This window comes from Caloenas nicobarica, chromosome 5 (genome assembly GCF_036013445.1).
Source record: "Caloenas nicobarica isolate bCalNic1 chromosome 5, bCalNic1.hap1, whole genome shotgun sequence".
Classification (NCBI taxonomy): domain Eukaryota; kingdom Metazoa; phylum Chordata; class Aves; order Columbiformes; family Columbidae; genus Caloenas; species Caloenas nicobarica.
Window position 1 is genome coordinate 53069851 of NC_088249.1, and position 119330 is coordinate 53189180.

General features: G+C 40.7%; 1 protein-coding gene across 1 annotated transcript; it reads left to right on the forward strand.

Annotated features, from left to right (window-relative positions):
* Positions 1–37129: 37129 nt before the first annotated feature.
* Positions 37130–117629, forward strand: PTPN5 (protein tyrosine phosphatase non-receptor type 5). Its single transcript, XM_065636153.1, has 14 exons — positions 37130–37200; positions 56209–56319; positions 78763–78944; positions 79860–79979; positions 81809–81892; positions 88509–88747; positions 91754–91943; positions 94967–95051; positions 100419–100498; positions 100986–101123; positions 104434–104544; positions 109299–109459; positions 113308–113421; positions 117536–117629. Exons 2-14 carry the CDS (start codon positions 56310–56312, stop codon positions 117627–117629), a joined length of 1608 nt encoding a protein of 535 aa, XP_065492225.1. The 5' UTR covers positions 37130–37200; positions 56209–56309.
* Positions 117630–119330: the final 1701 nt, after the last annotated feature.

Consider the following 119330-nt stretch of genomic DNA (forward strand, 5'->3'; position numbering starts at 1 on the left):
GACGGGTCTCCTGAATCAGTTTAGATGGATTCAGGTTAGTAATCTAAACTAAAATACCTGGATTAGTTGAACAGTTTCTGTTGAGAACTGTTTTAGATTTGTTCTTAAACACAACAATTTGCATAGAAGTTTCCTTTAAAAGCTTCATTTTTAATTCAGCATTGTTTGTCATATTCTATATTCCTGTTCAAAAGGAGGGAGAAAAGGAAGAAAAATGGGGAGGCTGCGTAGAACTAACCTGCTGATCAGCACTATCAAATACAGCAACTTGTATCATATTGTGCCATTATTTTCTGCTATACAAAGTTTCCGTGGGGACAGAGGAGATTGGAAAGATTAACTATGAGTTGCAATACATCTCTGAGCAATGAACATAACAAAATGCGTGCAAGCGTGGAAGAGGGTGGCTTCCCTTCCTGTGGCTTCCCTAAGAAATGATAGTGATTGGTAGTGTGCAGCTATATTTCAGGTACTCCTCAGCTTCCATGTTTCGCCACTGCTCATCCAGAGGCCTGAGAGAAAGGAATACGCACTTATCCTATGAAAGTCACAGTGCCTCCCAGGAGAGGCTTTTGCTGCACTGTGTACAGCTGTACAGCTGTGCACTTCCCGCTTTGCCACATGTAGGCCAGAGCCTGTTAGCAGAGCACTTACTGGCTCTCACCGTGGTGCTGGGAAGTAAAAATTCAGAAATGATGGAGGCACGTATGATCGCTCCGTTACATTGATTTTCACTGACTTGCCTCAGAACTGAACTTGCCTCAGAACTGAACTTGCCTCAGTGGCCATAATGATTCTAACCTGTAATCGTGGGTTCTAAATTAAGTGTCAAAATATATTAAAAGCAGATGATCACAATGAAAACAAATTTAAATATGATGAAGAAAGACCAAAAAAGTTTTATGGAAATGGACTAGATTGCCTCTTGAATTATTATCTCTGCTTGAATTCACAGATACTTTCAATAAAAGCCTGTCTGTCTTAGAAAATCTTGCCTTGAAAATATTTGTGGTTCTTAAGAGGATGAAAAATATGGGAGGGATATCTTCTCACAACTACCTTATGCTGTAGAGTTATGGTATATTGAGAACGACAACCACAGTAACTAAAAAGGTATACATATAGCAGGTTTGTATGAAAAAATACATAAATGTTTGCAATATGGCCCAAGGTATTATCATTACTGCTTAGAGAAGTAAAATGTTTCACCAGGGAAAGCTACAGCAGCCAAAAAAATCAACTATTATGTAATAGGTTAAAAAAAAAAAGAGAGAGGGAGTAAGAGGGAGAGAAAAAAACCCCATTCTGCATCTCCTCATGGTCCCTGGGGTATCTATCCAGACCAGATGTTAGGAGGGAGGGATGTTTGTACAGCCTGCTGCACAACACATGACACAAGGACTATGCTCATTGCAATAGGGTAAGTAAAGAGGTGTCAGAAATGGTGAGGAACTCATGCTCAAGGCAATGGGGAGGAAGAAACTCCTGTGCTGAGTTGTAGGTCTCACCTTCAGAAGATGAGGGGCCAGTTCCTGGCTGTGACGTTTGGTAAATCAACTCATCTCTTTTTGTGCCTCAGACACTTGCACAATGGCTTAAGCCAAACAGAATTTTTTTATCATGCAGAGCCACATTAAAAAAACCGAATCATTAATTTAAAAATCAAATGGTCAGACTAATAGATATTAGTTATTATATGCTGCTATGTAATAATATAGTAGTTATACATTATATTTTTATCTGCTTCGAAGTTAAAACAGTGCATTTGGAAAACAGTTCTTCAACTACAAAAACTACACTAATAAAATGTATTCTCCTGCCTGCATAAGCTATACTGTTATAAGGCACTCACCACCCACGTAACTGTGGCCACATTCAGTAGAAGTCGTTTCTTTTTTTACTACCTCAGTAGAGTGAGTGCGGTGTGACTTCAGAGTGCAGAGAGAGCATAAAAAATGCTCTTTGGCTGTTAAACCCACACACCATTTTGCTGGGCCTGAGAAAAGGATGGACAAGTAGCAGGAGAGTTAATGTCAGGAAATAATAATAACACTAATACTTCACTAATTACTCTTTTCCTCTGCACTCGATCAAAAGTGAGATTAGGACTGCAGCTAACCAAAAAATAAACCCCCAAAATTTATGTTAAGAATAAGAGGATACATCTGTTTCCTGCCTTAGCCAGATCTGCTCACCCTTGTCATCAGAATAGCTGCATTGAGATGCAACGTTCTGAAGATTAAAGCTGAGGGTCACTATTTTTACTCAGAAGAGCTCAAGAATATGTGTAAGAGTAGTTCATTATGTCATCTCTGCCTGTGACAATGCAGAAGTATTGCCAAACAGGGAAGCTCCTAATTGTAAAAAGCTCATCTGAGTGAATGCAAGTAAGAGATTAAGGAAATATCTGGCCCAAAAGAGTTCTTTACTCCATTTCTGGAAGTCAAAACGACAAGCTTACCATGGATTTAACTAAGCACAGCATTGACATTTGGCTTTAAGAGGGCTTTGCCAGTATGTCCAACATGTCTCAGTTCCTACAGTGGAAAGTCCTTTACGTATTTTAGAGCTGGGAAAGAGATATTTTGAAAATTGAGTCTTTCATTTAATTTTTCTTCTACATACCCCCTAGATTGGGCCTATTGGCAGGGTTTTTTAAGAGATGAAATTTGCTACAAAAATTATCAGAGTGGGAATACCTAATCACACTGACAGCTTACCATCTGTTCACTGGTTACTCATGAGTGGTTGGAGTCCCCTTTGTGCTAAGCACTGCATGTATGCATAGCAAATGAGAAAGTGCCTGCCCCAAATAGCTCAGAATAGACAGAGCTAAGATTTGCAACACGTACATTGCAGAGCTGGGAAATGAGCCCAGGTTCTCTCATTTAAAATCCAATTCCAATTCATCTTTATTTCTGAAATGGATTGGAAACTGTCCTATATTTGGAGGGAAAAAAGGTCCATGTCACTGACTAATACACACAGGGTTTTAGTAGTCTCTGGCTAAATACAGGAGGATGTACAGATGCTGCGAATGGAAAGGGTAAATTATTATTTAAGCTGAATGCAGGTGGAGGCTCTGCTACACCCTGCACTGTTCAGAGTGATAGAAGCAGAAGTAGTCACTTGTTTCACACAGACTTCTCTCCCTGTGAAGCCTCCTGTCCTAGAGAAAATAATGGTTTGGTTTTTGCCATCCTTTTTCTCCCTTCCCTAATATAACCTCCAACTTATTGTCATTCTAGCAGCCTTCTATCTTCAAAATGCCTGAACCAGGTTTCTACAAATCTGAGATTTACAAAAGAAAAATACCTTTGGAACCCTTTTTCTTTGTCTTGTTTGTCTTTTTTTGTCCAGTATCTCAAGACCTGGCTGGGCGGTGGGGAGATTTGAGCAGGGAGGGAGAAAGGGAGAAAAGATCCCTGCTCAAATAAACAGCCTGCTCCTGCTTCTCACAAGTCCCTCACCCAAAAGAAATATGAATATCACAGAATCTATGTTGTAGAAGATTTTCATGACATCTTGAACCATTAACCTACAGAGCCTGGTGTTACTGCAGTATATGCCAAGGAGGTGCAGAAAGTCCAGAGAAGTAACGTGCAGGAATTGCACATATTGGTGCAGCTATTTCTTCTGTAGCAGGCACACAGCAAAAGTTGTTGTGTGCCCAAGGTCTGTCTTTGTCCTACTGATTTGCAATCAGATCTGTTTCTCAAAGTCCCTCCACAGAGGAACACATAGGAGGTCAAAGCTACTGTTGCAGGCCAGGAGCTGTGGTGATGACCATGCATTTGCTCTCTGCAATAACATGGTATCACCACTAATTCCCGAGCCAAGGAGGTCCTCACAAAGAGCACTTTTACCCTAGCAAAAGGCATTTAATTATAATGTAAATGAAGAAGTATGGAAGGTGGTGCTTAGGTATTTGACAGCATGATTCACAGTGGTTACTTTTGCCCTTTCAATGAAAGTGATGTAATTAAGAAAAGCACAGTCAGATGGAGTCTGCCTTGCAGAAGGAGACTACAGTGACTGAAGCACATAAAAGAATGATGGAAAATCAGCACTCCTCCACGGTTCATGCAGTGAAGCACTCACAGTGTCAGCTTTGAACTATTCTGTAGTGTCTTTTGAATAACACATTATTTATATGCCTGGAATAAAATATAGGAAACTTAACGCTACTTTGATTTGACTTTGTAAGTGGTTGACTCATAAATCCTCTTAATCAAACAAGTGCATCCAGGCTGAAGATTAAGGTTGGTTTTAGGAATTTTTTTTAAAAGTCACCACTGCCAAATTTCAATTGTAAGGGAAGGTGTTATCTGTGCAGTTTCTAATATTACTGCTCAGCATGCAATGAGATTATGGTATTGTTAAACTGAAGGAATTCCTGTTCCATGGTGTTGTTTTTGGCTGATCCAGTATTGTGGGTTAACTTCATGTGATGTATTTTCTTTAGAACAAATTTCCTACAATTCATCAGCAGAGGTTCAAGCTGCTCTGCTAAGAGTTTGTGATGGTTTTTTGGTAGTGGTTACAAATACACCAATGAAAAGTTAACAAATCCTTAGGAACACTCCGCTGGGTATGACATTTCTAATTTTTCTTTATTCCTTATATTTTGTTTGTTTATCCTCTTTTCCCTTTCAAGACTACATCTTCCCAGCCCAGCAAAACCGTTTGGAGCTGTCTACTTATGGCACAATCCTAGAGAGCTGCAGAAGAACCCAGACCAGGCAAGAACAATCTAATTATCCATTAGAATGCAGGCCGTGAGCAACAGAGATTCAAAAGCAAGCCTGCAGTTAGTGGCTACTGTAGGCTGTTCCTGGCTCTCTCACAGACTCACTGGATAACCATTGCCAATTGATTACAATCAGGTGTTTCAGACCCAGCCATAAAGATAAACACCAACAAATTATCAGTGGTGCAATTGGTGCAGAACAACCAGCAGGTCACCTGTGGAATTGTCTCTAAACATGCTCTTCCTGTGCTTCACAAAGGACAGCCCAAACACACGGTAAAACTGGAATGAGCTCTCTGACAGTCATCTGGATCATGACAAGAGTATGCCATTAAGTATTTAGCCAGTGGGAAGAGGCATGTGACTGTACGTAACATAGCTAAGTCATCGGTCTTGGTAATTACAGGTAAGAAAACAGTATACTCAGCCAAGCAGTGGAGAAAGATGGATTAAAATAATATGGTGTCAGTAGGAACAGGTAGGGACAAATTATTTTGCTTTCAAGCAAAAGAATGCTTGCTATTTATTTTCCTCTGAAGTTCTTTATATTTTATAGAAACAGAACGTTTTGAAAAATTCTGATTGGCTCACATAATACAAATGCCTGTCCAAGCCTCTTCAAATCCATTGAGAGATGCAGAGAGGACTATTAAGAAGAAAAAAGCAATGGAAACAGTCAATGAATGATCCTCATCATACATCCCTGTTCAAACATACACTTCCCTTAACAAGTGCAGTATACTGCAGCTTTGAATTGGATACAGAAAGAAATATTCCCCCCGAAAAGTTAGGTTTAGCTCAACCATGAAAGCTGTTCTCTTTAATGTGGCAACAACAGGAATACAAGAACTTCACATTCCCCTTTTATATGTTTAACCTTTGGCAAAAAGGTTAAACACTTTCCTCACAACTGACTCACATCAGGAAACACAAGAACTATACTCTCCAGATGAAGCCTGGCTAGCTGTAAAATGCAATATCAGCATCTGAAGCAGAGTAAAACAAGGATTCCTTGTGCAGTACCTGGTACTGCTACAGAGGCAGGAAGTGGATCAGCAAGACGGCCGTTTCCAGGCTGGAGAGAGCTGAAATGGTGACAGGAACAATAAGGAAGTTCCGAGCAGGGGGCGAATTGGCTCCTATTTCAAACGTCTCACTGAGATCTATTTTAAATGCATTAATGTATTAAAATCACCCTAGCAACATAGCAGGAAAGTTTACAAAACATTAAATTGAATGTCTATGAAAGCTTTCTGTGTTTTCCATTCTTTGCCTTACAGATATTTTAGGGCCAGATTCTCATCTGGTGTCAATACATCCAATTCCCTTCCCTTGGCTGATGAATGTACGCTCAGGTTTGGCTGGATGTGTTGGTTTATTCACTGGAAAACTGGTGGCCAAACTCCTGACCCGTAGCAGCTCCCAACAAACTCAATCAAATCTGCAAGTACTTAGTACCTCTGAAATTCAGGTCTGGGGACCATATAGTGCCACTGATTCTTACTTAGTACCCTAACTGGCTAGAGGTGTATTCCAGGTTAAACACAGGCCCTGTGAGCTGGAACAGAGTTACTTGTGGAATGATGAGGAATGAATGATGCAAGAAATGAAGAAGTGCTGAGCACTGACCTCTACCCAGGATAAAGCATAAAGAAATAATTAGAGGTGAGTCCAAGGGTGACTCCCCTCCTCAACTGAGTATTTGGAGGGGGCCACCTACACAGGTAAGAGTGCATCTGCAGGACCCAGCATAGGAAGTCCCAGGAGTACAGTTCTTCCATGTGGAGTGTCTTGGGGAATGGGAAAAGAAGAGAAATTGCTATGAAGATGGCAATCAGCACCAGGAAGTAAAGTCTGCCTGCATCTGTGGACAGAGCATGGCTGGTATGACAGCTGGGCAACACAAATCCTGAAAAGGTCTTGGTGGGGGTAGATGGTGCTACTCTCCTTCCCCATGGCATACTCTGTGAGGGCAAGGAGAATGTAGAATGTGAAGAATCAAGCCCTGTTTTCAGGAGCAGATCCTCTCTGAGCTGACCCTTGAGCACTGAACTTGTCAACTGCCCCAACTTAATCCCTCCGCTACAGTCCCCACTGCTGATCAACCTTCTTCCTGCTACATTTTGATTTGACTCATTCTTCTCTGACAGGAGAAAGCCCACTAGAAAAAGTCATATGGCTCTAGGACTTCCTGCTCTTCCAGGCTTCCTAGTTGCCCCACCTTTCCCTGCTGCCAGCAACCAACCCACCCCTTTGCCCTGCTCATACTTCCCATGACATCATATGGCCTCATGCTACCCATGCTTTTGGTGGTGGCAGCAGGAAGCAAGACACAGGGGAATGCTTCTCTTGCTGGAAGCATGCATTTTAGGGCAGAAGGGTGGGCTGGCGCCTCTGCTTGGCCCAGAACACAAAAGCTCTTGAAAACCACAGCACAGTGTAAGGAACTTAGGAAATGGTTGTGGTCAAGTTCCCAGTTCCCTTCTGCACAGGAAGCCAATTGCGAAACGGTAGCACAGCACAGCATGGGATAGTGTCTGGGTGTTGTCCAAAAGTATTCCCTTCAAGATAATGTGCAGAGAAGATGTGAGGAAGAGGCTGTTCCAGGACTCCCTTGACTCAGAAGGAAGAGAGCTGCTTGTCACAGCAGCACAGACTCCTTCAGCCAGGTTGGTGTGGGTGCAGGCTTCACAGCACATTAGGGTATGGAAATGGAGTCTTCTCTGTATTGAGCTTACAAAGAGGTGATCCTAAGCCATGAAATAAAATTATAGAATAAAATCAGATCTGTAGGTGTGATCTGTCCAGCGTATCTAGAGTGACAATGCTATACTACCTGCTCTCCTGAACGTCTATGTCCCGCTTCCTCCATTGTACGTGCAGTATAGCAAAGGGCAAATCCTCGCTCTGGAACTTTGTGGACTTCTCCCATGATCAAGAACAGATTGACTTTCATGGAGGCAGAAACTGGCTCTTAATTAGTGATTCAATTTCCCTCCGACACCAAAGCAAAATAAACAAACAGGAACTCTTCTGCAGTTGCAGAATATTCAAAAATCAGGAGTTTTCTTGGACACTAGGTGAAGAGGTACTGCCAGTGCACTGGCCTGCAGCACAGGTTGTAGTGCACAGTGGTAACAGGGGATGAAGTCACCAGCTCAGTGTCCCCCAGGAGACCCACCACTGCAGTAAACTACAAGGTTATACTGGGTTTACGAATGGCAGTGAGGACTCTGGCAACCAGCATATTCCAAAATCATCAGACACCCAGGCTCCAGCATTTTGATGTCAACCCGCCCCTCTCAAAAGAAACCTTTCAAGCCCAAACCCACAGTATTTGCTACAGGAATTGTCAAAGAAACACTGCATTTTCTGCAGCTTGGTGTACGATGCTAGCAGGCACCAGGTGGCGATGTAATTACAAGATTAACAGTGATGTCACAAAATCATGTTTTAGTAGAAGTGTTAAAATTATTACCTAGACACTTTCATATATCATTATCGATCTAAAATGAAAATTTTATCACTCTCTAGCAACTGCCTCATCTGATACACACTGACTTTCTGATCCTCTGTAATGGGATAGATTTGACCTTTGAAAGACTAAAAGTAAGGTTACCTCAGTGTGGGATAACTGACAGCTTTCAACAGGAGTTTTTGAGACAGATTCTGAGTGGATTTGCTCATGTTTTTGCATGTGCATGTGTGTTTCAAAGAGTAGGAATAACTTCTGAATGGGCAGAATGAACTCCTGCCCTGCTCATGGAAATGGCAGACACTGCATCACTGTACTTTGCAACAATTCTCCACTGGGGGAGAAGGGGAAAAAAGGAGTGGGTAGGACAGGTATGCAAGGGCTGACTCAGTGAACAAATGTTCACTTAGTGGAACAAACAGAAGAAAGTAGTAAGACAGTAACGAGCATCCCAGCTTGCTGACTGGAACAGCTGGCACCAAGTGCTCAGACCTGTAGCACTAATGGGCTCTCCAATTCAGGATCAGGAGCAAACAGACCTCAGGCCTGTTTCTCTTCTCATCAGAAGTAGCACAGTAAAGTCAGCAGAGCTATTCTGACATACATTCCCTTATCTGGATGACAGATGGTAAATAAGTAACACATTTTTAAGAGTGAGAGTGACTAACCATTGGAACAGACTAGCAGGGGAAGCAGTAGATTCTCAATTTTCTGAGCCCAAACTGGATGCCTGCTTTGTGCAGGCTGTGTTTTAGTGAGATACACAAAGCCGACTGCAAGGACAGCAGTCTATGGCCTGTGATTAGAGAACATACTATTCAATCTGGTTCTTAATTTTACTAATCTGTAACAGTCAGAGCAAATAAAGGGAGAATTGGGCCCTGCATGATTGTTTCTCAAGTTGGTACATGAACCAAGCTTTTGGTGTAAAATGCTTGCAATGCAGGATCCAAAGTTCATTTTTTTCATAATCATCTGCTGGTATAATCACATCATTTCAAATTCACAGTAGCTCATTTAAACTGGTTATAATACAAGTGAATTAATTTCCATTTTTGAATGAATACCTTTGCTCTGCATTGTTATTTTGGATAACCAAGATCAAGCCTAGTTTACAGGCAAAATCTGTGACCTCAACATTTTTGTTTTATTTTTGCATTTCTGCTGGTTAATCCCACTTAAGATTCCAGCCAGCTTGCAGGTGATGGACATAAATCATAAATCAACCATAAATCATCTGCCTCTCTCTGCAATAAAGTATGACCTTGGAAATTCAAAATAAATAATGGTCATATCAAAGATTCATTTGCACATAATCTCTTCCTACAAAACCTGTGAGCTAGTTTAAAATGATTTCTCATCAAAAAGACATATATTTCTCTCCAAACAAATAATGTAGTTTGTAAACGTTTGTTTATGTGTCCTCAGATAGACATGCTTACCTCTAATGAACTGCGGTACAAGAGTATCCAATGAAGATGGATCCATGCTACTGTAACTGGCGAATGGCAAAACTGATTCGGAAAACTTAATCAGCGAAGTTTTGTAACAAGTTCTAGATGAACTCATTTTGGATAAATGGGCTAGGTCACACCTGTATTTTCATTCCTTTTAAGCAACAATGAACATGCCACTAGCCATAAAGTTTTGCAGTGGTTCGATTAATTCTGATAGTCTAGTACATGGAAGAGCTAAGATATAATTTCTCTAAATGGTGACATTTTATTTGTGGTGTTTCATTATTATCCATTCAGTATTCATTGCAATACGTTTCATCTTGTTTAATGCAGTGGATATTCATGTGGATCTCCCTTCACTTCAATTAAAACTATGTTATAATTCATGATCGGTGTAACTAATTGAAATAATGCTTCCTTTTTCAATCACATAATCTGCACATTACAAAAGTATATAACAGTCTTTTTGTCTTCTCATTAGTAAGTTGCATAAAAAGAATAGACCAGAACTCTGTTTCTTGAGATAAGGGATATGAAAAGCTTATTTTCTTCTGCTGTTTAAATATGTAGATGGCTATGAATAATTTGTGATTTTTCTGTACACATATGTGCCTATCTCCATCTCCAAGCATCACTGCACATAAAAAAGGAAGTATCCAGTTCAGAAAGCAGTGGTCCAGTACAGTCCCAGGTCACCTCACTGGACTGTATGCAAGAGAACAGAGTGAACTACCTCTCTGTGGCTGCCCATCAACAAGCTCCATTTTCAGTCACTGTGTTGTTCTGCCCTCTGTGTCAAACCATTGAAACTATTTGGGATCTCTGCTGCCTTCCACCTTCAGAGCTCAGCACAAAAGACAACTTCTTTGCTGCTCCCAGGCAGAAAAGCCTGAATCCCCAAAAGGACTCACTGCAGTGGAGCAGGCCAAAAAGCTTTCCCTTGCCTCCACAGGGCCCAGCCTGTGAGTACTGGTGTTCAGGTAAAGCTGACTCCTTCCAAAACCTCAGCTTTGGGTCCCAAGGTATTTGTGTCTTTTCAAATATTCAGATCAGACATAAATCTACATAATAGATGTCTTTCAGGGATTAAGGCATGTGTCATGGTCAATATGGTGAATAAGCCTATTATTTTGGTCCCTATTTTATACAGTGCTGCAGGAAACGGACTCTTCTTCTATTCTCATAATTTCTAATCCTGCCTGCACATTTGCAGTCTCTTGTGTCATTGTCCCTTTTCTTGAACAGTGTGTTTTGTTCTGCATCAAACAATAAACCAAACTAAGCACTTCCTCAGAGTATTCTTCTAGTTTTTCATCTCCTTTCCATAGAGGGGGATTTTAAAACATTGTTTTGAACCCATTTTTGACACACTTGCCCCGCACCAAAGGTAAAGGGTACCTTCCCTGGGGTAGGCGGATACTTGTTCTCTCTTCAGTTAGAGGCACACTTTGTAAAGCACAAACAACAGCCAGGTATTTCAGCAGACCTAAGATTTAGCTGTGTTTTCCTGGAAAAAATATATTACCAAGCAGTAACAAACACAGCTGTTTGGTTTTTGTTTTATGTCAGGTGGTAGGAGATCTGAATTAATTCAGTCTCCAAGATAATATGAAAATCTACCACTTGGGAATGTATATGTTCATTTTTTCACTGCTTCTCTTTTAGGGGCAAATTCTACTTCCTATTACACCAATGTAAATTCACAGCAATAGCACTGACTTTGGTGGTCTTGCACTGAAATAAACCCTTGTATATCAAATCAGGGTACAGCCCTCCATCCAAAGGTGAAAGGCAGGGTATGACAAAGATGATCGCTTATTAACAGTGGAGTGCCTGCACTGTCATTACCAGCTGAGCCAATACGTATTTTCAAACTTTTGAGGATCATTTCCTAACAAAGCTTTTAAATATATTTTAAGATGCGAGTTTAAAAAATGGAAATCCTGAAAAAAGCATGCTTTTTTTTTTTAGTATTTCTCATGACTAGTCTTGAGAAATTTGCTCAAAATCCAAGAGAAAAGTACTGCCCCGCTCTGTATTCCCCCAGATGCACTACCATGGGCTAGCCAACTGTGTGATCTCACGGACAAACCACTGGCCTGAGGTTCCTAGCAGCCAGACCTCACTGCCTGCCCCATCATGACCTGCCCCTCTCCTAACCTCTGTCTCTGATTTCTCCATCCTCCTTCCTGTGCCTTACTTAAACTTGAAACTGGGAAAGTACCACTGTTCAGGGCAGTCTCGAAACTAAGTCTCAAGTAGGGATCAAATGAAGCCTGCATTGAAACGCTTTCCTGGGACCAATTACAGGAGGCAACAGACACCCAGTATCACCAAGTGGAGGTATGTGTGATGGGATAGTGGCACAGCCAATTCACAGTCACTCTCTGCAGTGCAGCTACAGCTGCTCCACTTGGGACTCAAACCTGAAATCTCTGGGGTGTTACTGTAGAGCATCCAAATTGAACAGTTAATTAAAAAGGCTGCATTGTGTTCCAAAAAGCTCACTTCAACAAGCAAACTCATTTGCTTGTTCTCTGTTCCCCTCCCACCTGTCCTATCTTCATAACTTTGGCTCCTTATATGAAGTTAGCAACTAAGTCATCCTCTGCGAGGAGGTAAGGGAGTCATTTTCCTTCTGTACTGTTGTTGGTTTTTGTTTGGTGGTTGGTGGTGTTTGTTTGTTTGTTTGTTTTTTCCCCTCTTTGGAACTGTCCTTGCCATTTTGCAGACAAGTTCCCAGCTAAAGAGAACAGTGCATGCCTGCTGTGGGTGTTATGTGAACGGAAATTATGTGGTTTGGATTTTTACATGAGAATTCCAGGAGAAGGGGAAATATTGCAAATAACCTCCATAAATCATTTTAAACAAAGCTCAGGAAATGCCATAATGATTTAGCTGGCAATATCTAAAAAGAAGTTCACACTGTTCTCTGACTTCTGGTAAGTAAGTATGTTTGCTTAAGATGTAATTGAAAAAGTACTATGTTACCATTTACATTTTCCATTTTGTATCTCCTGTCCAGGCACAGCTCACTGCTGGCAGCTCTTAATTTATACTATGCAGTATTTCATAATCCAAACAACAGTCCCTCTGGGGCTACAAAATAAATGGTTGGAGAGATAGGTACCAACCAGAAAACGGCTGGGGAAGGCTGGAGTGAAAGGCTGGTGACATCTATAGAGCTGCAGAGTTACTGCAGTTTCCTTTGCCCTTCACTTTCCTCAGTCATTCAGGCTGAGAAACAACTCTTTACGCAATGTGGGATTCCACACTTAAAACACCAGTCTGGCTATTTGTTGTCCTGTACTGCCTCACACATTTATTTATGTCACTGCAAAATCCTGCCTAATTAGTTTACTGTTTTTTAAGAAATTTTCTTTGCAGGTGAATAGACAGACAGTGAATAACCAGGCTTGCTTAGTCTAAATCAGTGATGAATATTGGTTGAGAAGGAGATATACTCTCTGCTGTAAAATATCAGTTTTAGTAAACAAGTTTAATGAAACAAAGGAATTATTACCAACCAGAAATGTAGTTTCAGGACAGCAGCAGATGTCTTGTTGCTATCAACCTTTGATATCCAAAGTCATGCTGGAATGAGCTATGGAAAGAAAAAGAACAAAATTTGGAGCATAATAGTAAAATCTGGGAGTTAGTGATCATTCTCTTTACCGATCTTCCACTAGGCTTAAAGACAGAACAGTGGATGAGCTGTTTTGAGACCATATGCAGTTATAAAATTCTCTCTTGCCTCATTGGTTTTATAGGAAAAAAGCACAGCTGTCTACAGTCAAATCTATTTACTTGCTTGTCTTTCAGGCAAGTTTTATGTTGTTCAATAAAAGCTCACCCGTCTTCATAAACAGATAAATCTTACTAATTTAGTATATAAAATCAATAACAGAACATCCCACATTAATTCCAAAGTGTTAGAAATCACTTATTTACCTACTTACTAGTATTTTTACTTCTATTTTTATTGCTTAGCTGCCCCAGGAGAGCTGGGGTTCAAATACATCTATTTAGTGAGAAATGGTCTCAGTCTGATACTCTGTTACAAGACAGAGTCCGAGAGAATATTATCATCGCTTTTTTTTTTTTTACCAGTAGGAACTGAGGCACATGGTAATTTGCTCACACGCTCCAAAAGTCTGTGTCAGAGCTGGAATTTTAATTTAGATCTCTTGAGTCTCTGTAGTGCCATTTCTATTGTCTCAGTGAAAGCTGACTTGAATTTCTGTCACATTTCTGAAGGCAGCCGGCCTCAGACAGGCCTCCTTTGGCTTCTATACATGACTGCAATGCCTCAGAGAGTTGATCTGAGTGACAGGAGGCACTTTCTTTCCCTGCTGGCAAGATAAGTGTGTTTATTATTTTCTCAACCTGTATTTTGGAAGGTTACTTATGCAGGCTTAGAAGTTCACGTGTGACTCTTCTGTGGCAGTCCTCAGTCATGGTCCCTGCTGCTGAATATTTGCAATGCTTTTTTGATCCACAGCTTTGAAGAGAGATCTATCAAAGAAGATGGGGGATTGCCACAGCTGTCTTTTCTATAAGTATTTATTTATACTTATAAAACCAGATGGGAAAGGTGCCCATCCCATGCCCTAGGCACTCTTGGTGATTATTTAAAAGCACAGCATAACAGAAAGACAAAACAAGCAGACACACACAGCAGCAACCTTTGCTTAGAGCCTACATCAAAAGTGAGAGAGTAATATGAAACGGGAAGAATATCCAGACATCCAGGGTAAAAACAAAACAAAACAAAAACCAAACCAAACCAAACAAAAAACCCCAGCAAAAACAAACAAACAAACCAAACAAGAAAACCCCCACAAAAACAAAGCCCCAACACTACGCACTAAGAAAGAGCCACGTTTCCAAAGCCCTAGAATTTGCCAACTACTAACTTGGGACTGAATCACAACAGACCAGAGAATTCTGCACAGAGACAGGGTAGAAGGACCCAGGTCAAGCGCTATGACCATCACAGAGCAGGTCCTTAGAACATCCAGAATGTGGATTATCTGTGCAAATAAAAAAATTAACAGTAATTTTCCTTGACCACTGAAGAGGTTCTCGGAAATTCTAACCTGGAAAGCCTAAGCGATTTGCACATTTTTGGTCACAAGTATCAACAACTGCATATAAAAACCCCTCTCTGGCTCCGCTCTCCTGCTCATGCTCCTAAAGGTACCAGGGATATGGAAACTTCATAGTCTCTGTTCTGACCCAATACAATGGTATTCGAACACAGGATGCAACCATTTACTTTAATATCATGCTGGGAAAAACAACAACAACACCACCACATTGACGAATGTCTTTACCCCCTCCCTCTCCTAATGAAGCTTTTCAAATCATCCAGTGCCATTCACTGGAGGATGTTGTTCTCTCCCAGGAGGTGACAGCTGCCTTGCAAGAGTATTCCTGAAGTACTTTAAGTGGCTTTCAGAGGAAACTGTGACATTTAGATGAAGACAGTACAAACCAGGAGGTTTAGAACACCCCACTGGCAGGGCAGCTGAGAGCTGAGCATGCACAGTGTGCCTCAGGACACAAGATTACAGCCCTTCTCAGATAGGAGGCAGGAACTGAGAACTCATTTTCAAATACATCCCAGTGAAATGCCAGCCACTCCGGTTGCAATTCTTTTCCTTCCTACAGCTGAGTTGGCAGTCAAAGTCTAAACCTTGTACTGCAAGAAAATACACTATTGTTTTCCTCAAGAATCATGTCCTAGTTCATATTCTCCTTAGTTTGTTTTCTTGGAGACCCAGAGTGTTTTCTGTAGGTTCTGTGTATTCTAAGCAAGCTTTTTGAAATGTTTCTGCATTTGACGTGTTGGAAAACATTGGGGCAGCATAAAGGTTCACTGAATTTACTCTTATTAGACCTATGTAAACATGTCTGAACTGATGACCAACTCCCCCTTAGGAGGATGGGGACAGTTTGCTAAATTCACTGATTTAGAGTTTGAAAGGCATTCTCCTGCTAAGAATACAAACTAGCTTCAGGCATCATGAACCACTTACACTATGGGTCTGTACCAAAGCCTGTGACAGAGTTGCAGCCTTCTGGAATTTTATGTTAACCATTCTTTCCCTCACAAGGCACAACCATTTCACCCCATCCAGGTTTCCAAACTCATATTAGCACTATTCTTTCATATTTTGCATTCTTTCGTTCTGCCATATGTTCTATTGGATTCCACCTGACATCACTAGCGTTTACATGAACGTGGTGGATAAAGGGATTGCTTCAGCCTTCTGATGCCACGTGCCCTGGCTTTTGCTCCTTCTCACCAGTAAACTTCAGGTTGGTAAACCAAACTGGAATGGTTCCAAGTCACATCAATGTTAATTTGCACACGTGTCTGCTGCTGTGGTGCCTCACGTGAACTGCAGTACAGCTGCCTTGTGCTTCTTTTCCCTTTGGTCCCAGCTATCTGAGGTTTCCTGTTGATACTGAATGGGCACAAGGTAAAGCAACTAACACAATATGCCCTGGGACTCACCGAACCATAGGTAATTTAGAGAAACCCAGCGGGTCGGCATGACATCCCAAATTATTTAGGTGACACAGAGACAAGTCAAACTGAATTCAACCCAAAATGTTCCTTTACTGTTCAGGAAACTGAATAAAACCACTCCACTATGGGACTACTGAAATATCTAAGGCCTCCATTTCCTAGCCAGCTTTTATTGTAACTTTTCAACCCATAGAAAGGAAAACATATCAATATTATCACGTTTGGCCCAATTCCTGATAAACACAAATTTTCACATAACAGAATTTCATGTGGGACAAAATGCTTACATTTATTTGCTCTTCTACTGCAGAGTGGGGAAGAATCCTAAGCATAAACATATCAACCTCCAGATTATTTCTGCTTTCAGATGAAAATATGGAGGCATAAAGAGACTGAACTCTGACTGATCCAAGGACAAAAAAAGAGTAAATCACCCAAATTACTCTCAGGAGCCAGGAATTCTGACTCTTTGTCCACTGCTGTAATGATTGAATGATGATGTCAGTCATGATAAAAACCACAAAACAGGAGAAGGTGGGCGTTAGAACACCTGTAATTGGCAACAACAAGGCTAATCATATATAGCCTGTGTAATTCAAATACTTTAAAAAAGACTTTTTCCAGCCCACACAGGAAAACTGTATCACTCCATACTCCTACAATACATTGTACTATATTTCTTCTTGTTAAAACAGTATCACAACAGTTTGTGTAACACTCTTACTAACACATTCTTAAGTTAGAAATAGGAAGTGAGTAATAACTCAAGCAAGAGCATCTCTTGTGTTACTTTTGTGTGTGTATGCAATGTATTAGTGGTATGTGCCACTACTCTGAATCAGCAAGAGAGATATTAGCTTGCTTGATTCCCAGGTGGCATTAAATTGAAACTGAAGGTCACCCTTCTGTTGCTCTCCTGCTCTCAGGGACACGGCATCAATAAATATGAACAGGACTTCCATGTTGTGTAGGAGTTAATGTCCAGAGAATTAACACTTAAGTGAATGGATTAAAATGCTGTCAGTTTAACAAGCAAAATGGATCTCAGGTAGAATTTACTTTGAAATATATTATAGATCTAGTCATGCCTCAGTACTGCTTTAGGTGAGTCTCTCATCATTACATTGAAATGAAAAATGGGGAGTTTTCAGTTGATACTTTAGCAAATAAACAAAAACTTTTTCTTAACTCTTATGTTTCCCAGCTGTTGAAATGTTCCAATAGCTACTTGAATTCAAACAGCTCTAGCCAGTCACACAAAGAACACAGAAAGGGAAAAGTCAAGCTTTAGGCCTTTTAAGATGTAGTCCACTCTGGATATAAGCAGACAGAACTCGAGTCAGCTTCAAAAAGAATTGCCCTGCCTTATGCCATGGACAAAGGTGACCTTGGAGCATATTTGTTTTATATACTAAGTCAAATATATGCAGGTATGAGCTCAGAATAGCACCTTTGAAGCTAGGGCCTGGAGGTAAGAGGTTAAGGAGACTGTAAAGCAGGCTTTGTCCATAGCCATACCATCTTAATAAATTATGAAATTTCAAAGTAAGCTCTGAAGAATTCAAGAAACTCCAATATTTAATAGTTTTGACCCACCAGTTACATTTAGAAGGGATTTTCCTATTACTTCAGCTGATGTATTTGCATCTTCAACGACACTAAAGCACAAAATGAAATCACACTTTCATCACACAATGCCCTATCTTGACTGTCCAGACCAGGAATGAGACAGAGTTTCCAGGTTATGAGGATATCTTTTTCCCAAATATACCATCCACTCCACAGAGAACTGATCTTGGTGCAAGCTGAAATCTCCTCATCAGGGACATCAGCACGATGACCGCATTCTAGCTGCTGCTTCCTTAGATGTTGTGCTTCACCACAACCCTCCACCATTCCTTCATTTGTTACACCCTGGCATTCACTGGTAGGCACTGCCCCAATAGGTATGGAAGCTCTGGAACTTTACTGAGAAGATGGAGGAACATTCCAAGAAAAAGAGCTATTTCCAGTTCCTTCACCACCTTGTTGTTAGACCTGAGAGGTTAAATGACTCTCTTAGATAGTCCAGAGCATGACCTAAGATCTGGAGAGAATGAATTGTGGGGAGGTGTTAACCACCATTTAGCCCTGGCAGCAGCCAAAACAGTAATCAGAAGCAATACTCAGCTGCTGGAACATGCACTCCCAGCACTGAATGCCAGAGGGACACTGCAAGCACAGCAAGTCCAGTAAAAACATAGACATCAGAATGGGTGTCAGAAGCAGGGACAGGAGCAAGAGCCATCCTGGGCAGTAGCCATTGAGGAAAGAGGGCAGTCCCCAGCAACTTCTCCCTTACATATCGAGCATGATGTTCATGGTATGGAATACTCCTGTTGGCCAGATCAGCTGTCCTGGATCTGCCCCTCCTTGGTGCTATTTTGCACCTGCAGCTGGGCAGTTGGAAAGTCCTTTGTCCACTTGGCAACACCAAGACATCAATGAATTCTTACATTCTTTTCATACCAAGTCCCAAACACTGGAAAGCTACTTGGAAAAAGCATTAACTGTATCCCAGAGTGAAAAGTTTCTAACTGCATCAAGAAAATGAATGCTATTTCAGTCAAACTAGCACAGGAGGCAAAAGAAAGACAATCTGTAAACATTCAGAGTAGGATGAATCTGGGTCATGCAGAACACAATACAAGGATACTGCAATACTTACAAAGTGCTGACACCTTGTCCTTTTCATACTGTTTTAAATCACATACATTTAGATTCAGGATACTTAATTCCCGTCATTTACAGTTGACTACCTCCTATACCTCCTCTTGCTTCTGCCATTACGCCTTACTCAGACTAGAGAAACCATGGGTAAATGCTGCTGTTTGTTAGAGCTGTGGAACCCTTCTGAAGTTAGCAGGATTGAAAGCATTCCATTAAAAGAAGAGTTAGCCCAACTTACGCTAATACAATGAGAGTCACATCTGATGTTTTATTTTTCTGTCCTATTTAAATTTTGGTCTCATGTTTCACTGTAACCAAGCAATCCAAAACCATGATAATGGCAGGAAAAAAAATCAAATCAAAACAAAACAAACAACCCCCCAAATATTTAAAATAATGAACGGCGGTTCTTTTTGTTCTTCTGGATTTTAGTCCCTTAAGACTTGGACCAGGAGAAAAAAATATTTTTACTTTAAAAGTTAAGATTCTTGTAATGTAGATATAGTTTAGCCATAACAGCACCAAATGCTTCCATACCTGCAGTAAAATTTTGCAGTTTCTTGACACTGCCTTTGAACTCCATCATATGACAAGTATTGACTCATGCAAATACCTCTCTCCCAGTCAGTTCCTGTAGGGCAACAACCTCCGCACAAAGATTCCTCTCACATCAACAGCTAATCAATGCAACACTTTTCTGAGGTAAAGCTTCACCACTATTCTGCAGATAAAATAATAATATGCTGAGAGATTAAGATTCAAGATCATTCCCCCTCTCCATGCTCCAGATGCAAACTTTGGCAATCTCCCAGCTCCAGGCTGAGTTGTTATTTGGGCAGGTGCTATTTTCTCACTGTCTTCTTTACCTGACAATCTGATTTATGTGGAGGAAAAAAGTAGGTAGTCAAGCTTGAAGAATGACAGAGGGGTTTCCAGTCAGGTCTCCTGTCTGGGGCCCTCTCTGATAAAGTCTGAGAGCACACTGAGTTATTAAGCACCCTTTGCTCTTTGTCTGAGTCTTCACAGGGATTTGGTGGCACTATGGTGTAGTCAAGCTATGTCTCCAGAGACAGAGTCTGCTAGATCTTCAGCTTCTCCCTTAGACAGCTCCAGTCAGAGGGAGACCTTTCTCAACAAGTAATAGCTTAGAGGTACAGTGCTGAAATGAATCCCTCCCTTTTCTCCTGCAGTACCAAGCTATCAGGTGGACATTAACGAGCCAGGTAAAACAAAAAAAACAATTTTCAACAGCCCATTTTCAATTAATCAGGCTCCATTTCCCTGACAAAGTAGCACTTTGCAATAGGCCCTAATGACCACTACTCACAGTTCTCAAGCTTGTTTATTCCTTTGTTCAGATTACATTATTTCATACAGGAAATAGATGGAAAGATGAAATGTAACTAGTATTGCCATTCAGGAACACAGCAACAGTCCAGTTTGCTCTGAATCCTGCCTCTGTATCTGTCTTATATAGAATGCTCAAAAAGAGGACATGAAAGAAAGGAGGGGGGAAAAAAAATAATCCACCTTCTTCGGTGCCATGGACTTAGCCACTTTTCTTAGAAAAGTCTTTACTTGACTCCACATGGTTGCGAGCCAGTACCATGAAACATAACGGCCAGCGTCATGGTTTAAATCCCAGCCAGCAATGAAGCCTCACACAGCCGCTTGCTCACTCCCCCGCGGTGGGATGCGGGAGAGAATCAGAAGAGTAAAAGTGAGAAAACACATGGGTTGAAACAAAGATAGTTTATGAGGTGAAGCAAATGCTGTGCAGGCAAGCAAAGCAAAATGAGGAATTCATTCACTGCTTCCCGTTGGTAGGCATGTGTTCAGCCATCTCCAGGAAAGCCTGGCTCTATCACACATCATGGTAACTTGGGAAGCCAAATGCCATCACTCTGAATATCCCTCCCTTCCTTCTTCCTCTCTCAGCTTTATGTGCTGAGCATGACATCATATGGTATGGAATATCCCTTTGGTCAGCTGGGGTCAGTTGTCTCAGCTGTGTCCCCTCTCAACTTCTCATGCACCCCCAACCTACTTGCTAGTGGGGTGGTGTGAGAAGCAGAAAAGACCTTGACTCTGTGTGAGCACTGCTCAGCAATAACAAAAACATCCCTGTAGTATCAACACTTTTTCCAGCACAAATCCAAAATACAGCCCCATACTAGCAACTGTGATGAAAGTTAACTCTATCCTAGCCAAAAGCAGCACAACTTGTAACTGTCAGAGCTGTATAACTTGGAGTAAGTGCACTTGCTTGCTTTAATAATACTTGTTTATTTCTTACCTCTTCTTCAGAAGGCCTGTGACAGTTCACCCTCCACTTCATTTTAAAAAGATACAGCAAAAGGGTAGGAAGATAGATGCAGAGTAGGGATATAGGTGTTATACCACTATATATAGTGATATAGCAGTTGGCCACAGGTAATTTTTTTTTCTTAAGATGAAGCTCACTTTCCAGTTTAAGTTTGGATGACTTCCCAGTTTCTCTTGATGAATTCTATACTTGAGTGCCATATGGATCCTATGTCAGCTACTCCTACTGTGAGTCTCATACACATCAACTGGTAAGTATTACCCAAGCACTAGATAATGGAAATTGCTTATTACTTTCTCAAATGGTTATTATATAAAATTAAAACTTTGTGTTTCTTGCAGTATATAAACTTTAACAGTGTTCATATTTTGCATGTAGAGAAGTACAAAATTACATGGCAGACAGTACTGTTAAGCAGTAGCAATAAGGCTTTTCAAAGACAGTTACTCCCAACTGTTTAGTTTTAGTAAAGGAGGGGCAAATCAAGTATTCTTGAAATTGTATATTTATACTCTCTTTTTTTTTTTTCCAACCAAAAGTAAGTCAGATTATATCATGGTTATTTGTGCAGAAATAGTTTGTGTAACAACAAAAACAGGCTAAGAATTAGAGATAAATGCATGCATTAAGAAGACTGGTGACATCAACAATGGGTTCCTGTACATATTCTGTAAACAGCATTCTAGAAAACCAGTTAGTTCCATCTACTGCAAAAGGATTATCTATGCAAGAATAATGCCAAAGTTGAATTAGAAAACTTTCGCTTAACATAGGCTATTACTATTCAGGGTTTTTTTGTTGTCATTCTTCATTATTAATATTTTTCAAATGGGGAAAACTTAAGTCATAAGATCCCATATGTCAGAACTTGCAGTAACTTTTGAGCACTGCCTGATGAACTAGGCTTTGTCAAAACAGGCAGAAAGAAAGGGCGCTGCTGCTGCTGGCAGTTCAGTCATGCTAAGTGACAACAAGAGTGGGAATGAATACCAACTAGAAGAATTCAAAGAAAAAGCTTGAAAACAGCTTCAGGTGCCAGACAAAGCAGTCTTGCAGAGCATATGCCAACTTCTGACGACTACATACAATATGCAGGTCCTTGGTTTCTTAATCAAGATATTTTCAGCAAAGGGATATTTATCTTGTTTTTACGTTACCTGCCATGACGTGTAAGTTAAAATTCTTAGCTGATTATATGACTTGAAACCTAATTAAACCAGAGACAAATCTTATCCTTTTCCAATATACTGAAAGCATTTTTTAAGATATCAAGATACTCTTAAAACCGAAAAAGTTATTATCTATGGTGGAAATCTCTTAGAAATACAATACCAAACTTAACTCTGCTCAACTTATTTATCATAAGGCCCTAATCAGTTTGGCTTCCCTGGTTTAGTATTTTGGTTTGCCATACGGTGATCCCTTGGGGCCACCATTATTCATATACATCACGTTCATATACATGTATCTGTACCGCCATAATTGCTGGTATATACTGGCAATGAATGAACTTCAGTAGCAAAGGATATTTATTTATCCCAGACACGTGGAAAGCTTAGGAAGTATCACTGAAATTATTCTTTACTGAATGAGTTATCTGAAATCTCACATTTTCAAATATTTCTGACCTTGGTGGGACTATTCCAAGTTAGAAGATACTTTGTATAAAACAGTCTTCTATGGGACTCTTGGACCAAATGTACATGCAGTCTCCTGCTACCGGTGCTTGTATTTCTGTTTTCAAGGCTGATTTTTGACATAAATTTTCGTCAACGTGGAGCAAGAGGAGTATTAAATCAGAAAGATAAACACGTAAAAATCTTTAGCCATACTCATACAGATGGACTTCAGCTATCTCAAGTGTCTATCAATTCTGCTTAGCAGCAATGCTTGCTCCAAAATGCATGTTTACTAATATTTGCAAGACTACAACAGATGTACAAAATCAGCTAGGCTACAGTGAACATTAAGAAAGGGCAGCTGAGTGCTTAATCTAGAGAGAGAATTTGTTAGAAACACTGCTAGCTGTTTGCTGGCATGGAAATTTTTATAGTCAAGAGGCAATCCTCTCTATAGTGAGAGACTTTCCTTTCAGATTTGTGCTTTTGGCCCCCTTTATTTCCCCTGAAATCATAGCAGCTGAAGCTAGACTATGGGTTTTTACGTATAGGGAGATCTGGCTCCTGATTGCTGTTGGTTTTGCCAAAACTTTTTTGATTTGACTATTTCTATGTAAAATATGCAACAGCAAGAATGCAAAACCATGCAGAGCCAATATTTTGAATTCCAGATGTGGACAGAAGGGATCCTGCAGAGGTCAAATGAATCCAGGGATAACTGAGGTACTTCAATGCTTTGGGAAGTTTGACGTGTACTAAAGGGCAACACTTTAGGGTCAACTGTATACATCTCACTGATTTATGTATGCTAGGTTTCCACAGCAGCCATTAGTCCTTTTTCTTGTTGGCTAATACAACAAATTTTCATGAGCCGTACGTATAGATATATGCAACATACTGTACTTCTCAATGGATTGCATTTCTGTTTGCAAAATAAGAAGTCTTTCAGCACCTAAAATGCGGCCTGTGTAGTTTCATGCTTTTATAAGAGTCTTACCTGCTTTGTTATGATTGAGCCCTGTTGAGTTGGTGTAGAAAACTACAACCCTGGCCTCAGGAATTTACTAACCAATTCAGGAAAAGATACTTTAATCAGTGATAACAAATATCAGGGGAAAATTAAGGAAGAACAATACAAGTGAATAAGATCAAGCAATTACAGAAGCTAACAAAATTTTTGTTTCTTCTCATGTTCATACACAAAATGGTCTAAAGCTCTTCCATTTCTCATTATCAGACCATTTTCAAAATTGTGTAATACAGTCTCACAATATCAGAGCATGAGTTCTCTCCTTCAGCAAAGGTACACTGCCATCAGGGTACTCTTTATCCTCAAACAAGGAATAGCAAGTTGTCTTTCTGATTTCCTCTGAGCCATATGCTTCAGCATCTTGAAAGCATCCAAGCCAAGACTTCTTTTGCTTTTCTAGAACCTCTAAAGTGAGAAAACCCCGTAGTCCCAATCTTAAAGTTTTGGATTTTTTACTTCTGACTTTTGTGCAAATTGTGGCTTTTACCTCAAGCAGAAATTATACTTCCAAAGTTTTAAATATGATCACATTAGCCTTCTGAAGTGTGCATTTATCAAAATAGCTGCTGGTGACACAAGCTGAGAGAGGGGAAACCCCAGGACATGCACCATATGGTGACAGGGACAGCAGCAGAAAGAGCAATTACTAATTAAAACAGATCTTCATGGTTTCAAAATGGCTTTTCCATTAAGTATTAACAACTACTGGTTAAACCTTCCTTATGACAACTTAATTCTGAATAAACGCATCTCTTTGTCAACTTTGGGAAAGTTGGGGGTTTTTTTCTCCTGCCTTTTTTAACATTTGAAATAAAAGGAGTGTTATAGTAACCATGGTATCCTGATGACATAATGGTTACCATGAGAACAAAGCTGAAATGGTGTCATCAGAGCCCATTCTCTCTGCTGTGTGTTGAGTTTTGTATCTAATAGAGATGGCCAGGCTGGGTGGCAGCAGTTCTATGCTGTCTTCACTTGGGTTTCAAAGCTTGTAAAAGCAAAGCTGCTCTGTGCTGCTGCCTTCCACCTTAGCACAGCTAGTTTTGCTTCAGGGCAGCAGTGCCACCAGCTTATAAGGTAAGTCTGCACAGCAGCCAGCTAAGAGGATAACTGTGTTGTAGCAGATTCCCCTAAGACAGTGGCATTTGTCATGTCCCTAGGACATACTGCAGTACAGCCTTTGGCCATGTTTAAAATAGCAGTTCTTGGTCTTTGCTTACCAGACAAACCAGATTTTAAATCATGTTTACTTAACTGTGCTAGAAGATATCTTTGCTAACCTATGCAGGGTCTCTCAATGCATGATTGTCTGTGGTCCAGTGCTGCAATAACCTTTGCCCCAAGAGTACTTTGTTCCCATGGAGGGATCCACTGGCTTCAGGGGGTACTAGCTAAGTGCTGAGATGCATCACACCCAGTCTGTTACAGGACAAGAGTGTTGAAACAGGTACCCAGACTCAAGACAACACTGTGACTCAATTTCACACGATTCATCTCTATGAGTGCTCCTGAGTGCTGGCAATTCAGATTTTAGTTCAGATTCACCGTTACCATCAGTCTGACTGCTGGGAACACCAAAGGCTACTCTCCCGTGGGGCCAGCACACTCCATTGCTACCGGGCAAAAAGGCACTGCCAAAATGTTGTACCCGGAGGGTAGCTCCAGCTTCAGACAAGCAAAAGCTATTCCCAGTTAGTTTCCTCAGAGAAGCTCCTCTTTCTTCTATTGCAAGAACCGCTGGACATGACTCACTGCATATTGTTTGTTCATTTTGCTATATATACTTCCCAAATGCTATTTTAAGTCGCATTTCTTCCTTGTGCTCCTACCAAGTTTACTGCATGAAAACAACCCTCTAATTTTAATTTCACATTTAACCAAAACAAATGTGGTGTGGCACTGTTCACTTTCATAAAGCTATCTTGATTTATATCATGCATACAGACATAAGAAAAGTGGTCAGTGGGGAAGACATGGAGGGTGCTACAAAAGAAAGTGGTCGACTAAGCAGGCAGCACTTCATACGAAGCTCTCTGCTTTATGCCTGTTTAACAAAATGTTTCCACACCAACCCAGGTGAGTTTCTGCAGATGGTTCGCATACATTTCCTTCCTCTTCTAACCAGAATCTACTGTATAGGCTCTTCCTAAAGCTTCTGCCCATAAAGTTTCTATTATAGCCCCTTTTTAGTACCTACTACCTGACTTTTACCCCACTGTTTCACACAGTTCTTCCTGTTTCCTTGCCTTAACCTTATACTTGCTTATTGGAAAATCAGGATACAGAATCATTGTCAAAGGCTAACTGCAAGGATTCCCTCTAAAAACATAGAACGATTCAGGCTGGAAGGGACCTCTGGAGGTCATCTGGTCCAATTCCTACTAAAAGCAGGACAAACTTGGAAATTAAATGAGGTTGCTCAAGGCGTTGTCCAGCTGAGTTCTGAGTACCACCAAGTATGGAGATACCACCATCTCTCTGGGCAGCTTGTGACAGTTTTTAATCATGCTCACTGTGAATTTAGTCACAATTTCCTTATACCTGGTCAGAACATAGCTCTTGCTACAGCTTAAGAGCACGTCTCTCCTGTTCTTTTGCTTTGTAGTCTGATTCTGTCTTTATTACTCACTGTTAGGCAGGTGAAGAACAGCACTGTGATCCTTCCTTTGCCTTCTCTTATCCAGGTTAAAAAAAAAAGTAACTTCAGTGCTTTCAACCCCTTTTTGCAGCAGCACACTCCTAACCATCTTAGGGACCCCTTCAGTAGACTCTCTCCAGTTAGTTAGTCTTTCTTCTGTACAGGGAGACTGAGAACTCCCGATGAAGCTTCATGAATACCTCACAGAGGTGAGAATTCATTTCCCTCAACTGCTGACTATGCTTTTGCTAATATAATCTGGTATGCAGTTGGCCTTCATTGCTGCAAGGACATGCTGCTGATTCAGCTTCAAATTGTCATACACTGGGACTCCCACATTCTTTCCTGCAAAGCTGCTCTCTGGCCAGATGGTATCCAGTTTGTACGGTCACGTGAGATTACTCCATCAATTAAAAAATACAGTACAAAAATACACAACTTCACACAAAAGCACAAAACTTTATATTTGCTTTACATCATGAAGCTTCTGTCATCCCATCCCTCAGCTTCTTGACATGCCTGTGAACGGAAGCTCCAATTTGCTTTCATTTGTGAAACAAGGGTATAGTCTTTCCCCTCATGTAGGTCTTTGATAATGATGTTAAACAGCAACAGCCCCAGAGGAACATCAAAACAAATTGCCAGATAAATTTTGAACTGTTGACCACTACCCTTCAAGCCCTGGGGCTCAGGCAATTTTTCACCTACCTTGCAAGCTCACCTGTCATTCCATACCTCCCCAATTGTCTACAAGGATGCTATAGGAGACTAAGTCAAAAGCCTTGCTAATGTCGAGGTAAACAACATTACTGCTTTCCTCTTGTTCCCTGAACTAAACTTTTCATCAAACAAGACAATCAGACTGGTTACATATGATTTGGCTTGGGTCAACCCATTCTTGATGTTCCCAATTACCATCTTCTCCTCCACTTGCCTAGAAATTGCTTCCAGGCAAATCTCCATAACCTCCCCAGGAACTGCAGTGGGACCAACTATCCTGCAGTAACATAAATCTTCCTCCTTGCCCTTTTTGAAGACGGAATTGCATTTGCCTTTCTCCAGTGACCAGGGACATCCCGTAGTTGCCACAACCTTTCAAAGATAGGAGAAAGCAGCTCTGTACTGATGTGAACAACTCACCATCTCAGTCCCATGGACATTTATTTATAGATATTTTTATATGAAAGGTAAACCTGTAAAAAATACAACAGACATAGTAGGGCACAGTTCAAAGTCAAAATAAACATAACTATATATGCCACAGTTCAGAATTTTTAGAATAACATTTTGTAGAAAAAAAAACCCAAAACAAAACAAGAAACAACTGACCCTTCATTCCTGAAGAACCTGCTCTTGGTAGTTTGAGGATACTTACACAGAGTAAGTCCATCTCCATCACTTCTTCCTTGCCTTGCCTCAGGATAGGGAAGAGATGGGGAGATGCCACTCGACTTTGAGGCCAAATATAAGCTGGCCCTAATATGGTGCGGAGGAGCCATAAGAAAATGTTCATTTTGTATGACCTTACCTATTTGATGCAAAACTAGGCTGGTAACATTTCTGCCATCAGTGTAAAACAGACTTCATCAGCACTCTCTGTCATCTCTGGTTAGCCTTCTGGCTCTTTTATTCCACCATTTCTGTTTGAGATCTGTCCTGTTTAAAAGAAGACATAGGCTGAAGTAACCATGAGAGGGAAAAGAAATAAAATCTTGCCACTGGACTCTTGCAACTGGAAGCAGGATTAATTCTTTCCTTACACTGCAAAGTGGAGAAAAAAGAGAAAAAAAAAAAAAAAAAAAAAAGGATGTGGCCTATATGTATCAACATAAATGCAGCAGGTCTGACTAATTTGATAGAACTGAGCCATTTGGGAGCAAGGCCCAGAGCTGTTGCATTATGTATTAACTGCTACTTTGCTACATTCCCTCAAGACAATGCAAGTCCACTAGGGACTGTGTTGTTTTATCTGCTATGTTGTCAATGGGACCGTCTTTCTCTTTTAAAAAGGAACAACTCACTTGCAACAAGAAGTGTGAGAGCTACAGCTGAACAGCTCATCATTCTTCTGAAGGCATCACCTTGGTCTTTGGAGAGGGCTTTTGCTGCAGAAAGCTGCTCCTACTCTCTCAAGCCACAGATCCTCAAAAAACCCCACAAAGATTACTCACAATGGTGCCTGTGATTCCACAAGGCTTGCTCTTACATCTAAGGAGAACCAGGCTGGTATTAAGTCATGGTTGCTAGGGTAGGTCAGCTGTTTTGCTGCAGATGAAATGCAGTGAAAGGAAGCAACCTCACTGGTGCACCCCAGATAACATTTTGACCTCAGCGTGTCCATCATGTCATGAAACTAAAACCTTCACTGACTTTTTACTTCCAGAAGGCTGATTTGCATTTATGAACCTGGGGTTTAAACATACATATATATATATATATCCCTGTATCAAAGGCAGCCCCAGAGCGCAGTCTCAGCCCACATCCCTCATCCACTAACATGAATTTCACCTAAGAAGCATGTTGTGAGGGCCTGACTGCTCCTCACTGTGAGCAGTCAAAAGGGAAATAAAACACAAAGTCATCTAAAAACCAGCTGGACTTGATTTTTAATGACTTCCTGAGCCACAAAATCAAATGGACATACAGCATTAACAAGGACACAAATATAGCAGTGCACCAACTTCAAATGTTACAAATTCCCAGCTATTCCTACCTTAACCCTTATCCAGGATCCTTTACCTCCTCCAACAGCTGCCTCAGACCCAGCTTAGTGTAAGTGCTTCGCTCCCAGCAAAAACAAACTTTAACCTCAATTTCAGCTTTAGCATTTGCTCCACGACCATATCAGTGGATGCTCCAAAATTTATGTAGCACCTTCGGAACACTATTTCAAACCTGGCTCATCAGCTGCTCTTCACCCAAAGTTCAACCCTGATCCCAGCTGTAACCCAAAGTAAGCAACCTCTGCCTGCCCAGGAGAAAGCTGCTGCCAGAGTCAAAACTGAAGTCCACAGCATAGCTGACAATAAACTCAGCCGAGTGGCCACTGAATATCTAACCTTCACCCTCAGCCTTATGTCTGACGTTAACCTCATCCCAGTCTCACACTTAAACCCTTCCGAATTGTGGTAGGCTAGTGATTTCTGCCTTCCCCCACACTGATCTCCACAGACTCAAGCCAGGCCCTAACCCTGCTAGACCCTGACTGGCAGGGTGACAAACACCAGAATAAACCCTAAAGCCAGACTGCAACCAACCTAAATTCTAGCTCATCATGCCCTCATGGCTCAGCCATATACCCAACTCTAAATGTTGGCCCCTTCTGACATAATTTTAACAAAGAGTAGCTGCTTGACTGATTCCAACATGTTCTCTGCAGTACGCAGTTGGCAGAGTACAGGGTACCCAAATTTTTCTATTCAAAATCAGTTGGGGCAGATTTAGGCTGTTCTGGGCACGTGTGGTTTTAACGTCATACCTCCTGCATTCTGGTAAGCGCAAGAAGCAAAATGCATTCTCACAGTAAAGCAGAGAAGCCCTGCTGCCTCTCAACTATGTACTGCTGCTGGCCCCATCCCCTTACGAAGCTACTGTGCACCCCACAGCAGTGAGCAGCAGATGGCTGGTACAGTAGTTAGGAGCATTTGGCACTGAGGAGAGCTAATTCCCTGGTCCGCTGCAGTCCTCCTGAACTCCAAGAGGAGTTCCCATCACAGGCTCCTTCCAGGTTGTCATGCCACTGACTTTTGGAAGGGAAGAGGATACTGAGCTAGTCCAGTAGTAACTGATGAGTCCAGCTTTGCCTCTTACATCAAACTCTGACTCACCCTGCACTGATACCAACTCGCAATTCTCTCTTAATTGGGGAAAGTCACTAGGATAGTACTCACTGACAGAATTCTGGGTCATAAAGTCATTCTCTGACTCAGAAGAAGGTTTACAACAGCTGTGGCAGTGATATGTACTGTAGGTGAGTCACGTTGAACTATCAGCACAAACATAAGAACCTTATAAAACAAATGCATAAGGAATTGCACTGACCTATCTAAAATATAATCTTACATTTGTTATTCTATAGCAAAGGACTTGATGATGTTTTATTGCACACTCAGTTTTCACGAATGCAAAATTTAAAAAATAAAGTTACTAAGACACTTTTCATCATATGAATCCCAAGCAGCTTTTTAAATTCAGAGGCTAAAATTTTAGCTGATATAAATCTTCTGGCAGGCATTAAATTTGTGGAGGCATACCGATTTAAAATGGCTCAATCTGATTCTAGATTCACTGGCTGAAAACCCGTGTTTATTGATTACGTAATTGCAAATGCAGATATGTCTCAAGTGCAGTATGCAATGTATCTAACAGCATATAACAAAATAGTCCATGCATATTCAGAAGTGGAAAATGCCTTCTTCAATATAAATTGTAGGAAACACTTAAACAGATAAATACTATTGGATTTTCCAGTCAAGCATTCAAATAAATAAAATTAAGAAAAAATACAAAATAATAAGTTACTCAAAGGAATTACTGACTTTCAGAGAACGGATACTGAAGCAATTTCACTGACTTAGTAGGACCCCATTACCTGAATATTTATTCCTTTGACTCTCCAGTAATTTAGGCTAGGAGAAGTATTATAACATCGCAAATCAAAATCAACAATGTTCATGCCAAAGCACTGGGAAAACCTCTGGTCTCCAGCCAGAGCTTGTAAAGTATGTGTTTTAACAAGTTAAACCTTTTTAGGGACAACCGCTCTGAGAAGCAAAAGGATCACAAGGCTACCCCACAGTAACAAGTAATCACTGGAAAAAAACAAGTAGGTTTAAAGCAATCTTTGAGATCCTTTCCTCCCTCTTCTGGACAAGAGTCCTAGAATTAAGTGATTAGGTGCCAGGTTTTAATCAATATAAATTGGGTTGCCTTTGGTGGAGCAAAGTAGGTTTATAGGAGATGCAGAATCAGCCATACTGCCTACATATAAGGCCATGGTCATGGCTCTGGTTTGAGAAGGCACCAACCTTCCACCTCCTGCCCCGAGTCTTTTCATCCAAACTCGAGCTGACAAGAGGCACGCTCCTCATCCACTTCATCACAGAGTCACACTAGCTAAAACATTTGCACTACGCAAATGTGCTTTAGCCACTGTTCAGATGTGGCCCCAGGAATTTGGGGGCCAAATGGCAGGAACAAACCCCTGAGGAGGGCTCACTGCACCCTGAAATGTCCTCTCGGCCCCCTCTGAGCAGACTGGAGGCGGTGGGGAGGAGTTGACAGTCTGCGGCTGTCGGCTCCCCTCACTCAGGGACCAGAAACTCACAGGGGAGGCTGGGGGCATGGAGGCCGGGCCGCAGGGATACCCACGGCACCCCGTCCTACACTCCTGGGCCTACTGGGGGGAGCCCCGCCGCCCCCTGGGGCCTCCCTGCGGCAGCGGCGGCTCCGGCTCTCCCGCGGGCCAGGGCCGGCCGCTCTCTGGCCGCCGCCGGGCGCTCCCGCCCGCTGCCTGGCTGTTTCATTCATGCTCTCTCCTTCGCCATCTCTCTCTCCGACTCGGGGGAAACGGGAGCGCGCGTGGGCGGCCGCTGGAAGGCTCCCTGTCAGTCAAGCGGCCGAGCTGCAAAGAAGGCGAGCGAGGGAGAAGGAGGGAGAACAGCCTTCTGAGGGGAGGGGGCGGCTGTTGTCGCTGTCAGCCTCCCAGCCCTTCCCGGCGGCATCTGCAGAGACCTTCCCGCCTCGGGAGGAAGCGGGGGGGCCGGCTCCTCTCCTGCCCGCTCAGCACCTGTCTCCCCTCCACACACACCTACTCAGCGGCGACGGGGTGGGGGGAACGGCGGCCGCTCTGTCTGGCGGGAGTGCCGAGCGGACGGGTGTGTGCCTCCGGCGCAGAGGAGGCAGGGCGCTGTGGCGGTCTTCGTGTACGTGTCTGCCGGGGACTGCGGGGGCCACGCGCGGGCGGAGGGGGCTGCCTGCCCCTGCTGCTCTCCGAGGGGCGCCCGGTGTGCGTGTCAATGGCGCGGGGTACGTGGGGTGGCGGGTCCTCCTCAGGTCTCCCTGGGGCTGGCGATCTTCCCGAGGCTAAGGGGCGCTTCCTAGTCCCGGCACCAACCGCACCACGGAGGCTGGGGCGAGGAGGTTTTGAGGAGAGACGTTGGGGCAAGTTGTAACGGTTTTAACGGTCGTAACGGTTTCGGGCGCGGGCGGGGGGCGGCTGGCCGGCGCGCGCGCCCCTCAGCGGGCTGAGGCGGGCAGGGCGCTGGGCGGCGGGGAGGGTGCGGGCGGCTGCCGGCGGCGGGAGCGCCGGTGCAGTGCGCAGCAGGGCTGGGGGCTCGGCGGGGGAGAGGCGCGGCTTGCGAGGGCCCGCTGCCCCCCGCCGCGCTTTTCCGCACCGCAGCGAGCGGCTCTGCCTTTGTGCTTCCTCCGCACCTGAGTGCGAGGCTGGGAGGGACGGCGCAGGTGGGGGCGGGCACGGTAGGCAGCGGCGGCAGATCCCCGGAGCCAGTGAGGGGAGGTAAGGCTGTGCCGTGCTGCGGTGGCCGCTCCCGGGGCTGCGGGGGGCGGCTGCGCCTTCGGCCGGAGGCGGGGGCGGCGGGCAGGGCAGGTCTCTTGCTTGGCTTTTCCTGCAGCCGCTTCTCATCTCATCCTACTGCACGGAGAGAGATGCAACAGCAGCTGCCCAGTCCCCCAGGGAAGGACGGTGCTCGAAGGTGGGCAAGCCGCTTGGGCCCGGCCGATGCGCGTAGGGACAGCCGGGCGAGGGGCTGGGGAGGGGAGAGGAGAGCAGCCGGCGGTGCGTGCCAGCTCCCGCGGGCTCCACGCAGCTGCCCGGGAACCTGCGAGCAGCGCAGAGGGCGGCCGGCAGCCCGGCTCCGCCGGCGCCGATAACACCCCCGAGGCGCCCGCTCCACTCCCCGCCCTCCCTCAGCCGGGCCCGGGGCGTGGTGGCGGCGTGCGCAGGGTTGGGTGGTCGCGATATGGATTTTCCCCGTTTTCCCCCGCCAAAGAATATGCCAAGACACGCGAAGTAGACGCTGGTGTATGCGCTTAGCGGATCTCGCTCGGGAAGGACCGGGGGATTTGGGGGAGGCTGCGTTCAGGCTGGCGTAGTCGGTAGTTAACTACTGGCTGCAGTTAAAATTTTAGTAGCAGCAACAGCTTTGCGATGCGTTCCGGGAATATTGCTGCCTTTGAGCTGATGTGACAGGCAGCCCATGGTGCACTGCCACTTTCTGCTAGATGGCAGTGCTGAGAGCAGGATAGTTGGCGTTGTAGGTAATAGTGTCGGGAAGCTGGAGACCTATGTGCAGCTGGATTTTGGTGGAATTATGGGCAGAAGAGGCTTCATATGTGCCCTGTAAGCTTATTTGCAATTAACAGGATTTTTTAAAACTTTACACATGGTTAGCTTGTTATGCAATTACGATTTAGTGGGACTGTGGTCGTATGTTATATTTGGAAAGGAAAACAAATTTAGTAAGTTAAGCCTTTGTATTACAGCCTTATTGACAAAGCTTCTGAGGTTTGGATCCACATAATTGGCAAATTTAGGCTGTCACCTAATTGGCAAAGATTTACAGCTGAGGATCAGACTCTGTACTTGCATTAGGGCAATAAATTACAGACTCAAAAGAAATGAAGTTGTGTGGTACATCACAGAGTGCTGAATTTTACTGTATGGAATATCTCAAGTCAAAATTTTTCTCTCCGCTTGCCCTATACTTGTTTTCCAATTTGTTCCTTTGGAGTACCACAGGGCAATGCATTTGCTAATGTTTTCATTGATGTGTTTGAATTAGGATTGTATATCTGAAGCCAGAGAGAGTTCAGGGACTCAGTATGTGCCCATTGAGGGAAAATTTAGCCTTTTGACTTGAATGTGAATAAAATGGACACTAGAACTCTTATTTTACATTTGTATATAATGAGTCCCAATGTTTTCAGTAGATACATGCAGGAAGGTAAGCACATCGTGTTACCTTGTATAATTAATTTTGTTATAATTGAATGGGCATTATTCTTTGTAGTGTTTCGTTGTTTGTTTGGGTTATTTATCTATTTTTACTTCTCACTTAGCCCTTGAACCACAACAGTAATGCTAAGCTTTAAAATGTTTGTCACTCCACTGCAGACAGAGTTGCCAACTGGATGTCATGCATGTGAAACTAGAACAAGAGCCTTTAAATAGCAAGACTATCAATTTAGTAACAATTTAATGTGATAAATGGTAGAACACCAACAAGAATGCAAGTCTGAATGATTATAGCATGCATCTTTTGATTTTAATATTGATAAGGTACAAAGCAGAAAAGCAATTAAACACATTCAACTTCTAAGTACCTAAACTGGTTTGAAATGGAAGAGCTGTTTTCTGTTATGCCCTTTATGCTTAAAAAGAAAAGGGGTGGAGGAGAGAGGGAAGAAAAGTTATTTACAAGCATTTATTTTATTTTCTGGATCTCAAAATTCCATTATGTAGCAGGATGCTTTCCAGTATCTGCTTTCTCAGTATCTGGAAAGGCAGATGTTGCTGCAGCAGCAGCAATTACACCGATTTGCAGCACAAGGGAAAAAAAAAAAACCCTGTACTGACGTTCTGCCTCTGCCTAAAAAGATCAGCCATTTAGCTCTGTTTTGGACTTCTCAACAGAGGAGATGAGGTAAGGAAGTTAAGTTTGTTCAACAAAAGGAGTGAAGTTAATGTACAAATTAGGAAATTTCTGTTTCCAGAATAAAATGCGTAACTTTGCCTAACAGACTATGTTAAAGAATTCCACTCACTTGGCTCTACCTCACAATTGTCGGGGAGTTTTCCTAGGGGTTGTTGGTTGCTTGACCAGATCATTCTGTCCTGTGGGATGTTGAGACTAGAACCCTGTAGGCTTTTGTAGAAGAGGCTTAGTGCATTATAGCTTTCTGAAAGCTGCATTACAGAATCCCATCTTCACTAAAATCGCTGAGAATTTTGCTATCGCAGTTCTTTTGGTTTGCTTCTTATTCTGTGTAGACCACAGCAAAGTGTAACTGGCACCCAAGATTCAACCTATGATAGCACGTGGATTCTTGGTTTAAGCTGATGCTATAAAGAGTTTATTTTTAGTTTTCAGATACAAAATGTTTCTACTTTAGAGGATATTTGAGACTCCCTGCAAACAAAACATGAAAGTTAAGAACTGAAGAGCTCATTCGTATTAAAGCATCTCTAGCAGAATAAGGCCAGAAGAGATGCAGGGTATGTGTATGCTATATGCATGTGTGCTACCACATAGTGAGCAAGCTATCATATCCAAGAAAGGCAAGGGTCTTGCAAGTCTCTGGAAGGTGACAGGATTTACCACCTCACTGTGGAGCTCAGGCACAGTAATTATTTTTTGGGTCTTTTCAGACTCATCCTTTACTGATACGGAACCAACCTGACCTGTGGTTTTGAGCAACATTTTAAAGAGCTAGTATGGTACTAATTTGTATGTTAGAAGTCAGATTTGAGCTCCTGCATTGTAAGACTCCTGATTTGTGACCAGCTAGAATTACAGTAAGTGGTTCTGTATGTTCTTTTTTCCTCTTAGCCCTGCCTTGCTTAGTGATCTGCTGCATGTAACCTGACTCCTGACTTGTTTGGGGCAGGAGCAGCTTCTTGTAACTTGTTTCAGTGCGGCTCTGATCCCTGTTTGCAGCTCTGAGAGGCTGGTGTAGCAGAAGGTAACAGTCCAACCCTTGTTTAAGGTCAAAGGTAGCTGCCCAAACTATCTCATATTTTTAAGAAGCAGAGTTCTAGCACTTAAAAAAAAAAGTTTCTTTTTTCGTTGTGATTCCTTATCATAACTAGTTTTATTATGTGTTTTACTGCTGTGCTTATGGGTATAACAGCTAGATAGTGCGACCTGCATTTTTATAGCAGTGCGAACAACTGCAGGTGCTAATGGGAGCTCTTGTTTTTGACACAAACTCAGCCTTCAGGCATAAACAACTCACTTGAGATACAGGAAGATTGTGATCCCCCATATATATCACCAGATAAACACCTTCAGACTAGCCTTGTTGATCACTGCAGTATAATAAAGCCATTTAGACCATCTTTTCTAAAAGAATTGAATATGTGATGCTGGGTTCAAATAGCAATGAGTGCTAGGAAGAGAGACAACTGCATGTGATATCTTTCATATGTATGAATTTGTTTAGGATGATACCTATCTTCATAATCCTGTGACTGCAAATTTGGTACTTCTGGATGTGTCAGAGGGTCAGACAGATTTTAAATGCTTCAATGAGAAGTTACTAATAGCTGCAGTATTCAGAGTCTGCTGCTAATTTTGCCCACTGTCACACATGCAGCTGACGTGTCTCTGTCCAAACTGATGTCTGTGTGCCTACACCACTTCATTAAACTGCATAAGCTATGACATGGCTAGTCATAATTACACTGCTTTTTTAAAGTTATTCAAATGCTGTAATTCATATATCGCTAGAATTGTTCTACTGCTTGTTTGTCCACAGATCATGTTTCATTAGAAGTGCTGATGAGCTCCCAGGACTCTGAAGACAGCAGTTTTGTGCAAGATAAGAATGTTCCTTAAAGAAGCTGATGGAGGATAGAACTCCAGAGTTCCTGGCAGACACTGGCAGCATAAGATGGCATCGTAGTCTAGACTGAAACTGTAAGTGTTAAGGAGGACTAGATGTCCTTGACTTTACAAGAAGTTGTTGTGTTGAAGAAACTTTAGTGGGCTGTAGTCTGCTTTTGGGACCTGTGTAGGTGGCATTTGTTTCTATTCAGTTACGCTGACTGTGGAGCAACTAGATTTTTTCTACATGTGAGTGTGAATTTAATCCCTCTACGTTAGAAGAAGTAATTTTATTTACCCTAGTGAACCGGAGATCTGCACCCATAATTTCTGAACTACTTTATTTCTAGCACTGCTACGAAATCTAGGAAATGGATGCTGTAAGCTTTACAGCGTGACTGAAACTACTGGTTCCAAAGGAGTCTGAGTTTTGAAAGCTGCGTGTTCCAAAGTTGTTGGTTCCTTTGCAGAAGTCTATTTGGAACCTGCAGTTGACAAAGGTCGTGAAATCACTGATGCCATGAAACATGCAAAATATTTCATATGAGTGATGTCTGTACCCTTGCGAAGTCTTTTTTTATCACTGAGACCTTTATTCCAGTACAAGGTCCTGTCAGTAGGAAACAGGTTACAGGTCAGGAGGCTAGGACACTAACACTGTATATTGTGCCTGAAATACATTACACGGTTATAACTCCAGTATTAAATACAAAAGTAACACTATAATTGGCAGATATAAGATTGATAATTGCTTGGGGGGGATCGATATTAGTGGATATTTTAGTGGACAAGTCAATGGACTTAGATTTTTTTCATTTCAAAAAGTGGAAGAATCTTGTCTCCATCTTCCATTTCCTTTCGCCTTCATTGCACAGTTCTTGTAAGAAACAGTGAACGCAGAAAGCAATCTTGCAAAGTATATTTCTATTTATAAGTAGTCAGTGATCAAATTCATTCATTTCTATCTGACCCTGAGAAATGCAAGAGGTCGATGTATTTCACTGGGAAATGGAGAAGTAATCTACATATGGAAATTGCTAACGCTATTGCACCAACCTTATTTTCCTCACATGTACACCTCTTACAGAAGCAGACTGTGAACATGGAAATGTATATCCCTAAATATTCAGAATGGCTACTCTGGTAGGTACCCTTGTGTAGACAGATTCTTGGATATAAATTACTCTTGCAGAAGTTGGTGAAATCACATCTAAACCTAAAGGAAAATAAATGACAAAATGAGCCCAATAACAATGAAGCTGAAGTGTAATAAAAGCACTAAGATCTTCAAAGTACATGTGCTTTGGTAAAAATTTGTGTTTTAACCTGTAAGCCCAATATGAGAAGTTAAGGTTAAATGTCCTCTTAGAAGTCCACTCCCTTGTTTGGTCTGTGTCTGTATAGTGAACAGAATACTTCTATTTAGAGTAATACTTTCTATTTACAGTTGCAGCTGTTTATTCGGGTAATGATGCATCTTGTACTACTAGTGCAGCAGAAAAGTGACTGTGACATTTGTTACTTCTTGAAATGCATGTTTACTGAAATCAGAATTATACCTAGAAATCAAATCTCCCTGGATCCTATGAGCTCTGTGTATCTGGAGATGTATACCCTGTACTCAAATGCAAGGGGTACAGGTAAAGATAACTTGTGTTAGGTGTCATTACAAATGAGATGTTGAAAATTGGTGTAAGAATAGCACTAATCTCTAAACTTAAGTCACTAAAGTATAAAATTGTTCAAAATAAATGGCAAAGGAGTAGACATGGAACAGTGGGAACTGTTGGTGTATGCAAAGCAACAAACAAAATGCTTGAAGGAAATTGCGCTTTAAAAAAAAAGAGAAAGGAAATTATTTATAAGGATTTTGGTAAAAATCAGTAAGTATTTTAGATTTTTTTTGCAATGCACGAGTTGTAATTTATGTTTTTCCTGTCAAGCTCCTAAGTATTTGACAGTGGAGTAGTTGCATTGTAGGACCATATCAGCCTATGAAATAATTGCAAATGGGAGTCAAAGGAAGTATTGTAATAAATTCAGTATTAGCCCGTGAGTTTAAAAATATTCTAAAATTGCGATTTAACTTTAAATTAAAAGTCCTTTAGAAAACAAATTTTTATTGAGGAAATATAATTTGGAATGTTTTGATTACCTTCCGTTATTTCATCTATACTTCCTTTGGGTTCGTTTTATTTTCATAATGTACCTATATTGTTTCTGACGTTCTTAGATGCAGAAACTTGAAAATTTCACGTCCTTAAAGACTCAATCAATCAAAGTCTATGGGACCATTTGTATTTACTAATATTAAGTTTGTGCATACCTTCTTTCATTATTGAAACTACAGAATACTACTTATGTTACCGTTTAGTGTATAGTTTAATTCTCTGCTGATCTCACCTCTTAGCAGGGGCAGCTTAGATGATGAATTCATTTGAACAAATGTGTACCTCACTTTCAAAATGAGGTTATATCTCACTTTTTCCCTAATTCCATACCCCAGAAAGTGGCAATCCTTATGGTTTCTATCCTGAGAGACAAACATTTCCTTTTTCCCTGCAGGTAGTTGCTACTCCTCTTCAGTGGGAGAACACATTCTGTTTGTAACACCAGTGATATCATGAGCCTCTAATGGTATCTTAGAGTTTGTTAGGAAATACAGATGCTAGCATTTTGTAAATATGCAGAGAGTTTTTTCAGGTATCATTGAATAATCAAAACTACTGAAAAAAGCTCACAATTTTGCATGCTGAGGGTGTTTGTTCTGAGCTGTCTCTCTCAGGTGCTATAAATAATAACTATTTTCATAATAGATGAATTGTAGTCTGTAAAAGCAGGTCATTCCAGTTACTACCTTTTTCCCCTTCCCACTGCTTCACTGGCAGGAGATCTTTAGCAACCAACAGCTTTGCAGACTTTTTTAGGTAAAGGTGAATATTATATGGATGTGAGATAAGGGAGGGCTCCACTGGAGTATAACAAGCTTTGGATCCTTTTGGAAGGCAGGATTCAAAAAGCTGAGGTGGGCTAAACCAACAGTAACTAGACTTTTTTTTTCTCTTTTTTTTTTTTTTTTTTTTTTTTTTTTTTTTTTCCCTGGCAGGCAGATTCTTACCTAATTTCAGTTGGTTTTTTGTAGCCTCAATTCCTGCCTCTTAGCAGCTTGCCAGGACCACAGCTTTACTTCACATATAGAATGACAATTGTAAGTGATTGGTAAGGGGATGGGGACAGGAGTTGAGAAGCTTCTTCTTTGGTTGAGAAAAGTACTGGGGAGCAGAACAGCTCATTGAACCTGCTCACTGATCCCAACTGGTCTTTGAAAACTGGATTGTCACCAGCAGTTGTTGTAGGTTGGCAGTTGTCATGTGCAGCTGTGGTGGCAACACTTGAGCACCAGCTTTTCCACATAGCCACTCTTGGAGACCCATTCTGACAATTCTGCTGTTGGGTAGATACCTACTTAGAAGGCAGGCAGCTGGACCTCCCTGGATGCGTTCCATGTGTTTCTTAATCAGTAATGAAATTTTGCATCTCCTAGTGTTGTCTTGGACTCAACCAAAATTTGGGCTATTTAAAATACAGGTGTTGGACTCGATCCTTGTGGGTCCCTTCCAACTTAGGAGATTCTATGATTCTACGTATACTTCCATAAAATAATAAGGAAAGCAGGCTATTGCAGGTGTGCTAATGGCAGAATCCTTATGGGCTTGAGGTTTCGTTTTTCTCTACTCTTGCAAGGTTTAAGTCATACCGTTTAGTCAAGGCACTTATAAGCAAGCTAGGCATCTTGATTCACTGTCTCTTATGAGAGTACTTGTTTTGCCAGAGATGTTATTTAAAGCGTTCGCTTGGGTATATGATACCACTTTTGAATTTACTGTCAGTTCACTGAATTACACTTGCCTAGTTTTTTATTTTTAATTTTTTTAAAAATATGGGTAAATAAAATATGCTGAATATTTTTTTTCTAGCATCATCCAGAGATTCTGGGAAAGCGAACCCATTTTATTCATCAGAGGTTACTTTTTTTTCTGATGGTTCTGTGGAGCCTGTTTTAGGAACAGAGACTTGCTGCTTCTGTCCTGTACCTCGACTTGTTGAGTATGGCTGGATTTGTTTATTTTCTTTTCCAGAACATCTTCCATTTGGTACTCCAACAACATCTGTTCCCTCATTTTCAGTCTCAGTAACAGTGCATATTACCAGCCTGGGGCTTGGCCGTAGCTGTCTCCTTTAGGAGCAAGGCCTCCCTTGCCAGTACAGATCACTGCCACCATTCCATTACACTGACTGAAGTGTTTGCTCCTCAAGTTTGAGAATAGCAAGCCAGAGAGGTGGAATAATTTAACTAATTGGCTTGTTTCAGTCTTCTTCTAAACATGGAAATCAGAGCCTGCAAACATTTGTAAGATGAAACATTGGCACAGACATGATCATTTCTGTGAAACTGCAGATGTGACTGCTTTGTTATGAAGCTGCTGGGAGCTTTGTGAATTATTGTAAAAAATCCTGTGACTAAAAGGCATGTAATGGCTATTTTTTTCTGCTGCTGATTGTTTCTGCACTTCAGAGCCTCTATAGAATGGCCACATAATTAAAATAGTTAACATTCTCTTTCAAATTAGAGGGGAACTTCTCACATACTTACATGATGCCTGACTTGCGCTGACATACATAAGGACATGACTGCCCAAAATGCTGTGTGTATTTTAGCCCGTTATTTGTTGTCTTAAGCTATGTTTTCAGACCCTTAAGTGCTCTGTTCTTTGTGGTAAATTACTGCAAGCGTATGTAACATTCTCCATGCTATGTACGTTTTTTAACATCTCTAGTCTCTTAATTATGTATTTTTTCCCCAAAGTAGGCAGTGCCATTTGTTTTTAACTTTTATCTCTTTTGTGCTTTAAGCATCATGTACAAGTGTGTGTCCTGAATTTTTTAGGGAAAACATTGTCTTTGTCCCTCTGAATTTCATATGCATTCTCTGGCACCCTAACCCCTCAAACTCTTGATTGGAAACACTGTAGGTCTTACTACTGAATATAGTTTTGGCCATTTGCCACAGTTCTGCATGGTGCCAGTGGGCAGCAGATCACAAATGGAGACTCAGTGCTCTAAAGTTTTGTAGTGATACTATGTAATGAGAGAACCAGCAATTAAGCAACAATATCTTTTATCTGCAGTGTATTCTGTGCAGCTCAGACCATCAGTTTTCAGTCTGTTACCCTTGAGTGGATTAGATTACAATATATTAGTTTGCATTAGATTAAACTGAGAGCTGCTGCTTTGTGTTAGTCCTGTGCGTGACTCTAATGTTTCATAAAGGTTTTATTTAACCCAAAAAATTGTGCCAGTGGTAAGATACTGATTCAGGCATGGTGCTGGTTCTTGTGTTTGGACAGAGGAGACGGTTATCTGGGTACCCAGGATTTAGAAAAATATTTTCTTCTGCTTGGTGAGCTTGCTTAAAGTCAGGTCCTGCCATCAGTGTTTCTGGCTTTACTGTGTTCTGTCAGAGCCTACTGGCATTTATCTGGTGGCCTGGGATTTGTAAAGTTGTGCCTATGAGATTGCTGATTACACTGGGAAGAGAAGGCAGTCCAAAGCTAGCTGGAATAGTGTCTCCTGTAAGTTGGGAATTTGCTTTATTAAGGCATCCCACTTACTCCCTTGGTTGTTGATACCGAAGAGAAGTAGAAATTGAGAGCAGACCTCTAAGCTGATTTACTGTCCTTGAAACTTGGAGCTTTTTTTCCTTCATTTTTTCAGCCTATACCAGTCTGCTGCTCTGCGCATGGCTCTCATCCTTTCCATCTGTGTCTGTCACCTCCAGCCCAAGTGTCATCTCCTCTAGCTATGTATTTTTCTCTCACAAAGAACTGAGTAACCTTCTGCCACAAAGGCTTCAGAGCATGGAAGTGCAAACTGCGCTCTTTGTCCGCTACATCCTCTCAGATTAGCAGCTTCTGTTTGATGTTGTCAAAGTATGAAAGAAGCAGCTTTTCCCTGGAAGCTATAGGATCGCCTACATTCATAATTTCTGAAGACACAGTATGCAGCAGGTTGCCCGTAAATCCAGTGAACAACTTAGCTGGGAGAAGTCTGTGTTTAGCATAAAAATAGCGGCAATTGAGTGCTTCAGCAGAAACAAGTAGCTGAGGCAAAAAAATGAGTGATAATGAGAAGTTCCAAACCTCTGGAGAGCTAATTACCTATGTCAGCTGAAGTAAATGAAAGGAGTTCAATATGTGATGACCTGCAGATGAACACACCCCAGATAATTAAAGATGATGTATAAGTAGCTAGAACCAGGGAGATTATATAGAAATTACTGCATGCGGCTGCTTAAAATATTTTTGTATTTTTTTCCCACTAATATTTACCATTGTTGCTTTAAGACAGTAGCTGATGTGGCATCTAACATGATTTTTTTTGGAAAAAATTATTCTATTTTTATCCTTTTGAATGGAGGAAAGACTGTGAGGAAGGTTAGGATAGATACTGCATTGCTGTGATTTCTTTAGTCCTTTTCTTACAATGTGTTATGTGTTTGTCCTTAAGCAAGGTATTCAGTGCATTTGGAAGGGATAAGGATTTCCAGTAAGTTTTGAGAGTTAATGACAATTTTTCACAGGTTGATAAGAGTCTTCTAGAGCCTTATATACCAGTAACAGCAGTAGTAACTTCTAGATCTTTTTTAGATTTGGACAAAAAGCCTTTTGAGGAGTGTTGGTGGTTAACTTTGCTTTCATGACATTCAGTATCCTCGGGATCAAGTTTATTATGGGCTATTAGCCTAGAATGTTGTTAGCTGGTAAAGGACTGGCTGTTGAGAATTCTCTGTCAGTAATAGAAGGGGACACGCACACATATAATGCCTTGTTTGTAAGGGACTTTATCATGGACTGAAATGAGCTGATGGCCACCACTACATTGTACATAAAATAATAATTTGCTTCTAGTTTTTGTTCCTCTTTTGTTAGCGATTGCTATGAACATCATGCTCTCTGATTCTGAGAACACAGTGGCTATTTGGAAGTGACATCTTGAAACCAGTATTGGTCCTGGAAAATGCCACATTAATCAGTGTAGCTGTTTCTAGGCCATTTCTTGAAATATTGAACTTAAGGATTGTGTCTACCTCCTTGTGGTTGCCAGCTTTCTTTTTCAGTCGCTTCATGATTTTAGGAGCTGATGCTTCATAAGTTACCAGAGATAGAGATGAGCAGAAATCTGAGATCCCTATCATGTCAGGTTAGATAAAGCCTTGCTTGCTAGTCATAGTGATTTAAATGATGTTGATCCTTTGTCCTAGAGAAGCATTTTTTTTCATATTGTTAAGGAACTGATCTCAGACCTTAGGTTAGTGTAAATTTTAAAGCTGATCTGCTGTGCTAATCTCTTATGGTGTCATTTTGGAGCTGTCGATGATAATTCTGAATGCTTAACCCATTTTGTTTGAAGATTTCTAAACCTTTTTCTGGCACATTGTTTCTCAGTGGCACTGGTTGATGTGGGGAGTGATTTTGGGGAAGCAAAAGGATTGGAAGGCAAAAGAAGCTCTTTGTCTTTTGTGTCTTGTGTGTGCAGTGATGCCACGAAAAGCAAGGGCTGGAAAGGATGAGGGAGCAATTGTTCCTATCCCTTGTACACCTGCCAGGCGTTCATCTTTGAGGAATATGCAGCAGAAGCAGAGCCCCATCTGCTGAGGTTCCCTTTTGTATGAGAGTTCCTTAAAGAACAGGCCTTACATAAATAACTTGTCTGACCTGTGTTTCTCTGTATATGCCATATCATGTCTGTGGGTGTGTTGTTAACTGCTGTACAGAAAAGTGATACATCAAGTCAGTGCTAGAGCTGGAGAAACTAAGCAATCATTTTAGTTGTATGCAGGTTATTATTTTTATGCGAGGTTTAGCATCATCACAAAACTTGGACCCAGATAACATCAGAAGTTACTCCAAAATTAAGCTTAATTCCTCTTCCTGTTGAACCTGATGGCAGAAATCCCCCAGGTGGTGGAGGGAACAAGATCAAACTAAATGGGGATGGCTTGCAGGTTGTGAAATTTCAAGGCCCGTCCACACAAGCATAGGTATTTTTTTTCTGTGTGAAAGCATCCTGATACTCTACTGGGTGGCAAAAGCTGCTATTCTCCTTTGACTTGAAGTGGTGTCTAGGGAGAGGAGAACAGTATTGGCAGCAGCTTCCTTTGCTTTGAGCATTATGTCTGTATATTCCCTAGAGAACTCATTAATTTTTAAGACTGTGGCAGTGATAGGTTAAATGGATATAGTAGTGATACACCGATGGTTTGAGGTGCTGCATTCATCCTTTTGGGATAGCAAGTTCTGCTCCCTTCAGTGATGTGTGACACCCTGAGATCAACGGGGCAATCTAACTGGAGAAGGCAGCTGTTAAGTGAATAGGAAGATGCCATTTGGTACAATGGTAGAAACCAGAAAACTGTTTTGTTTCTAGAGCATTGTCTGCTCTCTGATCAAATCCTTCTTAAGATTGACTTACCATGCTAATAGACTTACCCTGTTTGTAGAAAGGGAGAAATTGTGCAGGAGGGTCGCTCACCATGATTTGTATGGGGAGACAACAGTGTGTGAAAGGCAAGGTTCTAAGTTACAGTATGATTTCTAATCAGTAATTGCTAGTCGGGATCAGTGTCTTGATTGTTGACTTGGAGGGTCTTAATGTTGTGAATGGATAAGCTTTTCAAACCTGAGTATATGTTTCATGTACATGTATATATATCGCCCTTTTGTAGCTTGTATTGTCCAAATACTTAATACAATTAAGTAAAATTAAGACAATACTGTCTTAATGTGTGAAGTCTTATATCATGGAGTAGGAAGGTCCTGAGTCCTGACCTAGGACCTGAGTTACTATACCCGGCTTCCTCTCTAAGAAAAGTCATAATAGACTGCCATTGCCTTTTGAGCCACAGAGCTGGACTTCAGAAGAAACATACTGTTTTTTCCGTGGATGGATACTTTGAGGAGGTAGTAATCAATGCTGAGCTGACAGAGGCCAAGCAGCAGAGATTGAGGCATGGCCCTGGGGCCCTGATACCATTTTGCTCTCACTTGGACACAGAGCCACAATGCTCTGTGGGGGATCCTCCAATGCCTCACTGCCAGTTGGCTGGAGTTCACAAATGGGACAGACCTGGCTGCAGCCAAGGCCTGAGGCACTCTGAAGGTGCACCTCTGTGAAGGTAGCAGAAATATTGAAGGATACAGAGTGGGGTATCACAGGACATTTAGGGGCACCAGTGCCTCAACCTCAGGGCAACGAAGGATGGAAGCAGTCAGGATATGGGCCTCCATTTGGTACTGAAACCACTTACTGGCTTTCTCTTGACGTCACTTTTAACCTTACTGGCCTTACTTTAGTAATGATACCACTTACTGCAGATTTGGGTGATCATGAAGTGCCTTTGTCTGCTCCGTCCACACTTTTAACACTGTCTAATACTGCTTCGCCTACCCACTACTGCAATCCATTTCCAAGAATTAGAAGTCAGAGGCATGCACTCTGCTCCAGCTGATGGAGTTGAAAGCTGTAGGAGCTCCAAATTTGACAGTGTGTTCTTTCTGATCAAAGAAACAATGCCAAGATTCTGTGAAATACACCACATATAAACATGAAGGGGAGAGTAATGCTCTATCTAATGTGAAGTGTATTCTGTGCATAAAGCTCATATATACTGTATATTTCATCATGTTTGGAGGTTTCTGGTACTTGTCTTCCTGACTGTGGACTGTAGACATCATCAGCCCTGGGATGGAAGCAGAATCAAGCTCTCTGAATGAAGAATAACAGAACAAATGCAGATGGACTGTGTTCCAGACCCCAGGAACAGCTACGTGCTTTAGAACCCATTGAGAAAAACGAGTACTTAGACACTGGTAATCTCTCATTCTTTGGGGGTGTGCTAACTACCCATGCATCCCACTGAGATTAAAGTCACAGGGATTTACCACCTCCAGGATTTGGCCTTAAATGCCTGCCAAAATGTTCTCTGCTTTTGGAACGTGCAGTGGTTCTTTGTGTTTTGTTTGTTTGTTGGGGGGTTTTTTTATGTTGGGGTGTTTTGGTGGTTTTGTTGGGTTTTTTTGATGGGTTTTTTTGGCCTTTTTTTTTTTTTCTTTTTTTGGGTTTTCAAATTAAAACATGAAATCCAACCTGCCCTGGTACTAACGCTTCCTCCCCACCTCCCTACCAGAGTCTGTCTTCCTGGACTGGAACCCTGTATATCATGTTTCAGTAAGTTTCAGCATTGTTTTGCGAACATAAAATTAGGATTTATAAAAAAGTGCTGACACAACCTTAACTAGCCTATTGCAAATGTGACACTATTAATTAAGGACTCTCTAGGGTGCAGTGTGCTCTTTGGATTAGCTTCCTGGAAACGTAATGGCAGTTTGCAAACTGGCATCCTTTTTTTTTTTTTTTTTTAGTCTATCTCTTGCTACTATAAAAAGCAATTCTGATAATGTGAGATTCTGTTTTACTTTGTTTTACTTTCATCTCTGTTAAAAAACCCCTTTTTCACCCTTCTACTGTACTTTAGGCAGAAGGATGAGTCAGCTGGGGAGATCCTGCAGAATTAGTACAAAACCAGATTGCTTTGTGTCCAGTTAGTCTTCTAGAAATGAAGCAGGATATTCATACCCAGCACTCAGTAACCAGTTGAATTCCTGTCTCACCCATTGGTGAAGCTCAGTTAAGTTCAGAAAAGGCTCCTGAGACTTATGTGTAATTCTGGCATTATTTCTGTCCAGTAATTTTATGGAGGTTGAGATCAGCGGTGCTGTGGGATTTACTTAGTTCTTGGTCCATGTGAAGGCTAGATTATTTTGCTTCATCTCAGGAAAATGTTGAATTGTTTTGGTTTGTGGGATGCTACAGTACTCTACTACTTACAGGTTATCCCTATAACATCACTGTGCAATAACTTTCTAAACAACTTGATGTATGGACATAATCATTCTGGAATAGCTATTTTTAAAATACTCATCCTACTATACTATGACATAACTCATATCTGTAGACAAGTTCGTAACAGTTTAATAGTGTTGGGGAGGTCTAATTATAAGATCCAAAGTGACCCATGTAGAATAAATTATTTTGTGTAGAATTGCTTAGCTGAAATGTCATCTTTCATACGGATCAGCATTTACTTAGCTGTTATATGCTACCTTTGAAAGCGTACCACCTTAAAACTTACCATTTTGTTTTCAAATTGTTTGTTGCCAAATACTTCCCAGCCACTTCATTTAAATGCTTAAGTGAGAATTAATTTTTCTATCTTTCTGGTAAAAACCTGGCTGTTTATCTTTAAAAAAAAAAAAAGAAGAAAAAAGAAAAAAAAAAGAAAAGAGTGAGAGAGTGAATGAATTACCTTGTCCTTTAAAATGCTTCACTCTAAAATGACTGTCCCTTTTCAAGTGGTGTTATAGTTTCAAATTATCCCCGCCAATGCCCCCAATCTAGCATTAACCATGAAAATAACTGATTTTAAAAAAAATAGAATACTACTGAAGACAAAAGCTTATTTAGTGATAATACATTCTTCTCTCTATTCTGCTGTGGGTTGACTGACTTGTAGATGTACTTAGCTTATACTGTTTGAACTCTACAAATGCTAGGAACCATGAAAATTTTGGCTACCCTTACTCATGCCATATGCTTTGCTCATAGCTGATCAGACTGTTTTGATGGAGACTCAATGGTGAGAGATCATGAATCTACACTAATATTAATATTTAATGGCAAAACAGTCTTCAGTGCAATATTGCACATGAGTACAGAAAAAAATATTCCCAAATGAAATCGAGCTCTGCAGCATCCTTACAAATGCATGAAGACTGTGCTCTGAGCTTGCTGGATCATCTTGAGTAACCCTATCAACCACACTTACAGCATGAAACAAAGGAATAGCAAGCAGATCCTGGGCTCCTTCAGATAGCCAGTTCCTGCAAAGGATATAACTAGGTGTGGGATTTAAGATCTGCAGCCTGAGCACAATTGTCAGTGGATGGGGGTAGGAATGTGTACGATTCTTTTGAAGTTAGGCTAGAATGGGAAGATTTATAGTTTGCCTTAAAAAATCCCTATGTAGATGAGTTTGATGCAAGTTTTTAATGTGAACGTAAACCATCTAGCAAAAGTGGCTCTACATATCTCTTCATTATGTTTCCACTAACCATTTGACAGGCTCTCTGGACATATGTTGAATTCAGAATTACAGCACTTGCGTTTGTATGTTGCCTGTGATCTTTTTCTCCTCTTTGTTACTTATGACCTGTACTGTGGCTCACCCAGAAGCATATAATTGTTTCCTTGCCTGAATCAACTTAGAATTTCATGAGCAGTGCTGCATGACTTGGATTGAGATTCCTGTGGGTGGAAAGGGGCTTTATATTATTTTAATCCAGCTGTCAGCTTAAGGGGTAAAGGAAGGGGGAAGTGATGGCCGTGCAGGGGTAGTGATGCAGAGCTGAGTAGAACAGGTAGAAGAGGAAAGTGCTGTGTGTCAGGACAAGAACTCCTTTTTCATATCAAATTTCTTTGATGCAGCTGCAGTGTGTATCACATGGAGCGGTGCTAATGGCCAGAATGTGTTTACCCCTTCTTTAGAAGGATGACCTTGAAAGGCTCATGTAGATTTTTGTAGGGTTGTGAGACTGGTTTCAAAACTCTTTGGATCTGGTATTCTTAATACTTGTAAGAATCCTAGGCAGAAGAATGTAGTAATTTTGATGCTTACTGTTAGGCTTCATGAAATCCAGTGAGAGGGAATTATCCTTACTGCGTGAAGACTGAGAGCTGAGGAGGAAATTGTGACCGCTAGTAGTGGCTGGCTCTGTAGCAGGGTTTTTTTCTGTTATGTGGGAGGCTTAGGCTTCATCAGAGCAGAGAATTCAATTTCCCCATTTCACTGAGGTTAGATTTTTACAGAAATGTAACTGTGTGTACCTTGCAGAATCTGCAGGAGAGCAGAGCTGATTTGTGTTGAGACAGATCCCACACATGGCTCTGAAAACAAGTGCATAAATTCAGAGTAGCTGGGTGTAAATCTGACGTAACTGTCATGGAGATTGATGCTCTCTCTAGGAGTTAATCTAGATTTGCATCAGGGTAACTGTGACCAGAATCTCTCAGAATTTCTCTTTGCTAGACTTCAGTAGCTCATTAAATTAATTGCTAATTAAGTTGAGATTGTTGATTATTGTGGATGCTTCCCACATATTTCTTCTGTCTTACCATCATAGAATTTAAAGAAAGAAGAGCTCCACTAGATCAGACCAGATCTTACGTGTTCTGAGCTCCTGCTTGTCAAAAGTTGTTCCCTTCAACTAGATAATAAGACACTGAGCACAGTCAGCAGACATTACACTGAAGCACTGCAGTCCTCAGGAATCCAAACTTGTGTATATCTGGGACAAAACCAGCAGAGACGTGGCAGCCTGTTCAATAGGCTTCTGTTCAATAAAAGGCCCCTATTCATAAAATAAACATTTTGTTAGGTCTCACTAAAAATTGTGTCTAAGCAGCATGAATCTAAAATGGCACCCTTGTCTTTATAGACAAGCTTAACAACCTTCCAGTCCTTGGGCTTCACTTTGAATGGGTCTGTCTCCTAACAGCTTGTAGTTTCAATTGAGAAGGCCCAGTCATACTGACTGATGAGCATGCAAGGAAGATGTAAGAATACAATAAATTGGTGATCATCTTTCTTGCCTGCATAAGAAAGTAAAGGCATTGTGCCAAGCAAATATGCGCATTAGATGACTAACAGAGCTCCCACACTGTCAGTGTAGGCAGGGAATATGCAATGCAGCCACATATGTGTCTCAGAACCATACTGAGTGCTTTTTATTCTTAATGTTTGGTTTTGTTTTTAAATAGGAGTTCAGATCTTTGAGCAGGATGTTTATCTCTATGCACAGAAAACAAGGTTTGTCATAGTTTTTAATATATGATCAAGTTTTTAGAACTACCAGCTGATATATCTATTGTGAGTGATATCAGAATTTCAAGTAATTGCTGTAAATGTTCACTAGGATAGCCCTGCATATCATATGTAATCATCCAAGTTTACCTTTTTTAAATGGCTGGAAAAACCCTTTTGTTTTTCCAGTGGGGATGCTGTTGGAAAGTTTTGTATTTAACTGCCCTGGTTGAAGTTTGATCTCTCTTTCTTTGATAAAAGTGGTATGAGGTTTTAACAAAAATTAGCATGTGGTAACAAAGGAGTTGAATTCCATTTGATACTTGTTTAGCCATAGTTTTGAAATATAGATGCAGATACTACTGAGCTGAACACTCAGGGAAGTTTCATAAATCCCTGTAAACAGCGTGCAGTTCAACTTTGCATTTAATCTAGCAGTGACCTTCCACTGAAAATAGTCCCCTTTTCACTCCTCCAATGATGACTAATCCACCCCCAAAATTAATTAGTTTTCCATCAATTCTGCAAGCTGAAGCAGCAGCCTTGTTGCTGCATAGATAAGATAGGTGGGTATGATGCAATAGAAGAGAGTTAACAGGATGAAACAAACCCCTCTCTGCAGCAGTGTAAGATTGGATCATCTTGAAGCTAACCTTAAGTGTTAGTTTTTTAAATGGTAGTCTCATTTAAATTCCCTGAGAAATATTAAGGACCTACTGAGCTAACTCTGCAAACATAGAATGGGAGACAGTCTCTTGAGCTGAATCTTAAAAAATGGAGGCACTGGAAACCAAAGATGAAATCCCAAACCACCCAGTTACAGCTCTGTGGCCTGACAACCAGATGATCAGATATTCAGTGGACAGACCTCGGTTGTTCCCAGAGCTAAAATTTTTCCAAGTTTGTCACACTTTTCACTAGCTTGTCTCATAAGCATACAATATTTCAGAAAGCAGACTTCTGAAGTACAGGTAGAGAAAGAGAGAAGTTTCCAACTCTTTCCAGGACTCTCTTTCATTGATAGTGGCATAAACTGTCAAAATCCTTTTAGTATTGAATAACTTTCTATCTGATGACAAATTAACTTCTAAGACTTCAAGAAGCAATGAAGCTGTATGTCCCTTGGAGAACTATTTAGTAGCCTGTGTAATATGGATTGGTCACTATTTCCTCTATTTTAAACACTTGTTTCTTCTTGATCTCTGTGAAAGTTGTCATCTAGATCCCTCATCCCAGTTACTTTATTTTTACCAGCAGAAATCGCTATTAGGTGGACTAGCAGTTAAGTTGTGTTGTGTGGAATGACTGGAGTCAGAGTCCACAGATAGTCTGTATTATATGAACTGTGCTTTCCACTCAGCTGGTTAATTAAACTTGATTTTCAAATCCCAAGGCAGAAACCACTTGTCTACACACTCTGTTTTAATAACGTTTCTGTTCTGTCTCAGGAGACTTGTCTCTGTCTTCAGGTAGGTCCATTCTTAAGATGGAGAAAAGGGAATATAAGGACAAAAGGTTGGAGTGTGTTGCTCTGTGTAGTCCCTTTTCAGGCAAATACTCTTATCTGATTTGGGGTTGTAGATAGAGCGAGGGAACATCTTATAGAGCAACATTACTACAAATTGCCTGAATGACATGTTCTTTGAAATAGATTCTGTGTCCTTCTCAGAACAGGAAGAAAGTGAACAGCAATAAGCCATCTTACCATTTTGCGTTCCAACCTCTGGACTTGTGTCACTGTTCTGTGATGATGCTTCTGCACATTAACCTGCTTTGCTGCTCTGTCAGTGCCGCAGTATTCATCCAGATAATTGTGTACACAATTTTTACTTGCATCTGGGCGGACTATGCCAGCGTTTTCAGCAAAAATTAACCTGGTAGCTTAAAAACATGGAATGTTGCTCAGACAGAGCACAAGATAAAGTCACACTTGCTTCCATGAAGTAGTCTGAATGTGCTGCTGAGTATAAAGTACCAGAGGTTTTGAAATTGCTTATCAGTCCTCCGTGACACATCCTTTAGAGGCTTCACACAGAGCAAAATGAAGCGCTGAAATCTTCTCGTAACTCGAAGCCTGATTTTGCTGGCACTTATGCACATGAGCAAGTGTTCCTGTGACTAGTTTTAGCTGCTCATGTTAGTATGATGAAGGACATGCAACAGTTTTAAAAACAAGGTTATGCAGTTTTATTGCCTTTATTGTTTAAGGTGACTAGCTTCCTGTAAAACTGCTTTGCTTTCAAGGTTTTCCTCATAGTCATGGGCACATGGCAGCATGTTTCTTCTGTAGTGTAAAATAGATGTAAGTTGCTATCAACTCTGAATATTTTTTTCACATCAGTTTTGCATTGATAAGAACTGCAAGTTGTAAGGTAATTGAGAATAAGGCTGTGTCCATTTTCAGAGACAGGAGTGATTCCTAACTGTCCGTCCTTTAGTAGGTATATTCTTCTGATTGTTCACATGCAGAGACAGAAAGATGGGGCATGCTAGGCAATAGATGGTCTTATTTCCTTCAACAGTTTAAAGTGTCACTTGTCCTGAAGTTACATGATGGGGGAAGGGGGAGGCAGAGGAGAAATGCTTGAATTGATAGGCAGTGTAGAGAAAGGGATTAATTGTGGAGTCTGACAGGGCACCTGTACTGAAAGCAGACTGCCACAGTTGCTTATAGCTTAAGAAGAGGTAACTCTATGTAGAAGCTACAAGGACCTAGAGATCCAGGTTTTGTGCCCACAGCTTCAGCATTAATTCTTATTCATTTGGCCTCTCTGGAAATGTCATGATAGCGAGTTCCTTGCACAGTGGTGTGTGTAAAGAGAACTCTCTTATACCAGCATTTGAATATTGTGGTGAACTACAGGCACTTAGGAAGGTCAAAAAACAGCATTTTGGGCTGTCGTTGCAAACAGCTTTCTGTTAAAAACTAAGATGTGTGATCAAGATAAAATGTATCAGCTGAGCCACAGTAACTATGTGTACCCATCTGCGGTCTGCTTTTGTAAAAGCACTAAGGACGTCCTGGCTTGAATTTTAGTAATGTTGTCTTCTGTTTGCATTGGACTGAGAGCATCCAGCGTCAACTACACTTCCACTTAATAGAAATAATAACTTTATATACTGGGGTAACCTGTTCAGGTACCAGAGACCTTCATGTCAAGACAAGGTAACATATAAGGAGAGCTGCATAGAGCCATAGCATCTTTTATTAGAACACTTGGTGTAGTTTGGGGTTATAGTTTGGCCTTCAGTAGTGGTTCAAGAGGCACCAATTCCTTTTTTCCAGTAGTAATCACTTATGAAATCCGGTTACCTTTTTGGTTCTGCACCTCAGGGACATGCTGCTGGAGTGGAATGAGTGCCTTGCGAAGCCTGTTTCTCGGGAACTGTTGCACAGAGCTGGTGATTATGTCATCGCCAGAAGTTTCAGTGGAGCAATGGGTGTGCTGGTGGTGAACTCAGAACTATCAGCATCATCTTTTTATGGTATTGTTAGTTGTTTTTTGCTCTGTAAAAGAAGGTTGACTCCCCTTGGGACTTGCCGGCAAGACGTCTTTTTTGTGTTTGAGCTTAGACTTAAGAAAACACATCAGAAAACAAACTACTTAAAAACATCTAGCTGTAAATAATTGGTTGTCATTTTTTCCTGTGAGGGAGGGAGAGGTGTTTCTGAGTGGCTATAAAAGTATAAATACCATCTGTATGCTTTATGCCTGATTTTTCTGGTTTTAAGAATAACTTTTGGATTATGTTTTGACACACGCTGTGTACACAGACAGTATTTCTTATTCTTGGACCTATGTAGTTCCTCCATACTATGTTTGTATTACAAGCGAGATACACAGCGTTTATCCAGGCCTTTATAGCAAGTTTCCTCCCTTGACTCAGTAGTCTCTTGTCCTGAGTAGCAGAAGATTGCTTAATGCTGAAATGTGCTACATTGGTTGAGGTGATTTTTTTTTTTTTTTTTTTTCCTTCTTCTTCACATATGACTCTGCTGACTTGCTTTTACCTGGATGCTGTCTTGTATCTTGGTGTCTTCTAAGAATGTGACTTACTTTTAAGTGTGTTTTGCTTTTAACATGCAGGTGTGCTTATCTACATGCAGTGGTGACATCATGTCCCAGCGCCAGTGCTGAAGTCTGAGTACCTAGATGGTCTTTGATTTATTAGCCTGTTTAGAAACAGGAAAGATCAGGTTCTAGTGAAGTCAACTCTCTGTGATTTCAACAGGACCTCTGTAGGAGGGGGTACTTTCAGGATTTAGCCCTTTATACTCTTGTTCTTCAGCAGACTTCTTAACTTGGTTTGTGATGCAAAGCGTTGGCATCAATAGAGAGAGTTGTGTTGGTTTCTTTGGGCTTTGGATGAGACTGGCCTGATGCTCATAGTGTGAGGTGCTTTAGAAATAGACAACAAATCATATAAGCCTTGGAGGCAGAGCATTGTATTATCTGGACAAAGAATACACCTCTAGCCCCTCCCTTAGCAGAATGTATAAAGAAAGAAAAAGTCCTTGCAGTTTGTTAGAGGTGAATTTCTTTCCACATGCCTGCATGACCCTCTCTATCCATGTTTTTGCTATGCTTTGGCTGAGTGGCCATGTTGGACACAGTCTCTGAGGCGATGATGGACTGTCTGTCTCCATATTATGTATTCGGTCAGCCCTGCTGTGTGGTAGGTGTGACATATTCAGCAGTCCTTCACAAGTAAGTAATAAAGGGTCTCTGTCGTATACTCACAGACCTTTAAGCAGTCTCTGAGATTTTAATGAAATTGGCCTTTATGATTTCAGCTGGAGACTTTTTCCATGTAGAGCAGATGGCTCCTAAGGGAGGTTAGCTTATGGATCTCCCCTTTTTCCTTAAATACTAAAAGACTGTATGGTACATACCCTTTGGATCCCTGTTCCTGTATGCAGGCAGTAAGCAAAAGCAAGTGGATCAATACCAGCACAGGAATACGCTTCATCTCCTTTCCATGCTCCCCCCACCCCACAGACCAGTGGCTTGATACCAGTGGCTTGGGTGGACATCACATCATGGTCTTTTAGAATATATTTTCAAGAAAAGTTCTTGTGCATCTGATAGTGTTAAAACTTAGATTTTTCACTTTTTTTTTAGGATTCTAGTGCATAAAGGACATAAATGATAACCCAAGAGGACCATCTGTCCTGGAGCAGACATTGTAACTGAGCTGCTATGTGACTGAAAGAACTGATTTCATGTCAGGTGGTAAGTATGGCAAGGAAGATCAGATATATCATCTTGTCACTTCAGTACAGGTGAAAAACACAGCCACACGCTCTTTCAGAACTTGTCCTAATCTTCTTGGAGAATGAGAAGAACAAGGAACAAAAAAAAAAAAATTAAGTGAAAATTCATTGCAGGTTGTGTTTTGCAAAGCCCAGTTGGCGTGGAAGGTACTTTTTCCTAATTTCTTGTATTGGACTATGTCTTTTAATCTAGCTGTGGGTCTTGCATCATGCAAGGAGTCCATTTTACCTCCATTACCTACCTGATGTCTATGAAGCTTGTTTTAATTAGGATTTCTAAGGAAGCACAAAGGTTTGAACCTTTGTCACCTAAAAACTCCTTTTAAATCCAGTCCATAGCTGTCTCAAACATTTTTAAAATTTATTTGTGGTAAGCAGTAAGTAAATTAGTTTTGTTTAGTTGTGAAGGAAGTGGGTATTTTCAAGTCATTCTGGACTTGGCACTAAGCATATTCTGTCTCTTACTAGGAAGTGTTTCCTATCTGATCAATGGACCTCTTAGAGCTACTGAGGTTTGGGATTTCAGTCGTGAATCTGGTGCAGATAAACCTTTTTTCTTTTTATTGGTTAGAATGGTGATCTATTTACCTTCTGGTTACAGCCTAAACATGTCTTAATGCTGCACTGGACCAGCCTTTCATACCATCTTGCAGGTATGGATGCCTTGCAGATTATTGCAGTCTGGTTGTTTTTGCAGTACAGAAACCAGTTCAGCTGATGTGGGTGTGCGTTTGGAATCCACTCACTGTGAAGGAGGCCCAGCTTATGGAAAGAGAGTGCTGAAAGACTTTATTAGGGAGTATTTGGAGGATAAAAACATGTTCTTTATGTGAACAAGCTGTAAGGTGAATGGGTTAATTTCACCTGCTATATGCTTTACATCTGAAAAGCCCTTTGAGCTGTAACCTTTTATTACTTACATGAGATCCTGAGAAACTTCAGATAACCTACAGATATATCTCCTGGGTGTTCACATTCTCTTTACAGGTTAGATGTAAGTGGTCAGCATTGGCCAATTGACAGTCAATGCTTGCCACTCATTTGATGGCAGAAAGGATGTGCTTTCCTTTCTATAAACTCAGAGTGTCATACTACTATTGTTTACAGCCTCTGTGTTATGCAGTCTTGTCTATATCCTTTGAGGCCAGTGTTAAACCTAGGCCATAAAACATCTGTATTATTTACTTTTATGTTGAAGTGGTGTGTAGGTGTGCCAAATAATGGGAAGCTTCATTATATTAAGACGTACAAACATGCAGTAAATGGCAAACATGCACTTCTTGCCTCAAAGCACTTACTCTTGATAGTTTAGCATAAGTAAAAACATGATATTGTATGTTGTCTTATCTTTATGGTTATACACTATATTAATTTCAAAGCAAGATGTAAATGCAATTCTGATAGTTATACAAAATAATGAATTCAGAAATCACTTTGCAGAGTTTATCAAATTTATCCCTGCAGTGAAATTTGGAGTAAAATGTAGTTGAAAGTATGGAGTTAAACCATGAGTGAATTTGATCCATCCACCAACACAGAAACCACTCACACCTCCTTTTTTAACTGCGTAGTTTAAAAAATTAATATCTATCTATCTATATATACGTGCTGTAAGTCCACTATATGATTCTTATGGATACTGAGTGTGTTCACAAGTCTTTCACATTTCAGTTCCTATTTCCTCTCCACCAATATGGCTGCTTTGGGAGGAAATGTGTGAATGATTCTGGTAGAATAATGCACTTTTTTTTACAGCCCCCCCACCCCCCTTTTTTTTTTTCTTCTTCTCCTGGTTTGTATGGGACTTCACTTCTTCCCCTTTTGTTTTCACTTAGATTTTGACACTGCCCAAAGAGAAGTGTTCCCCTCTTTATTTGCTTCTCTTCATCTCCATTGAATTCTCCTTGACTAAAATATCCTGTGTTGATGCGCATAGTCTGCAGGTTGTTCATCTACAAGATCTTTAATTCAACAGTCATACTGGCTTACTCTTTGTACGTGGGCAATACAAAGGGAAGTTTTTCAAACAGTTTTGTTTTTAGAGCAGAATAAGACGTGGGTAGTTGTGCCTTGCAGAAAAGCTTAGCCTGGGAAAACCTGATGTAGGAGGGGAGAAAGAAAAGACTGACAATCATTTACCATGTGACATCAAAGTGGAATACTTCCAACAAAAAAACTCGTGGTAGAGCTTTCCAGTTGAATGTGAGCTGAAGGTCATGCACTTGCCTTCGTGTTAACATAATAGTGTCTGCATGGAAGACTGGTAAGTACCGTGGAAGAAAGTCTGTATAGGCTGCCTCTGGCAAGTGTGCTTGCTTGAAAAGGTAGCCTGAAAAGGCCTCAGTCTGAGATGGCTGAACAGACTGGTTTTTGCACAAAAGGCAAGGAAAATTAGGAAGTATCAATGATAGCAAATTGAGTGAAGAGTCAGGAAATGGTGTGTGAAATGCAAATCCATGTCAAATCAAAATCAAGTCAACAGAAGGTGCTCTGATAAATGTTTGAAGTAGAAGTCATTGTCCAGGCGTTGTCGTAGGGCCATGGACTAGCCCTTGTTTCAAATTTAGCTAAGAAAAGGATATCATTCTGTTTAGCTGACACAAACACACTCAAACTTCAGTATTGCAGAAAGTGCCATGTAGAATGTGGCTGAAGGTTTCCAGTGTTTTAGTGCCTAAATTGAGCAATCAGTAAAACACATACAAAGAAAACGTTTTCATTGCAGGGCATGTGAGCTAATGAGAAACTTCTAGTGCATTGCTTGGTAAGGGTGGATTGCAGGGTAGATGTTAAACCTCTGTTCACTTTGAAATTCTGAAAAATGCCTTGGGAAACTGTTAGGATGTGTTTGTGCCAGTCAACAAAAAGGAATGGTGAAACCATCAAATATGATGGACTAGATTGAAAAATGGTCTTTTTAAGTAAATAAAAGGCTATTTTTTTCACAGAACTGCCTTCCAGAACTGCCTTAGGTTTTGCATGTGCTGACATCCAACATAGTGCATGAAGCAACAAGTGTGCAGAGTGAAATAAAACTGGATGGTGTTCCTGGAGGCTTGAAAAGTTTTGCTGTAGCTGTGAGATGTAGCCATGAGCTGCTGTGGTGCAGGTGGAAAACAGGCTGCAGATAAACAAGGTCACATAAGTCTGTGGGGATGAGCAAAATTAATGTGCTATTTTTGAAGGAGTGTGCACTTAGGTTGATAGTTTGAAGTTGAGGTCTTTCAGTTAAATCTTTGTTAAAGCTTGTTTCTTCTGCAATGTGTACACAAAACTCAACACTGTAGAAAATTAAACAGGTGAAAATCTCAATCCATCTCTGAACAGTATCTAAGAATCAGAGAGATGATGAAAATGAGGGAACTTACAGTGCAAACATGCATTGCGTCTGCAGGTTTGTATCTACAAGGACCCTGTTTTCATCAAAGAGTTAAGTTAAAAATTAGTCTATTGTTTTTGACAGGTGTCAATTTAGTAAATTATAATGTGCCAGTTTTAGTTATATGGTCCTTATTGCTTTAGTGCAGCTTCCTTTGGGATTATATAAGACAGTTTGCCTTCAAGGAGCTTTAAGAAAGGTTTTGACTATCTGCAGTACATGATGTTTTTTCTTATCAACCAGATTGTAATTACTTTTTCATTTGATGGTGTTGCACAAATAATCCTGATGACTTCAGGGAGATTTCTCACAAAAAGGAGAGCAAAGAAGTAAATAAGGAAGCATTATTCTGGCTTTGTGTGGTTTATACTGCTTCTGTTTGAGAATAAAATATAGCAATATACTCTCAGTGGAAAGAATGCTTCTGTGGGAACATAGTATAAGGAAGGAGAGATTGTTCTCTTTACTTAATGCTTTGACATACAAGTTGAGAGACCATTCATTTAACATTGAGCTTTCGTTACATGGACATTCCATGATTTCACCGTAGTTTTATAACCAGTAGTCAGCTTTTCTAATGAATGCTTGATTTTTCTTTTAATTCTTCTTGTACTTGATCCTTTCTCAAGCTGCACATGTGGAAAGTGAGTTGATTTGATGCTCTTCCTTCTCCTGTGCATAAAATGTTTTTCTTGCCTCATAGCATGTAAGGAGTATAAGTCTGGTAACCTGGCATTTGCAACTTACAGAGATGTGAACCATTTGTCACCGTCCCCCAATGTATGCTTATTGCTCTGCTAGCTCAATTAGCCCAGCATAGCTCTCACGATATCAAAGATATCCTCATATCCTTTTGTTTAATACCAAAGATGTTAATCTGGGATTTTATAAGGCATTTAAGGAAACCGATTATTTGTTTTCTGCAGAAGTTCCAGTGAACGTTAGAATCCTTTGATCACCTTTCAAGCATCCAACATGAAAACACAATAGAATCCATATGCTGGTACATCTCTGGGTCTCTGTATCACTAAGTGACTTTCTAGGTCACCACGGAAAGATTGTAATTCATCATGTCACTGTAACTAGAAAACTGTGAAACTGGCTGGTCTCTGGCAATGCTGACTGTTTGGTATTGGTAGAGTATGAACTTTTAAATTATGAACTGCTACAAAGGTTTATCCTGAACTTCAAAAGGCTTAGCAGGCCACATCAACTGGATTAGAGCATACAGATTTCTGCAGACAGTAGTTTGTAGTGGTGTGTTGTGAGGTGGTGTTTGTTGTCATCTTCAACATAAGTCCGAGTAAAAGATACATACAGGCTGATCTAGCATGGTGTTTTGGTGCAAAAGCTCCAGCTTGTGATTCGGGTTTCTACAGCAAGGTATTCTAACTACTATGCTGCTGCTTCCCCAGCAGCTATGAGCTTTTCCTGGATTTCTGCACAGCTGGACCTCTGTTTTCTTCCAGGTGCATTCCACCTTGCCTCTTTCTTTCCCAGACAAACACTGCATTTCCAGTTGCAGTGACAGAATGACTTTTTTTTTTCTCAAATTGATAAGATGAAGATGCCTGTTGTTTGCTTGATAATGCTGTACTGTGCTTGCTATGAAAAAAATAACCAAATGAAGTAGAATGCACCTGAGTTTGGGCTCACATATTTAATAATCATTTGACCACACTAATTGTTCAGTTTGCTTTCAGTCTTTGAACATTGATACAAGAAAATCACTTGAAAAGTTTTAAGATTTATCAAGAATCATTAATGTATCTTGACAGGACATTGAGGCATACTTAGTATGGTGTGATCCAGGAGTGCTAGCAGAAGTAGGCAGCTGTATTTCAAAGGTGGACCACAGAGTTTGTTATTTAAAACCATTTCTGGCAGTGCCTAGGAAAATTGAGATCTGAAGTCCAAGGTAAGAGTACATTTTACTGTGTCTCCACTACTATAGACAAAGTAAAATAGTATCTCTGGGCTGTCACTCCGAGGACTTTTCAGAACTGTTCTGTCAGTCTTTCTCTCACCATTCGTATTAGGACAGCCTTCTCCTCATGTGCTCTTGCCTCTCTCCCACCTTTTAAGCTTGATCTTCAACAGTAGGCACTGTCACACCTCTGACCATGTGCTTTACATGTGTTAGAGTGAGATCTGGGTGGCATAGTCTTTCTGTGTTTGTTCCTGGTTTCTGATGAAGGAAATGTGGGCATATGGACCTGAGAATAGCAACAGCGAACTCCAGTTACTGTCCTGCTCTGGATGGTCGTAGAGGGGAAGAGTCACGGTTGTAGTTTGTTCCTGCTGTGCAGTTAGATGTAGCAGCCTATGCAAACACACCATGACAAAAAGCACGTGGGGACTGAAGTGGTTTCAGTAGAACTAAGATCCTGTCTGGCTGGATTGAGGATTTTGAAAGTCTCCTTAGATGTTCTGAAAATCTGGCTTCTTGATGTCCTGTATCGTTTATCATATGTATCATCACGTTTCCTACTGGAAGAATTGATTAAAATCAATGTCTGATTTCTGCAGCTTTGCCTTTGAAAATTTCCATGAAGAGCTCACAGTGGCAACTAGGAAATGACAATCATAGAAAGGTTTAACTAGATTTTTTTTCTGCTTCAGAGTTTAGAGCAAGGTATCCCAGAAGAGAGAGAGGGAGGACTCTCTACTCTAACTCAGAGGTTACTTAATCCCCAAGCGGAAGGAAGTTTTCAGTGTACTGCACTTGCATATGCTGCCTTGCTTGATTTGAGCTACTGCCAGATGCTGTTTTTAGTCTCCGCTCAGTCCTTCTGCCAGGCTTTCACACTCCTCCTCCTCCTCCCGTGGGTTTCTCTTCTGTGGCCTTGTATTTATTTTCTTTCTTTCTTTTATTCTCTCATCAGATATTCTCATTTTCATTATTCTCAAACATACACCTTCTTTTGTCACTTTCATATTCTCCTTTCTCTGCTTGTTGCTGCTAGTCCATTGTCTAGCTTAACTTTCATCTTCCATATTACCTGATGAGAGTGTTTTTGTAGAACCTGATTTAATGTTTCCAAACAGACATTTTAGAGGTCAAAAATACCAAAGCACCTGTTTCAGGGGTGCGGAATCCAAAACAATACAGTGGTTCGAATTGAGCACAATGTTATATACCAAATTCTGTGCATGCCTCATGGTCACTGTTCAGGTTGGTGGACTAACCGGTTGATTAATGGACAAACTAATCACATAACTATGTGCTGAAATAAGCTGAAAATCAGCCTCTTAAAAATGCTAGTAGTTTTTGAGAACCTTGCTGATGTGTCTGTTTGCAACAGTCTTATAAACTTTTTTTTTAGCCGAAGCAAGCCATCCTTTGGAAGTCTTAATGTCTGTTGTCACAGTATCACAAACCTCTACTGCTTTTGGAAATCATGTTTTCTAGACCTCCGCCTTACCAGGTTGCAGATTGAGGTTTCACGCTTTCCTTATGCCTGCTCATGACATCTCTGTCACCACGGGAAAATGCAAGAAACATCAATGAGAAAACAGTTTCAATAAAGATAGCATTAAGAAGAGGGTGGGAGGGGAATACCATCCCCAAGAATTAGAAGTTTTAAGGATGGAATGTTTTCTTCATTGTATCACAGTTCCCTCTCAGAAAAGAAGTTTTGAGAATGTGAGACTTACTCTATCTTTGTACATCTTCTTATCTCTTTCCACCTCTTCATGATCTCTGATCTTTGTTACTCTGGATCTGCTCTGCATGTTCACAGCGAGTTCTTAAAGGAGAGGAGAGGTACTGCAAAGCTGATGAAGAGCAGGTGTAGAGTCATGTTCAACTGTCCAGAAGCAGTGAGGAGCAGTCTCCCAACTGCGTTGCCTGAAAAGAGTTGTCAAAGCAGGGGTGGTCATGGCATGGTCTCACCTGATTGTTAGATTTCCAGCTGTGGTGTCTTGCACTAGGAAATCTGATTGAATGCAACCTGAGAGTTCCTTGTGGTCCTTTCACCACAAAATGAGCCTTCCAGTTGCAATCAGGCTATGTTGCAAAAGAGAGCCATATTCAAGCATGTTATGGAGGGAAAGAACAGGAAGGGGAGTCTGTCTTGATGAACCTTTCTTAGGAGCATTTAGAGTAGAACTGAGAAGCTTCAGCTTTCAGATTTAGTGGAGGGAGATTCCGGCATTCCATGAGAAGAGCTTTTGGGAGGACAGAAGAGGAGTTCAGCAAATATTCACACATTTCTCTTTTTTGGGGTGCATTCCAGCAACATATGTCAACCTTCCTTTAAAAATACCCAGCTAGCTATAGCTTAACTGTGGATATTTTCCATACTTACTTCCCAGCATAACAAGTTGGCATTTTAATTTCACAAACAAATCAACCAGCTTATTAGATTCACCTACCTGCTCAAGGAAATGGAAAGCAAATAGATTGAGTTTGTTCTCATGTGCTTTGCCATCATAGCTTTCTGGTTGTCATCTAAGCTTTAAATAGTCTATTCTGTTCAGGTTTTGTGGTGTACTGTATTCTGTATAATTTCATCCCTGAAATTGCGCCCACCGCTACGATATGTGCTAGCACTGGGTTGTTAGACTGTTCTCACCATGGGATCTGAATGCCTCTTCACTGTAGTCTATTTGGCTTCTTGTGTGCTGCACCCCATGCTGTGGTAGCGAGCTGCCTCAATATTACTATTTTGTCATTCTTTGCATCTACCAGAGAGCATGAATGCTTATCAGGTGTCCTTAATAACATGAATCTGGCACTGCTTTATTTCCAACTCAGCTGTTTAGCTAAAAGAATGTGTTATTTAAAATAAAAAATTCACCTGAAAGTAAATGGCCAAATGCAATTTTATTTAGTCCTGACAAGAGAGGCCATTTGCTGTTGATGATTGCCGTCATGGCACGCTTTGAGTGAGAACAAACATACTACCCCCCTCCAATACACACAGGCCTTTTTTCCTAACAGATTTATTCATTAAGCATATGTTCAAAGACTACAGCTATTACCACTTCTAAATAGAACCATTTTTTCATTGCTGTTCATAGATACAATGCTACAGTGTTATGAAAAACCCATTAACGTTCCAGATTTAATTAACTAACATATTCTATTAGAACTCCTTTCTGCTTCTGCAGTTGTTTGACAGTAGGCAGATAAATACTCTATGTTGGAGACTGAGCTTCAAATGACAGTCCAAAGTTGCTGCTTTGCAAAGTGAGTAGCAGGTTGAACGTCTTTGTCTTCTCTATCTGCATGTTAAAAAGGTCTCTTACTTCTGAGCCCAGAAATAGGAGAGGAGATGGCTGGGCTGCAAGGCTTGGTCTCAGCTTCCTTGCGCAGGCAACATTCCTGCTGAAGTAGGTGAAGTTTCATGTGACTAGTTTTGCAGGCTTTCAGGAAAATAAATGGTGGTCCTGAAAGATGCTAAATGCTTTCCATTTTGTATGCCTTCTGTGGGAGACAAAGATAAATACAGAAAGTGTATTCAGAATAGGTCATTTTTCTTTCTGTCACGTTCATGCAGCGGCTCTCAAAATGGCCCCTTTAAGCACCCTGTGCGCTCATTGGCACTGGCACGTGCTCACTGGCACTGGCAGGTTCTGAATATTATTTAGGGGAGAACACTTGTTTAATGGTTCTTAGGTGAAGCTGCCTTTGTTCTGGAGGTTTTTCTGCATGCTATTGAAGTCCTATTCCTATTGAATGCATGTATAGATTCAGTAATGCTATGTCTTTTCAGTTGCCAAGACCATTTCAAGATCTATAGAGATTAAAAGATGGACTATAATGTTATAATTATCCCCCAGAAGTAGGACTTTATATTTTCTTGATTCATCTTCTGTCTTTTGTGTCTCCGCTCAGCATATCTGAAACAGATCACAGTGCTTCTACCTGGGCCATGCATAAAATGTTGCTCTCTTGTTCATTCTACTTACAATTTTCCCAGCATAATTAATTCTATCTTCAGGAAAAAGGACCAAGATAGTGTGTGTTACATAGTTGTCACTGGGAGTTGAGAGGTGCAAGGAAAAAATCTAGTAGAATCTGGCTCCTGTGAATGAAGACAGAGGTGGTGAGTTTGAAAGCACTGCATTGGTCCTTAGAAGCTAAGAATGAGATTTACAAGATTACTCAATGCAGGTTTAACTTCATATACCTCGCTGTGGGAAGAGATTTGGTATGAGGTGTTTGGCATGTCCTGTTAATGCAGATGAAGTGTTCTGGATAGCATTAGTAGGAATATAGCTGTGTGGATGAAGTCTTGCTTCCCATTGACTCATATTGTCAGCCACACTTCACTATGGAAGGCAATTGACTGCCTGTATTTCAGAATATATGATATACACCGGAGTGTTTCAACATGGAGACAGAACAAGAATCTATAATTATATGTTTGCTGCCTTTTTGGTGACCTGAATTACAAATGTCATGAAATCAGGAGCTTCTGAAAAGGAAGAAATATTTTGATCAAGGCCTTGAGAAAACCATGTTTTTGAATAGCCACAATTTGTGTTGCATAGATGAGGTGGTAAAATAACTTGCTGTCTTTTCATGCTCAGAATAGGACATACTGTGAGACCCTTTATACTTGTAGGAATGGGAGGCTTTAAGCGTGTCTCCTTGGTGGCTCTACCTACCACAAATGCAGCATACCTGCCTCCTGCTTCCATGATCCATGAGATCATAGTCAAGTCCTCTCCAGAATGGTCTTTGTTTCAGGTATCAAAGAGCATTTACACACTTTTTCCTGGAGTACAGAACAAAAATCCCTAGGTTAGCTGATACCAAGCTGGCCCTGAAGCTGGAAGCTACGTTAATACAGGATCCAAAATTATGTCTCCCCAGAACTTTGCTTGCTGCCTTGCAGACCTACTGATTAATGTCAGCTCTTGCCAAGGTAACTCAGCATGAGGCTATGTGGTGCGAGATACAGTCACCACAGATCAAGCGGAGCCTTGGGATGCACGAGGTTTGTTTCTTTGGATTATTTTGCAGAGTGGAGCTTATGACTGCAGGCAAGTGATGCAAAATCTTCCCAGAATAATTGCAATGCTCATCATGAGCATGGGCTTTTTTCTTCTCACCTTCTCCGACATAAATCCATAACAACTTGTGCATGTCTGCTTATCTATCTAGACAAAACATTGCTCTGTGCATGTTCCCTCACTGGGAAGAGGATGAGAAAGCAAGCTGTTGTATTTTTTTAGTTCACTACTTAAGGCTGTATATCTGTGTTGATGAGCACAGTATAGGAACCCGTATAGACTAGACACAAGTAAACAAAGTGGATGGTTACCTTCCTCTGTGTGCGCTGTTCACCTTTTCTGCTGCTGTGTGGTTAGCTAGTGAGAAGGAGAGATTAATGAGTCTGTTATACTTATCACATTTTAATAATCTAAGCATGCCCCTAACGTGAAGGGACTAAAGTTACAGAGGTGGAAGAACACTGAACTGGAAGCAATGGTATTTAATTGTGCAGGCTTTGCATGTGGGCCCATAATGGAGTAGCACTGGGTGGAAATAGCACTCTAAATACAGAGATAAAATTGAGTGTGGACATACTGTTTCTAGATGTCCACACTCTTTTTTTTTTTTTTTTTTTAATACAAGAGCTTATTCTAGAGCCAAAGTTACAGCATCTGAATGATACCATTGCTTTCTGAGAAAGCCAAGCAGTGCAAGCATAACCTTTTTAAAAGCGTGAAAGAAAGTGAAATGATCATACTTGGGATAGTGCCCTTGAGGCATGTATCAGGTTTGTGGCTGAAGATGATTGTTGAGACTGGTCTTGATATAATTTGCTTTGCTCAGGAAAGAGAATGCCTTTTGAAATAAATGTTGAATGTGATAGTGGCTTTCCTAAATGTTTTTGCTGAAGGCTCCAGGGCATAGGATATTAGTCACCTAGTAAGGCAGGCTATACCCACATGAATGACACAAAAATGTTCACATTTGAACCTGGCAGGAAGCCAGCGTATCACCCATCTGCTTCAAGGTCCAAACCCTCTTATTCATCAGAGCAGAAAGCAGATTTAATACCTACAAGACACCAGGCTAGTAAGTCACTGAAAAGAAATGAGAAACATGCAATGGTATTAGCATTAGAACTGTAGAAGTTATTGAGTTATGAGAATATGCTTTTTTCAAGCAATGCAAGTGTATTAACACCAATTCAGATGATAGTATGACTAGTAAATACTTTAAAAAGTGTGTGAGTCCAGAATGTGCTTATTTCTTTTAATTGTCAGATTCAGTCTTGTGTCACAGAAGCTGTTTGACTGGTTTTAAATTACTGCTGCTATTTTTTGATTATGCATTCAGGCACTTTTAAGTATATCCTGCAGTTAAAGGCTAAAGGCATAAAAATTATAATTTGGGTTTGGGAGGGAAGAGTTGTTTGTCCTGTTTCAGAAAGAGAGTTCAACCTTGTACATCTCAATTGGCATCTTTCTGCTGTTGAGAGTTCTCCCTGGCTATGTTGCCTGTGCAAGGCTGATTCATGAGCAGTCAAAGCCAGAGGTCTATAACTGTGGAATTATAGAGCTGCATTGTGGGTTTCCATTTTCAGTGTTAAAGGGAGTTTGCAGGCTGGGAATAGTTTGGGACAACCAGCTCCACTGAAAGTCAACTTGCAGTGTGTTTACAAAAGCTCAAGGCACCTCCAAAATTATCACCAGGAACTTGAAAACTTTCACTTAATAAAACACCATAACAAAGAAATGTATCCTTTATTAAAGAAAAAAAGAAGCATCTAATTGTTAAGCAGTAAACAGACAGACCTTCTGTAAGGGGTTTAATAGGAAAGGAGGAGCGAGCCTTGCACAAAAGAACCCCCAAACAAACAGCTTTGAATAGAGCCCTGATTGAAAGATGGCAAATGCTAATTACGTGTGGGTGTGATCGAAGTTAATATTCACTGTCTCTGCCCACTGAGGGTCTGCATTCACTTTTTAAGAGCTGTGATTTGACACCATATTTAACATTTTAATTGTTTTGAAGCAAACATTGCTCCAGGGGTCCTAGCTGCCATGAGAAATGACATATCCTTTAACTTGGTGTATTTCTCAGGAGAGAAGTAAAAAGGACAGTGCTTAAAAACACATGTTCTGTTTAAGACCTGTAAGCATTAGTAGAGCCATTAAAAATAAACCTCTTGTTTATTTGATTTAATAGTGGGAGTACAATTTATATGTGGACAGGGTCATAACTAATCATGCATTGGAAATTAAGAGAAACTCCTCCATTATTAGTAGAGACATAGCAGTTTATAGTGAGTATTGGAGGAGAATCAGACCCCGGCAGCTGGTACAGTAGCTATCATGTACTTCCCATATGGTTGCTTTATCTGACAGTCCCTGACTGCTTCTGGTGGCTCCCAGCGGCTCATCTTTGCTGAACGGGGAGGCCTGGCCGGCTGGAACAGAGGGCCTGATGATTTTCTTTGCTTCTTGCTCCCATGTAAATGAGGCTTACATCTGACCTGGAATGCTGTCAGCCAGCTGTATTGTGAGCTGCTTTGCCCTTGCAACTCTGTTTCATATGAATTATTATGGACTGGAGATTTAATAAGATGATCAAATAAGTTACTTTCTCTCTTACTAGGTGGGCTAGGTGTACTAAGCAACCAATAGCACTGTGTAGGACTCCAGGTCTGGGAGGAATGCCATCTTGAGCATCTGGTTTCTTTCAGGAAGGAAGAGTTTGACAGCAGCTCAAATGAAGTCTCTGTTTCACCCTTCAGTGAAACAAAGTCTCTGGTGGCAGGCTGCATCCTTGCTTCTTCAAGGATGAATTCGTAGGCCAGAGACCTGTCTCATACTTCTGGTTGTTTGGGAAAAGCAAGCAAACAAAACCAAAACAACCAACCACAAAAAAACCTGTATGGAGGCAGGAAACTTTGAGAAGGTTTTGAGTTTTGCTTTTTTCTTTTCCCTATTTCTTTTCCCCTGCAGTCATTGTATTTTTTCCATGGACTGTGTACTGAGCAACATAGTGATGAGCCATACTAGAAGATGGGGAAGGGAATTTGGTATAGAAAGGCATGTTAATGTGATGTCATTAATCTCTTCTCAGACTGAGTATATTCATTGCACTTCAGACCTGTACCGCACAAGTGTGTTTTCAAGCAAACAGACTTGTGCTAGAAGAATTACTGAGAAGCAAGGGTGAACATTACCTAAAACCAGACTCTTTCTCACAGGGAAAAGCAGGCTTACTTTTTGAATTGCTAATTTTGCTTAATAAAACAATATTCTTATTTGGTTCCTAAGAAGCCCCTAGTTTTTCTGCTGCATACTAACAGTAGCAATAGTTAAGAATTAGTCTGAAAATTAATCACAGTTGTCCTGGTTTAGTTTGGAACTTTAGTTTAAGCAGCAGTTTTCAGATCGTTGATTTAATAAACTAGGAAGCTTCTGGGCATTTTCTTTTTTCATGAGCTATAAACTGTACTGTCCAGAAATATAATTACAGAAAAAAAATTACTACCTTGATAATTAAATGTATGGTTCTATATGTATTGCTGAACCTAAGAGCAATCTGGACCCTTTGTAACCATGATGAACATGTATGGTACCACTGATAATAGCAGAGTCCCTTTTTTACATAAAAATTTAATAGTGTGTAGGAGATGTTGGCTCCTGTTATGCTTGAGTTTTATGGAAGCTGCAAGAAAATGGCTAAGATTTTCTCTTCATTTTCTTGAATGATGAAAGTTGGGGCTGATGGACATTTCCACTGCAGCAGCTCAGTTGAAGATGCCCTTAGGAACTGGGATATATCCAGAGGGTATTGGTGCTTCGCTGTGGCAGCCAGTCATTTACTGCACAGAGCCTGTTGGTCTGCTGAAAACATCACAGTAACTTGAAAGCTCTTCTAAATCACAGAAAAGAGGGAAAACCTCAAGGCCTGATCTGAAGCCCGAGATTTGCAGAACATCTGAGCAAGCACATAACATCAGTGACTGATTTGGAATCAGATGAGGTTCACAACTTATTTGCTGGCTGATCTCCTCTTGTAGAAGAGGGGGATGCAGTTTGTCTTGCAATCTGAAATTCCTATTTTCCATCCCTCTCTAGCAGCTTAGAGGCTTGCTTTTATATGTGATCCTGCAGTATCATAATAATGGTCCTGGGTGAACATCAGCATTTTTTTTCTGACTTCACCTCTTTCTCTCTCCTCCTACCCGTCCCAGATGAAGTGGCAGGTGGACTGAGTGGGAGCAGTGTGAAAGTGAATGCAGAGAAAATGTGACTCAGCGGTTCAGAGGGAGCTGCTGAGTGGAAAGGCAACTATGCTCTTCACATGCTCTGGCATCAGATTCCTGTTCCCTCAGGAATGAGAATGGGCCACTTATGGATGGAGCTGTGCAGCCCACCGACAGGGAGAAGGGGCTGTGTAGTCTTCTCACCAGAACTTACTTCAAGTGGAGAGGCAAGTTTTGTCTCCAAGTTTGTTAACAATGTTGCCAGTGAAAGGGCAAAAGCCTCGGCTCACTGCCTTGCTAGCTCACAGATTTTTTTGCATTGCTTTCCTCCTTTCTTTATTTCTTGATGCATCTTTCCATTTTGGTAGAGTTTGGCTTAAGCAGCAGCCAGACTCTACCAGCTGAGCTTGAGAAGTGCAAGTCTCCAGTGTTTTTCCTGGCTAGTAGATGACACCCATTTCCCTCTCTGCACTTTTGTTTGAAGAAATCCGCAGAGAACGTTTGCCTTTTTCTAAATGAGTATGCTGGCTTTGAGCATGCTAGCTGCAACTCATGGACAAGCAAATGCAAAGGAAAATTGATAATACTTGTGGATTGTCCTCTGTCACACAAGGATAAATTAACCTTTCACTCAGTATTAGGGAGGGGCCATTGCAATGCCTTTCTAAGCAGTTTTGTAGTGATGCAAAAAGTTGCGATATTTTAGTATCAGTTTCTGTGTTTTTCTTTCAGAAGGAAGGACTGAGGCAGATTTTTCTCTATAGACCAAACAACAGCAGGCAGACACACTTTATATCAGTGACTGTACTTACTAAAAGCTCAATTTTAAAGGTGTAATGTGCATTGTTGTCACCAAATTTTCCAGACTTGTGTTCTGGAGTTTGATCTTTCAGATGAACTTTTTTAAAAAACAAACACACACACCCCTCCACCCCCTCCCCCTCCCCCCCCCCCCAAAAAAAAAAAAAAAAGAAAAAGAAAGAAAAAGGCATGGGTAGCGTTCTCTTGAATTTTCAGAGAGCCTGAAGCAGTGTCATCTGAGAGCTCTTGAGCAACTGCATTCCTCTTGATGGGTGTGTCAAACCAGGAATCAGTGAATTTAATACCAGTATTCTTGGCTACTTCCAGTGTCATTATTTTAGCAAAAACATCCAGCTTTACCAAATAGAATCCCTGCGTGTTACAAATTCGAGTTATTCTCCACACAGCTATGAATACCTGTAACATGGTCCAGCTAATTCTTAAGGTAGATATGCTTACTGCAAACTGGAAGCATTAGAAATCATAAGCTGAATTTCACCTCAGAATAAGGAACTTAAGAGACTGACAACCAGGTTGCTGTTGCGTAGGCTGAGTTTTGGTGAAGAGTATTCTATTCCTCTGTAATGTGTCAGAGATGGTAGTTACAATTACTTGGACCTTTTGATTGGATTAATGGTATGTCAGGTTTATTTCTTCTTTAAATTCTGTTACACAGAGAGGAGAATGAAATCTGCAGTTACAGTTTGCAGTCCTACAAAGGACCACTGGATCAGTCTGACTGGCTTCTAGTTAGATACCAAAGTGATTTTGGAATTGCTTTGACGCCTCGCAGTGTTTAGTGGTAAACTTTGTGGGATACATGGATCTGTCTGGGTTCTTGCTAGTGTTTGAATTAAGCTGCCTGATACCTTCTGAAGTAGCTCACTATGTAGTTTTGCATTACAAATGCAAGATTTACCAACCACAAGTTCTTGGCAGCTAAAACTTGGTCATTTTCCAGAGTGGAATTGGAAGTATTGAGGTGATTATGTTGTAAATCCCTTCTATCTCCAGTCAGGCAGTAGTAGGTAGCTGTCGGGTGCTTTTGGGAATGTTTTTTCTTTGCAGCTCCTAATCTGGATACTTGTAGCAACTAGATGCTCTCCTCCTAATGTTTTATTGAGCCATTTGGAAAAGGTAAATTTATCGAACTCTTGTAAACAGAGCACTTCAGGGATCGAGTAGAAGTAGTCAGTATCATACCATGACTGGGAAGGTCAAAAAAAAGGAGCCAGAGAAAAAGAGATGCATTCTTAGGATAACAGCAAGTGTTGGAAATAGCATTCCCAGCTTTCAATGCAACTCATTACATCTTGAGTGTTATGTTTTAGTATAAGTTGTTAGATGAGTTAGGAATGCAGAGAGCATCAAGAAAACCCGGACTTTCCTAGGTGGAGAATTGTATCTGTCTATAAACAGTAATGATGTAGCTTCTGTTATTACATTTAGCTTCTTAATATCTGAGATTGGCTGGTTATAAAAAAGTTCAGTAGAAGTTTCTGAGTTATAGTGACCCACCAGTTGGTTTCCTGTAGAAAGAGGAATGTAGGTACACAAGTTGTTTGCCATGCAAGTATGAAAGGTCCCCTTCCTCTTACCCAGTTCCTCCCATACCACTGCAGTGCAAGAGAAAGATGGACTTTTGGTCCAAAAGCTCATTCTGTTTCCATCCTTCTCATACCGCAGTGGTAAGCAAAACAGATAATGTTTTCTCAGCTGATACCTCTCTCCTTAAGATCCATTCTTTGATTAGATGAGCTGTCCTTTATCCTCCAGCACAAGCTACCTCTCGTTCATGTGCACTCTGAGGCAGCTCGTTCAGCTTTGAGTCTTGCCAGCATCTGGACTTGCCTGCAATCAGTGTGTCTTGTGACCTGCAGATTTAACAAGGTCTTGACAAGATGTGTGACGTACAGTGCCAGGGTTGTCCCCTGCATGTGCAATTTGTGAAAATAATGTGAAAATAAGCAGTTGATTGGCAGACCCATATCAATAGCATATATTCATCTACTGTTTTCTAATCAACAGCAGGTCTCCCTAGCAGTTAGATGGAAATTGGAGGCAGTGATTTTTAGTAGGCAATTGCATTTTTATATGTCAAGTTGCAGAGGCTATATGTGAATTTCAGACTCTGGTGCAAAGTGGTGGTAGTCTCGTTGGATGTGAAGTATTGCTGGCATGTTCACGTTTTGCAATGCTTCCCCACTGTAGTCCCTTTCTATAGAATAAATTCTTGTCATGCACAACCATAATGAAGATATAGGCAGCTTCAGGGGGATATGGATCTCCACACACATGAAACAAATATGGGACAATGCAGCTGAACTGCTGTGGCATGTTGACTGCTGCAGCCTGGGAGTTGGCAGAACAGGAAAGGCCCACTTTTCCCTCCTATCTTGCATGTCTGGCAGCTGGTTCCACAGAGGTTGGGGATTTTACCATGAATGAAGTCACCGTTAACAAAATTTGTATTTCCCAGTGAAATGCAGTACTGCCCGTCCTCCAGAAGCATAATTGCCACAAATAAAGTGTGGTAGATGCAAGTAAAAGTCTTATAACTGCGTGATCACTGTATTTTCATTGTTAGGGTACATTTTATTTCTATTATAAAAATCCTTTTGGTACAGAGCAAATTTTTTTTCATCCTAAAAATACATTGTTAAATGAAGTCTGCCAATGGAGCTGTGTCAATTCCTTGAGCACTAGCACCTGTGCACAAGAGAGGACACAAGTTCCTTTTAAAGTGCTAACTTCATTAGGAAATACAGCTGGGATACATGGTTCTGGGAGGTTGTTTTTTGTTTTGTTTTTCTCTGAAGGCTTTAATTATGAATCAGTTGAGTTACAGACCTGCTGATGCTTCGCCCACAGCAGCATTCGACTGGATCATGGCAAGTTACTGCAGGGCACTGTTGACTTACCATTACTACAGTGCCTTTTAGTGTTTCAGTTAAGTCTAGTACTCTAAGCACATGTTTTTCTGAGAGTGTAGATAGGTGTTCTTGTTTCATTTTTCTGCCCTTTATGTACCCACATATGAAGTTAGAAAAAGAAAGAGCTGGAGGCACGAGGTTTCAAAATGGGCTTTGTCTGAGTACAGAAGCCAGCTGTTACCTTGTGAGTGGACAAAGATGTATCCCTGTATAGATTATTCCACAGCAAAGTGTTGTGCCATTTATTTTTGGCAGCTTGTACTGGTGACTATGTTTAAGGAAAGAATACAGGATGAATGGATCAGTGGTTTGATCCAGAACATTCCTTTCCTTGAACAGCAAGGGTGAGGTTAAGTTTATGGTACCGTTTTGAAATTTCAGGTTGCTTTAACAAGCCATATGTCTGCTACAGATGTCAGAGACTTTTCAGTTCTTCTGCCAAAGGGTTTTTTCTAGCAAGCATAGCCAAATATCAAAGCAAAAGTATTTGTGGAACTTGAATCCCAATCTTCATGATGCAGGAATTGAGGAGAATATCACCTTGAAGGTTAGCTTTAACTGTCAATCAAATCACTGGCAGAAGAGAGGCTTAATTCACTCCTACTGGATGTTGTCATCCTTATCAGCTGTCGTAATACCTCTGCACTGACCTTGACACAAGAAAACTTTACTGATACCTCACTCATTTATTACCTAATCTGTGCACTGAAATAAAACAGGACCCGTTACAGCAAATAATACAGGAATATAGCATTGCAAGATGAAGTGTGAATTGTAATTGAAGTATCATTTAAAGCTGATGTAGTTAAATCCATACAGAACCCTAGGTGGGTGTCATTTTATTTGTTAAATCTTTTTTTATTTGGAATGGCAAAATTTTGAGTGAACTTTAATTAGTCCTTTGTATACCCAAGACATGAATCTTAATCTATACATTTATATGTATGAATTCAGACAGTCCTCCATTATTTTAGTTCTTGACCTGGTGCCCTCATGGTCTTACTGTGTTAGTGAAAATACCTGTTGATAACAGCTGAACTGCATCAATTCAATGGAGCTGGAATCCTGGGCTCCTAGGTCTATAGACCAGATCTCTATGCAGTGAAAATAATTGAAAATAGAAGTAGCCTATTGTCCTTCATATAGAGCAGTCATAAGAAAGAGAATGTGACTCTTACAGCTATACAGCTGTTGCTAGACAACACTGGAATAATGGGAATTAGGCTTCTGGGCTGTGGAGAGGCATAGATCCCCATGGTTACAGATGTGGAGCTGTCCCCTAACTTTTTTTTTGTCTTTGTTTTGAAGGCATGTGGTTAAGTGGCCTTCACATCGTTACATTAGAGTCAGGGTTCTGTTTCCAACGTAGACAGATGTGACCTTGTAAAATCTCAGGCTGTTACAGATATGAAACAAAGAAATTCTGTTTACCTTCTGCATAAGGCAGGTGAATGAGCTTTTGGTCAGTTTAAAAAAAAATAAAGCTTTCTGAAATATGAAATATTACAATTTGTACAAAATAGTTGGAAGCTCATCTGAATCTGCATTCACTGGCTATTTGTTCTGGTTGTCTTACCAAAGGTGTTTTAATTCTGCTCTGTGTGTATTTTCTCATGAGCTTTGGGGAGGAGTATTCAAGAAAAGTCACTACGGTTTGGAAAAACAGCAAATAGGTTTGTTGGCCATTCTTGGGGACAGAGGTGCATTATTTAATGCCAATAATGGAAAAGTAGGACTTAAAACATGCTTAGTGAAAACAGAAGGTTAGAGACTTTAGGTGCAAACCATAATAAACAATATATAAATAGATATTTTTGAACGTATGTATCTCAGCCACAGGTGCATGTCTTTTTGCACAAAAGGTGGAAATAATTTCTGATATCAAGATTCTGTCCCTGCTTAATTTCAAATTCCTGTTCCAAAACACAGACCATAAACATCCTGCAAAAACAGCAGAAAAAAATGGGCAAACATTAACAAGGGTTTTCCCCTCAGTTCTTGTCCAAATCCAGTGAGACATGAAGCAGCTTGGAAGCTTGGAAATTTTCAACTTCAACTGTTAAATTTTAGCACATTATAGAAAATGAAAACAAAGGTCAGCGTTGAAAGTATTTAGGTAGCCTTAACTGTGGCTGCTGAATGTGGTTGCTGTGTTGTCCTCCTGGAGAACTTTGGGTCCAGCTTTATGTAGCATGGTGTCAAAAGTCAGATGTTAAGCATGTGGTCAGTATTCCAAGAACTGCATCTGGACTCTGTGTTTCCCGGGGGGGTGTCATGGACTGCAGATGACCATCTGGATCCTGAAGGGCAGAGAGGTAGAGTTGCTGTGATCTTTGGAGCTATATTCCAGAAACTGTCTGCTTTTCTTTGAAAAGTGTTATTTTCAAGCAGTTGTCTTCTAGCATTAAAGACATACAGAAGAAAGTGAAAGAAGTTTTACCGCCATGAGAAATACAGGATGAGATCGTTGATAGTTCCATATTTTTCCATGTTTTATTGACCTGTATTCAATATGGAATTTTGTCAGTGTTTATGCAAATTACTGTATGGAGTCCTTGGCAAATAGTCAGTTAATTTCACCATATACTTGTGGTATGACATACATGGGCATATGTCTGTCTGGATGCATGTTCTCTATGCTCCCTGAGGCAATACTTGTGTAAAGACAATTAAAATAGCTACATGTAACCAGTTATAGTCAGCATACCCTGCTGAGGCCACTACCTGTCATAAACTGACGAGATATTTTGAAAATGAGAAACCAGTAACCTGAGCTCCTGGGCAAGTAGCTGGTAGTACCTTGCAGGTGCTCCTTGTATTATCTCTGGGTCTCTCCAGTCATTACACAATGATGACCCTCTTTTTGTTGGGCAGCTGTGGGAATGGAGAACCTTGCAGAGAAAGCCGTCAGCATCTCCCAAACACCTTGTTCTCTTGGGCAAGAATGGATGTCCTAAGGTTTGTTTCAGTGAGGAGAGAGAAAACAATCAGAGTGGGAATAAGCATCTCATGTTCCAGTCCACTCTTACATTTTTGGATTTTAGAAATCAGGAAGGTGTATTTTCATGAATCCTTACTGTACCGATGGCCAGACTCTTAGCTTACACATAGATCCTAGTTTCATTTGCCTAATCAGAGCTGTGGCTGGTTTGTGGGGGCTAATCTGACTTAAAGATACTATTGTGAGATATTTAGAGAAATGTTTGAGAGGAATATTTTGTGGAAACTTGACCCTCAACACACCACAGAAGGGCCAACGATATGGCTGTTCCCTGGGGCACAGGTGGCTGGCTTAGGTAGGCTTAAGGCTACAGTGTTGTACGTAGGGCAGCCTTGGGGATTTCTTCATATAGAAAGATGTGAATCAGTAGTGCTTACATCAAATGAGTCTGATCTTTCACTCCTTTTAGCTTGTAAATTAATTTATATCTACACAGAATGTGTTCAAAATACTGTTACTGAGGGACTAGCCACTCCAGTGCATATTTCCACCAAACGGAATAGCATTACAACATTATTAAATAGCTCTTGAGTATGAATTCTTCCAAGAAGTAGGTTACTAGGATAAAGTCTATTTTATTAGTGTTTTAGGACACTCAGCCAAAATCCAGAGCCCTTGAGCACTATTCAGACACATAACATGAAACAGTCTCTACCTCAGAAATTTATAATCAAATTAGACAAAGCAGACAACTGTGGGGAAATAGAGAAGTTGCAGCAGGGAGGGACAAAATGGGTTCTCTGCTACTATGTATCTGGGAAGTGTGGAGCTAGGAAATAGCACAGATGATTCCTTTTAAAAAGTAAAAATGAAAAAAGGTGCAGTGATGTAAATGAGAATTTATTAACAACACAGCCCAGAATCTGCACCTCCGGAAAGAAAGGGAAAATAATTTATCCGCCCACACTCACTTTTTCTGACGAAGGCAGGTGAATGCAGCTGCACTAATAGAGTGTGACGCTCACAATCCTGAGCTGCGCTTACTGATGCAGAACTGAGAAGTAACCATCGTCTCTAGCAAAACAATAGCCCTTGCAGGGCTCTGCGGTGGCTACAAGGTTACCTACTATTCATTCCCTGTACGTGTCATTTCCATGTGAAGGTCTTCCCAGTCCAGCTGTTATGGAGTCAGTGGATGAAGCTGAAGGACAACAGGGACAGCTGAACAGGAAGGAGCAGTCCCTGAAAACGTCCCAGAAAACAGCACTGCTTGGTTGGGCTGCCCGTTGGAATGGATTAATGCCTGGAGACAGCATGTATCTGTTTGTCTTCTCACAGATACTGGTAAGGCAGCTTGTCATTGCTTTGAAATACTGGGACCCGTCTTTTAAGCTTGGTTGGCTTAGGAGGTTTCCTTCTCGTTCATAGTAGATGCAGCAATGCACATAGCTACAGTCCTCTCATTTCTTCTGCCACCTCTTACAGCCCTGCCTTTTGACATGCCGAACTCCCATCCCATTCCCTGCCCTTCTGCAAATGCCTCCTTTGCCAAATGACCCATCTCCCAACAAATCCATCTTCTCTAGCTGATATGTATGGGGGTAAATAACCACCGTGTTAAAAAGTAGATTGAGAGGTGTGTCCTTTAAAGTTGTAGTTCGCCCTTCATGGTCAGGGATGAGGGTATATCTCTGTGGGGTGTTAAATACAACATCGATGCTTTTTTAGTTTTATGTTAACTGTGATGTGTGCAGCAACCTTAAGTGGTTCAAATGAAATGTTTCAACATGTGTATGTTTGTGTGTATCTTTTTTTTATAGGGATAACTATGTGAATATGGCTACTTGTGAGAGTTTTGCATAGTATGAGATAAGCCTTAATGGTCTTTGTATGTTATTAAAAGTTCATTGAATTACCAGTTTTGATCTAAAAGTAATAATGTTGAAAGGTCAGAAGTCAGAAGAATCTGTTTCTCTTTCAAGGTACAGGCTGCCATGGGCAGTCCATTTGCTAGTGTAGAGGCGAGTAAGCTTGCTTAATTCAGTGATGTATATCTAGTTAATGGTAGCTGAGCATTTAGCCTTCAGTCTTTTTATTCTTGTTAAGCTACAGCCTAGAAAATACCTGACTTCTTAAAGCAAAAATGATGATCAACATGAAATCAATGAGAACTAAATTAGTTAATTATGCAGTCTCGAAATGAAAATGAATGTTTGTATAATGAGATGCTCGTTATGTATTTTCTGATTGATTGCACAGCTTCTCTGCATGATGCTGTGGTACAGCACTTATGGGACCATCCCAGCAGCTCAGAATGCCTTTGACCTGCTGTCTTACTTGCTTACCCCATTTAAACAGTTTTTGTCAGATCAAGGGGAGGTAAGTCCCTGTACTCTTCTCTGATTATGCTGTTGATGTCAGTAGCCTTGAGTGGTGCTTCTTATACCTCTTCTGATAAAAAGTATAATACACACGTATTTCATATAATATAGTGTGTGCATCCTGAAATGGTGAAGAGTTTTCTGAAAAGAGATCCATATTTTATCTTCAAGTTACAGGCCTGAATGTTTGGCTATGATGTTAGATCGGTACAGCAGATTTTTCATAATGTGCGAATGATTGCGAACAAAACAAAGCAGTAAGAAATCAGCCCACTAAGGGTTAGTCCCCAGTAAAGGGAGAGCTGGAACTTAATTTATTAGGGTGGATAGAAGCTTAAATTCTGGAAGAGTGGGTCAACCCACATAAAGGGTGTAAATCAAAAGATAGTCACAAAATTCTATTTTTGTTGAGTGTTTAGAGCATATTTATGAGCAGTGAAAGTATTTCAGGTGTACTAGGTGTACAGATTGAATTACAGCCACAAAGCTACCCCAGTAAAATTGCTTAGCTTCTCACCATGACATAATGACACGTATACCAGTATGATTCATCTGATAAATTACTGGGGTAGTTATACCCAGTGCAGATTTCTCTAGTGTGGACAGAACATTAATTAAATGCTGAGCAGCTACTTTCAAAAATCAGGCGAAATATAGCTGCCATCAGAATGTTTAGATTCATTGTACATGATCTTTGTAGCAGAGGTTATGCAGTACAATTAGGAAATCTGACTCAGTGCCTCTTGTGGCTGAAGTACAGTGGAGACTGTTTTCTGTGTTCACTTAATGTTATGAACTGCACGTCACCTGCTCTTTTGTTTATTTGAAAGAAGCACTTTTTCTTTGGCATTTCTCAGCTGAATTTATTATGCATAATCAAAGCATTGCCTGGATCTGTTTGCAGTAGGTCAATCATTAGCAAATGGTTCCTTACAGAAAAACCGTGATTTGTAGGATTTTGACTTAAAACAAGTATTCAGTGTGGAGGAAACTGATTCTTAGAATGCACCACGAGAACATCCCAAGTATGACTCTCGCAGATGTTCATGCATCTCTTTGAGGATGGTTTATTACCGCGCTATTTACAGTGCAAATTTAGACTTGAAAACAGTAAAGGCAAATAAATCTTCTGACAGTAAATAAGCAAATGAAAGCTCTTAACTCTGAATTTCCTTTTAGCTGTACTAGTGGGTCAGAAACAGAGTAAAATTCCTTGCCCATTGGACCCCATTAGAGTTGTATTTTGCACGTACTACTGAGAATAGGTTGAATTAACTATATGCTACTTAAATATGATTAAGACATGGGAGTGAATTTTGATGCCAGTGCTATAAGTGAACCTGATGGTATGTCACAGGATGTATAGAAAATTTAAAGAAGTCCTCTGTGGCCAGGTTTTATGTAAGGACCCACAAACACAGGAACAGTATTGAATTTTCTTCTAAGCCCTGTGCCATAGTATAAAGTTACACTGACTGTGGCAATGAAACATTGGTCCAGGCTGCAAAATTGAATCATCAATCCAGATCTCAATTTTGGCAATGTTTGAGGGTAGGAAGCAGATTTCCTATTTGCTGTCACAGTGAGCTCTGGTTTTTAGACCTTCTGAGAAGCTGGGGCTTAGCGCTGGTTTCAATTTCAGTCTTCTCCAAAGCCTGGCATTTTTCTGTTGGTGGTGGTGGCTTTTCCATGGACAAGAGTGTGATATGACTAAATCCACATGGGAAATCCAAGAAGGAATATACGGTTTGCCAAGAACATGCATGCAGACACTCTACTATGCCCCTAAATACTTTATGAATTATTGTCAATTCTATTGTTTCACAGGACCTGACTAGAATTGGGAGCATTGTGGTATCATACCTCCTGCTGTCTTTAGCTTCTTTAGGACTGTTACTTGTAGGATCTCTGGTAAGTTATGACACTGTGCAAACTATATTCATGCCCTTTTTCTGTGAATTTTTATAAGATTTCTAAATTAACCGAAGTTGTCAATGTTATGCTCAAGTTGACTGTAAAGCAACATCTTTGGGGCTTTTTCTACATAATTATCTGCTTGCTTTACATAGAGAAATCATGACTACACTTAACCTTACTCAATTTCTTGATGAATTGGAGATTATGCAGATAGTTTTTATTCTTTCCATCTGCAGATGTGCAGACTATTTTCTCTTAAATATAAGGGCTGTGGTCTAGTAATGGGACCATCTAATATTGCTGCCTTCTGAATTGCCTGCAGAGCAGTCATTGACTTAAGTGGCAGAAAGAGCTGTTCCAGAGCAGTAGTGTAATTGTGAATGTAATGCCCTTGTAGATGTAGGCCAAGGCCCCAGCTGCAGAACAAGATGAGTGGCATAACTACATTTAATCTAGTTAGCTGTCAGCTGTTTGGAAGCAGGAGGAGTGTATTGTGTGTCACAACATCCTCATAGGCAAGCTCAGGAAGTGTAGCCTGGATGAATGCACGGTGAGATGGATCATGAACTGGCTGGATGGCAGAGCTCAGAGGGTTGTGATTAACAGTGCAAAGTCTGGTTGGAGGCCTATAGTTAGTAGGGTTCCCCAGGCGGGTCAGTATTAGGTCTAGTCCTGTTCAACCTGTTCATCAGTGACCTGGATGAAGAGACTGAGTGCACCCTCAGCAAGTTTGCTGACAATAACAAACTGGGAGGAAGGGTTGATACACCAGAAGGCTGTGCTGCCATTCAGCAAGAGCTGGGCAGAGAAGAACCTGATGAAGTTCCACAAGGGCAAATGAAGGGTTCTGCACCTGGAGAGGAATAACCCCAGGCAGCAGTACAGGTTAGGGGTGGACCTGCTGGAAAGCAGCATTGTGGAGAAGGAGCTGGGAGTTGTGGTGGACAGCAGGCTGACCGTGAGTCAACAATGTGCCCTTGTGGCCAAGAAGGCCAACAGTATCCTGGGATGCATTAAGAAGAGAGTGACCAGCAGGTCGAGGGAGGTTCTCCTCCCCCTCTACTCTGCCCTGGTGAGGCTGCATCTGGAGTACTGCGTCCAGTTCTGGGCTCCCCAGTTTAGGAAGGACAAGAAATTACTGGAGGGAGTCCAGTGACAGGCTATGAAGATGATTAGGGGCCTGGATCATCTTTCTTATGAGGAGAGACTGAGAGAGCTGGGTCCGTTCAGCCTGGAGAAGGCTGAGAGGGGATCTTATTTATGCTTATAGATATCTCGAGGGTGGGTGTCAAGAGGATGGGACCAGACTCCTTTCAGTGGTGCCCAGTGACAGCACGAGGGGCAACAGGCACAGACTGAAGCACAGGAGGTTCTGTCTGAATATGGGGAGAAACTTCTTTACTTTGAGGGTGACAGAGCCCTGGAACAGGCTGCCCAAAGAGGCTGTGAAGTCTCCTTCTCAGGAGACATTCAAAACCTGCCTGAACACATTCCTGTGTGATCTGCTCTAGGTGAACCTGCTTTAGCAAGTGGGTTGGAGTAGATGATATCCAGAGGTCCCTTCCAACCACAACCATTCTGTGTTTCTCCATTGACTGTGTAACTGGCATAAAGGTGCGTGCTAGATGGGAAAGCTAGGGAGAACTCTTTAGGGAGCTCTAACCGAACATAGCTTTTCATACTCCTTTATACTGTTCTGTTAAGAGTGGGGATGCAGTTAGTGAAAATGCAAGTGGATCATCACCTCCTGTCCTTACAGCAGTGCACCTTCAGCCAGCTCAGGAAGCCGAAGCTGTACTGCGTACATGCTGTTTAAGTGACACACAGTGTAATAAAGTACATCATAGAATAAAGGGACTGTTGGTGGGAAGGGACCTCTGGAGACTGCTGGTCTAACATCTTGCTTGAAGCAAGGCTGTTGCCAACACTCAGTAAGGTCAGCCATGCATTTTTCTGCACAGATTTTGAAAACCTTCGGAAAAGGAGATGTATCATCTCTCTGGGTACCTGTGCCATAACAGCATGGTGCTCTTGGAGAATAACTTTTTTCCTGATATCTGATCTAAATTTCCCAAAGCTGAATGTCTGAGCTGAATTTCTGCAGCTTGTGGCCATTTTCCATTGTGGTATCAGCTGCCACTAGCAAGAAAAGTCTGACTGCATCATGTAGGAGCTGCCCTTCATGTAGTTGCAGGCTGCTGTTAGATCACCCCGGCCTCCTCTTTGCCAGGATGAACAAGCCCAATTCTTCCCACCTTTTTCAAAGGTCATGTGTTTTGTAGCCCTCCACTGGGCCCACACCACTTTGTCCTTCTCTCTCTTAAACTAGAGGGCCTAAAACTGGACACAGTATTCAAGGTGCAGCTGCATCAGTGCCAAGGAGAGGGAAATAATACCTCCTTTGATTTGATGGCCACACTCCCTGGTAGGAAGTTTATCATATTTTGTAGCATAGTTAAGTTCACTCAGAGTCAGCACAGTGGCAAAATCTTCTGTTTAATGTGTTGGGTGAATGTGCTTCTTAAAACTATTCACAAGGCAAAGTAATTAGTGTTCGTGCCTCTATTATTGTGATAATTGTAGACAAGGAAGTTCGCCCGGCTTAATGCAATTTTCTGCTCTTTTGATGCTGCTGTTCCTTATCTAGATGAATTTAGTCTTCAAAAAATAAACTTCTGGTGGTTTTGTAATTGTAAATACTAAAGAACAAAAATGAGACATTTGAGAACTGTGATGAACAGTCTGAATTCCAGGTAATTTTGCAGCAAAACATTCTGAGTGAGAAATCAAAACAGCGGGGGTGTGATTTCTCTGCGTATCCAACCTAGTTGTTGCTGGATGGAAATGTTTTACTGCTGACCCACTCTTAGCCCAGAAACTAACTGTAGATGAAAGCTCTCTGCCCAAAAATTCAGATCTCAGTTTGAACTGCTTAGCATATGTAGTAACTCCTTGCAGGTGAACACTTGTACCAGTGTAGATGAGAGCAGACTTGGCCCATTTTGAACTGTTGGTTAAAACTTTTTTACAGAAAACAGTTTTATAACAGTTTTCATGTCGGCAACCTTGCTCTGCTTTGTATTCCTATGGTCTCTGCTAACAGTCTTCCAGCTAGAGTGGAGGCACACATGTGTCTGTGTGACAGCCTGTTCTCTAGACAAGTTGCAGAGAACCAGAACAAAAGAAATGTCCTGTGAGCACAGACTAATGGTCCATCTTGCATAGTATATTCTCTCTAACAGTGGCATTAGGAAGGAGAGGCTGTTTGGAGAGGGCGTATGAACCTTTTCTGTTCCTGCCAACCTTACTGTCTGACATAAAATCATAGAATGGTTCTGGTTGGAAGAGACCTTCAAAGGTCATCTAGTCCAGCCCCCTGCAATGAACAGGGACATCTTCAACTGGAGCAGGTTGTTCAGAGCGCCGTCCAGCCTGGACTTGAATGTCTCCAGGGATGGGGCATCTACCACCTCTCTGGGCAACCTCTTCCAGTGTTTTACCACCTTCATTGTTAAACATTTCTTCCTTATATCTAGTCTGAATCTCTCCTCCTTTAGTTTAAAACCATTACCCCTTGCCCTATCACAACAGGCCCTGCTAAAAAGTCTGCCTCCGTCTTCCTTATAAGCCTTGTTTAAGGTCTCCCTGGAGCCTTCTCTTCTTCAGACTGAACAACCCTAACTCTCTCAGCCTGTCCTCACAGCAGAGGTGTTCCAGCCCTCTGATCATTTTTCGTCCCTCTTCTGGACCCTCTCCAACAGGTCCATGTCTTTACTGAGGGCTCCAAGAGCTGGACACAAGACTCCAGGTGGGGTCTCACCAGAGCAGAGTAGGTGGGGAAAATCACCACCCTCAACCTGCTGGCCACGCTCCTTTTGATGCAGCCCAGATTCTGCTGCTTTGCAGTTTGAGAACATCTGCTTCTATCAGTATTTAGGAAATAAGGTGTAAGATAGTCCTTAGCAGAACATTGAAAATAATGCAGTGATGGAGCTAAGCAGAGTTTCCAGAATACCAGCCTGGTGGACAACATATAGTTGCATGAAAACAGTTTTCTTTATTTTCCCTCTTGCTCAACTGAGTGATACATATTTTTTTGTGGGTTTTAAGCAATGTGCTGTCCAGAAGGGACCTTGAAAGGCTCCTTTACCATAAGAAGTGCCTTTATGATGAAATCTCTTTTCCCAAATGTACTCTTCTGTCTTTATAGGTGGACCTGATAGATCAGTCCCACACTCATGTATATACTAGATGGCATAACAGTGAAAAGGAGCTTATCCTGTTTTTTATTCAGTAACTGTGGTAACTTACAGTAATGCTTTAGTAGTTCCCTGTGGAAGGGAGAAAATGTGCCTTTTATGCAGGTATTTTGTTGCTTTATTATAGAGCAGTAACTGTTGAGCCACCTAATGAGGCTGAGTAATGGTGGTCAAGTGGATTCTCAGAAGTGATACCAAGAAAAGAGAGGCCCTGTCTGGTCTATGCACTTGCTAAAGTCCAGCTCATTCCTGTATCGAGGAATTTGTGACTCTAATACATGTAGAGCAATGTTTTTTGGGAGACCTCAGCTAAGGTTTGAGGCACTTTTCTGAGAATACCCAGGTACCAGAATGTGTTGGGAGATTAGCAATCACAGTGAAAATAAAAGACTGGATAGAGTGCTTAAGGCTTGTATTAGTGATGCTGTCTGTTTTCTACTTCATATAATGGTGTTTTAAGACCCAGGCAGCTGCAGGGAACCCGCATAGTCTCTAGTCCTCCTGAACAAGTTTTCAGAGCTCACTATTTTTCTATTATTTAGTTTAACCCCATCACTTTCAAGTATAACTTAATTTCTTCCAGTGTCTTGGGCAGCTCCCCATTTATTACACACTTCTTTCAATCTAAAGAAAAGCTGCCTGGTTTCTAGGGTAAACTTTTTGTTCCTTTGGATTTACAGTGTGTTAAATCATCAGTGAAATCAATCCTGTGTCACCATACCAGCTCTAGAATCTGTAATACATAGTTAGTACCTACACCTTCAACTTGGCCCTCAGCACAAGTGTTGCTTTTAATAACAACAGAACTCTCCAGCAGTACAAAGTTCTTGAGCAGTGAACTGCTCAGCTATTAAAGTCTTGCAATATGTGAAAGAGCCATGGGTAGTACTGTGGGACTGCCAAGCTGCAGAAGTCATCTTGGGGAATGAAAACAGAATCAGATCTTCAAGCTGCTTGCTTGTCATCCAACAAGCCAAGCACGTAGGACAGACTCAGCTCAGGTTTGGCCCCAAATTTGTGTAAATAAAAGTCTAATAATCATATTCCTATGTTTGCTTTTGTGATTACTGTGTAGTTCAATTAACTGAGACAAATAAAAATAAAAAGTGAAGTAAGTGTCAAATGAACATTGCTGCTTTGTGAGAATCTAACATTCGCCAAAGCTGACTATGGACAGAAATTAAAACTTGATTCACTTCCTTCCATTCTTTCTTAGAGAAACGAGAGTACACGGAGACGCAGGCACAAGGAAATTGTTTAAAATCCTAGACAAGTTAATGTCCTTTAGTACATTTTATAAATTCAGCTGCCCATTTAAAAGCCTTATAAGAAAAGGATGGAAGAGGCTTTACTTTGGAAAATATGGCCTGTTGTTTTTTCTCTCAAAAGGATGCCTGTCAGTACAATATAGTTTGTGTAACATTTAGCCTGAGTGATACTGCTCCTAGTTCAACGCTAGAGGAGTGAAGTTGACATAAGGTTCCAGATCCTGGAATTCAGAGGTGGACTTGAAATTTTTAGCCGAAGCCTGTATGTAGGAGTACACAGTCTACTGATACAATCTCCAAATCATCTAGCCTGCCACAGCACCCGTGCAAACCAATATAATGCAGTAATTTTTTAGATTCATGCCATTTCAAACCCTTCGTTAGTTTATGTTATAAACTTTAATATTACATTTATGTCGTAGAAGTTAACAAATTTGATTATTTAATGTCTATACCATGTTTAGATCAGATAGATTACAAAACAGGCTTTGTCACTGGCCAGAAACTGATATGGGCATTCTGAGCCTCAAAATCTGGTGCATCTAAATCAAGACCTCTTTAAAAAAATGATTGGTTTATACATGAATTCAGGGTATAGTACTAGATTATCAAAGATGTGCAGTTCAAGAAAATTATGTTTACTTTTCTAAACCCAGCTATATTTAAATTTTAGATGGAAAACCATTAAGTCAGGAGAAGTATGATTTGTAGAATAGCATAGTAGATTTTTATTTTGTAAACAAGCCTTGGAAGGGTAAGAAACTGAACAAAAGGGCAGTGCTGTCACGTTGGCTTGCATATGATGGTCACAAGCACATTCCGCTTCCACTGTATCCCTGAGTTAAGCCTGGCCAGCTCTGTGGAAACCTCTGTGGCTGAAAGCAGGTTTGAATGGGTAGACGTGAATCCTTATAACATGCACCACAAAGCTACTCCTGCATGGAACATTCCTGTTCTCTTCAGTACTCTCCAGTTCCAATACATTATAGTGAGCTGGGATGCTGCCCTAGAGACCCATCCTCTAGGCTGTGTGGAAGGGCTGGCAACAAGCAGAAAGCTTTTTAAAATGTTTGTTTCCTCCAGTTTTGGCATCTCCTCAGAGCCCGTCCAGACCTCACCTTTCCACTGCAAGAGGACAGACGCCAATCTGTGAGCCGGCAGCCTTCGTTCACGTACTCAGAGTGGACAGAGGATAAAAATGAGGATGACTTCCTAGATTTGGATCCCGTACCAGAGACTCCAGTCTTTGACTGCGTAATGGACATTAAAGCGGAGACAGATCCAGCTACTCTAACAGTTAAATCTGTGGGCTTGCAAGAAAGGTAGGGTAGATGTGACTAACAGGGGAAAGTGATTTTGTGAATTTAGGAGTACTGTGCCTAGTAGTGAGCTCTGTTGCCTTCATGAATGTCACTATAAATTGTGATTTTAAAGCCAAACACCTGTGTTATTTCCCATCTTGTTTTCAGTCCAGTCATAAATATAAACATATTGGCCCAAAACCATACAGTTTCTAGATGGCTTTCAACAAATGTTATTCAAAAGCATCATTTATTTCCTTTAAAATATCCATTTCTGTTTGATCAGTCACTTGCCATTCCCCAAGGTGGCAACTGCATAGCATGAAATCCACTGTAGGATGGTGAAAGCTTTTACCTCTGAAAGAGGTGGATCTTGTTGTGGTTTGTTTTGGTGTGGTTTGTTTGTTCATTTGGTTGTTTTTTTTCTGTCAGTCATGCTGGAGGATTAGTCTTTTCTCCAAAAGGAACTTGTAGGACAAGTGGTAACCTACAGTAATTCTCATGTAAATCAGTTAGTCCAAAAGCAAATTAATTCCTTTGACATTAACCCAGTAATGGAACTTTGGGGTGAGCTGGTGTTTGCTCCTTGAACCATTGGAGCAACAGAGCTTCTCAGAGAGATTCACAGCTGGGAAAAGGCATTTTTAAGATAAAAGGAAGGTCTTTTTCTGATTTGCTTTCTTTGAATTGTCTTAGTGAAAGATAACAAAGATCTTGATGATAGAAATCCTGTGAAGAAATTCTGCAAAGGTGATGATGTTATGAATAAGAATGAGGTTACTGAAGGGCTCGGCTTAGCAAAGTATCACCTTTCTTTATTTCCAGGTTTTCAAGCTTAATTGGAATGCTAACCATTGTTAATTCTCCTATCTAAAACTTAAAACAAAGGGCAGAAAATAGATTTTTTTTTTTTTAAAGTATGATGCTGAGTTTCCAAAGGTCCACATGACACAAGAAAAAGGGAATGTTACAGAAGCAGCTTTTAATTTGCACTCTGTGAATTTAGATTTCTTTTTTCATGTTAACCATGGTTAAAATGTTTGTCCTAAAATGTCTTGCCTTTTATTTTCTACTTTCAATATGAAATTGCAGTAACCTCTGGGGCTTGTCCCTAAACCTGCTGCTGTCTCTGAGTTTTGCTGTTGTTTTTTGTTATGGGCAAGACTGGGCTTGAAATGCATCAGTCATTTGTGCTTTTTACTGTCTCTGACTTCATTCCATCTCTCTCATTTTAAAGACATCTTTTCTCAGGTTATGGCTAGCCTGCAGGAAAGATACTCACTGTTTCAAGAGACTTGGGGAATATCAATTGGGGAACAGCAGCTGGGGAATATGAACTTGTTCAAGTGATGAATTACAATTAAAAACCTGTCAAAGAAGTAGCCATGGGGAAAAAAAAGTAATTTCTTGAAGTTCTCACACAGGGTAGAATGTGTACACTTAAGATGTGAAATAAACTTATTTTTGACATACACATGTTCTTGAGGAGCCAGGCATCATTTCAAGTTTGAGCTGTGCTCTGACAGATTTCATTTACATCAAGCATTGCTCACTCTTCCTTTGTTTGATGTTGTATTGAATTATCTACCTATCCATCTTTTGCATCAATTCTGCTTCTCCGTCTTACTTCCCTCTCATTCTTTAACCACCTATGCCATTAGAAGGGTAGTCGCTAGCTAAATTCAAACAGCACTGGATGTTACTCTTAAGAAGAAACAATCTCATTTTCTCATGCTGAAGATCTATTAATATCTTTATATATGTAGCCTGCTCTGCCTTAAAAAAAGAAAAAAAAAAAAAGCATTAGTTACCAATTGCAGCTGTTTCTGGGGAGGAATGTAGCAGCTATTTAACAACACATGGGAGGGTAGGGTCAAAATCTTTTCAAAGGTGTCGCTAAAGATTTAGTGTCTACTGCTCGTGGTCATGTTTAACCCAAAATCATTTCCTCATGGCTGTGAATCATAGCAGGGGGCTGGCTGCACATTCTTTTGGAAAAGCTCCTGCATCCAGAAAAAGCGCTGCGATCCAAGTAACAACTTCTACTGTCGTCTTTGTGAGCTGGTCATGCCTGCATGCTTACATGTTTTTTCAGCATCTCCCGCAAACACCTCCAAACTAGATTTTGCCAGTTGAGAATCATCAAAAATAGGTTTACTGTGAGGATGCATAGAATATTACACCTAGTAATCATCATCTTGTGTGATTTTATTATGACGTTAAAGATATTTAAATACAGATTGACTGATGGCATTTGAATCTTACTTTTTTCTGCGATATGCAAGATTGACAGAAGCTCAGAAATGCTTTAAAACTGCATTCAATAAACAATACAGGCATTTTGACTTTTTTTGTTTTGTTGTATGGCTAACTTACATTTAAAGCCACTAAAAATTCTACATTCAACAGCATCTCTGTTTTTAATGTAATTCTTAAAATGTTGGAACCTTCATTTTACACTCACCTGATATACTGTTGTGGAAAGTTTTTCAGACAGGATAAGTCATTCACTGTAATGGGTGGTTTCTCATTTCTTTATTGATGTTGACCTGGTAATGTTTATCCCAAGATCTTACCCCACTGGTGTTGTCTGTGATTCTAATAAATGGTTATTCAGTAGGATCTGGTCTGATGAAAACTAAGACCAAGATTTTCACCTGAGGTGTCTAAAATGTCAGTCTATATTTAGGCATGCAAAAACTTGGTGTGATTGACACAACTGTGAAAACTTTCCTGCAGTTGCCTGCTCACCACCTTTGACAAGCAAGTTGCATCTATTTAGGTGACAAAGTATGCAGTTACCTCCCTGTAGACAACACTTTGAAAGTATTGGCCTTCGTATTCCAGTGTACAAAATCATCTTCTGGTTTTGTCTACGCAAGAAGCATCGCCCATTTTTCAGAGTTAGTGACCAAGATGTACACAGCAGAACCAGCTGGGTGCTTTTCTAAAGCTGCTGTTTATCTGTCATTGGGACTGTGTCAGTCTATTCTGTTGTAAGCAAACTTTGATCACTCTGTTTTGCAGGAGAGGTTCAAATGTTTCACTCACACTGGATATGTGTACCCCAGGCTGTTCTGAGCAAGGGTTTGGCTATGTCATGTCACCACGAGAGCAGTCAGCCCGAGAATACCTCCAGACAGCATCAAACATCCTTACTGAAGAGGAACTGCACAAGAAAGCACTGGATCCTTTCATACTCCAGGCAGAGTTCTTTGTAAGTATCTGACCTCTTGTAGGAGCATCAGAAAAATGGGATGTTGTGTCTCTTCTATGAACCCTGCTATTATTTTCTGCAAGTCTAAAATTAATACCTGCAAACTCCACTTCCATCAGTGAAGCTTTTAATGCAATCCTGAAATTGGTCATCCCTTGAAATGACATCTGAAGGCTTTCAGAGATATTGTCACTTAAAAACTAGAAAATCAGTTCTGGCAACAAAAAACAAACAAAAAGCAGCTTTGTTTTCACAAGTCCCTTTTTTTTCTCTTAGCATGCTACTTTTTAACAAAATAGTCAAACTTTTTCACTAGAGTACAGAAGAAAAGCCAAGTTTGCTATAGGCATAACTTCTTGAGATGCGTCTGGATTTGCCCTAGGGATGAAATTTGTCCAAGTGCATGATCTTTGCTGTTGAGTGCTTGACATGGAGCTACTTTCCAAACCTGAATGTTCTCCAGATAACCAAAGCGCAGGAGATGGCTATCTCATTCAGCAGGAGCCATAGAAAGTATGTCTTACTGGGTTTTTTTCTCCACAAAGATTATTTACTAGTTGTGAGCTGCTCTGTTAGTTGCTTTTAGGCTTCTGAAGTATGTTTCCTTGGCTCACTGTATCCACTGTTGCTTTGGAAGAAGGAATTTTTTGCCTCATTTTTGGAAAAAACATACATATACAGATGAAGCAAGCAGTTGAAAATTGGATTTCTAAGTAGTTTAGGACAAAGGCCAGATACATTTCAGTGTAGTGAGTACACTGATATTTTAGATCTTTGCATTCTACCAGTCTCTCTTCCTTAACTGCTTGAGTGTCCATGTGATGGGCATTGTCATATTTATTATACCTGGCAAAAAAAAAATGCAAAATGCTGTAGTGGCTATGAGTACTATGTCTACTAGGCAGGATTGTAAATTCCTGCACAAGATGGGAGGTAACCAATGCACAGTCTTGGCATGCTGGAGTGTTTTAACACACGTGATCAAGAGCTACTGAAGTTAGTGGTATCAAGTCAAATATGCTCTTAAGCATGGAACCTCAGCAGAGCAGGAGGAAGATGATTGTTTGCAACTTAATAGCCCTTTCAGCCTGTCCTCTTTATGACCTGCGAGGGTCTGAAAGGGCAGGAGTAACACTTTGGGTATCACTTGCTGCCCTCCCTCACTGTGCAATTTCAGGGGTTTTTTTTCCACTTTACAAGCACGGGGAGAAACTAAGTAGTCTGGACTTCCATTTTAAAACAGACTGCTGGATATCTGTGGTATTTAATTCACTTAGTGCTGTGTGAGTTGAAGAAAAGCAGCTTTTGTGTACACAAGCCCTGATTCTTTTAAAGTAAAGCATCTATTGCTGTTCTAGGAAAGAAGTGTTCACTTAGTGAGTGTCTGAATTGACTGCTGAACAAGTCCACTTTCAGTTTCATCAGTTGGAAAAAAAAAGCTTTATTTTTTTGAAATATTTTGAATTAGTTTGCCTGGTGTTCAGAAAAATAATTCGACAGCCAAACTATCCCAAGTAATTTCCATTCTTTAATGAAAAATGAAAAAGCATAGATGAAAATGCTGTGCAATCAAAATGTCATTTCTGTAATTAAAAATAGTAAACTAGTTGTTTGGGGTTTTTTTATGAAACAGTTATCACCAGCTAGCTCTGCATCATGTATTTTTAGTCTGTCTAAACTGCTTGGTTTTCCAAGTCCAGATCCATGATGAAGCAAGCAGCTGTGTTTCATTTTGGAAGAAAAGTCAGAGGGGATGTCACTTGCAGGACTAGGTCCTGAAATTCTTACAAGATTTAGCATGTTTACTCAGACAGAAGTCCTGTTGATTTCACCAAGAATTTGCCTGAGCAGTGAGTGGCTAAGTCCCAAAGACAGACCATGGAGCTTGGCTCAAGAGTTTTGAGTGACTAAATATCAAATAGCAATTGAGGAAAATGTGAAGATTTAATTCCCATGCAGTTCCCCAAATTGGTGGGAAACTACTTCAACAAAATGTGACATTAATTGCCTTTGGCTAAGCCCAACGGTACACTCAATGCTGTGTAAAAGACAGGATACAGATAGTCAGTCTTCTAAAGCTCTGGAATTTAACATAGTCCGTAAGTCTGCTCATCTTCCCAGAATGAGGCTTGTCTTATTCACCCCTGATTCCCATTACCAGTATGTCGAGTACTGGCCTCTCAAATCCAGTGCGCAGCAGCTGGGCTGCCCAGGTCTGCTCGCAAGCTCCCATGAGCCCTTTCCCTGCTGATCCTAGCTGACACATCCCATCTCATCATGTGCCTGCTGACTCTGGTTGCTGGAAGGTTCCTGTTTGTCCCTGTCTGGTGTTGGCCACTTACTTGCAGGAGATGAGTAGTGGAGAATAAGTAGCCCCTCCATCTTTGGGTGTTCTTTGGGTCAGTAGTGTAGAGAGCAGGTAATCCCTGAACACCTGTTTGCTGTCATTGCCCATGGAGATTTAAAATGTGGTGAGCGCAAAGAGTGACACTCCCCCAGCTCCATTGAGTCAGTACGCCAACCTGTCATAAAGTGTGTCATAATTTATTGCTGGTAAGAGTCAGTAGCAAATTATTTCCTTCCACCCTCTGAGAGGAAGAAGGATTGTGAGTCAGAAAGGATGGTGTCTGAGGTCCATTGCTTTTAGAGCAGAGTATCTTACGTACCACCTTTTGCTTAGTTCTGTGCCTACACTTGCAATTCAGTTCTAATAATATTAGGAGCTAACATAATGCTATTGCGCATGTTACTCAATGAATTAGTCACTGTGAGTGTTTTCATATTAAGGATTTCAGAAAAGAAAGCCAGTGACAGTAAAAAGAAACATCAATTGTATTTTGGTGGTAAGTTGCTGGAAGTACTGTACCATACGTCTCTGTGGACTTCATCACTTTGCCCTCCTCACAGGCAGGATGTAGTAGGCTTGGGTTTTTTATTCCTCTTGTGAATTTAATAATACTAGCTACTGTGTTTTGTGTTGTTTGTTTTTGGTTTTGTTTGTTGTGGGTTTTTTCTTTTAACAGGAAATTCCAATGAACTTTGTGGATCCAAAGGAATATGATATTCCAGGCTTAGTGCGTAAGAATCGCTACAAAACCATTCTCCCAAGTAAGTTTCCTGCTTTTTAAGTCACTGAGGCAAGGTGGTTTATTCCACAAGCTGAAGGGCTTCACACTTTCCAGAATGCATCAAGTGTGCTGTCACTACCATGTACTGTCCAAAGGCCATCTTTATGAAGCAGCAACATGGCTTCAGAGCATGTATCAAATTTCAAAAGAGGTACAGAGCATGGAGAACCCAAGATTCACTCAACATCAGCAGCACTTAAGTTTTTCAGTCATTAGAATCGCATCATTTGGTGCTGTTTAAAAATTCTACCCAAGAACTTGGTGTGTTTATTCAGATGTTACTTAGTGGTTTCTTTGATTAAACTCTTTATAAGTACTAAATTCTAGCAATGTTATTTTCCTGACTGATGTTTTCTTGGAATCGTGTCTCAAATGCAAACTGGGAGAATACTGGGAGCTGCCCTGATGGCATTAAGATGATGCAGAAAATCAAAGTATTTTTCTTTTGTATTACACTTTATTTGTAGCCAGGAGTATGAGTTTTGAGAAGCATTTTCATACAAAATTTTACAAGTGTCATCATTTTGTCCTGTGTCATACTTAAAGTTACTTTGAAAAGTGATACAATAAGATGTCATTGTTGGAAGATGCTACCACTAGCCTCAGTAGCTCTGTTTGCAGAGCCCAAAAGGTTCAGTGTCAGGTTAACAAAGATAAGTGTCAAGAAGCTAAAAATATCCTTAGCTATACCTGTTACTTTAGTCAATGAACCTGGATTGGAAATTATACCAAAAGAGATTGTTTTATCTAGACTTACAACTCCAGCAGCTGCAGCCAATGATCCAGTGTGCACAACCCTTCTGATGACTTTCTCCACCTTAGACCAGAAGTTCAAAAACACTGAGTCACATTTCACAATTTCTGTGCTAATGACCAAGGTGAATCATTCAAGTATTAATTTACTGGGTTTTTGCTGGAAAGGGAAGATTGCAAAAGTGGCTAGTGTTTTCATATTCCCAAACTGAGATTTTAGAGTGATCTATATATTCTGAATTTGGTATCCAATGTGTACTTTGAGAACCAGATCCATTTTAAATATCTCATATTGGATGGTTAAACCAAAACATCACAACTGCTGCCATGTTGAACACCCTGTTCCAGGGTTGTAAACAGATGCCAACTGGCCCATTAACATATTTTTAAGAATGATGACTCAATGGATTAATTATTTGCTGCAAACTTGATTTCTGCATATAGATATCTGCTGGCAGCCATCATTGCTGCTTTGACCTTTCTAGATAAGTAATTTCTACCCTAACATGGAAGCAACACCAAGTTGTGCAGGAGTGTTGATCTGCTGGAGAGTAGGCAGTCTTGACAAGAGGGATCTGGACCAGCTGGATTGATGGGCCAAGGCCAACTGTGTGAAATTTAACAAGGCCAAGTGCTGGATCCTGCACTTACTTGGGTCACAACAACCCCAGGCAGTGCTAGAGGCTTGGGGAAGAGTGGCTGGAAAGCTGCCTGGTGGAAAAGGACCTGGGGCTGTTGGTCAACAGCTGGCTGAACATGAGCCAGCAGTGTGCCTAGGTGGCCAAAAAGGCCAACAGCATCTTGGCTTGTATCAGGAATAGTCCAACCAGCAGGACTAGAGAAGTGATCATCCCCCCTGTACTGGCACTGGTGAGGCTGCACCTGAAATACTGTATTCAGTTTTGGGCTCCTCATGACAAGAGAGACATTGAGGTGCTGGAGTGTGTTCAGAGAAGGGCAAGGAAGCTGGTGAAGGCACAAGTCTTATGAGGAGATGCTGGGGGACCTGGGGTTGTTTAGTCTGGAGAAAATGAGGCTGAGGGGAGACCTTATTGCTGTCTACCACCACCCGAAAAGAAATTGTAGTGAGGTGGCTGTTGGTCTCTTTTCTTAAGTACCAAGTGATAGGACGAGAGAAAATGGTTTCAAATTGCACCAAAGGAGGTTTAGATTGGATATTAGGAAAAATTTCTTCCTGGAAAGGGTTGTCAGGCATTGGAACAGGCTGCTTAGGGAAGTGGTTGAGTCACCATCCCTGGAGGTGTTAGAAGATGTATAGATGTGGCACTTAGGGACATGGTTTAGTGGTGGACTTGGCAGCGTTAGATTTACACTGGGACTTGATGGTCTTGAAGGTCTCTTTTCCAACCAAAATGATTCTATGTCTCCAAAGATTAACACGCTTGTTCCAAGCTCATTATGATCTGGATTTTTTTTTCTGAATGAATTCCAAAGCTAGTAACCTCTATGCAACTTTGTCCCTGGCTGTGACCAAAGGATGGCTCGGTATTGCTGAGGGAAAAAGAGGGCTGCCTTTTCACTTTTATTCAACTGCCTCTGTTTGGAAGGGCTACGTGCTGGCAAGGAGAACTAAACATCCCCTTTATGCTTCAAAGCCGAGGATCCCAGTAAACTGTCTGTGCACAAGGCAGGAGAGGGAGCCAGAGGCAAGATGAGGGAGAACCCAGTACTTCTCAGGCTTTGACCATCCACTGACTTTTTCCTTTCTGAGCTGACCAAATGTAGCCTGTGCTACCTAGCATTCCTCCAAGCTCTGCAGAAAGCGGTAGTGGCAGGAACTGCTGAACAAGCCGCAATAGAGCAGACTCAGACAACTAATTATCAGAAGTAACAGCAAATGCTTGATTACCAAACTAGAGTCAAACCCAAAATCTGAATTTAAAAAGTAACTAAGATTCCTTTACCAGCTGCATTGCCAGAAGCAATCTAGGCAGTTATCATTAAAAGGTAAGCAGTCACTTGATATAATGATCGGTTACTTGCAATCCTAGATTTGATTGTGGTAAGAGGCATGATAATAGTCTCTAATTCATCTAATTTTTATTTCTTTTGTAGTAAATTCTTTTTTCAGATTTTACAATTTTGCTCTTGGTAGTAAAATTTGCATAGAACGTGGCTTTTTAATGGTGGAAGAGGGGTTTTGGGAAAATGCCCAGCTAAGGAGATTGGTTTGGATATTTCATAACTATTAATTTTTTTATTTTCAGACAGTCCTCTTCTGGGGATGCATCCTATAGCATTTCCTGGAAAATGATAACTTTTCTCCAAGATGTTTGGAGGCACTTTTTGAATATATAGAAAAGGATTTTCTTGTTAGAAAATTCCAGAGATGGCAAGAACTTATTGGAGCATGTTGTATATCAATCTTATTGAATCCTTTTCTCAACAGTAACGTTTAGACAGACTTTTTATAATTTCTGCATAGCTCTATTGCTTTTACATCATTTTAAGTTATTCAAAACATTTCAGTTAAGTTGAGTGAGTTCCTCTGTCAGGCATAGTATCAACACAAAATGGCCATAAAGAGACTGTGAAAAAAACAGCTGACATATAATTTGGTTTTTTAGAGATACAGACTACTACTGCTTTTTTAAGGGTGTGGTGTCTTCTTGAATCTGGCCTGTGCACTGGTTTTGTCCTGGGAGAAATGTTTTCATTAAGAGTAGGATTTGATTTTGCTTAAATGCCTCTTTATTGAAAACTTGAAATTCATACTGCTAACTCTTACAAAGTTTTGTTATGTTTTGGTTTGGTTTTTTTTTAAGAGGAGTTATTCCTGTTTGTATCTTTCTGAGAGATGCAATTCAGCTTCAGTTACACTTTCTGCAAATTAGTGCGTGTTCTTGTGTCAACAACACACTAATAGGCCTCTCTTATACAAAATAAGGTTGAAACTGTTCACTAACAATACTAGCTTAACAAATGTAAATACTACATTAACAGGAGAATCATAAGCCAAGTATTATAATTTAAAGTAAAAGAATATTCTGAATAATGTTTTAATATTTGTGGATACAATAAAAATGTTCACAGTGAAAAGTAACTTGAATTCTCCTGCAGTTGAAGAATACTGAAAGAAGCCCACACTGAAAGTCTGTGGCACCTCTTGATAGAGTTCTTTGGATCCGTTTTTTTTTCTCCATAAAGACCCTTCATGAGATGGACAACATAGTATTATTGCTATTATTAGTAGGGAAAAATAATGTAATCGTTACTCAGGCTTCAGCAGACTCCATGGATGACTGCATAAAATCCAAGCAAAGGAACTTCATGCAAAGAGTCTAACTACCTCGTGCAGTGACATTTGAATAAACATCTGGCAGCCAATGTCTCACCTTTTTAATGGTGTGACATGTTGCAGGCTATCAGAATTACTGATTAAAAAGCAGATTTCATCTGTTGTCTCACCATCCTCCCAGCACTAAAGAGGTGAGCAAAGTTGAGCAGGACGGAACTGTATTCGAGAGGAACTCACTGATTTCAGTCCTTCTGTGCTAAAAACCAGTATCTTTGTTAATATATTTGCAGATTGTGATTATATTATCATATAATAGATAACATGAATCCATTCTGTCTCAGGACAGTGTTTCATGCAGAGTCTGTGTTTATAGTCCAGTAGAAATTACTGTGTGCTTAGTCCTTTGTGCTATACCCAATATCACACTATTTTTGCATATTTTTAAATTTTGTTCTGGTTTCTAAGCAGGCTGGATTTTTTTAATGAAGTCATCTGTGGTTTGTTTTTCATATTCTCCTGGTGATATACACTGTTGCCACTTTCTGAGGCCTCTATCAGGAGGATGTTTCTTGTCAATGATAACAAGCTGTGTAGTACTGGTCCAGGTGGATAAACGTGAGCCTGTGTCAGCTCACATTAAAATCAATGGAACAGCTCCCATTGACTTCAGTGGGAATTGGACTGAGCTTCTCAGGTGGAATCGGGTTTTCATTTGTTCTCTTAATAAAACAAGAATAATGCCTCATAAACAGCACCAGTGGGGGATAGTCAAGTACTGAAGAGACTTATGCAAAGTACAGGAGCCTGTTAATATTCTTTAATTTCTCTTTAACTGTTGTATTTGTTAATAGAACATCTTGGAGTTTAGTTCACTGCAAGACAAAGCAGGGAAACAGTTTTACTGTCATCTGGCTCGCCTGTGTGCAAGGAATGTGTGTTTATGGTTTTGGAGAAAAGCTGATATCTGTCGTTTCACAAACAGTATTCTAATGTCTTACAAGCCAGAATGAGTCTGTTGACCTAGCAAATTGAGAAATAACTTCCTGGAGCAGCAAACTGCTTTTCCAGAATCACTCTGGGACATTGACTCCGCAACAGGGACAATTAAGCAGGCTTCAGAGTGGGGTTAAAACTGTCAGAAGGCAAATTACCCCAACCACCCTTTCGCCATTTTTAATGGTAACATTTTAACATGAGAGCTCTCCAAGGCCATTCACATCTTTTTTGATGGCCATGAATGCATGTGAATGTCTCGCTGTATGAAATAATCTTGTGTCTCTCTTTCTCTCCTCTGAGCAACTGATAAACTATCACTTACGTCTTTATACCTTTCAGATCCTCACAGCAGAGTGTGCCTTACCTCAGCTGATCAGGACGACCCCCTTAGCTCTTACATCAATGCTAACTACATCCGGGTAAGAGCTCAATAGTCCAACGTGTCTGCTCAGCCTGTATCAGCCACTGTTAATATAAACAGAATTGCAACATTCACTGGCTTTTAAAGGCATCCTAGCTGAACTGATTCCTACTCTCTCCTGCTTATATTAACTGAAAAGCAGTTCTCAAAGTGCAACTGTACAGGTTCAGACCAGACAAAAATGCACTTCTGCATTTCTTGATGCAAATTGCTTGTCAGCTGGCCAGACCAAGATGCTGGATAATAGACCTGAATAAGGCTCTTGACCTTGCCATAGTCCCCTCAAGGCTGTTGGACACTCATTGCTGGAATTACGTGAGTCCATAGCATGCCTTTGCTCTATGTGCACACATGCAGGAGAGAGAGAGAGAGGGGAAGAACTGATGCCATTCCAACCAGTGGTAGCTGTATGTTTTAAAGACTGAACCTTCAAGGTTGTGGTGATCATCCCTGTTAAAACTGATCTCTCTTTGTTTTGTTGGCAGGGCTATGGAGGAGAGGAAAAAGTATATATTGCTACTCAGGGACCGATAGTTAATACTGTCAGTGATTTCTGGAGAATGGTGTGGCAGGAGCGTTCTCCCATCATTGTCATGATTACCAATATAGAAGAGATGAATGAGGTAATGGTGTTACATAGTCTGTATTTTTATCTGTACTCTAGCAGATATTTTCAGCATAGATGCTAAGCCAGAGAACAGAAGTTGGTTCAGTGGCCTGAACAATCAGAGCCAGCATTAAATTCTTCGGACTCAGAGAAGGTGTGGGCTTCTCTTTCGGTTCACTTTACTGTAAGTCTTATTTTGCTGTCTAACTTAGCCTACTGCTGGTTTTGCCATTTTTCCTCTCCCAGCTGGCCTGAAACCTCTCCAAACCCAGCTCTATTTGCAGACAGTCTTTCAAGTTCTCTCCAAAGGAATCAAAACCAATAGTACCCCATAACTACTAAGGTTGCATATCTTTAATCAACAGAGTTGGTACTGCTTTATCATGCATTTGTTATGATTAGTGTCTATGTCCACATTTCATTGAGGCTGTCCCTGACTTGTGAAAGATGTTAGTTACCGTAATCAACAACTAGAGCTGACTTGGAAATGGAGCATCTTTTCCTGAATGCACCTAGGAAACACTTCTAAAATGCAGAAATTAAGATGCTGAATTTTCTATTCATCACCTGCTTCCACAAATTAAATTGTCATAATGTTTCTGCTAATCCACCTAGCGTGATTTTTGTTTACAGTTTAAAATACTGCTGCCCTCCAGTTGTTCATTCCTTACCTGCTGAAATATTTGCCCCACAGCAGATTTGCAAGAACCGTGTGCCTGGGCTTCAGTTCACAGACAGGTAGCTGAGCTTAGGTCTGTCTTTATTAGCAGTGTAAGGTGTGAGAAAGGAGTCTGGGCATGTGTTGGGCTCTGCATCCTGCTTCACCACTGGCAGCATGGTGTAGTGGAGAGATCCAAATGTTTTTTCTTAAGCTGCTGCAGCAGTATTTGCCAAAGTTTGTCTCACCTAATTTAGGTGAGAGAGTTTCCTTTGGAGAAGAGGGTTTAGACACTTAAAAGCCCAATAATATGGACTTATTTCCATCACATACACAGAGCCTTAATGGCTTCATTGCTAGCTGGAAACTTAGTGCCCATAATTATGCATATGCAGAAACCTTTAGCTTTCCTTGGTTGTGAAGTAAATAAATTTAACCTTGGATTTTAGTGAAAAAAGACATGAACAAGACAGACACAGAATAGTCATGCTTTGCAAGTTAAAAATGGTCAGTTATTACAGCCAGCTGATTGGCTGCATACTGTCAAGTCATTACTGATGTAAAGTACAGTATGTTGCTGATCTAGATGTTTTCTTCGCAATAAATTTTTAAACTCACATCTGCCTCTGTCTGAGAGGCAACATGGAAGTAATAAGTTGCTTCTTGGGTAGAGTTGGCAGTTTATGGCAAATAAGATGTTAAAATGTCATGACATAGTGTACCAGAATCATTTAAGGACTTTGAGGTTTAAAGAAGAAGATGCAGAGGAAATACTGGTCCTGAATGGCACATCTGGTGATAAGTTCTTCCACTACAGTTTTCATAGCAAGATTGTATAACAGGAATGTAAAATAACCTTTACATCTGTGTTTCCTCTTATCCACACTGACCAAGTATGTCACCCATCATATCAGTCTTGGGAAGCAGTGCACTGCAGTGCTGATGCGCTATATAACTGGAGTTTGCCACAGCCTATCTATCATAACAGAGCCGCTGAGTCTTTTCTGATACCTTTTGTGTCAAAAATTAAATGGTGTCAGGAATCTTAGCCATAAGTGTAGCGTAAGTCTTTTCATGAAAGTCTCTCCTGTATTCATTCTCTTTCTTCCGTAACACATATATTAAAATATGAATAACAGGACTCAGAAGTACATAGATTCAAAACCAAAACCTTTGTTCAGCAATGATGCTAGTAACAGAGGCTTTGTGTTCCTCCTTGGTGCAATGACTTTGCCAATGTGAGTATTAAAAGCTCTATATCTCAGCCTTCTGTCACATTGAATCTGAACTGACAGACAGCCCACAAAAATGAGTGGGCAATCTTACTCCACTCGTTTAAGGAGAGCAACGTCTGTGCTATTGATAGCTGCTAGTGCTCTTGACAATTGTTACAATGAATTCTGCAGTTTAAGAGTAGAGGAAGCAAAAACACAATCTGCGTAAATAACTTTACAGAGACACAGTGGGCCGCATTCCCAGCAGGTTATTAACTGATGCAGTATGCAGATGGAACAACACTGATTCTCTCATGCAAAAATTTTGGCTCAGTAACTTTGCAAGATACTTTTCTGTTGTTTAGTCTTTCTCCCAAAGTGAAATTATTTTTGGTGGAGGAGAGCAAAAGGATTTAACTTGCTTCCTTCAAGATTGTGTACAGCTGTGTAAAAGAGGAAGCTTACAAGCATCATCTTTAGCTGGGTTTGTCCAAGAGCAGATTCTTATTCTCCTGTGATAGCAAGATTGCTTCTTTCATTATCACAAGGGAGCCTTTTTCTCGGACCCTGCCTTGTTCATGTCGTTCCTTGTCCATGAACTCATTCATGCACCATGTTGAAGTGTTTGTCTCTTCCTTTGCATATTGATTAAAGAGAAACCACCATACTGAAAACCACAGTCTCTTGCAGTCCTCCTTCCAGGACAGGAGTGTTCACAAATTCTCACCTACTCGTTTCTAGTGTATCAGTACCGCAGTGTAGATTTGCAAATGGACTATAGTTTTTCTTTGTCTAATTGTCAGGTTGTGCTGACTGCATCTCTTTAACTTTTTTTTGGCAAAATCAAATGTAGTAGTCTAACAGCTATTGCTTCCTTTTAGTTCCTTAGCTTGGAAAGATTCTCAGTGTCCCTTTAAAGTGGATTTTGGTTCATAATCTAATTCCCAAAACACCCCCAGTTGTGTTCTTTTGTACAAAAACCTATGCAAATGATCAGCTTATAAAGGGTTAATGCTCTCTGAATATAGAAAATAGAAAAGGTGTATTTTGGTTTTCAATATCAGCATGTACACACCGCAGAGATATTGGTAACTAGTGAGTATTATACTAATCATTATTATCTTAATCTAAAAACACAGGTACATGGCCATTGGCCTTTCTAGTGAACCTTCAAAATGCATATCACTTGCATGAAGATAAATAAGGACGTGCGTATTTAAAAACATTGGTTAGTCATTACCTGATCTGTGTTTTTTAAGTCACGCAATCAGGCTATTATGAATGCAGCAAAAATGAGCTGAAATGTGGTCCCGGTTTACAAAGTGAAAGCTTGTACTTACAGAATCAACATTCATTCGTATTTATCTATGCATGTGCTATATCCAATTTCAGAGGAGTAAAAATGAACCTCCCTTCGTGTCTCCTTAAATAGATTTATTTTATATTGCACACAGAAATGCACAGAATATTGGCCAGAGGAACAAGTCACCTATGAAGGAATAGAAATCACAGTTAACCGAGTCATACAAGCAGACGATTACCGTTTAAGGCTCATCACCCTAAAGGTAAATCATTCCAATGTACTTACAGTAACTTAGCTGTCTAAACCATTAAATGGAGATGTTCATGGAGAGTTGTGTAGAAACCTTCTGCACAGTGTTATGCTGTGCAAATACAACTTCGCATTACTGAAGTCCTTATAGCTTTGCCCAGTTCGCCAACATACAAAAACTACAGTAAAATAAGCAGTCAGAGACTTAGACCACATACATACAATCTAAAAGGTACCAGGCCAGTTGTAGTAGTACAGGCTTCACTCAATGGAAGAAACCGGTGACTCATTCTGTGCCTGTGTCTTCTGTGTTGACTGGTCATTTAGAGTGACACGTTAGCTCACGGACAGCTTCTTGCCTGTGCAAGTCAGACAGGCGGTGCTTGTGGAATAACCCACTAAGCTCTGTGATGATGTTCTGTAAAATTCAAAGGCTTGCTTATTCTTTGGGCCACGAACTTAGGCAAAGGGTTACTGATTACTAACAGGGAACTTTGACCTGCATGGCATCTTACATATTTTGCAGTATGGGGACACCCCTAGGAATTAGTGAGGTTTTGCTCCTGTTTTTTTTATGGTCATTATTAGGTTGCTGTCAGGCTTCTGGTTACCCACCAGCTGTTTATATCTAAGATGACTTATGCTGTTAACAAGAAGTGGGGAAGTTGAGAACTAGCAAAAGGGTTTTGAATGTTGTTTACCTGGTTTTGGTTTCTCTCAGCAGTGGAACTGCTGGCCTACTTGGCACTTGTCAGTGGTGTGGTAGCACCACTTCTGTTCACCATGGCTGACCCCTTTTAATAGGTACCATGCTAATTTATTCTTTGAGCGATTTAGTTGACTTTAAATATCTTTCCACTTCTAGACACTAAAACTGCTGATGACTTTTAAAAACACTTGCACAACTGCTTTCTCCATGCTTACATTTCTAAGCATTAATATCTTTACAACTAATTGTCTGTGTAGTTTTACATACCAGTAACCATTCTATCATCTTGTAGATGGAGAGTTTAAACACAGGTTTAATTTTTTTAACTACTTAGATGCTACTTAGTCTAAAGTACCAGAGTCCTATTTTACAACTGTTTTCATTGCTAGGTTCTAGAATGTCAAGCTGCGTGTTTTTAAAAAATGGTCTATTTACATAAACTTTATACATATTTCATCTACCAGATCTTCCGCTGACCTCAGTATAACACCGCAATTTCTTTCCAAGCTTGAAAACTCTCCTTTTATCCAACCAGTTCCAAGTCTCTTCAGCCATATGGTAATAGGCAGAAAGCCAGCAAATGAAATCCCATGTCTGGATTGAGAGTGTGGAAAGTCTGTCACTCATGTTTTTGGCAAAGGCAGCAAGGAGAAAATCACAGTCCCTGACAAGTGGGAAATAAAGAAGTACAAGTATGTTGCAGAGTTGCAGAGGTCTTAAGTACGGTTTATCCAAAACACTACAGTGCAGCAGCAAGAATAATACAGAGATTTATTCTGCTGGAATGCTGACATCTAACAGAACTGGTCACTTTTTAGTTCTGTTGACAAACCAAAATTTCCTCAATAAAAAACTACACTATCTGCCAGAAGAGTTTTTCATAATAGTTTTAAATTGTTGAGTATGGCATTTTAATTTTAAATTAATATTGCAAATTTTTTTTTCAGCTTGACATTAACTTTAGAGATTTAGGTTGAAATGTTCTTCCTCATCCCTGCCTCCAACAAAAAGAAAAAAAAAAAATTCCCTCTATATTTTTGGAAGGAAATTTTATTCTCTCCCTGTGGAAGGATCATTTATTCTTCTCAGGTAATAGCCATTTCTGTTTTCGGATGGGAATTGCAAGGGAGTGGCTTTTAATATTGGTGTTGCAGTAGCATATCCAAAACCCAATATCAATTTAACAGGTGTTGCACAAAATAGTAAAACAGTCCTGAAGAGCATATATACAACAATAGAAGCGTAATAAGCCATACTCCCATCCCACAAGTACCTTTCATGCTAATACTCATCCCTGCAGAATGTTTTCTTCCAACAGCAACCTCTCAGTGTTTTCGCAAATTCTCTTGTCCCTACTCAGTTCTTCCTTAGGTGAAGCTCTCCATGTTAAAAGAAGGAGCTTCAGAATTTAGAGTCAGATATGAATATATCTTTTCTGTATATATAACTGTGGATCCCATGGCAGGAGGGGGAAAAACAAAACAAAACAACCACCAGCAAACTGAAAGCCAGATTATTTGTCAGAGACGGCAAAACCAGTATGTTCAGGCACTAACAGAGAGGAAAAAACAGTAGCCAGGGTAGCAGAGTACAGCGAAGTCATAAGGAAAGAAGTATAGATACCACACATTTTTCCCAGTCATAGCCAGAAAAAACAAATGTTTTCCTATCACAAATGATACAAAACCCTTTATTGGACATACACATCTCCAAGGATGTAGTTCCTTCCCTTCTCAAATAATTTTTTTTTTTTTTTTAGCTCATCCTAGTTTTTCAGGTAAACACTGCTTTTGTTTTCAGTACTAGAGGGGCAGTGTCTCTTTCCTCCCACCCCTAAATGTCAGGAGGTGAACTGCTAAGTTCTAGAGCTGAAATAAAGATTCCATTTCTTAAGTTACCTTGCCTAGAGCTGTATATTTGTCATTTAACAGCAATATTGGAGTTGTGGCTCTGGACATATGTATGTTAAATGACTTGGCAGTGAAAACCAGAGAAGCCATGAATTTACTTCTGTTTTCCCTTAAACAGGAGTGGTCAGAAATATGATACCACCACAAGAAATGTATGATTACTGTGTGTGTTACAGGGTGGACTGTCATACTTCTCTCAGAATAGGGGACTGGATTTGGCAAGCTTTAGGAACTTAGAAAATGCTCAGGCAATATGGCAAGGCGTGTTTTCCTTTCTTGAAGGAACCTGTCAGTGTCTAGCCATTGACTCATGATCTCAGCAACAGTGTACATGAGATGGCAGACTTCAAACCATCAATTAAATCTCCTGGGTGTTCCCAAGTCCTCTCAGTCATAAGGAAGCACCAATAGAGAATATTTTGTTAAACTCAAAGCAGAAGTGTACAGAACCACAGAAATCAGGATTCTCTAAGCAGAAGCATAAAACTGGTTAACAGCACAGACAAAACTAAAGACATCCAGAGTTCATCATTCGTACTTTGACTGTTTCTGTTTCTATCAAATGAGTGATTTTATGTAGTGATTCATGTGTTTCTTCAGATGAGACTTACTTTTCTCTCAGTATTACTGACAACATTTTTATAACTTTTCACAACCCACTTTAGAAACCAGTGTTTGTAACTTCTGTGGCTCACACACGGTCACACATTCAAAAGCAACTGTGTGTGTTAGTGCTTCAGAGCAGTGCTGAAATTTGATCAGATTTACTGTAGTGAGCGCAAGTACTATTCATGGCAACTAATTATGCTCTCTTAACCAGAATATCTTCTCACTAGGGTAAATAACCTAAGACCAGGCTCTGTGCTACTCTCTTTTCCTAAACTGAGCTAAAAGTACTCTTAAGGTTCTGATGGCTGTGCTTCAATGAGCACTTTAAACACAGTATAAGCTGGAAGAGCAGCTAAATGAAGCCCATCCTCCCTTTGTCAAGCTCTCTTGTTCCTACCCTTGTGCGATCTCCTATCTGCCCACACAAGCATTACCTGACTGTGTGGTAAGCCAAAGGGGAAACTTGATCAATCCATCTGAAAATTAATCCAGCGTGAGAAGGAAAAATATTTGATCACTTCCTCAATCTAGTTCATGGTGAAGCTATGCAAAAGCTTTGTCAGCCAAAGAGCACTTTTAACATCCAGCGACTGACAATCATAGAGACTTAGGAGTATAGATGACAGAAACTATTTCCAGATTTTTGTACCTGGTTCTTTAGAAACAGACAGATTTGTTCTTTTTTTCCTGCTCTCTTAAACTCAGCCAGCTATGTGTTTAAGGGAACATTGTGGAAGCTAACACTTCTGTTCCCGAACCTTTTGAAGGTATTTGCTTATCTCTATGCCAGCTGCCTTATGTCATGGCTGAAAGGGTAAGGCTGATTCCCTGAGCTCCATGTTACGATTTGGCACCTTCAGAAATCAGGTGGAAGGATGTCAATTTGAACACACAAAATCAGAAGCACACAGTGCTACTTGGCACTCAGAAAAGGTAGTGGCACATTTGCTATATTCATAGCCATGCTGAGACATGGAGAGAACTGGAATTTCTTTCTCTCAGAAAGCCCTGGACTGTAGCTGGATACAATTCCCACCCTCCAAAGTGTCTCTAAATTTCTCACCATGTCTAAGAGAAGAGTAGAATTGACAGAAAACTCATGTGAGTCTGTCAGAAGAGAGAGAAAAATAAGCTCCCATCTCTCTGCTTCATCTATCTAGCTATGAGAGACAGAGATATGGCTCTCTGTCAAATACGTTATGAAAGGACTTATGTCAAAAGCACAGCTCTGGCTTTGCTGAATGAATCTGTCAAGAGGGAGCAGACTGCCTGGAGTGTTTTGCACACAGCTCTTGGCACTAAAAGATCAGCATACTTTGGCGGGAGGATTATGTGTTTTCTTCAAGGCAGTTTACTGAAGTTCAGATGTGATATTCGAAATCCTGATTTCTGTGTTATGTGGCTTGCCTTTTGGATCTCCTGTTCCATTTACCATTGATTTGCTCATCTCATTCTTAAAGGTAAGACCAGGTTTCAATATCAATTTACAACCGGGAGTTCTTTTAAAACTTTGTGGTATTTGTCTTAACTGGATTGCAGAAAGGAGAAGAAGTCAGAAACCTGAAACATTACTGGTACACGTCTTGGCCAGACCAGAAGACACCAGATCAAGCCCCTCCTCTGTTACAGCTAGTACTGGAAGTGGAGGAAGCAATGCAGAATGCAGAAGAGAAGAATGCCCCAGTGATTGTTCACTGCAGGTACATAAATGTTGTGTCAGATTTCTAAGGGCCCTTTTGCATGCAGTGGCAAAGTGCAGATATTGTCATATTGGCCATCAGTTGGACATGGGGGGGATCTTGTCCATCTGTTTCTGAAATATGCTTGGAATGTCTAAAATTTAATGACAATAATTTTCTATTACAAAATGTTGCATTTGGATACAGACTGAGCTTGAACACAGAAGCTGATGATGGCTCAGCTACAAGTAAGAATAGCCTCATTTTATTTGCCTTACCACTAATAATGCCTTTAATGATCTTAAAAGGGCAAGGTTACCAAAGATTAACATACTGTGAGTGAAACTGAGTAGGAAGACACATGCAGGCAGAAAAATGAGAATGTTCAACTTTAAGCCTCAAAACTCCCTGTTTTGTAGATTCCTTCTTTGATTTTTAAAAAAATCCTCATTAGGCCAAAGGCAATAATTTAAGTGTAATACATAAAACAAATGAAACAGTGGCAAAGCTGATTGCAGTAAGTACTAATCAACAGACAGGAAATGTATAAAATTGCTACTAAAACCGGACTATCTGTGAAAAGCCCCTGCCAAAGATGAACACTTCATATGTGGAAGAAGCAAAATCTTTACAGTGCTTTGAAGCCTGATGAGAAAATTGCAATTATCAACCCCAGAGCAGAAAAAATAGATGAAGATAGATACTTCTGTCTTTAGAAAGATGTAGGATGATATCATTTGTAGACATGATGAAGTACATTCTCTTGTGCTACTAACTTGAGAATGTGTTAAGCAAACTACTAACCATTATTAAATCAGCTATACTGGGTGATTTACACGCGAGAGTGTTGAAAAAAAAACTTGATCCACAGGCTCTAAACTATTAAAGTTTACTATAACTGAGTTCAAGTTCTTGGAAAATTGGAGAAGTTCCAGGGGTATAAAAGCAAGTCCTGTTTTGCCACTGTTTAGAAACATTAAATGTTGTTGAAAACTACGAGTCAGTTCTCAAAACAATTATTCCAAGTAAACAGTGGAAAGCCTGGTAAGTGATGCCATAATCTTGCCAGGGTAATCCTCCATAGTTTCAATAAAATACACTTTTACCAAGTTAATCTTTGAGATTTTCGTAAGGAATTTTACCTAGTTTGGCGTAGCGTTTTCCAGGAAATGTCAGGTGGTTGCTATCCAGAAGCCATAGGATCGTTCAATGGGAATGTTTTTAAAGAGACTCTTGACATGAATGGTTGGTAGCCTGGTGTCATCAAAGATCCACCTATAAGTCGATGTGGAGTAATCGCTGGTAAAATGTTCATGTGATGCCACACGTCCAGCTTTTCCTGCCTGTGTTTTAAAACAGATTTTGACAAATTGGAGAGAGTTCAGAGAAAAATAACAAATGGTTTTTAAGAAGGTCCCCTTTGCCCTTGGAAATCTGTGACTCTATGAGCTCCTTGAAGTATTATGGTATTTGCTGCAGGTAAATGGTCACCATGTTGCTCTTGCTTTGCATACTTGTTTTGTCCTCTTGTATGCTGTCATCTCCATGAAATGATAATAATTTGTGGAGAAATGGGGGCATTTTTATTTTAAATAACTGTTAAGAGACATGGTGATAGGATTATGAAGTATTTTCTGCGATAACTGTGGGCTAGAACCATTTCAGATTATTCTCAGTTGCAGTCATTTTAGTTGAAGGAGGAATTTAATACATTGCCTCTATTTGAGAGTGCTATATGCAGCAAGCCATTAGCCAAAGCCTGTGTTATGCTGAGTATTGTAGCTCTTTTGGCTTTTGTGGGAGGTCCTCAGTAGAACATAATCACTGTGGTTTTGGCCTTCAGTGATGTAAAATAATGCACCATTAAGGAAAAATAGATACAAACCTAATCATGAAGCCATTAGAATCATAGAATAGTTTGGGTTGGAAGGCACCTTTAAAGATCATGTAGTCCAACCCACCTGCAATGAGCAGGGACATCTCCAACTAGAGCAGATTGCTCAGAGCTCCGTCCAGCCTGGCCTTGAGTGTCTCCAGGGATGGGGCATCTACCACTTCTCTGGGCAACCTCTTCCAGTGTTTCACCACCCTCATTGTAAAAAATGTCTTCCTTATATCTAGTCTGAATCTAGCATCTTTCAGTTTAAAACCATTATGCCTTGTCTTATCGCTACAGGCTCTACTAAAAAGTCTGTCCCCAGCTTTCTTTTAAGTCCCTTTTTAAGTACTGAAAGGCCGCAATAAGGTCTCTCCAGAGCCTTCTCTTCTCCAGGCTGAACAGCCCCAACTCTCTCAGCCTGACCTCATAGCAGAGCTGTTCCAGCCCTCTGATAATTTTTTGACCCTATTCTTAAAAGCAGTTTCATGTTAGAGGCAGGCTAGCAGTCCTGTTAAGGTCTTGTGGATAATGCATCACTCTTGGGCAGTCTTGGAAAGATTGTGGCTTGGTCTCCTCCACTGAAAGACCTGCAGCTTGTCCTGGGGCAAGTGCTGCCTCAATGCTGTTTGCTTTATCTAAAGATGGATGTTGTTCCCTCCATTTATGAACACTCTGAGGTCTATGGATGGGAATTAGTGTACAGGAGCTGCATACCATGATCTGTTTGGTTATGGCATAAATTGGAAGATGAAGGGCCTTGTTTTTTTCTTACCATTGATATATGTCCATATGCAGCAAATAGTCCTCTGAATCCCTGAAATATTTGAAGTATGGATGAACAAACTAGATATAGTAAAGAAAACAGAAGTGAGGGCATGAGGTCCAGAGAGTTTCATGGACAAAAGTTTTAAGTCAGGGAGGTACCTCCATCACCTCTATTTGAAGACTGAGATGAGTTCTTAGTGAGTAAGATCATCCTCGAAACTTCCATTGAATTGCCTTGATCACTCAGTAGTAGAAGTTAAAACAATTTCAGTGTAGCTGTTTCCCTAATGAGCATAAATGCAGAGTAAAAAACCTGTTTATACAGTCAAACAGTATTAAGACTTTGTAAGCACCAGCTAACTGCAAACTCCATTGTTGCCTGTACATTTCTTGCCAGTGTTTTTGTATTATGACTTCAGTGCAATTTAAATGGAGGCAGGATTTCTTGCAGTTGTGTCAAGTAATTATTCCTGAGGATGCTCACTTAATTATTTGATGCATAAGAAGAGCTGTAAGCTTTCACTGCTAGCTTTTTATTAGGTGATAAGAAGAATTCACAGCTTTGATAGCACTGCGCCTTTGAGAATAAAATCAATTCTGGTCATTAAGCAAGGACTGAATCAGATACAAAGGTGTTCAGGGAAGACAAATTTCTTTAATCATGAATTTATTGTATCCTCTACTAATTCAGAGAATTACTGGATTGCAGATGTGATCTGCAAATGGCATCACACTTACCATATTGCTGTTATCTCTAATTATTTAAGCAAGAGATTTGTTGGGTTTTTTTGCTGTACCTGTGAATGAAAATAGCTTTCGAAGAAGCTGTTAGGATTAAGAATCTAAAAGCAAAGATTGCCTTCAAAGCAAGGGTTGACCTCAAACCAAGTCTAAGAAATACTGTTTAACCGCTTATTTGCAATGGTTCAGTGACAGGTTCAATGACATATCAGCTCAAACACTACCCAACAGTCCATTTTTAGCACTGCATGTGCAGTGTTCATCCTTTTGCTGTGAGTGGCTCACACTTAATTGGATTGTCTCAATGAAGCTGGTATCTTTTCCTTGTTATGGCTTTGTATTTGCAGTCACTCACCTGGCAAAGGTTGGAGGGAGGAAAGGGGTAATGGGTTGTGGTTGCTGGTTCAATGGTGCTCATTTAACAAGAACGTTCCAAAGCTGTTCTAACATCTCCACTGCCTCTCTCTGCTTTTCCCTCCCTTAGTGCAGGCATCGGGAGGACTGGCTGCTTTATTGCAACTAGTGTCTGTTGTAAACAGCTGAAGAACGAGGGCATAGTTGACATATTGCGAACAGCCTGCCAGTTACGGTTAGACAGGTAAGAAAGCCTGTTTCCTTTCCAGAAAAAAAAAAAATCTTTCCCTTTACTTAAGGAGAAACAAATGGGAAGAGGGGAGAAACAAAGGCAAATAGAGGCCAAGAGAGAACATTCCTAGAAGGAAGTTTTTCTGTTCTAAGCAGTTCTAACTTGTCATCTTTGCCTATTTTATGCAAAGCAAATCTTGATGAATAGCCCTAGAACTGAGCTAGATTCACAACTGGCATCAAAACCTGTGTGGCTCTGCAGCTGCATAGCTCAGTGCAGCAAGGGATGACCTTTCACCAGCTGAGGAGTTGGCCCTGTGTTCTTACAAAAGCAAAGGCTCAAAGGTCTGCTGTACTTAATTTCAGAGGCACAGATCAGCACTTTACTCCCAGAAGAAGTAACGAAAACTGGCCTTGCGTAGTTGGAACTGTGAGCACTGTTGGAAGGACATGGCTGCTTGGGACTTTGTGAGGAGGAGGAGAGTATGCACAGTGTGGAGTGTTTGCAGACATATGAAAGGAGCTGTGAAAATCTCCAGAAATTCAATGGTTTCCAGTTAAACATTTCTTAACACACCACCTTGAGTTTGATTATGAAGTAAACAGACTTGAATTTTGCACCAGATATGTTATTTTTCCTCTCCCACTGGTTTCAAGTGCCATCAAAACATGTCTCAGTGCTCTCTTTAATCATAATGATAAATGTAGTCGGGGGAAGAGATGTCACGAAAAACATACCAAAGATTTTTCTGAGGGGGAAAAAAAAAGAACCTCAACCCCATGCTGAACTTTATTGCAGAGAAATTATGCTCAGTGGGAGGCAGAAAATGAAATGCTTGCTGCCGTGCTGAGGCTCTGATAGACGGGGATCTGCAGGGGCTTGGAGGTGTGGCTATTTCCATGGATTTCAGGCCAGACAAAGGCTTCTTGAGAAAAAGAAAACCAGAATATGAGTAGTGACTGCTGATTATCCATGGCCCAGTGGAATATCTGGCTGGATCTGAAGTATCTTGTCTCTGTGACTAGTGTTACGCAGGAAAATAGCCGTACAAATGAAGGTTGAAGACACCTGCTTACAAATGTGCTTGATACAGAAAGCCAATTAAAAATACTAGCTTTGCAGGGAGAGGGGAACTGGCTGTCCTTTGCAAAGGCTGAAGAGGGGTGATCACACTTAAAGGATGCCATGGAGGAAAAGGAAGCCTGCAGAGACCTCTGTAGCCGCCAAGAACCTCTTGGGTGGGACAGGATAGGAAAAGGCCAGTTAAATGTCATGGGAGAAAAATACTCCAGATAGAAAGCAATCAAATCACCATCCTTACTACAGGAGAGCATGGTTTCATCTAGGAGTGAAAAATAGGGCTCATAGTCTCTTGGAAGTCATGCTGCCATCCACTGTTGTCATTAAACCCCCACAAAAGCTGTGTATGACTTCAAAAGCAGCATGAGGGGATGAGACAGTGTCCGAGCAGCTATAGGAAGGAAGACCACCTCTATCTCTTTCTCCTGTCTGGTGGTTACTGGCTAGAGAAAATAGGGTGGATGGGAAGGAGTCACCAGGGACTTAGGGAAAGAGGGTTGGATGCAGTCCAGAGCAGACATGTAAAGGAATGCACCTCACAGGGCTTGACATTAGCCCTGAGAACTGCCTTTGAGGTTGCTGTGGGGGTGAAGGGCAAAAAAGTTTCTTTCCCTTCATTCCCATACAGATCTCTTAGAAAAATCCTGTGCACTGGGCTTTGCACCAGTGGCCAACAGTTGGTCGTAAATAACCTAGTATGAATAAGGGGAGGAAGTGATCATTCCTGCATCCTTCTCACAGTGCTGAGAGATATTTGCTGTCCTTTCCAGCAATGCAACTCAGATTTGCAAGGCTTCTGTGGCAAATAGAGGTGAAAACATAGTTCTTCTATTCTGTGTCAAAGCCTGGACAGTGAGCACATGTCATGGTGTGCATGTGTGTGGGAAGAGGAGGAAGCCAGCACATAGCAGGGAACCAGATAAGATGGAAAATAATTTCCTGTGGTCTGAAACTTGATGGCCACCCGAGTGCTTCTGTTGCTACAACTTCAGGGTGCAACCTCAACGTTAATCGAATTGCATGGGGAGTAATTGCCGGAGATGACTAACGTTCCTTGTGTGTCATGGACAGACATAAATATATTTAAGTGCTGTGTGCACTGAAATGCACACATCAACTGTGAGCTTGCATTAAGTAGAGCAGATGGGGAGGAGATGCTCAGCTAGGAAATAGTTTCTTTTGAAACTCCAGTGTGGGTTTCCCACCTTTGCTGATTGATGAGAGGTTGGAGCATGGGTCCCTGCCCTTCCCTGCTCATTGTCAAGTGTTATTTCAAGCAGCCACTTATCAAAATAACTGCAAGAGGCTGAAGGAGGAGGTTGTCTGGCCCATGCATCTGCTTCTTCCTGATATGGTTACTGTGTGAGCCACAATTAATCACAGAATCACAAAATGTTTGGGATTGGAAGGGACCTCGGAAGATCATCTAGTCCCTTCCCCCTTGCTGGAGCAGGAACACCCAGATGAGGTTACACAGGAAGGCGTCCAGGCGGGTTTTGAATGTCTCTAGAGAAGGAGAATCCACAACCTCCCTGGGCAGCCTGTTCCAGTGTTCCGTCACCCTCACTGAGAAGAAGTTTCTTCTCATATTTAAGTGGAACCTCCTGTATTCCAATTTGTACCCATTGCCCCTTGTCTTATCATTGGTTGTCACCGAGAAGAGCCTGGCTCCATCCTCGTGACACTCACTCTTTACATATTTATAAACATTAATGAGGTCACCCCTCAGTCTCCTCTTCTCCAAGCTAAAGAGACCCAGCTCCCTCAGCCTTTCCTCATAAGGGAGATGCTCCACTCCACAGTTGTTAAGCTGGACCCCACAGAAGAGGGCAGTCCAGATGGAGGGTGCTAGCAGTCTGCTATCCATTTGGCTCAGAGGAAGCAACTTTTCATTAATTTCCTCTGGTGACGGTTTCTGAGGGAACGTACCACATACGCTCTTCCTCAGACTGACACAGCCTGCTTGGCTCTGGTCACCCGTGGGTTCCCGTGTTCCTCAGCATGACTTCTCATTTCAGCCTCCTTTTGCATTGCATTCCTGGGATCTGTGTACCAGCACCAATGCTGGCACAATTCTACGTATACCTTCTGTGAATTTGAGCCGTGGGGTTTAATTATTTTCATAATGGATTATCAAGAGGTCGTATCACTGATGAGGTACTCTTAGCAGAATTTTGAGGGTTAGTAAAATCTGCTTAAAATGGACAACTTTATCCTTGTTCTTTTTGTGCATTTGTCTCCCACTGTAGTACTTATGTGTTGATTAATATGCTACTTGCAGAAATACACAGGCTAATGAGACATGGAAAAGCAAACAGTTTCTGCTCCTGCTTGCATTTCCTTTCAGGTTTGCAGTTTTAAAGAGAACAGTAAAAGCTGAAATAAAAGCTGAACCAAAACAGATTTCTGTGCTGGGATTTTTTACAGATGAAAGTGTGCAGTTATAAATCTGAATAGTCTTTTGTTAAAGTTCCATTGTCTGTTCTAAAATCCTGCTGGCCATCCCCTAGTTCCATGGTGAACTTGGCATGCAGGAAAGAGTGGGAAAGTTGTATGCTACATCAGTTACCTGGGCCACCCTGGCCCAGCCCTCTATAGTCCTGAATTCAGTCTCTAGTGCAGCTCTGAATTTGTGGATAAGCTATTCCCCCTGCTCCCATCTAACTGTCTAGAGCTTTGAGGCAGGAGTTGCTCTTCATGGTGTTTAAAATGGTGCTTGGAGTGTGGTGCTCCTGTAATATGAATGTATAGTAAATGATGATGGTGTTACCTTACTGGATGAGGGCCTCTGCCAAGAAAAATGAAGGTAAAGCCCATGCCTGTTCCGACTACCTTCTGTTCCTTGGATAGTAGAGGCTTTTAAAATGAAGCTCGAGGTCAGACTGCCAGCCGGCTGCAATCAACGGGTGCTTTTCACTCATTTCGGAAAGCTTTGGGATAGACCTTTTGTATGTAACACAAGCTTCATGTTAGCTGTGCCATTTCCTCGTATGTTTGCATGTAATAAGGCTGCTGTTTCCCTCCCCTTTTTTTCTTTCCTTTTCAGGGGAGGAATGATCCAGACTTGTGAACAGTATCAATTTGTGCATCATGTCATGAGCTTGTACGGAAAACAGCTTTCTAGAGCAGCAGAAGAATAAGTGTTCATGATATTCCTAAAGGCTAAAACCAAGAGAGCTTTTGACTGCATTCAGATGTATTTCAGATCTGATAAGAGACACATGGTAACCTGGCTGTCTTAGCTGGAAAGATATATTGTTTTACTTTGATATTGCTTTTATGCTCTTGTTTGCATTGACATTTAAGAGCTGAGGTACGCCTTGTCTTAAACATACATGACAGGACATAATCTTCACCAAAAAAAGGCTTATTTATACTGTAAATAAGAATACTAGCTTCATTTGTTACAAAAGCAAGACAAAAAAATCAGGAAAAAAAAATTCACTGTCTTCAGTTTGCTATTTTTAAAAGATCATTGCTAATATATCCAAATACAGTGTGAAACTTTTTGAATTGTCATGCTGAAATGTGCCGTATGTTGACTAAGCTTGAAAGTAACTTTTTGCCTCTTTCTGATTGTTTTTACATATAAAATTACCGAATACTGTGTGTATCGTAAACCTTCTGAGCCTCTGTGTTGGGAGATTCAAGTAGATTCACATTGAAATGATGTTTCACACATCATGTTTGCTTGTTTATTTTTCCTAAAGCAGTCCGCCACCATTGTTATCAGAACTAAGGGGAAAAAAATATTTCAGTTATGTGAGTCAAATTCTTACCTCCAGTTCTTACCAGCAATGTACTCCAGTATCATGACAGCTGGGTGACTCTGAGGTGAACAGTAAGAGTTAATCTGAAAATAAATTCTTCTCACTTTTCCTTTGTCAATATTTTGGCATCTCAGTCTACAACCAGGTTTGATTTTTGTAAATAGTTTTTCTTTTTATGTAGTCAGACCACAATCCGAATACAATTTTCCCGGAAATCTGAGGTTTGAAATCAGGTGAGGAATTTTGTGACTTGAATTTATCTTTTAAAAATGTAGTAGTAAAATCACTTGTATTTTATGAATTTAAACTTATTTCAAAGCTTTGCGGGTGACCAGGTGCGTAGTTCTCATTAAAATTAATGCAAATCCTATAGGCAGCTTAAAAAAAAAATCAGTTTGAATGCGTTGGCTGTTTTTTGATAAATTTGCCCTCAAGCCAAATTTAGACAATCATTAGTCCATTCTAATCACTAGTCTGGGCAGCAGTGTTTCGTTTTCAATAATACAGACTGCTGCCCATGCTTTTAGTTTTAGACCTCAGTCAGGCTGTGAAGACTGGAGTTTGTTTAGTGCTTAGAGGTAAGCACATGTTTAAGTGCTTTATTGAGCAGAGAAAAATGGAGGTACGCAGGACCCTTAACATGAAAGATAAACGTTTTGTGAATAGAAACTGTAATGATCTACTAAAAATATTTTTACTTCTATTTATTTATAACAATAACCAAAACCCACAGCTTTTATTAGTGCAGGAGATTCTGAGAATTTACTGCACTTCCTAATCAGGAGAAGGTAAAGCAGCTCTCAGAACAATAAGGGCTGATCCTGTTCCCACTGAGGTTTTGCCATTGACGTCAGTAGGTGCAGGTTTGTAGGGCCTGAAATGTTATGCCTACAACTTCATCACTGTGGGGAAAGTTTCCCAATATTGCAGTACACATCCTTTGTGTTTATTCTGTATCCATGAACCTGTAAAAATCCTGTCAGCAGGGTTTGCATGAATTTGTGGCAAAATGTGTTATCTTTAAACCACTTGATTTTATTGCTGTATTTAAAATATTTCCTTCAGTGAGAA

Coding starts and splice junctions, on each gene's coding strand:
- PTPN5 (XM_065636153.1), top strand. Junction 79,980..81,808: donor TTTTGTCAGATCAAGGGGAG/GTAAGTCCCTGT, acceptor ATTGTTTCACAG/GACCTGACTAGAATTGGGAG. Junction 88,748..91,753: donor TCTGTGGGCTTGCAAGAAAG/GTAGGGTAGATG, acceptor TCTGTTTTGCAG/GAGAGGTTCAAATGTTTCAC.